This window comes from Salvelinus sp. IW2-2015, linkage group LG35, assembly GCF_002910315.2.
Source record: "Salvelinus sp. IW2-2015 linkage group LG35, ASM291031v2, whole genome shotgun sequence".
NCBI classification, from domain to species: domain Eukaryota; kingdom Metazoa; phylum Chordata; class Actinopteri; order Salmoniformes; family Salmonidae; genus Salvelinus; species Salvelinus sp. IW2-2015.
In genome coordinates, this window is record NC_036874.1 from 19681260 (window position 1) to 19825438 (window position 144179).

General features: G+C 43.1%; 2 protein-coding genes and 1 long non-coding RNA gene across 14 annotated transcripts; 1 reads left to right on the plus strand and 2 right to left on the minus strand.

The window, feature by feature from the left end:
- Window positions 1-47253: 47253 nt before the first annotated feature.
- On the minus strand, window positions 47254-47938 carry LOC139023714 (uncharacterized). Its single transcript, XR_011474851.1, has 2 exons — window positions 47526-47938; window positions 47254-47422 (listed from the first exon to the last, which is right to left on the minus strand). It is a non-coding gene; the product is annotated as an uncharacterized lncRNA (long non-coding RNA).
- Window positions 47939-51431: 3493 nt separating this feature from the next.
- LOC111958861 (polycomb protein SCMH1) lies at window positions 51432-96920 on the plus strand. 11 transcript variants are annotated; one of them, XM_070437389.1, is made up of 18 exons: window positions 51433-51528; window positions 52029-52102; window positions 52851-53077; window positions 55774-55841; window positions 56103-56183; window positions 57668-57738; window positions 59920-60154; window positions 60806-60894; window positions 71542-71788; window positions 90076-90311; window positions 90572-90748; window positions 90891-91017; window positions 91284-91484; window positions 91789-91956; window positions 92136-92261; window positions 92858-92989; window positions 93209-93342; window positions 93768-94550. In XM_070437389.1, exons 4-18 carry the CDS (start codon window positions 55817-55819, stop codon window positions 93912-93914), a joined length of 2196 nt encoding a protein of 731 aa, XP_070293490.1. In that variant the 5' UTR covers window positions 51433-51528; window positions 52029-52102; window positions 52851-53077; window positions 55774-55816; the 3' UTR covers window positions 93915-94550. The 11 variants fall into 11 exon arrangements, with proteins under 11 accessions (XP_070293493.1, XP_070293490.1, XP_070293498.1 ...); XM_070437397.1 differs by having other exon boundaries at window positions 90079-90311; XM_070437393.1 differs by having other exon boundaries at window positions 52908-53077.
- A 9898-nt stretch (window positions 96921-106818) lies between these two features.
- On the minus strand, window positions 106819-112831 carry cited4b (Cbp/p300-interacting transactivator, with Glu/Asp-rich carboxy-terminal domain, 4b). 2 transcript variants are annotated; one of them, XM_023980539.3, is made up of 2 exons: window positions 112640-112826; window positions 106819-111678 (listed from the first exon to the last, which is right to left on the minus strand). In XM_023980539.3, exon 2 carries the CDS (start codon window positions 111671-111673, stop codon window positions 110924-110926), a length of 750 nt encoding a protein of 249 aa, XP_023836307.1. In that variant the 5' UTR covers window positions 111674-111678; window positions 112640-112826; the 3' UTR covers window positions 106819-110923. The 2 variants fall into 2 exon arrangements, with proteins under 2 accessions (XP_023836307.1, XP_023836306.1); XM_023980538.3 differs by having other exon boundaries at window positions 106821-111682; window positions 112640-112831.
- Window positions 112832-144179: the final 31348 nt, after the last annotated feature.

The window sequence follows — 144179 nt, forward strand, 5'->3', positions numbered from 1 at the left end:
AGACTGTTGACACCCTGTGGAAGCCATAGGAATTGGGAACTAGAATTCAGTATGCCCCTATACTTTTCATTGTAAGAGCATGGGCTCTCAAAAACAAATTATTTCCGGTTGGTTTTTCTTTGGATTTTTCTCCTAACATATCTATTGTGTTATATTCTCCTACATTATTTTAACATTTCTAAAAACTTCTAAGTATTTTCTTTCCAATGGTACCAATTATATGCATATCCTGGCTTCAGGGCCTGAGCAACAGGCAGTTTACTTTGGGCACGTCATTCAGGCAAAAAAAAAAAAAAGAAAGTGGCCTAGCCCTAAGGTTAACAATCTGATGGCCTTGAAATAGAAGCTGTTTTTTAATCTTTCTATCCCAGCTTTGATGCACCTGTACTGACCTCGCCTTCTGGATGGAAGCAGGGTGAACAGGTAGTTGCTCGGGTGGTTACTGTCCTTGATGATCTTTTTTTCCCCAAGACATTTTTTGCCTTCCTGTGACATTTTGCCTTCCTGTGACATCGGGTCTTGAAGCATGTGGGGACAGCAGACTAGGATAGGGATTGATTGAATATGTCCGTAAACACACCAGTGTCATGTCATTTATTATCATTAAATGTGAAGACTGTTATTTTATCAAAGCAATTCTCTGTAATTATTATTACGTGATTAAACTAATCGTGTAAATGTAATTAACTAGGAAGTCGGGGCACCACAGAAAATCTTCTGATTACAAAGTTGTAATTTTCCGAATATAACTCTTCAGATATTTTAATATCTGATCAATTAGTCTTCTATTGATGAATTATTATTTACCTTACGTCAGTCTCATTTCAAACGTCGTAGAATTCTTGGTTATCTGCACGAACCCAGTCTAAACCGTGAATCATCCATACACCAATTGGCTTATCATTTATTTACTAACTAACTAAATAATCACAGAAATGCATAAACAAACAAACAGTAGATATTGGTTAATAACAATGATAGGGAAGGTCCCCTAGTGGGCTAAACCAATATGACGGCTTGGTATACAAAGGGAAGGGGGTGTGGACTGAGAAAGAGCGGGAAAGGCAAAATGGATCACTGCGTGGATAATTATTTTAATTGAAATGCTAATAATTTGCACATGAACGCTCGCTCATTCGGGAATAATTGCAATCAATATATTTACGCCCATATGTCGTTGTTGTCTTCTCTGTTGGAATCGTCGGTCCATCTGCGGGAGAGTCAGTTCATCAGAGACTCTCTGGTTACTCATGGTGTTTGCTCTATCGGTGGCTCCTGATAGTGTCTGTTGTAATGGATACGTCAGGCGTCCATTGTTCTTAGAGTAGGCGGTTGTCGATATTCGCATCCCAGGTTTACATAATTTCTAGCTGCAGACTAGTAAATAGTATCTAAGATTTGCTCTTATTCTGTAGGGATCGATCGTCTCAGAGTTGAACCATTTCTAGCCGTGTAGCCAATGCCCCACGTGGTATAGTTTTCTAGTTTTGGTACTCAACTATTCGCAATCACAGCTCCTGCTGTGGGTTTGCTTAGTCTTGCTACTCAAACCTGTGCCACCTCAGCTTACACCGAGGTATGCGTGGTCTGAAGAGGATTTCCCAGGAGGGGGTTTAATTCGTAACAATAGAAAAGGGCGGTTCCATGACGCCAGATCATGTCTGTGCTCACGGGGGTGTGGCCGCTGACTAGTTACACTTTACAGGGAATACAATTCTCTCAAAATTAAATGTTAACATCACATTACATCATTTCACAAATTGTTTCATCTTTACTCATTCATTTTATACAAGAATTAGACACAAACACCATAATTGAGAAATGTACACATTCAGAGATATAGTTACAGTATGTGTGTTTCCTGTCCTTCGTGAGGTCACCAAATGAAACACACTCAACATAACTGTCCCTTACGTATCCACAGACCCTTCCGACATTCTCACAAGTGGACATATAGTTTAATTTTCCCATTTTGGGGATTTAAGAGTTCGGCCACGTAAAATCCTTTGTTCACTCTGGTCTCTCTCTCTGCATGAAAATGGGAAGAGTGTCTCCGCCAGGAATTTATGACCTGAGTTAACAGAACCTGGTGTATGAGAGAGTGAGAGAGCGGGAAGCCATGATCTACACCCAGAAAGGGCCACGTCATGACACCAACCAGCTGGTCTGCGCAGCGGTCCGTGTCGGTGTTGCTGTATTCTCCTCAAAGCGCGCAAAGAAGTTGGTTAATTTGTCTGGGGACAAGACGTCGATGTTCGCAACGGGGCTGGTTTTCTTTTTGTAATCTGTGATTGTCTGTAGACTCTGCCAAATACGTTTCGTGTTTGAGCCGTTGAATTGCGACTCCACTTTGTCTCTATACTGATGCTTCGCTTGTTTGATTGTCTTACGGAGGGAATAACTACACTGTTTGTATTCGGTCATGTTTCCAGTCGCCTTGCCATGACTAAATGCAGGGGTATGTGCTTTCAGTTTTGGGCGAATGCTGCCATCAATCCACGGTTTCTGGTTAGGGAAGGTTTTAATAGTCACAGTGGGTACAACATCTCCTTTACACTTCCTTATAAACTCGCTCACCGAGGCAGCGTATACATCAATGTTATTGTCTGAGACTACCCGGAACATATCCCAGTGCACGTAATCGAAGCACTCTTGAAGCGAGGAATCTGACTGGTCAGACCAGCGTTGGATAGACCTAAGCATGGGTGCTTCCTGTTTTAGTTTCTGCCTATAGGAGGAGAGCAACAAGATGGAGTCAAGGTCAGATTTGCCAAAAGGAGGGCGGGGAAGGCCTTGTATGCATTGCGGAAGTTAGAGTAGCAGTGGTCGAGTGTGTTACTGGCTCATGTACTGCAATCGATATGCTGATAGAATTTAGGTAGCCTTGTTCTCAGATTAGCTTTGTTAAAATCCTTAGCTACAATAAAAGCAGCCTCAGGATATATGGTTTCTAGTTTGCATAAAGTCCAGAGATAATACGGTCGGCATTTGATTTTGAGGAATTCTAGGTCAAGTGAACAAAAGGACTTGAGTTCTTGTATGTTGTTACAAATACACCATGAGTCGTTATGGGGAGGGCCAGTGGGGTAAGTAACTGATCTTGTCACAGGTCTTGGTAGTGGTGGTCAGCTCGTGAAGAAGTCCCGAAGTAATCACGTCACATTGCCTAGTCTAGTCGTCTCCCTACTGAATTTGAATCATGGGAAAGCCAAATGAAAAATGGATAAGAAAAGACAATTGAGTTTGACATTTTTCATGTCCAAAAATGCAGAGAAAGATTGTGAATCAAACCCAGAACGAACAAGAGAACTGTCAGTGCCGGAGAAGAAGAGTGAGAGGCAAACTGTTCCTGATGGCGATGCCTTAGCTAGCAGCACTGCTAATCCCTCCAGTTCAGCATCACCACCGGCACCTCCACTAGCTAGTAGGCGTACTAGTGAGTCAGACTTAGCGGGAGAGGGAGACAGGGAGATGGGGGGGAGGCAGTGCATCCACGATGAAGTGCACAGAGCAGGTGCAATATGCAGTTCAAGAACAAGCAAACATATAACCCCTGGCTTGTCATTCAGAATTCAAAATTGGGTTATACAACATGGAAAAAAGGGAGGGAGCTTGGGTCTAGAAATTACTGAAGGGATTAACTAGCAAAAGACTGGGTGGAATGTACAGTAAATTAACATCCTATGCATCAGACGTAAAAAACAACAAGAGCCTTCAGAACAAAGGTTTTTGAACTTGCTTGAACCAAGGCACATTTTGGTGGCAGAAAGCCTTGACGACAAGGCTAAAGAGGACACCCAGGTTAACAGTCAAAATGAAAAAAAAATAGATACTACAGCCAGAGACTTCAGAACAGCCTTAGAAGGAGGCTAGACATCACAGCCACATGCACGCTCACGGCTTTGAGCAAGAAGTTGACTCTCAGGAGTTAAATGGACTTGACATGGGGAGAGTCATTGTGGGAGGTTTGTCAAACTAAGGTTGGATATATTTTTTTCCTTTACAAACTTGTTCTGTGCTGTGAAGGTAATCTGAATATGTGCTTCATATTATCACATAGGCTGGAGGCCTATATATTCTCCTATGTGTGTTCTGCTGTAGCCTACATTGATTTATTTTATTTGAAGTATTCTGATATTGTGATATTTGTTCTACTGCTACATTGATGTCTTGAAAGTTATATGAAATTCGGGTCTTGTAAGCCCCACAGCTGAGTATGTGTGCATATGGCGGGTGTTCTGCAGTGTCGTCTAAAAATGTTGCTGTACATTGATGTCTCGAAGATTAGGCCATAAGAAATTCGGACTTGTTTAAGCTATACTCAAGTATGTGGGCATACTGCAGCGACGTCTAAAATGCTTTGAATTAATTAGCACCTTGGAGAGTGACGTCTGTTTCACTACCATAGATAGGAGGCTACTTGGCTGCTACTTTGTGTAATTGTTCCGGTACCTCAGAGCTATGTGTTCCGGGGACCTCCCAATGTAGAAATTAAGCACTGTGTATAGCCTACCATTTCCTTTATAAAGGGGGTGAAAAGTTTGTGGTGTCACAAAGGCCTAGTGGAGAGCACTGCATCACGTTATTAATATCCAAGAACAAAGACATAGAGAATATACAAAGCATGATGCCAGGAATTATGGAGCTATTCCATTGACTAAATATCACTCAAAACACATCTTTATGAATCTATCATATATTTCGGTTGTTCGTGGTCCATAGTTTTTTTCAGGAATGTTCTCTCCACGTGTTTTTGTTCAGTCAATGTTGTGAGAGCTGTTAGCACACACTAAATAGCCCTACACTCGAAACACTATCTTACGGCTCATTAATTGTGAAAGAATTGTAAAAAATCACACAGGAAGTCTTGGCTAATTTCTCTATTGTACACTGGTTTTTGTCCTCAAGGCCCACACCATCAATCACACAAAACAGCTGTCTGGTGCAAGGCAACCCTGTAGCAGATGTCTTGTTTGAAGTCTGTCCAGAACATATATTGTACAGGACAGGACAGTAAAGTCTGAGGACAAAGTGTGGTCCCTGAAGAAAACTGGGCGACAGGAACCAGAGACAAAGCAAAACATGTCATGTGTTTCCACACAGTCCACGGCTCTCCCTCTGTTTGTTGTCTCTGCACCCATGTCTAGACCAACTCTGACTTGTGACTTCTGTCATGTTTGAGAAGCCTTGTTCCAATGTTAAACTGTCCCCAGAGAATTTCAGGGGAGGAAGAAACAAAGGCGGAAGGAGGAATGTTCGGTATAAGACAAGATGACTCCCTCATACTATCAAGAGCAAAAAACTCTCACAGCATGGAACCTCTCAAACACGTCCTCTGAGTAGTTTGTGTGATTTAGTGAACAAGCTAACTCATTAACCCAATGAGCTCAAAACCACATCACCACCCTGACCCTCCCCATCCCAACTCCCTTTCTGCAAGGCGTAATTTTTATTTTCCGAAGTACCACAACCACCCTTTCTTCCCCTCTGCATGGCTATCGACATCCTTCGCTCCAGACATGCCGCCATAGCACCGTTTGTAAGGATTTGGTCAAAATACTCGCCCCTGCGTTTAAACTAGATTGTGTTGGCTGTCTGGGGCAAGCAGATAAATGTGTCCATTAGAGCCAGCCCAGCATCGACAGCAGTGAGCGCTGCATACAAACAGGGGCCAGATGCCTATCTCCGGGCGTTGTGGCCACTGATACAGCTTTTCTCAAAAGCAGGCAAACATTTTTCAAAGAGATTCTGCTACACATAAAAAGCAGCACTTCACTTGTTGTGCAACCATCTTCCACTTAAGCCACAAGTCCAGGGCCTCTAGATCCTAACAGGATTTCAGCTCTGTGAATGGCATGCACATCTGATGAATGGGACCCCACTACTCATACCATCCCTACACAATGAAAAACATACATACTGTACAACAACAAATACACTGATATGGCCATGTATTCAATTCACTTGTAATGTGTATTTCGTCTATCACCAGTACATCTCCAGACACCAACAATGTTCAGCAAGCTCCAGTTTTGTGCAATTATAACTGAATCGATGAAGCAATGTGCTCATTTACAATATTGGTAAAAGGCAAATTAGCAAATGCTACATTTTACTCCCATCACTGTACCCTATTGGTGTCTAAATCATTCCCGAGCTTGCAGAATCTTCAGTTATTCTGGAGTGAATGTGTTTGCCTGTCCAACTTCACCTGCTTCTCGCTCCCTAAGAATCCTGTAATGATCCATTTGTTTTCTGAATAAAAGATAGAGCTCTGATTACAAAACAAAGGCTTACTGTACTGGGTTTTGGACGACTGGCTGTTGGAAGACATACTGCACAAACAACAGCTAATAGTTTTCACATAAAGATTAGACTATTTCCTCCATCGTCAGTATCTCGAGTGGAGGATATCCGGGGGTTTTTCAGCGGCTATTTGATTTGCGTAGGATATTACTCATCTCCCTGTCGGATTACAACTGATAGCAGCCTATTGACAGAATCATTTTGTTTGATAGAATTGTGCACATTAGCTGTCTATGCATCTGTGAATATTGAAGATGTCGAGTGTATTGAATATCGAGGCAGCAGAGGATGCAGTTGCAATTCCTACTCTTCTCCCGTCAGGAACCAAAGACTCTCAACACTCATTAAAGGAAACAGTTAGTGGAAAGCAGGAATCTGAGTGTTTTTTTCTGTGGAGCTGGTGTGTACATTCCTCCACCCACCCTCAGCCACTCTCCCTCTAATCTCTGACCCTTGACCCTGAGCATGGCAAAGGCCGACATCTTTCCATCAGCTCCATCAACACACAGTTGATTGAGACAGAGGTGACATTGCCCCTACCTGTCACAACATGGAGATTTAAGTGTGTGTCTGATGCTTCATTCTCCATCGCACACAGATAATGATCTGTCCACTTATAGACACCTGCATACTACTGTGCAGACACGTGAGAACACATCCTGCCAATCTATCTAGTCGAATACTCTATTGTATAGAGGCTCCCCAATATGTAGGGTAAAAGGTACTGATAACTACAATAGGAAATACATGACTTTTTTTTTTTTTTTTACTAGCTAGCAATGAAGTACAGTAGCTAACGAGTCACAAACCCGGATCCGGGATCCCCCCCATCAAAAAAGCTGACTAGCATAGCCTAGCCTAAAGCCACAGGGATATCATATAATAAAATGTTCATGAAATCACAAGTCCAAGACACCAAATGAAAGATACACATCTTGTGAATCCAGCCATCATTTCTGATTTTTAAAATGTTTTACAGGGAAGACAAAATATGTATTTCTATTAGCTAACCACCATAGCAAAAGACACAACTTTTTTTTCTCCACCATTTTTTTCCTGCCATTAGGGTAGCTATCACAATTTCGACCAAATAAAGATATAAATAGTCACTAACCAAGAAACAACTTCATCAGATGACAGTCTGATAACATATTTATTGTATAGCATATGTTTTGTTAAAAAAATGTGCATATTTCAGGTATAAATCACAGTTCTACATTGCAGCTGCAATCTGAAATAGCGCCGAAAAGCAGCCAGAAAATTACAGAGACCAACGTCAAATACCTAAATACTCATCATAAACATTTCTGAAAATATATGGTGTACAGCAAAGAAAGACAAACATCTTGTGAATCCAGCCAATATTTCCGATTTTTTAAGTGTTTTACAGCGAAAACACAATTAAGCATATATTAGCTTACCACAATAGCCAGAAACACAAGCCATTTACCAGCAGCAAAGGTTAGCGATCGTAACAAACCAGCAAAAGATATATAATTTTTGACTAACCTTCATAAACTTCATCAGATGACAGTCCTGTAACATCATATTACACAATGCATATAGGGTTTGTTCGAAAATGTGCATATGTAGCGGCACAATCGTGGTATACAATGTGATTAGTAGCCAAACTTCAAGCAATCTCTCCGGCGCCATCTTGGAGAGGCACCTAATCTAATCAATAACTAATCGTAAACTTGACTAAAAAATACAGGTTGGACAGAAAATGAAAGATACATTAGTTCTTAATGCAACCGCTGTGTTAGATTTTTTAAATTAACGTTACTACGACATACAGCGTGCGTTACAGCGAGGACCGTGCCGAAATAATGGCGGAATTATTGTTTAACATTTTCAACATAAATACAAATTAACAGCATAAAGACTTCTTACCATTTGTTGAGCTTCCATCAGGCAAGTGTCCTTTGTCCATAATAATCGTTGCTCGGCTGTAGAAAGTTGTCTTCAACCGTGTAATTAGCAGCAAACATTACGTATGTGACCCAAACATGCCCAACTCTTCAAAACGCAGGACAAAGAAAATTCCGAAAATATACTCATGTAAACTGATATAACTCGGTTTAAAAAAACTACGTTATGATGTTTCTAACACCTATATCGAATAAAATCAGAGCCGGATATATCTAACGCCGATAACGTGAGCTTCTCAGAATGCCATCCTGAGGTCTGTCTTGCGTCATGGCGAACGATGAAAAGGGTGCACCCCTCGTGCCAAGCTTATTTATACTGCCTCAGATCTACCTAGCAACCCCATCCAATTCTCAACGCTTGCTGACATCTAGCGGCGAAATCGCATGCAGTGCTTGTCGACCAATAGAATAATTGCAAATTATTTAACTGACCCAGGAACAGAGTTCCCAATTTCAGATTTCTCACTTCCTGACAGGAAGATTGCTCCAACTCGAGTTCTGTTTTACTCACAGATATAATTCAAACGGTTTTAGAAACTAGAGAGTGTTTTCTATCCAATAGTAATAATAATATGCATATTGTACGAGCAAGAATTGAGTACGAGGCAGTTTAATTTGGGAACGAAATTTTTACAAAGTCGAAATGGCCCCCCCTATTGACAAGAAGATACAGTGAAATGCTTACTTACAAGCCCTTAACCAACAATGCAATTTTAATAAAAAATAAAAGTAACAAATGCTGCAGCAGCAACATTATGTACAAAATAAGTTTATTTTTTATAAAATAAGTTAAGAGCCCATAAAACGGCAGCCATCCTCTCCAGCCAAAGGACAGATTTCCATCAGTCTAATGTCCATTGCTCGTGTTTCTTAGACCAATCAAGTCTCTTCTTCTTAATGGTGTCCTTTAGTAGCAATTTTTTTGCAGCAATTCGACCATGAAGGCCTGATTTCACTGAACAGTCTCCTCTGAACAGTTGATGTTGAGATGTGTCTGTTACTTGAACTCTGTAAAGCATTTATTTGGGCTGTAATCTGATGCTGGTAACTCTAATCAACTTATCCTGTGCAGCAGAGGTAACTCTGGGTCTTCCTTTCCTGTGGCGGACCTCATGAGAGCCAGTTTCAATATAGCGCTTGATGGTTTTTGCAACAGCAATTTTTTTATTTTTTTTATTTTATTTAACTAGGCAATTCAGTTAAGAACAAATTCTTATTTACAATGATGGCCTACCCCGGCCAAACCCTAACCTGGACGACGCTGGGCTAATTATGCGCCGCCCTATGGGACTCCCAATCACGGCCGGTTGTGATACAGCCTGGAATCGAACCAGGGTCTGTAGTGACTCCTTAGACCGCTGCACCACCCGGGAGCCCAACATGTCTTAAAGTGATGATGGACTGTCGTTTCTCTTCACTTATTTGAGCTGTTATTACCATAACATGGACTTGGTATTTTACCAAATAGGGCTATCTTCTGTATACCATCCCTACCTTTTCACAACACAACTGATTGGCTCAAACGCATTAAGAAGGAAAGAAATTCCACAAATTAACTTTTAACAAGGCACACCTGTTAATTGAAATGCATTCCAGGTGACTACCTCATGAAGCTGGTTGAGAGATTCCAAGAGCGTGCAAAGCTGTCATCAAGGCAAAGGGTGACTTTGAAGAATCTAAAGTATAAAATGTATTTGTATTTGTTTAATACTTTTTTGGTAACTACATGATTCCATATGTATTTCATCGTTTTGATGTCTTCAGCACTATTCTACAATTTAGAAAATAGTAAAAATAAAGAAATACCCTTGAATGAGTAGGTGTGTCACGTTCCTGACCGGTTTTCTGTTATTTTGTATGTGTTTTACGGTCAGGGCGTGAGTTTGGGTGGGTAGTCTATGTTATGTGTTTCTATGTTTGTTTATGGGTGACCTGATATGGTTCTCAATTAGAGGCAGGTGGTTTTCATTTCCTCTGATTGAGAACCATATTAAGGTAGGTGGTTTCACATTGTTTGTCGTGGGTGGTTGTCTCCTGTGTCTGTGTTTGTCGCGCCACACGGGACTGTCTCGGTTTGTTTGTTCGTTCGGTTTTTGTGTAGTCTGTTTTTCCTGTTTGTGCGTTCTTCGTGTTATGTAAGTTCTCATGTTCAGGTCAGTCTACATCGTTTGTTGTTTTGTATCTATTCAAGTGTTCTTCGTGTTTTTCGGTTTTGTTTAATAAATATAATGTCACGTTACAACGCTGCGTTTTGGTCAAATCCCTGCTCCTCCTCTTCGGACGAAGAGGAGGAGGAATTCCGTTACAAGGTGTGTCCAAACTTTTGACTGGTACTGTACATCGTACACACAGAGCCAAGATCTTCACAAGTACACCCAGCATCTTGATGATTGTTCTAACAAAACAAATGCCAATGAAATATTCTGGAGGCAAAAGCCCCCCCCAAAACTTTGGAGCACCTTTGATTCAACTGTTTTTATTAGACTAATAACTGTGGATAGTGGTTCTATTTTCAGAGGTAATCTGATTCTCTGTGCCCTGGTGACACCAATCATCATCATCATCCAGAGCTCATCCTCATCATCTATTCTCAAAAGCTGTTTCTATTTACGACCCTCACCTACCCAACCTACCAGGTACGGTACAGCTTCTCTGAGCCAGTGAGGGTTCTTTGTATCTCAAAACTGTAGCATGAAGTACATGATGTAACAAAAATGACCCTGACCCACCTGGATGTAGCAGATTCAACCTAGTCGAAGCTAGCTTAGCATCATTTTGTGACCTTCCTTGAGACCTGAAGTATTATTACCCCCTGCACCACAACGTTTCTTGTGATATTGCAGGATTATCAATCAGGTGTGTTGTTGTGAGCATCATATCAAATCCCCCCTGATGCAAAGGTGAGAGCACCAGAAGGGCTCAATATCCCAACTCTGACATCCTGACATGTCCACATTATTACACTGTTGATAAATCCATATAAATTGCCGTTTTGGATGCACAGTGCTTGAAAGAAAGGACGCAACAGGAAACAAAGCTGTCTGGACAGCCTAAGTCACAGAACCTTCACTTCAAGGGAGTCTGGATCTGTCTGTTCTGTGTTCCCATGGGTCAGGGTGTGTGTCTCACATTTGAAAGATTGCTGGATGTGTCATCGTGTGTAGTCTCGGAGGTTAAAACACATGAAGAAATGATACATTATCCAGAGGGTGAGTGCATTCATTTTCATACTTTATCTCCGTGGGAATCGAACCCACGACCCTGGCGTTGCAATGGCCATGAGCCACACGGGACCAGAAGATCTATTTCATTGTATTATTATATATTGTATTGTATCAAGATTATTACAATTTGAATACTTTAACTTGACATTAGGTTTATGCAGTTTTACTATGTGATAAAAAAAAAAAATTATGCCGCGTTAGACAGGATTACCTAGACCTACTGACCAGCTCAAATAGACCGAAGCGTGCTATATGGCAGACAAAATCAAACTCATCTTTTGGCATGTCCAGCCTATTCATTACCTCAGCCAATCATGGCTAACGGGAAGGTTCCTGACGTTTTCTTTGGCTAAATAAACTAGGCTCGTAATGTAACAATTTTATTCTTATTTACAGATGGCATACAAGGTTGTTATTAAGCAGCATAAAAGTTCACATGTTAGAGAAGGCATTTCTGCCAAAAAATTCATTTTGATAAAAAAATAAGTGTCACGCCCTGACCTTAGAGAGCCTTTTTATGTCTATGTTTGGTTTGGTCAGGGTGTGATTTGGGGTGGACATTTTGTTTTGTTTTCTATGATTTTGTGTTTCTATGTTTTGGCCGGGTATGGTTCTCAATCAGGGACAGCTGTCTGTCGTTGTCTCTGATTGGGAACCATACTTAGGTAGTCCTTTTCCCCTCCTTTCGGTGTGGGTAGTTGTCTTTGTTTGTGGCACTATAGCCCTTAAGCTTCACGGTCGGTTTTGTATGGTTTATTGTTTTTGTTGGCGTCATTTCTAAATAAAAGTAATGTGCGCTCACCACGCTGCGCTTTGGTCCAGTTCTTCCTTCAACGACGGCCGTGACAATAAGTTTACATTCAAATGGCTCTTCTGTGAAGTAGTGACCCGTGACATACGCCTAGTTTCCTGAAACGGGTCACATATGAGGAGCTAAAAACAGGAGATTAAACTTTGTCTGTCAAATTCTGGGTAAGCCAAAGCGAACTAGCTACTTAGCCATTTGATTTTCACTTGCCCTCAAAACACAATCTCAACAGCAGAATTATATCTGAGAAATACTTATCTTACTCCAGAAATACACTGCTCAAAAAAATAAAGGGAACACTTAAACAACACAATGTAACTCCAAGTCAATCACACTTCTGTGACATCAAACTGTCCACTTAGGAAGCAACACTGATTGACAATAAATTTCACATGCTGTTGTGCAAATGGAATAGACAACAGGTGGAAATTATAGGCAATTAGCAAGACACCCCCAATAAAGGAGTGGTTCTGCAGGTGGTGACCACAGACCACTTCTCAGTTCCTATGCTTCCTGGCTGATGTTTTGGTCACTTTTGAATGCTGGCGGTGCTRTCACTCTAGTGGTAGCATGAGACGGAGTCTACAACCCACACAAGTGYCTCAGGTAGTGCAGCTCATCCAGGATGGCACATCAATGCGAGCTGTGGCAAGAAGGTTTGCTGTGTCTGTCAGCGTAGTGTCCAGAGCATGGAGGCGCTACCAGGAGACAGGCCAGTACATCAGGAGACGTGGAGGAGGCCGTAGGAGGGCAACAACCCAGCAGCAGGACCGCTACCTCCGCCTTTGTGCAAGGAGGAGCACTGCCAGAGCCCTGCAAAATGACCTCCAGCAGGCCACAAATGTGCATGTGTCAGCATATGGTCTCACAAGGGGTCTGAGGATCTCATCTCGGTACCTAATGGCAGTCAGGCTACCTCTGGCGAGCACATGGAGGGCTGTGCGGCCCCACAAAGAAATGCCACCCCACACCATGACTGATCCACCGCCAAACCGGTCATGCTGGAGGATGTTGCAGGCAGCAGAACGTTCTCCACGGCGTCTCCAGACTCTGTCACGTCTGTCACATGTGCTCAGTGCGAACCTGCTTTCATCTGTGAAGAGCACAGGGCGCCAGTGGCGAATTTGCCAATCTTGGTGTTCTCTGGCAAATGCCAAACGTCCTGCACGGTGTTGGGCTGTAAGCACAACCCCCACCTGTGGACGTCGGGCCCTCATACCACCCTCATGGAGTCTGTTTCTGACCGTTTGAGCAGACACATGCACATTTGTGGCCTACTGGAGGTCATTTTGCAGGGCTCTGGCAGTGCTCTGGAGCAGATTTTCATCAAGGATCTCTCTGTATTTTGCTCCGTTCATCTTTGCCTCGATCATGACAAGTCTCAGCCACGGGAAAACATCCCCAAAGCATGACGCTGCCACCACCGTTGGGATGTTGCCAGGTTTCCTCCATACATGACTCTTGGCATTCAGGCCAAAGAGTTCAATATTTGTTTCATCAGACCAGAGAATCTTGTTTCTCGTGGTCTGAGAGTTTTTAGGTGCCTTTTGGCTGTCATGTGCTTTCTACTGAGGAGTGGCTTCCGTCTGGCCACTCTACCATAAAGGTCTAATTGGTGGAGTGCTGCAGAGATGGTTGTCCTTCTGGAAGGTTCTCCCATCTCCACAGAGGAACTCTAGGGCTCTGTCAGTGACCACCGGGTTCTTGGTCACCTCCCTGACCAAGGCCCTTCTCCCCCAATTGCTCAGTTTGGCTGGGCGGCCAGCTCTAATGAGAGTCTTGTTGGTTCCAAACTTCTTACATTTAAGAATGATTGAGGCCACTCTGTTCTTGGGGACCTTCAATGCTGCAGAAATGTTTTGGTATCTTTCCCCAGATCTGTGCCTCAACACAATCCTGTCTCAGAGCACTACGGACATTTCCTTCGACCTCCAGTGGTGCCACCAAGGGGTGGCCAGGGGGGGGGCACGGCCACCCTGATACAATCGCTGCCCCCCCCCCACTGGCCCCCCCTCGCGAGTTGCATATGCATAATATGCTTCTGAGTATGCAAAATATGCTTCTATCTGATATTTTACATTAGGTACTATTAATTTAAATCAATAATGTATATTTTTCATAATAGTTCATGTGAAAGAAAATAACAAACGCATAGCCAGCCAGCCACGTTTGACCGTCCGTCACTGCGTCACACTCCGACCACAGCCACCCCTCCCCCGGCCTGCTGCTGCACAGTGGAATGCCAGATGACAGTCTGACTCATGGACAGCAGCAGCTGAGCTCAGCCATGTGTCTCTGGTGGCATCATCGGAAGCTAGCCTAGTTGGCAGCTGCCTGCAGTGTTGAATTGAGACCACCAGACTGCTAACAGGTAAGTAAATCATACAATACAACTTTTTTTTAAACTATATGTATTCAGTAAACTCTTTGTTTTTTGATAGTGTTGAATTACCTAGCTAGCTTACGTTAGCTAGCTAGTTCAATTAGGTATTGGGGGGCTTAGCTAGCTAGTTTATGCCTTAAGGTTACTCTGCAGCATAGAGAGTGTTAGCTAACTATAGTTAAGAGTTATCGTTGCTTTCTAGAACGATTTTCAAACCACTTGATGAACTTAGGACTGCCAGAGCATCTAGCTAGCTGACGTTATGGGCTGGTATAGCGTTAGCTTACTAGCTACGATTAGTCACTGTAGCTATGTCAATTTGCAGACAATGAAGAGAAAGTCCACGGATATCTTTTCTTTCTTTAAGAAGAAAAGTAGTACAGGGAAGATGCAGCCGACAGGGGAGCAGCAGCAGAGGGTTAACATTAGAGAGGATTCAGTCGAAGATGATGATAACATCATTGAGCAAGCCAATGAACAGGCAGAGGCAGCGGGAGAGCATGACAGAACAGAGGCAGAACATGACAGCGACGAACAGGCACAGGCAGCATCAGTGACAGACCACAGTGAAGAACAACAGACAGCAGCATGGCACGAAAGTGCGGAACATGCAGCAACAACAGTCACAGAGGTTGACAACCAAGCGAGGCAGGACTCAGCTAGAGCTATTCAACCCGTTCCTGGACCAAGAGGTGAAGTTATGACGGCGTGACAGTGCCCCTGATAATGAAATGGATGGCTAGAGAGTAACGTTATCTGGATAAATGAATGGTTATAGCGTGTCTACATTGAGTCATGACATCACATGTCCTGGCTAAATTCCCAATCTGGCCCTCAAACCATCATGGTCACCTAATAATCCCCAGTTTACAATTGGCTCTTTCATCCCCCTCCTCTCCCCTGTAACTATTCCCCAGGTCGTTGCTGTAAATGAGAACGTGTTCTCAGTCAACTTACCTGGTAAAATAACGGAAAAATAAATAAATAAATACAAATAAAGCTTTCTGAGTCATGTTTATTGGTAGTTGAGTTTGAATAGTCTGAATAGAATTGTCTATAGGCCGATATTACAAATATAATCGTAATTACTATGGAGAGGTGCTACCTACTCATGTTATTTTTGTTATTATTGTTATTATTATTTTAAAATCAGAATATCTGATTTTGCCTCTTGTTTAATCCTAGATATATCCCAGTCAAGAGCAGAGGGGCCCAAACAGCCACATCTGAAGTTTTTCCCTCGAACCCTTCATGGGGATAGAAGACGGGGCTTCATGAAAGAGTGGTACAGTACGCATAAATGGCTGGAATACTCTCAGAGTAAAGACTCTACCTACTGCTATGCCTGCCGACACTTCAGTCTCCCCTCCTCAGGTGATTCAGTGTTTACATCTGAAGAGGGGTTGAAAAAGTTGAAAAAAGCAACTTACAAAGATGAGGGATTTGTAGGCCATGCCAAATCAGAATCACATACTAATGCTATGTTAGCATGGGCAGAACATGAAAAGTTTACTGCAAGCAAATGCTCTCTCACAGCCTCCTTAAATGCAGAATTTAATAAACTAGTGAGGGTAAATAAAGAGTACATTAAAACTGTTGGAGATCCCTGCTCCTCACAGCTACGCAAAACATTGGACAGAGAGCACATAAAGAAACGGAAGGTCAGAATAAAGGAAATGTCCTCTCTATTATGGAACTGCTAGCCAAGCATGATCACACAGTCGAAAGAAAAATGACAAGTCAAAGAAATGCAACATACGTTGGGCATAGTACACAAAACAAAATAATTGATTGCCTGGCTGAAATGGTCCGCACCTCGATAATTAGTGAAGTTGCACAAAGTGAGGCTTTCAGCATTATGGTCGACGAGACCAAAGACACTAGCAAGAAGGAACAGATGTCCTTTGTAATTCGATACTATTACAATGGGTCAATATGTGAAAGTTTCCTCACATTTGAAGCAGCAGAGCGCCTGGATGCCGCAGCACCTTCACAGAAAATTGTACAAATGCTGCAGAAGTATGGCCTTGACTACAGAAACCACCTAGTAGGGCGAGCATATGATGGTTCCTCTGTCATGACTGGAAAGAACACAGGTGTGCAAGCACACATTAAATCAGAGGCCCCATTAGCTTTTTATGTTCTCTGCAATGCACATTGCTTAAACTTAGTATTAGTTGACAAACTGTATGTCTTTGTGTCAGGGTCATATGTGCACCAAAGGTGGCTAGAGCTACAGAGGGAGATGTTTCAGGGGCCCCCGAGAGAGTTACAAAGACTGGTAGAGACACAATGAGCATGTAGGTACTCTGCTTGCAAGACAGTGAGGGCCAGACTGCCAGCCATCATACATCTACTGAAAGACATATCTGAAGAGAGAAATGGTGACAGAGCTGTAGAGGCAAGAGGTCTATTAGCCCAAATAGATCTAAAGTTTGTTGGCCTCCTTGTAACATTCACCAATGTTTTTGGTGAGATAAAACATCTGTCAGATATTTTACAGTCCCCACAAAAACAATTTGGGCACAGCTGTTACCCTTGTTGATTCTCTTGTTGACACACTGAAGAGTTATAGAGAGGGCTCTCTTTAATGAGATTTGGGACAATACTGTGACCCTTGCCGAGCAATGCAACATCGGTGTTGCACCACCAGGCCGTCCAGGGCGTCAGGTCACACCAAGCTTTAGGCTTGAAGGGTATTACATTTCCACTCCAATAGTTCAAAGACAGGTCAACCCAGATAAGGGGTCATTTCGGGCAGGATCATTCATTCCAATTGTTGATGTGCTTCTCTCTGAAGGTGAAGAGAAGATTTTCTAAAGTAAATTGTGTCATCATGCAAGGGATACAAGCCATGAATACCCGCAGTCCCACATTTTGTGAGAAAAATGTAGTGTTTCCATTTGCCTCACAATACAACTGCAGCACTGAGGATCTAGAATATGAGATTCCTCAGCTTGAGCGGATTCTTGATGGGAAGCAAACTAGTGGCTTGGAAACGCCAACCAGTTTAATAAGAGCTCACAGTCTTCTTTGAGCCATATAGGGAGGTGTTCCACGAGGTGTTTAAACTTTGCAAAATTGCACTTGTATTACCTGTGAGCACTTCAGCATGTGAGCGCAGTTTTTCTGTGCCAAAGTTAATCAAGACTGTCTTGAAAAATACAATGAGTGATGAGCGATTGAGCAATTTAGGGCTAGGGCCATAAATCTTGATGATTTTGTGGATGTGTTTGCCAAAAGACACAGGCGAATGTAGCCTAATAAAGAAGGGATATGAATAGGTTGTGAGTAGGCTATAGTAACATGTATATTGTTGTCCATGATTATGCTTTTTTGTTTTGTTTTACATTTTTGGACATATATAATATGTTTGTTTACAAAAAGACACAGCAACAGCCGAATAAAGCTGTATTGAAAATAATTGGGGGCCCCTGTGTGGTGTTTTTAAACTTCAGTGGGCTTGTTCCCAGTAAATGTTTTGTTCCTTACAATCAATGTACTCCTTCAAATTAAAGCTGTATATTTGTATTTTTAAGGAAAAGGACAACTAGCCTATTTGAAGAACAATACATCGCCTAACACATGTATATACAGATACATAACAGGATTGTTGTGGAACTCAAAAATGTTATCTGTACCGGTATTAGTCTATGCACACTAGATAATTAGTAAAATAAGAAACCAAAGTATATCCTTTATTAGCCCTGTATTAGCGAACCGATACAGCCATGTGCAGTGCGGGCAAAAACTCCCCCCACCCCCAAACTACACAGCACACCCACCCCCAAATTACTTCCCGCGGATATGGTGCCTAGTCACTTTTACCCCTACCTACAAGTACATACTGTATTACCTCAATTACCTCAACTATCTTGTACCCCTGCACATTAACTCGGTACTGATACGCCTTGCATATATTCTTGTTATTGTTATTTTATTGTGTTACTATTAGTTTTTTGTATTTAGCAAATATTTGTCATACTTTTTATCTCTGAATTGTTGGGAATGGGCTTGTAAGTAAGCATTTCACTGTAAAGTCTACACCTGTTGTACTCAATGCATTTGACCAATAAAATTAGATTTCATTTGTTGCGTATTCCTGCCTTTTACAGTTTGGAAAATGCATTGCACATTTGTTCACAAAAAAGGGAAATGTGAAAAAAATTGAAATTGCACCACCCTCTAATCCTATATGCTGTAGATATAGTATATACTGTACACCACTATCCCCAACACACTCCACAATCTCTTCCCACTACTTTGGCCCTAACAGATCCTACACCAGGCTGTTGGCCTGGGAGAATGGAACCCCTTCTCTCAAAACCTCCTGTAGTTCTTCTGCACTAAATTCTCTGACACCCAAAAAACGTATCTGCTGCTGCTACCACCAATTCAATCTATTGGAATTTCCTTTCCGTCTGTGTGGTACAATTAATGACCATAGCAATGAATGCCAAGAAGTCAACCTTACTAAAGCACAAACTTTTCGGGTCACTTTGTACTGGCCTACTACTCACATGGATCCTCTCAGGCTCTTTCACCCTTTCCCCACCATCCTCTACCTTCTGCACTGCTCTCACTCTGGAAACTTTCATCTGTCCCACTCGCAAAGGACATTTCGGATACCCAGCAACATGGCAACCCCCACAATTGAAAGACTGCACTTTTTCCACTACACATTATTTTGTCCCATGCACTCCTGCACACTTGTCATACCTCAGAATCTATACTCAGTAAAAAAAGAAACGTCCTCTCACTGTTGTTGGGGTTCGTTCCTTGTTCCTTGTCAATCATTGGGGAAATTAGCATTCAGACAATATCTTTAATTAACTTCTTTGGGGTAGGGGGCAGTATTTTCACGTCCGGATGAAAAGCATGCCCAGAGTAAACGGCCTGCTACAAAGCCATAAAAGCTAGAATATGCATATTATTAGTAGATTTGGATGGAAAACACTCTGAAGTTTCTAAAACTGTTTGAATGATGTCTGTGAGTATAACAGAACTCATCAGGCATGCAAAAACCTGAGAAAAAATCCAACCAGGAAGTGAGAAATCTGAGGTTGGTCGATTTTCAGCTCAGCTCCTATTGAAGATACAGTGGGATATTGGTAATGTTGCACTTCCTAAGGCTTCCACTAGATGTCAACAGTCGTTAGAACCTTGTCTGATGCCTCTACTGTTTAGTGGGGCCGAAGGAGAGAGGAATGAGTCAGGTCTGCCATGACCTGAACATGCTCTGACCATGCGTGTTCATGTGAGAGCGAGCTATGTTCCATCGCAATTCTGAAGACACAGGAATACTCCGGTTGGAACATTATTGAAGAATTATGTTAAAAACATCCTAAAGATTGATTCAATACTTCGTTTGTCATTTTTTTACGGACTGTAATATAACTTTTTTAACTTTTCATCCGTACTTTCCGCTGGACCTGCCCGCGCATCGTGAATTTGGAAAGTGTACTGAACGCTAGAACAACAAGGAGGAATTTGCACATAACGAACATTTATTGTGGAACTGGGATTCCTGGGAGTGCATTCTGATGAAGATCATCAAAGGTAAGGAAATGTTTATATTGTTACTTCTGACTTCTGTTGACTGCATAATATGGCGGCTATATTTGTGTCTTGATTGGGCTCTGAGCGCCGACTCAGATTATTGGTTTGCTTTTTCCGTAAAGCTTTTTTGAAATCTGACACAGCGGTTGCATTAAGGAGAAGTGCATCTAAAATTCCATGCATAACTGTTGTATCTTTTAGCAATGTTTATTATGAGTATTCCTGTAAATTGATGTGGCTCCCTGCAAAATCAAAGGATGTTTTGTGACTTCTGAACGTAAGGCGCCAATGTAAACTCAGAATTTTGGATATAAATATGAACTTTACCGAACAAAACGTACATGTATTGTGTAACATGAAGTCCTATGAGTTTGCTCTGATGAAGATCATCAAAGGTTAGTGATTAATTTGATCTATATTTCTGCTTTTTGTGAATCCTCTCTTTGGCTGGAAAAATGGCTGTGTTATTTTGTGAATAGGCACCCTAACCCTAACCTAACATAATCGTTTGGTTTGCTTTCGTCGTAAAGATTTTTTGAAATCGGACACTGTGGCTGGATTTACAACAAGTTTATCTTTAAAATGGTGTAAAATACATGCATGTTTGAGAAATTTTAATTATGGGATTTCTGTTGTTTTGAATTTGGCGCCCTGCACTTTCACTGGCTGTTGAAGAGGTGGGACGCTAACGTCTCACGTACCCTACAGAGGTTAAATCAATCAAAAACCTTAATTAATGCAAGTTCTGCAAAATTGAAAAGGGTCAGAGTTGTTTTATTATGCCTGCAGTCATATACAGTGGGGAGAACAAGTATTTGATACACTGCCGATTTTGCAGGTTTTCCTACTTACAAAGCATGTAGAGGTCTGTAATTTTTATCATAGGTACACTTCAACTGTGAGAGACGGAATCTAAAACAAAAATCCAGAAAATCACATTGTATGATTTTTAAGTAATTAATTAGCATTTTATTGCATGACATAAGTATTTGATACATCAGAAAAGCAGAACTTAATATTTAGTACAGAAACCTTTGTTTGCAATTACAGAGATCATACGTTTCCTGTAGTTCTTGACCAGGTTTGCACACACTGCAGCAGGGATTTTGGCCCACTCCTCCATACAGACCTTCTCCAGATCCTCTACGTGCTTTGTAAGTAGGATAACCTGCAAAATCGGCAGTGTATCAAATACTTGTTCTCCCCACTGTATCTTAGTGATGTCACTGCCTACGTCATTACCTTCTACTCATGAGACCAAACCTATGCCTACACAACTATACAAACAAGAGTTTCAGTGTTATTTAAAGGCTCAGCAGTAAATGTCCACTCCCCAAGTTGATTTATAGTGGAATGTCTGACCAGTCTCTTATCTCTTACACTCCCCTGCAGAGTTCTATCTCACAGTCACAAATCTCTCAGACCGTTTCTTTATAAGAGGCAGAGACTAGAAAAGACAGTGGAACAATATTAAACATTACAATGCATATATATACACTGCTCCAAAAAATAAAGGGAACACTTAAACAACACAATGTAACTCCAAGTCAATCACACTTCTGTGAAATCAAACTGTCCACTTTAGGAAGCAACACTGATTGACAATAAATTTCACATGCTGTTGTGCAAATGGAATAGACAACAGGTGGAAATTATAGGAATTAGCAAGACACCCCAATAAAGGAGTGGTTCTGCAGGTGGTGACCCAGACCACTTCTCAGTTCCTATGCTTCCTGGCTGATGTTTTGGTCACTTTTGAATGCTGGCGGTGCTTTCACTCTAGTGGTAGCATGAGACGGAGTCTACAACCCACACAAGTGGCTCAGGTAGTGCAGCTCATCCAGGATGGCACATCAATGTGGCAAGAAAGTTTGCTGTGTCTGTCAGCGTAGTGTCCAGAGCATGGAGGCGCTACCAGGAGACAGGCCAGTACATCAGGAGACGTGGAGGAGGCCGTACGAGGGCAACAACCAGCAGCAGGACCGCTACCTCCGCCTTTGTGCAAGGAGGAGCAGGAGGAGCACTGCCAGAGCCCTGCAAAATGACCTCCAGCAGCACACAAATGTGCATGTGTCTGCTCAAACGGTCAGAAACAGACTCCATGAGGGTGGTATGAGGGCCCGACATCCACAGGTGGGGTTGTGCTTACAGCCCAACACCGTGCAGGAAGTTTGGCATTTGCCAGAGAACACCAAGATTGGCAAATTCGCCACTGCTCTTCACAGATGAAAGCAGTTCACACTGAGCACATGTGACCGAGTCTGGAGACGCTGTGGAGAACGTTCTGCTGCCTGCAACATCCTCCAACATGACCGTTTGGCGGTGGGTCAGTCATGTGTGGGTGGCATTTCTTTGGGGGGCCGCACAGCCCTCCATGTGCTCGCCAGAGGTAGCCTGGCTGCATTAGGTACCGAGATGAGATCCTCAGACCCCTTGTGAGACCATATGCTGGTGCGGTTGGCCCTGGGTTCCTCCTAATGCAAGACAATGCTAGAACTCATGTGGCTGGAGTGTGTCAGCAGCTCCTGGAAGAGGAAGGCATTGATGCTATGGACTGGCCCGCCCATTCCCCAGACCTGAATCCAATTGAGCACATCTGGGACATCATGTCTCGCTCCATCCACCAATGCCACGTTGCACCACAGACTGTCCAGGAGTTGGCGGATGCTTTAGTCCAGGTCTGGGAGGAGATCCCTCAGGAGACCATCCGCCACCTCATCAGGAGCATGCCCAGGCGTTGTAGGGAGGTCATACAGGCACGTGGAGGCCACACACACTACTGAGCCTCATTTTGACTTGTTTTAAACAATGAAAACAAAGTCAATGTAACTTTTCCCATTACATTTCCAAATTTAGCATTAAACCAGTCACCAATTTTGTAAAAAACTGATTTTTCTGATTTTGAGAGTTTTACTAAGATCAGCAATCTTATCAATTATTGCAGTCATACTCTCAGAGGAGTCAGGGAGGAGCATAACACAATTTTCAGGATCAATAATACCTAGTACGTTACAGTGTCCTCCTTCCTTCGCCAAAAGATCCTCTAAAGCCAACTCATGGCGGCTGACGACTGCTTTCAGATTTTGGACATCTAATGAGAGTTGGCTAAATCCTCGGATCGTTAAATTCATATACATTTTTTTATTTTTTATTTCACCTTTATTTAACCAGGTAGGCTAGTTGAGAACAAGTTCTCATTTACAACTGCGACCTGGCCAAAATAAAGCGAAGCCGTGCGACACAATCAACAACACAGAGTTACACATGGAATAAACAAACATACAGTCAATAATACAATAGAAAAAGTCTATATACAGTGTGTGCAAATGAGGTAGGATAAGGGAGGTAAGGCAATAAATAGGCCATAGTGGCGAAATAATTACAATATAGTAATTAAATACTGGAGTGATAGATGTGCAGAAGATGAGTGTGCAAGTAGAGAAACTGGAGTGCAAAGGAGCAAAATAAATCAAATAAAAACAATATGGGGATGAGGTAGGTATATTGGGTGGGCTATTTACAGATGGGCTATGTACAGGTGCAGTGATCTGTGAGCTGCTCTGACAGCTGGTGCTTAAAGCTAGTGAGGGAGATATGAGTCTCCAGCTTCAGTGATTTTTGCAGTTCGTTCCAGTCATTGGCAGCAGAGAACTGGAAGGAAAGGTGGCCGAAGGAAGAATTGGCTTTGGGGGTGACCAGTGAAATATACCTGCTGGAGCGCGTGTTACGGGTGGGTGCTATTATACTGACCAGTGAGCTAAGATAAGGCGGGACTTTACTAGCAAAGACTTATAGATGACCTGGAGCCAGTGGGTTTGGCGACGAAATATGAAGCGAGGGCCAGCCAATGAGAGCATACAGGTCGCAGTGGTGGGTAGTATATGGGGCTTTGGTGACAAAACGGATGGCACTGTGATAGACTGCATCCAATTTGCTGAGTAGAGTGTTGGAGGCTATTTTGTAAATGACATCGACGAAGTCAAGGATCGGTAGGATAGTCAGTTTTACGAGGGTATGTTTGGCAGCATGAGTGAAGGATGCCTTGTTGCGAAATAGGAATCCGATTCTAGATTTAATTTTGGATTGGAGATGCTTAATGTGAGTGGAAGGAGAGTTTACAGTCTAACCAGACAACTAGGTATTGGTAGTTGTCCACATATTCTCAGAACCGTCCAGAGTAGTGATGCTGGATGGCGAGCAGGTGTAAGCAGCGATCGGTTGAAGGGCATGCATTTAGTTTTACTTGCAGTTAAGAGCAGATGGAGGCCATGGTAGGAGAGTTGTATGGCATTGAAGCTCATCTGGAGGTTAGTTAACACAGTGTCCAAAGAAGGGCCAGAAGTATACAGAATGGTGTCGTCTGCGTTGAGGTGGATCAGAGAATCACCAGCAGCAAGAGCGACATCATTGATGTATACAGAGAATAGAGTCGGCCCGAGGATTGAACCATGTGGCACCCCCATAGAGACTGCCAGAGGTCCGGACAACAGGCCCTCCAATTTGACACACTGAACTCTGTCTAAGAAGTAGTTAGTGAACCAGGCGAGGCAGGCATTTGAGAAACCATGGCTGTTGAGTCTGTTGATAAGAATGTGGTGATTGACAGAGTCGAAAGCCTTGGCCAGGTCGATGAATACAGCTGCACAGTATTGTCTCTTATCGATGCCGGTTATGATATCGTTTAGGACCTTGAGCGTGGCTGTGGTGCACCCATGACCAGCTCGGAAACCAGATTGCATAGCGGAGAAGGTACGGTGGGATTCGAAATGGTCGGTGATCTGTTTGTTAACTTGGCTTTCAAAGACCTTAGAAAGGCAGGGTAGGATAGATATAGGTCTGTAGCAGTTTGGGTCTAGAGTGTCTCCCCCTTTGAAGAGGGGGATGACCGCGGCAGCNCAGTTTGGGTCTAGAGTGTCTCCCCCTTTGAAGAGGGGGATGACCGCGGCAGCTTTCCAATCTTTGGGGATCTCAGACGTTACGAAAGAGAGGTTGAACAGGCTAGTAATAGGGATTGCAACAATTTTGGCTGATCATTTTAGAGAGGGTCCAGATTGTCTAGCCCGGCTGATTTGTAGGGGTCCAGATTTTGCAGCTCTTTCAGAACATCAGCTATCTGGATTTGGGTGAAGGAGAAATGGGGGAGGCTTGGGCAAGTTGCTGTGGGGGGTGCAGGGCTGTTGAGCGGGGTAGGGGTAGCCAGGTGGAAAGCATGGCCAGCCGTAGAAAAATGCTTATTGAAATTCTCAATTATCGCAGATTTATCGGTGGTGACAGTGTTTCCTAGCTTCAGTGCAGTGGGCAGCTGGGAGGAGGTGCTCTTATTCTCCATGGACTTTACAGCGTCCCAGAACTTTTGGGAATTTGTGCTACAGGATGCAAATTTCTGTTTGAAAAAGCTAGCCTTTGCTTTCCTAACTGCCTGTGTATATTGGTTCCTAACTTTCCTGAAGAGTTGCATATCGCGGGGGCTATTCGATGCTAATGCAGTACGCCACAGGATGTTTTTGTGCTGGTCAAGGGCCGTCATGTCTGGAGTAAACCAAGGGCAAAATCTGTTCCTGGTTCTAAATGTTTTGAATGGGGCATGCTTATTTAAGATGGTGAGGAAAGCACTTTTAAAGAATAACCAGGCATCCTCTACTGACGGAATGAGGACAAATTGTTAATCCACTTACCCATTACTACAACTTCTCATGCTGCTTCCTTCCCCCTAGTGACCAACATCAGAATAGTGTAATTGCTGTTTCTTTGACGAACCCTAGTATTGTTCCTTTGCATAAAATGGAGAAATCCACATTCAAAATCATTCTTTCCAATTGGTACTGCCTGGGTTCCCCACAGAAAGGCTGTGGAGGTGGGTTTCTGGAAAATCATTACCCGTGTGCAAGGTGTTTTCCCCTTCCCCTTTAATCCTATGTATGTCACTGCTTTCACCCATTTATTATTCTCCCCATCGCCGTTCACAAAGGGAACGAGTAGGATTTGGAGAGCAATAAATACCCTGCATGTGTGTTTCCATGGTTGCGATTTTCTTGTTTCACAACCATAGTGTGTGTATGATGGTGTTCTCGACATCTGATGACTCTTCAGGTTCTGTGGCTGAACCCTCTGTTGGTTCTTCTGGCCTTTGGTCTCGGCCTTCTGGCTATGGTCTTCCCCGTTTCTCCTCTGGCCCCTCCTCATCGGTGGATCTCAACCATGTATGATTGCCTCGTAGTTTCAACCAGTCTCCTACGCAGATGGTCAGAGCATCTGGATCCTCACCTGGAACTTTGGTTCTGCTGATTTCCTAGTGTGAGAGTGGAGAAAACTTACAACAGAAGTTAGTTCCTTCATGTGTCCTCTGTGTCCTCCAATCAGGACGGTTGCCAACCTGGGAGAAGCCTGCAATGGGAGAGATGGTGCCAGCCGGACCTCTCCACCACCGGAAATGCAGTCTGCGTTGCCATGGTCACCTGGAAAGGTCCCATCCATCTTGGCTGGTTCCATTTTCTTTTATGGCCTCGTAGTTTCAACCAGTCTCCTACGCAGATGGTCAGAGCATCTGGATCCTCACCTGGGATTGGTTCTGCTGATTTCCTAGTGTGAGAGTGGAGAAAACTTACAACAGAAGTTAGTTCCTTCATGTACTCAAGATGGTCACACTATGTTTCAGTTATGTCTATCTGTCGGTCAGTCATAGGTCTCACCCCTGGGGTGTTCATTGGTTGTCTTATTAACATTTCATAAGGTGCACACCCAATAGCTTTGTTAAGCCTGCTGCGCATTTTCATGAGGACAAGAAGTAATCCCTCTACCCATGTCATTCCTGTGGAATGGCATAGTTTGGCAAGGGTGCCTTTCAGGGTCTCATTAGCCCTCTCAGTGACTCTCGTTATTCCGCGGGTGATAGATGGACACAAACATCTGGTCAACACCCATCATTTGGGCCACTTGGGTAACCACATCTCCTATGAAATGGGTCCCATTGTCTGCAGACAAACCTCAGGCACTCCGAACCTGAGTATAATTTCGCTAACTAACAATTGTGCAACTGTTCGAGCAACGCAGTTGGTGGTGGGATGGTTCCAACCACCTGGTAAACCTGTCAATTATCACCTGGCAGTATCTCTTTCTTTCTTTTCGCTCTACCATGTCTATGAAATCCATAGCTAGGTGGACAAAAGGTCATTTTGGAGAAAGGAACTTCCCTGGTTGCAGTGGAGTTCCCTTGTCTATGTTATATAACAGACATGTCGCGCAACGACAAATGAACTGTTTTACGTGATGATTCAAATTTTGGCAAAACCATTGGGCCGAAATCGTCTCCTCCTAAAATCTTCTCCTCCTAAATCTTCTCCTCCTCCATATCCCCCCTTTGACGAATGGCTCACTCCATGAGCCAATCGGCAAATATTAAAGAACATGGTTGATGGTAAACAGGGAATGCCAGACAAAAGATGTAGCCATGAGCCAGACCCAGGACAGAGAGCACACCCTCTCTCCCTCCACACTTGGTGATTGAGAATATCAGCCTGCTGCTGTTTCTCAAGATCAGTAGTTTCAGATGACACAAACGACTAAAAATAGAATGAATGTGTGTGACAACGAGAAGCAGCCAATTTGGCCGCCTCATCAGCTATGCTGTTACCAATACTAGCATAATCACACCAACCCATGTGTGCCTCAACCTTAACAATAGCCAATGTGTTAGGTTTTCGCATAGCATAAATCAACTGTTCAACATAAGGTCTGTTTTTAATAGGTGTGTCTGTTGTATTAGTAAACTCTCTTGCTTTCCAAATCCCACACCATGACAAACAAACCCCAATAGCATATGCTGAGTCTGAGTAGACAGTAAAGGCCTTCCCTTCCCCCAATTCACAAGCTGTGTTCCGAGCTAATATAGCTGCCTGTTGCGCTGATAAATGGTCTGGTAGGGGCCGTATAACCTCAAAATCAACTTCCACATCCGCTACAGCCGATCCTACATGTTTCTTCCCTGTGCTTTGATCTATATAGGCAGAACCATCAACGAACAGCACCACGTCAGAGTCAAGCAGAGGTTCATCAAACAAGTCTTTGTTCAGTACACATTCCTGGGCTGTCCCGATGTCCCTGTTATTGTTACTGATGATTTGCTCATAGAAGCCCAAACAACTTGTCCAGGTTTGCCTAAACAGGAACAGTGAGCTCTAGTGTCTATTAGAAATGGTAGGTCATGTCCTTAACATTAAGAGTAACCATTGGCGCTTCTCTTCCGTCATTGAATTCATACTAGGGACACTGAGGCAGGGGAGTCGCAGGGGAGTCGGGCGCCTTCATTGTTGATTCTGAGGGAAATAAGAACTGTTGGTGTTCTGATTTCCCATTGGCCATGGCTGTCCTCTGTCATTAGCAAAGTTGTCCTCTTCCTCTGCCAGGCCCAAAGTTTCCTCTACCTCTTTCATTTTCCCCACACTGCGAACTCACATGCCCCAACTGCCCACAGGTCCAGCATTGAGTGTTGTTCCAGTCACGAAAGGCTCTGGCGAGCCCACCTCCTCTTCTAGTCCATGTCTGTGGGTCACCATAATGCAGAGTGGTGAAAAGCACATACCCTGCAGGCACCAGGTTCACAGGTGTGACTAATGTGACTGTGGGGGAGCTGCAGGCTGTGGAGCCTGTAGAAACAACTTGAGCAGACGTCTAGGGTCTTCCAGTCTGTTCTTTTTTGTGAGTTGGGGTGGCGAGGGAAACTCCCTCCAGGAACTGTGCCTTGTCTTTTTTTCTTTCATCCAATTCTATTGTTCTCATGTCGCTTGTTGCTGCTGTTGGGTAATCCACCTCCTTCAGAGTACCCTTGAGGATAATTGTGGTTTCTTCTCCATTTTCTTCTGTCAGTGGTATGAGAGGGTAGATCTGTCCTCTGGTTTGATTCTCATCGGTAGCGGGGCGTTGGGGAGTACTCCTGTTCTGCCTCTGTCCTGACACTTTCCTTTCCTTCTGCACTCTATTGTTTTGCGCAGGCTTAGTTTGGTCACGGTAGCCTTGTTCATGAAGATCTGTCCTTCGAGCATCATCAATCCCATCACAGTTTCTGATACAAGGGCACTTCTCTTCATCCCCTTCTCCTTGTCCATTCTTCCTGTCTGAACTATCTCCTTGACTAAATCCAACCTAGTCTTGTTGAATGAACCAGCAATTGGATATCTATTTTCTCCTGCCATCTCTGTCCAGACATGCCATTTCTTAACCTGTCTGGGAACGGGGTTCCGCTAGCCAACAGCCAATGAAATTGCAGGGCGCCAAATTCAATCAACAGAAATGTCATAATTCAAATTTCTCAAACATACAAGTATTAGACACCATTTTAAAGAAAGAATTCTCGTTAATCCAACCACAGTGTCCGATTTCAAAAAGGCTTTTCGGCGAAAGCAGAACATATCATTATGTTAGGTCAGCAACTAGTCGCAGAAAGCATAAAGCGATTTTCCAACCAAAGAGAGGGGTCACAAAAAGCAAAAATAGAGATAAAATGAATCACTAACCGTTGATATTCTTCATCAGATGACACTCCCAGGACAACATGTTACACAATACATGTATGTTTTGTTCGATCAAGTTCATATTTATATCCAAAAACCTCAGTTTACATTGGCACCATGTTCAGAAATGCCTCCAAAACATCCGGAGAAATTGCAGAGACCCACATCAAATAACAGAAATACTCATCATAAACTTTGATGAAAGATACATGTTTTATATAGAATTAAAGATATACTTGTTCTTAATGCAACCGCTGTGTCAGATTTCAAAAAGCTTTACGGCAAAAGCACAATATTCAATAATCTGAGAACAGCATTCAGCCACCAAAGCAAGCCATACAGTTACCCGCCAAGTTGTGGAGTCAACAAAAGTCAAAAATAGCATTATAAATCTTCACTTACCTTTGCTGATCTTCGTCGGAATGCACTCCCAGGACTCCCACTTCCACAAGAAATGTTCGTTTTGTTCGATTACTTCAATATTTATGTCCAAAAATATTGGAACATTATTGAACAAATATTGAACAAAACCTCCATTTTGTTCACGTGTTTAGTTCACTATCCCAAAGGCACAGTGCACAGTGAGCGCAAAATCCAGACGGGAAGTCAAAAGAGCTCCATTACAGTTTTTAGAAACATGTCAAACGATGTTTACAATCAATCCTTATGGTCTTTTTATAATAAATCTTCAATAATATTCCAACCGGACAATAGCGAATTCATTACAGAGGAAAAAGAAGGAACGGCGCGCCCGCGTGACCGCGCAGTAAACAACTCATTGGCCTCAGCCTAGTCCACTTGTTGAAACAGCTCTTATTCGACCCCCTTCCACAATAGAAGCCTCAAACAACTTTCTAAAGACTGGTGACATCTGCTGGAAGCCTTGGGACGTGCAATCTGGCCCCATAGACACAGCATATTGGATAGGCAATCACTTAAATGAAATTACAAACCTCAGATTTCCCACTTCCTGGTTGGATTTGTCTCAGGTTTTCTGCCATATGAGTTCTGTTATACTCACAGACATTATTTTAACAGTTTTGGAAACTTCAGAGCGTTTTCTATCCAAATCTACTACTTATATGCATATCATAGCTTCTGGGCCTGGGTAACAAGCAGTTTACTCTGGGCACCTTATTCATCCAAGCTACTCAATACTGCCCTCCTTTCCCAAAGAAGTTAATGCAACCGCTGTGTCAGATTTCAAAAAAACTTTACGGAAAACGCAAACCATGCAATAATCTGAGTACGGCGCTCAGATAACAAATCAAGCCAATTAGAGTCAACAGAAGTCAGAAATAGCATTATAAATCTTCATCAAAATGCACTCCCAGGAATCCCAGTTCCACAATAAATGTTTGATTTGTTCGATAAAGTTCATCTTTATGTCCAAATAACTCCTTCACGTTTAGCACAGTAATCAAAATTCATGACGCGCTATCACTAGGAGCAGACGAAAAGTCAAAAAGTTCCGTTACAGTCCGTAGAAACATGTCAAACGAAGTATAGAATCAATCTTTAGGATGTTTTTAACATAAATCTTCAATAATGTTCCAACCGGAGAATTCCTTTGTCTTCAGAAATGCGATGGAACTCAAGCTAACTCTCACGTGAATGCGCATGGTCAGCTCATGGCACTCTTGGAGAGACCTTACTCAATCCCCTCTCATTCGCCCTCACTTCACAGTAGAAGCATCAAACAAGGTTCTAAAGACTGTTGACATCTAATGGAAGGCTTAGGAAGTGCAATATGACCCCATAGACACTGTGTATTTGATAGGCCAAGAGTTGAAAAACTACAAACCTCAGATTTTCCACTTCCTGGTTGGATTTTTCTCAGGTTTTTGCCTGCCATATGAGTTCTGTTATACACAAAGACATCATTCAAACAGTTTTAGAAACACTTTAGTGTTTTCTATCCAAATCTACTAATAATATGCATATCCTAGGATCTGGGCCTGAGTAGCAGGGCACGCTTTTCATCCAGACGTGAAAATAATGCCTCCTACCCAAGAGAGGTTAATGACAGTAATCAACACGTGTGAAGCGGGTTTAGGGAGTGGCCAGGAACAGTAGGTATTGGGTTGAAAATATAGCCTAGAAAATAAAACAAATGAAAAAATGTAGGCTATTAATGGCTATAAACTGTAAATTATTAGGTGTATCACTTTTGTGCCATCTTCAATTATTTGTAATGCTTTTTTTCCTTGTGTGTTTTTTGTTTTATTGGCAAATCAATCAAATCAAATTTAAATCACAAAAAATGTAGGCTATGGTTTATGGAGCACAACAAAAACAGCTTACAGCCCCTGGCTGGCCGTGGTTAGCTGGAAGGTGGCAGCCTGAATTTCAGATAAGAGGAATTTCTGGCTATTGTCTTTCAAATTATCTCATGGCTAGACGGGTTAGGGCGTATAGCAGTCCTCTGAGTAGAGGCTAAACGCCAAAGATGCACAAGTGGCCTGCCAAGGGTTTATAACAGTCCTCTGAATGGGGGTTACCCGCCAGAGATGCAAATCTTGTCTTGAGCGGCAAACTCCACTCGCCCGCTGGTGGTAGGAATTTATAGCCTTGGACATAGCGACACCGGAAAATAGCAAGCGGGGGCAAATGGTGATGTGGTGATGAGATGATGTCTGTACTGCTGTGTATTTGTTTTGTAAAGATGATGGGATGACTTCCTAGTGTGTTATTGCTGTGCTGTTGATGTTGAGACTAACTGACAGGCTTATACCACTGTGTTTGTGTATTTCCCTCTCCATCTCTGTTCTCAAGAACAGAGTTCCACCTTGAATTCATTACACTGCTGGCAGAGAAAACCAGCGCTGTTCTGAAACCAGATGGCCATGCGTGCAAACACACACACACACACACTCAGAGGCACAAAAATGTATGCACGCATAAAAATACAATATACAAATACAGTCATTTACAATAAATATTTGATAAAAATTTGCAAAATAGAATGTATAAAATAAATACATTGCCTTCAGAAATTATTCACACCCCTTGACTCTCTCCACKTTTTGTTGTGTTACAGCCTGAATTTAACATTTATAAAATTGCAATTTTGTGTCACTGGCCTACACAAAATACCCCATAATATCAAAGTGGAATGTTATGCTGGTGAATGAGGACCCAAAAGCGACGTAATAGAAACAGAGTCTTTATTCCAGTCTTAAACAAACAATGATTCTCCTGGATATTATCAAAGGTAAATCCAAAACAGGAAACTGAAATCCTCTCGTCAGTAGAGAGGAACGACTGGAGACGCGACCACAGACTGCAGGTCGCTTCAGGAAGGCACAGGCCGTAGCTGACATAGACACCTGCTCACACGCAGCATCTGAAGAAGGCAAAAACACGCACAGGGCGGAACAAGGACACAGAACAGCAAACATCAAACAAGAATCCGACAAGGACAGAAGCGGAAAACAGAGGGAGAAATAGGGACTCTAATCAGAGGGCAAAATAGGGGACAGGTGTGAAGATGTAAATGAGGTCGTTAGGAGAATGAGAAACAGCTGGGAGCAGGAACGGAACGATAGAGAGAGAGAGCGGGAGAGGGAGAGAGGGAGGAGGAGTGAGAGGGATAGAAAGAGGGAAAGAACCTAATAAGACCAGCAGAGGGAAGCACAGGGACAAGACATGATGATCAAAGACAAAACATGACAGGAATAATGTTTTTAGCCATTTCTACAAATTTCTACAAAATGTTAAGCTGAAATGTCTTGAGTCTTATTGACTCAAGACATTTCAGCTTTACATTTTTTATTAATTTGTAGAAATGTCTAAAAACATTATTCCACCCCATTGTTATGGCAAGCCTAAATAAGTTAAATAAATAATAACACAAATGTGCTTAACAAGTCACATAAGTTGCATGGACTCACTGTGTGCAATAATAGTGTTTAACGTGATTTTTGAATGACTACCTCATCTCTGTACCCCACACATACAATTATGTACTTATTAATTACACTTTGGATGGTGTATCAATGCACCCAGTCACTGCAAAGATACAGATTTCCATCCTAACTCAGCTCCTGGAGAGGAAGGAAACCGCTCAGGGATTTCACCATGAGGCCAATGGTGACTTTAAAACAGTTACAGAGTTTAATGGCTGTGAAAGGAGAAAACTGAGGATGGATCAACAACATTGTAGTTAATCCACAATACTAACCCAATTGACAGAATGAAAACAAGGAAGCCTGTACAGAATAAAAATATTCAGAATCATACATCGTGTTTGCAACAAGGCACTAAAGTAATACTGCAAAAAAATTGGCAAAGCAATTCACTTTTTGTCCTGAATACAACGTGTTATGTTTAGAGAAACACATTACTGAGTACCACTCCATATTTTTAAGCATAATGTTGGCTGCATCATGTGATGGGTATGCTTGTAAATGTTAAGGATTGGGGAATTTTTTGGAATAAAAAGTAAACGGAATAGAGTCAACCACAGGCAAAATCCTAGAGGAAAACCTGGTTCAGTCTGCTTTCAACCAGACACTGGTAGATTAATTCACCTTTTAGCAGGACAATAACCTAAAACACAAGGCCAAATCTACACTGGATTTGCTTACCAAGAAGACAGTGAATATTCCTGAGTGGCCGAGTTACAGTTTTTACTGCAATCGTATTGACTCAGGGGTGTGAATACTTACGTAAATAAGATATTGCTGTATTTTGAATTTTCAATACATTTGCAAAAATGTCTAAACACATGTTTTTACTTTGTTATTATGGGGTATTGTGTGTCGATGGGTGAGAGAGAGAAATCTATTTCATCCATTTTGAATTCAGGCTGTAACAGAACAAAATGTGGAATAAGTGAATACTTTCTCAAGACACTGTATAAGGTTATTTCCTGCATATGCATCCTTCTTTCGATGCCAAAAATACCGCCTGCATGCGTGGCCATCTGAATCGTAGCACCTGGTTCCAATCCAAGTGTCAATGACATTTAGCATACTCCAGGCATTTGCATTTGTTTGCCGCTCTCAATGAAGGCTTTTCTCTGGCAACACTTCCAAAGAGCCTTTTGGCATGGAGGTGGTGTCTAATTGTATTTGGTTCAATCATTCTCCAACTGTGGCCCTTGGATTTTCCTTTTCCTCTTGTACCATCTTCCAGTTTACCACTCTTTCAGTGGTTTTAAACTTCTTTAAGGAAAACTTCACCACTAGACACTATTTGGGGAGTTGTTACAGTCTCCCTACATAGTTATGAGAGTTCAACCAATGACGTCATTGGTTTATTGAGCCTGCTGGCTGATCCAAAAATTAATGGAGTCATGTTATGTAGCAATTATTGTTGCCTTTGTGTTTCGCCGAGTGCACGATCACGCTAGCAGCGAGTAGATATGGTTGTCCTTGTGGTTGTCCTTGTTCAACATCTGTTCCTATCAGCCACGACATTGCAGGATATCTAGGTTGACTCAATTTCCCTGGCTTTGTAAAGACTACAGCCATACTTCCTTGTTCCCACACTCGAAGGCAGGCTTTTTAGTTTACTGGTTCACAGGAGCTATGTTACCGCACACTCCCTGTCTATCCGAGATTGCAAAATAATTAGCTACAATGGCTGCTTCTAATGATTCCTCTTTCCCTGAAGAGCTGGACGCCATTTTTTTATGTTCTTTAACATAGGAACATACAGACATATTTATTTGAGCCGGAATACACTGAAAAGGAGTCGAAACGGAAAGAAAAATAATTGCGAGACAAGCAAGCAGCAGTGGCAGCCTAGACCAGCTGGACCAGGATAAACGAGTAAGTTGTTTTGCTGTCAGTAGCTAGTTAGCAATATAAGCTCTCTTTTTACACAAGGCAGTGTTGTACAATATGGTGACTGATTCGGCCATAACGGGGCTTGTCACTACAAGCCAAGTTACTCAAGTTTAGCCAAATAGCTAGCTAGCTAGTTTTGTTTGCAATACCTTAAATGCACTGTAGTCTAACATTACAGCTAGCTAGCTAACTAGGCTACCTAGCCTCAGTGCGTCTCATTAGGAGCAAAACTGGAGAAATGTTTTGATGATGGAGGAGAGTAAAGGAATAACTTTAGCTTGATGACTCATATTAGTCTTGGAGTAACTATACCTGTGTGTTTTAGCTTGCTAGCTATCTAACGTGTGTCTGAGATGTCTCATATTCTACACCATGCTGCTACAGTAGGAATACAGACAGTACACAACGGTTGCCCATTGACGTGTAATAGTGTTTTCGACTTTCTCACAGACTACACAGCTTGGTTACAAAGAAGTTGACATAACAACAATCTCCTCTTGTATCAAAGTGACTCCAAACACCTCACTGCACCAAATGCAAGTATTTCCTTTGTAGTACTGTAGAATTTATTATAAGCGTTAGTAGTATATTTTTCTTCTACTCTATATGTCATATATACTGCTGTGCAAACTCACCACAGTCTCCAGAGCAAATAAACTTTGTCTTCAATACAAGCCATGTCTACTTATTTGCTATATTGACAGACTAATCTACAGTTTTAATAAAACATGTTTACTTGCCAACAAATGATAAACCAACTCCATGCATCATTTGTTTTAGTTTATCCAAACACATTTCATGAATATCGCAATAAATTGATCAAATCAAATCAAATGTATTTATATAGCCCTTCTTACATCAGCTGATCTCAAAGTGCTGTACAGAAGCCCAGCCTAAAACCCCAAACAGCAAGCAATGCAGGTGTAGAAGCACGGAAGACACCTAGGAAACCTAGGAAGACACCTAGAGAGGAACCAGGCTATGAGGGGTGGCCAGTCCTCTTCTGGCTGTGCCGGGTGGAGATTATAACAGAACATGGCCAAGATGTTCAAATGTTCATAAATGACCAGCATGGTCAAATAATAATAATCACAGTAGATGTCGAGGGTGCAATAAGTCAGCACCTCAGGACTAAATGTCAGTTGGCTTTTCATAGCCGATCATTAAGAGTATCTCTACCACTCCTGCTGTCTCTAAAGAGTTGAAAACAGCAGGTTTTGGACAGGTAGCACGTACCGGTGAACGTCCGGTGAACAGGTCAGGGTTCCATACACGCAGGCAGAACAGTTGAAACTGGAGCAGCAGCACGGCCAGGTGGACTGTGGACAGCAAGGAGTCATCATGCCAGGTAGTACTGAGGCATGGTCCTAGGGCTCAGGTCCTCTGAGAGAGAGAAAGAAAGAGAGAAAGAGAGAATAGAGAGAGCATACTTAAATTCACACAGGACACCGGATAAGAAAGGAGGAATACTCCAGATAACAAACTGACCCTAGCCCCCCGACACATAAACTACTGCAGCATAAATACTGGAGGCTGAGACAGGAGGGGTCAGGAGGCACTGTGGCCCCATCCAATGATACCCCCGGACAGGGCCAAACAGGCAGGATATAACCCCACCCACTTTGCCAAAGCACAGCCCCCACAACACTAGAGGGATAACTTCAACCTCCAACTTACCATCCTGAGACAAGGCCGAGTATAGCCCACAAAGATCTCCGCCACGGCACAACCCAAGGGGGGGCGCCAACCCAAACAGGAAGATCACGTCAGCGACTCAAACCACTCAAGTGACCCCTCCTAGGGACGGCATGGAAGAGCACCAGTAAGCCAGTGACTCAGCCCCTGTAATAGGGTTAGAGGCAGAGAATCCCAGTGGAGAYAGGGGAACCGGCCAGGCAGAGACAGCAAGGGCGGTTCGTTGCTTCAGAGCCTTTCCGTTCACCTTCACACTCCTGGGCCAGACTACACTCAATCATATGACCTACTGAAGAGATGAGTCTTCAGTAAAGACTTAAAGGTTGAGACCGAGTCTGCGTCTCTCATATGGTTAGGCAAACCATTCCATAAAAATGGAGCTCTATAGGAAAAAGCCCTGCCTCCAGCTGTTTGCTTAGAAATTCTAGGGACAATTAGGAGGCCTGCGTCTTGTGACCGTAGCGTACGTGTAGGTATGTACGGCAGGACCAAATCGGAAAGATAGGTAGGAGCAAGCCCATGTAATGCTTTGCAGGTTAGCAGTAAAACCTTGAAATCAGCCCTTGCCTTAACAGGAAGCCAGTGTAGGGAGGCTAGCACTGGAGTAATATGATCAAATTTTGGGGTTCTAGTCAGGATTCTAGCAGCCGTATTTAGCACTAACTGAAGTTTATTTAGTGCTTTATCCGGGTAGCCGGAAAGTAGAGCATTGCAGTAGAGCTTTGCAGTAGAGCATTCAAGAAGTTGAAGTCAACTGACGCAGTTGCAATCATTTAGTCACTTGTCAGTACACTTATAAAAAATATTATATAAAACACCATTATGTATATAATGGTGTTTTATGTCATATTCTTTACAAGTGTATTTGTATTTGTATTTATTATGGATTCCCATTAGCTGCTGCCAAAGCTACTCTTCCTGGGGTCCAGCAAAATTAAGGCAGTTTATACAATTTTAAAAACATTACAATACATTCACAGATTTCACAACACACTGTGTGCCCTCAGTCCCCTACTCCACCACTACCACATATCTACAGTACTAGTACTGTGTATGTATAGTACGTATGTTATCGTGTGTGTGTGTGTGTGTGTGTGGTGTGTGTACGCATGTGTCTGTGCCATTGTTTGTGTTGCTTCACAGTCCCCGCTATTCAATAAGATGTTTTTTAAATCAAATTTTACTGCTTGCCGCAGTTTGCTTAATGTGGAATAGATTTCCATGTAGTCATGGCTCACGTAGTACTGTGTGCCTCCCATAGTCTGTTCTGGACTTGTGGACTGTGAAGACACCTCATGTGGCTTGTCTTGTGGGGTATGCATGGGTGTCCGAGCTGTGTGCCAGTAGTTTAGACAGACAGCTCGGTGCATTCAACACATCCAACATTCAACACCTCTCATAAATAAAAGTTGTGACGAATATTATTAATATTAACTCTCTGTGTACATCCAAGGGGCAGCCGTACTGCCCTGTGCTGAGCAGATTGCAAGTCATTTTTTGTGGCACCTGACCACACGACTGAACAGTAGTCAAGGTGTGACAAAACTAGGGCCTGTAGGACCTGCCTTGTTGATAGTGTTGTTAAGAAGGCAGAGCATCGCTTTATTATAGTTTCTTGGAAGAGTGGACATGGGAGGAGATAATGGAAGGCAAGGGACCCTGGGCACAGGCGTGAGAATATCGGCATCCTAAGGAGGAGCTGGACGCAGCTAAGGCGGGGCGGCGACGCTACGAGGAGTTGGCTCAACGAGGCGTGCACGAGAGGCAGCCCCAGAATTCTTTTTTTGGGGGGGGCACACAGGGAGATTGGCGGAGTCAGGTTATAGACCTGAGCCAACTCCCCGTGCTTGCCGTGGGGAGAGAGTGACCAGGCAGGCACTGTGTTATGTGAAAGTGCACGGTGTCTCCAGTGTGCACTCATAGCCCGGTGCGCTATATTCCAGCTCCCCGCATCGGCCGGGCTAGAGTGGGCATCCAGCCAGGACGGATGGTGCCGGCTCAGCGCTCCTGGCTTCCAGTGCGTCTCTTCGGCCCAGGTTATCCTGTGCCAGCTCTACGCACGGTGTCCCCGGTTCGCCAGCACAGCCCAGAGCAGCCTGTTCCAGCTCCCCGCACTTGCCGGGCTACAGGGGGTATCCAGCCAGGACGAGTTGTGCTAGCTCTGCGCTCAGACCTCCGGTGCACCTCCACGGTCCAGTGTATCCTGCGCCGGCTCTGCGCAAGGTGTCTCCAATGGGCTTGCACAGCCCAGTGCATCCTGTGTCAGCGCCTCGAACGTGCCGGGCTGAAGTGGGTATCCAGCTAGGACATGTTGTGCCTGCTCCACGAACCAGGCCTCCTGTGTGTCTCTCCAGTCCGAAGCCTCCAGTGATGATCCATGCCACGAAGGCTCCAGTGATGATCCATGGCACGAAGCCTCCAGTGATGATCCATGGCACGAAGCCTCCAGTGATGATCCATGGCACGCAGCCTCCAGTGATGATCCATGGCACGAAGCCTCCAGTGATGATCCATGGCACGAAGCCTCCAGTGAGGAGTCATGGCACGAAGCCTCAAAAGGACGGCTTCCAGTCCGGAGCCTCCAGCGACGGCCTCCAGTCCGGAGACTCCAGCGACGGCCTCCAGTCCGGAGACTCCAGCGACGGCCACCAGTCCGGAGCCTCCAGCGACAGCCTCCAGTCCGGAGCCTCCAGCGACGGTCTCCAGTCCGGAGTCTCCAGCGACGGTCTCCAGTCCGGAGSCTCCAGCGACAGTCCCCAGTCCGGGGCCCGCAACGAGGGTCCCCAGTCCGGGGTCAGCAACAAGGGTCCCCGCACCAGAGGCGCCACCAAAGTGGGGTGAGCCAGAGGTGGAGCGGGGTCTACGTCCCGCACCAGAGCCGCCACCGCGGATAGATGCCCACCCAGACCCCCCCCTATAGGTTCAGGTTTTGCGGCCGGAGTCCGCACCTTTGGGGGGGTACTGTCACACCCTGTCCTTAGAGAGCCTATTTATGTCTCTATTTTGGTTTGGTCAGGGTGTGATTTGGGTGGGCATTCTATGTTCTTTATTTCTAGGTTTTGTATTTCTTTGTTTCTGGCCGAGTGTGGTTCCCAATCAGAGGCAGCTGTCTATCGTTGTCTCTGATTGGGGATCATACTTAGGCAACCCTTTTCCCTCCTTCTGTGTGGGATCTTGTTCTTTGTTTGTGTGCAGGTAGTTTGCACATCGAAGCTGTTCGGTCATTGTGTTCTTTATTTCTTTTGTCCTTTCAAAGTTTCACTTCGTTATTAAATTATGTGGAACTCAAAGAATGCTGCGCCTTGGTCTCTTCCTTCCGACGACACCTGTTACAGCTTTTTTCCACAGAGTTTAATTTAAGGTGCCCCAAAGCTTTTTACTATCATTCTTTTTATAATTTCTTTGTTTCATAGTGTAGTTTATTTTTCTTTAGTTTAGTCACATGATTTCTTAATTTGCAGTAAGTTTGCCAATCAGTTGGGCTGCCAGACTTAATTGCTATACCTTTTGCCTCATCCCTCTCAACCATACAATTTTTCAATTCCTCATCAATCCAAGGGGATTTAACCGTTTTTTATTAGTAACTGGAATAAATAGTTTCATAAATGCGTCAAGTGCAGCATCTGGTTGCTCCTCATTACACACCACAGAGCAGAAAATATTCTTTACATCATCAACATATGAATCACTACACAACATATTGTATGACCTCTTATACACTATATTAGGCCCAGCATTTGGAACTTTGGTTTTCCTAGATATGGCTATCATATTGTGATCACTGCATCCTATAGATTTGGATACTGCTTTAAAGCAAATATCTGCAGCGTTAGTAAAGATGTTATCAATACATGTTGATGATTTAATTCCTGTGCTGTTTGTAACTACCCTGGTAGCTGTTTTTAACTGCCTGATCCAGGTTGCAGGCACTGGTTACAGTTTGAAGTTTTTTCCTGAGAAGGCAGCTTGATGATAGCCAGTCAATATTTAAATCACCCAGAAAATATACTTCTCTGTTGATATCACATACGTTATCAAGCATTTCACACATTTTATCCAGATACTGTGTCACGCCCTAACCTGAGATATCTCTGTTTTCTTTATATTTTGGTTAGGTCAGGGTGTGACTAGGGTGGGTACGCTAGTTTTTGTATTGTCTAGGGGTTTTGTAGGTCTAGGTGATTTGTATGTCTATGGTGGCCTGATATGGTTCCCAATCAGAGGCAGCTGTTTATTGTTGTCTCTGATTGGGGATCATATTTAGGTAGCCATTTCCCTTTGGTGTTTGTGGGATCTTGTCTATGTGTAGTTGCCTGTCAGCACTCGTTTGTATAGCGTTTCGTTTTGTTATTTTGTTACTTTGTTAGTTTGTTCAGTGTTCATTCTTTAAATAAAAAAGAATGTACGCATACCACGCTGCGCCTTGGTCCGATCCTTATAACGAACGTGACATACTGACTGTTAGCACTTGGTGGTCTATAGCAGCTTCCCACAATAATGGGCTTTCGGTGAGGCAGATGAACCTGTAGCCATATTACTTCAACAGGATTTAACATTAGATCATCTCTAAGCTTTACAGGAATGTGGTTCTGAACATAGACCACAACATCGCCTCCGTTGGCATTTCTGTCTTTTCGGTAGATGTTATAACCATGTATTGCTACCACTGTATCATCAAAGGTATTATCTAAGTGAGTTTCAGAGATAGTCAGAATATGAATGTCCTCTGTTAAAAGCACATTATTGACTTCATGGACCTTGTTTATTAGGCTACATATGTTAATATGGGCTGTTTTTTAGCACTTTTCTGGGTTGCTTGATTGTTTTTAATGCTTTACTGGGAAGCGTATCAGAGGGAGACTTACTCATGTCATTTACGTTGGAGTTGATAGTGCAGGGTGAGCTGCAAAAAGTGGTCTTCCTACTATTGCACACCGCCTCAGTGCTAAAAATGTAACTCTGGTGGTGGGTTCATGATTACTGCTTACAATAGCTGTAGGATAAACAGATGTATTCGGTGCAATAGGTAATTATTAAATTACTTAAGATTATGTACATTTGATGCAGCATGATGACGACTCATTGTCACAATGGTAGGGATTAACTGAGCTGGTCTTGGATCATTTACCAGTCATTGTTTCAACGCAGCCTTGAAATGTCCAGGAGCCAAGATGATTTAGATGGACTGCGTCATTCCTGTAGAGTATCTTCTGTTTTCAGAAGGTGTCAAAGTTATCAATAAAAGTGAATCCAGCAGAGCTACAGTAGTCTTTTAGCCAGATGTGTAATGCCAGCAGTCTGCTGAATCTTTCACACCAGCGGCCCAAACGATGGACCTGAAATTATTGGCAGTTTAAAAAAAATAAAAATAATGCTAAAATCAGTTCTTTAAAATCAATTTTCAAATGTTCCGAGCAAGCCCTCCTGATGTCGTTTGACAGTATGCTGACTTATAAGATTGTGCCGACAGATATGGTAGCTCTGCTTCTAACTCCTAAGCTACTTTCAGTATTTCGTTTTTTTTTTCTTACATTATTAGCCCAGATTTTTTTTGTGTTATTACATACAGCCGGAAATAACTTTTGGATATCAGAGCGGCGGTAAATAACCAGCATTACGACCACGAATACGACTTTCCCGAATTGGATCCTTTGTTCCTACCGCTCAGAGCAATTTAACTTATTCCAAAGGCTGATCCAAAACACCACCGGCGGAGAAGAGTGGACTTATAATCCAACTCAGGAGACGTGCACACCATCCACCTCTTCTGAGTATATTACTTGCTAATGTTCAGTCTCTGGATAATAAAGTTGACAAGCTCATGGCGAGGATCTCCTTCCGGAGAGACATCAGGGATTGTAGCATACTCTGTTTCATGGAAACATGGCTCTCTAGGGATATACTGTCCCCATCCATTCAGCCATCTGGGTTCTCAGTACATCACGCAGACAGGAATTAAAAACTCCCCAGGAAGAAGAAAGGCGGGGGTGTATGTTTCGGGATTAACCACTCATTGTGTGATTGTGTTAACATACAAAAACTCAAGTCCTTTTGTACACCCGACCTAGAATACCACACAATCAAATGCCGACTGTATTACCTCGCGTATAGTCACAGCCGTTTATACTCCCCCTCAAGCCCGAAAACACAACAGCCCTCAAAGAACTTCACTGGACTTTATTCAAACTGGAAACCACATATTGTTACGCCCTGACCACGCCCCGCCCTGACCATAGAGAGCTTTTTATTCTCTATGTAGGTTAGGTCGGGGTGTGACTAGGGTGGGTCATCTAGGTGATTATATTTCTATGTTGGCCTGGTATGGTCCCCAATCAGAGGCAGCTGTTTATCGTTCTCTGATTGGGGATCATATTTAGGCAGCCATTTCCCCTTTGTGCTTTGTGGGATCTTGACTATGTATAGTTGCCTGTGAGAACTATAGTAGCTTCACGTTTTGTTTTGCGATTTATTGTTTTCTTTGAGTTTCACTTCCTAATAAAGATTAAACCATACCACGCTGCATCTTGGTCCACTCATTATAACGATCATGACAGAAGATCCCACCAACAACGGACCAAGCAGAAGGCGCCTGGGGAGGCGCCTGGTCTCCAGTGCGCCTCCTCAGTCAAGGATATCCTGCGCCGGCTCTACGCGCTGTATCCCCAGTGCGCCTTCACGGCCCAGTGCGTCCTGTGCCAGCTTCCCGCACTTGCCGTGCGAAGGTGGACATTATTAAATCACTACTGGTCAGGCATCATTCCGGGCCTACTATTTGCACAGTCGCTGCGGTTAGACCAAGCAAGCTACGGTTAAGTGGGGCATCTCCGTGAACTCGGCATGGCCTAGAGACTAGGTTGATGCCAGTTGTTTCCCTTTCTGTGATTATTTAATCCTGCACATTTCTGGACATCAGCCCTATTTGATGGTAAAGTTCATACTTCCCCTTCAGGATATGAAGGGGAACATTCAAACTTTTCATGTTGATATCTGTAGAGGTACAGGTGACCCTGAACACGTGGCAAAATGAATTTAGAAAATTCCCTGCACAGAAGCAGAGTTAGATCATAACCTGTAAAACCATATTATCCTTAGGGAGAAACTCGGATATGTTTCACTACATGAGCCGGCACGCGCAACTGGAATAAATCTGGCTTATCCACCCCAACCTCCCCCCGATGAGACCATCGAAAACGGCGTATCTCTGTGTGACCCAGAGGCCGCAATATGTCCAAAGCTTTATTAAATCACTATTAGTCAGGCTTCATTTCGGGCCTACTATATGCACAGTCGCTGCGGTCAGAGCGAGCGACGGTCAGTTGGGGCATCTCCTTGAAATTAGCACGGCCTAGAGACTAGGTTGATGCCATTTGTTTCCCTTTCTGTGATGATTTAATCTTGCACATTTCTGGACTTCAGCCCAATATGATGGTAATGTTCATACTTCCCATTTAGGATATGAAGGGGACCGTTCAATCGTTTCATGTTGATATCTGTAGAGGTACAGGTGATCCTGAATATGTGGCAAAAGGAAATTTGAAAGTTGCCTGCACAGAAGCAGAGTTAGAATATAATCTGTAAATCCATTTTATCCTGAGGGAGAAACTTGGATGTGTCAGACTACATGAACCGGCGAGCGCAGCTAGAATAACTCTTTGGCTTATCCACCCAAACCTCCCCCTGATTAGCCCATCAAAACGGCGTGTCTCTGTGTGACCCAGTGGCCACAATATGTCCAAAGCATCATTAAATCACCACTAGTCAGGCTTCATTCCCGGCCTACTATTTGCACGGTCGCTGCGGTCAGACCGAGCAATTTACCATCAAGTGGGGCATCTCCTTGAACTCGGCATGGACTAGAGACTAGGTTGATGCCAGTAGTTTCCATTTCTGTGATGATTTAATCCTGCACATTTCTGGACTTCAGCCCTACTTGATGGTAAAGTTTATACTTCCCCTTTAGGATATGAAGGGGACCATTCAATCTTTTCATGTTGATATCTGTAGAGGTACAGGAGACCCTGAATATGTTGCAAAGGGACATATGACAATTTCCTGCACAGAAGCAGAGTTAGAGCATAACCTGTAAAACCATTTTGTCCTTAGGGAGAAACTCGGATGTGTCAGAATACATGAACCGGCGAGTACAGCTTGAATAACTCTGTGGCTTCTCCACAAAAAAACCTCCCTCCGATGAGCCCATCGAAAATGGCGTGTCTCTGTGTGACGCAGAGGCCGCAATATGTCCAAAGCATCATTAAATCACTACTAGTCAGGCTTCATTCCGGGCCTACTATTTGCACGTTCGCTGCGGTGTGGTGCCAGGGAAATAACACCTAAAACCCTCACAAACATTTACAGATGCACAATTGAGAGCATCATGTCTTGCTGTGTCACCTCCTGTTACGGCAACTGCACCGCCCACAACCGCAAAGCTCTCAAGAGGGTGGTGCGGCCTGCCCAACGCATTACTGGGGGAAAACTTCCCACCCTCCTGAACACCTACAGCACCCGATGCCATAGGAAGGCCAAAAAGATCATCAAGTACATCAACCACTTGAGCCACTGCCTGTTCACCCCGCTGTCATCCAGAAGGCGAGGTCAGTACAGGTGCATCAAAGCTGGAACAGAGAGACTGAAAAACAGCTTCTATCTCAAGGCCATCAGACTGTTAAACAGCCATCACTAACACATTAGGGCTGCCTATAGTCATAGATTAGAAATCACTGGCCACTTTTAGAAATGGATCACTAGCCACTTTAATAATGTTCCGTATCTAGCATTACTCATCTCATATTTACAGTATAAACCGCACTCCACACTATTCTACGGTATATTAGTCACTTTTAAATTGTTTACATATTGTATCACCCATTTCATATGTATATACTGTATTGTATTCTAGACTACACCACTGACTGTTAAACAGCCTTCTCCAGCACATCAGAGGCTGCTGCCTATAGACATAGACTAGGAATCTCTGGGCACTTTAAGGAAATGTAAAACTTTAATAATGTCTCCGTATCTTGCATTACTCATCTCATATGTGTAAACTGTACTCTATAATATGCCACTGTATCTTAGTCCTATGCCGCTCTGACATATACTGTATGTATATACAGTTGAAGACGGAAGTTTACATACACTTAGGTTGGAGTCATTAAAACTCATTTTTCAACCACTCCACAAATTTCTTGTTAACAAACTATAGTTTTGGCAAGTTGGTTAGGACATCTCCTTTGTTCATGATACAAGTAATTTTTCCTACAATTGTTAACGGACAGATTATTTCACTTATAATTCACTGTATCACAATTCCAGTGGGTCAGAAGTTGACATACACTAAATTGACTGTGCCTTTAAACAGCTTGGAAAATTCCAGAAAATTGTCATGGCTTTAGAAGCTTCTGATAGGCTAATTGACATCATTTGAGTCAACTGGAGGTGTACCTGTGGATGTATTTCAAGGCCTACCTTCAAACTCATGCCTCTTTGCGTGACATCATGGGGAAATCCAAAACAATTAGCCAAGACCTCAGAAAATAATTGTAGACCTCCACAAGTCTGGTTCATCCTTGGGAGCAATTTCCAAACGGCTGAAGGTACCACGTTCATCTGTACAAACAATAGTACGCAAGTATAAACACCATGGGACCATGCAGCCGTCATACCGCTCAGGTAGGAGACTCTAGAGATGTCTCCTAGAGATTAATGTACTTTGGTGCAAAAAGTGTAAATCAATCCCAGAACAGCAGCAAGGGACCTTGTGAAGTGAAACGTTTGACCCAAGTTCAACAATTTAAAGGCAATGCTACCAAATACTAATTGAGTGTATGTAAACTTCTGACCCACTGGGAATGTGATGAAAGATATAAAAGCTGTGTCACGTTCTGACCTAAGTTCCTTTTTTATGTCTTTATTTTAGTTGGTCAGGGCGTGAGTTGGGGTGGGCATTCTATGTTATATTTCTATGTGTTTGGCCTAGTATGGTTCTCAATCTGTCACGGTTCTCTAAAGTAGAACCCAGAAGCAGACCAGGACAAGGAGAGTAAGACGAAGGTGAGTATTTATTTACAAGTTTAAATGTAGTGATAGAAAAATCCAAGTAGCGGAGCGGGCAGCGGAGGTGAGTTGATGGAATTGAGTAAGCAGATCCAAGGAAGTAACTGAAGTCACCGACGACCAGGTAGGGATGGGATGAGTGTTCCGGGTGAATGACTGTAGACAGAAAAAAACAGAGGTAAGTTCAAGGCAAGCAAGACGTACAAAACAACAAAACAAACTCTATCAAACTGGAGGCTGATACGCTGGCACAACATACTGTTCATGGCTAACGATCCGGCAGGGAATGGATGTCAGGTCAGCGCTTATGAAGTGGAGGGGTGATGATCAGGACCAGGTGTGCAGATAGCTGATGGGATACAGGTGCGGGTACTCAGAGATCCTCCAACTAGCTACGTCGCCCGGCAACCAGACAGGGTGCGTTCCAGGACACCGGAAAAAACACTCCAGGACAGAACACAGGCAAAAACAGACTCAGGAAGCGGGATTCGTGACACAATCAGAGACAGGTGTCAGTCGTTGTCTCTGATTGGGAGCCATGTTTAGGTAGCCTGTTTTCTATTGTGTTTTGTGGGTGGTTGTTTCCTGTTTTAGTACCATACGGGACTGTTTCGGTTGTTTGTTTGTACTTTTGTTATTTTGTTCATTGTTCGGTGGATTTATTAAATATCTCATTATGGACACTTACCACGCTGCACATTGGTCCGATCCTTGCTACTCCTCCTCAGACGAAGAGGAAATCCATTACAAGCTGAAATAAATAATTCTCTCTACTATTATTCTGATGTTTCACATTCTTAAAATAAAGTGGTGATCCTAACTGGCCTAAGACAGGGAATTTTTACTAGGATTAAATGTCAGGAATTGTGAAACTGAGTTTAAATGTATTTGGCTAAGGTGTATGTAAACTTCCGACTTCAACTGTATATTCTTAATCCATTCCTTACTTAGATTTACGTGTATTTTGGGTATATGTTGTGAAACTGTTTGATATTACTGCACTGTCGGAGCTAGAAGCACAAGCATTTCGCTACACCCGCAATAACATATGCTAAGCACGTGAATGTAACCAGATAAAATTTGATTTGATTTGGAAAAAGGTGCAGGCGAATCGCGCTGCTGATGTAGCATTTTTTTTCAAAATCAGAGATTCATGTGATCTGTTTATCTGATTGTGTTGACAGAGAAACCCGAATTCAAAGGCAAACTCCCATGCTCTCTTTAAAGTGTAAACGCACATATAACATGAACATCACACAAGGGAATGAATGGTAAACAAACGTGTATATATCTGACTCCCCACACCCAGCGCCCCCAGTCAAATTATATAACTATTACCCACCTTGACCATAGAAAATATTTTCTAGTAGGCCCGGCCCCGCCCTACAAAGGGAAAATGCAGAAACTACATAATTTTCTTTCCTGCAAAATCAGACTTCAAAAGTATTTTTCTGTCTAGACAGACAGCAATTACTTAAGATATGATATTTTCGGATCAACTGGCTTGTTCTTGTGTCAGGAAACTAAATACCACATGAATCTGATAATATACCTGGCTATTACAACATATCAAAGATTTTTTATCAAATTCGTTACTGCGTTTTGCCTTTGTAGGGATTCCTTCACATATTCATCTCTGATCATCAGTCATTAGGCTGTAGATTTTCAACACCTGGATCAAGGTGGAAGGTGTGTTTACTTGAATGTTGCACATCTTAGAATGCCTTTATAACTTGCAATACATACAATGGAAAGTACACTGAGCGTACAAAACAGTGAATCCAGGTGAAAGCTATGATCCCTTATTATTCAATCAGTGTAGATGAAGGGGAGGAGACAGGTTAAAGAAGGATTTTTAAGCCTTGAGACAATTGAGACATGGATTGTGTATGTGTGCCATTCAGAGGGTGAATGGGAAAGACAAAAGATTTGAGTGTCTTTGAACGGGGTATGGTGGTAGTTGCCAAGCGCTCCTGTTTGAGTGTGTCAAGAACTGCAACACCGCTGGGTTTTTCACGCTCAACAGTTTCCAGTGTGTATCAAGAATGGTCCACCACCCAAAGGACATCCAGCCAACAGCAGGCCAGTGGTAAAAAATAGGTCACTGATGAAAGAGGACAAAGGAGGCTGACACGAATTGTGCAGAGAAACATACGGGCTACAGTTAGTCAACTGACAGGCCAGTACAACATTGGTGCCCAAAGGCCTATAAAAGAATGGACAACTTGTCGTACCTTGACACGAATGGGGTATGACAGCCGAAGACCTTACAGAGTTACACTTTTTTCAATAAAAAACAAGAAACTGCAGTTGCAGTGGGCAAAGGAAAGAAAACACTGGAGCATTGGAGAAACATTGCCTGGTCTGATGAATCATGGCCAACATTTTTGAGAATGACACAAATATTAATTTCCACAAAGTTTGCTGCTTCATTGTCTTTAGATATTTTTGTCAGATGTTACTATGGAATACTGAAGTATAATTAGTACAAGCATTTCATAAGTGTCAAAGGCTTTTATTGACAATTACATAAAGTTGATGCAAAGAGTCAATATTTGCAGTGTTGACCCTTCTTTTTCAAGACCTCTGCAATCCGCCCTGGCATGCTGTCAATTAACTTCTGGGCCACATCCTGACTGATGGCAGCCCATTCTTGCATAATCAATGCTTGGAGTTTGTCAGAATTTGTGTGTGTTTGTTTGTCCACCCGCCTCTTGAGGACTGACCACAAGTTCACAATGGGTTTAAGGTCTGGGGAGATTCCTGGCCATGGACCCAAAATATCGATGTTTTGTTCCCCCGAGCCACTTAGTTATCACTTTGCCTTATGGCAAGGTGCTCCATCATGCTGGAAAAGGCATTGTTCGTCACCAAACTGTTCCTGGATGGTTGGCAGAAGTTGCTTTTGGAGGATGTGTTGGTACCATTCTTTGTTCATGGCTGTGTTCTTAGGCAAAATTGTGAGTGAGCCCACTCTCTTGACTGAGAAGCAACCCCACACATAAATGGTCTCAGGATGCTCTACTGTTGGCATGACACAGGACTGATGGTAGCGCTCACCTTGTCTTCTCCGGACAAGCTTTTTTCCGGATGCCCCAAACAATCAGAAAAGGGATTCATCAGAGAAAATGACTTTACCCCAGTCCTCAGCAGTCCAATCCCTGTACCTTTTGCAGAATATCAGTCTGTCCCTGATGTTTTTCCTGGAGAGAAGTGGCTTCTTTGCAAGGCAGAGGCAAAAAGCCTGATATGGGCAGTGATGGTGCAGAGATGGCAGGAGCAGTGGAAAAGAGATACTAAGGTCAGGCATTTATTTCAAGTACATAAGAAAGCAAGGGAGGGGAGGACGGCAGGAAGGGACAGAAGAGAGGAGGCTATTTTTACAAGATTAAGGGTGTGTAATAAGCCTGTGTGTAGCTGGTGTAGAGGAGTCAGGTGCAGAACAACAGATATGAGTAATAAACGTAATTTACTCAAAGAATCAATAATACAACGCAATAATCTAGCCAACAATAACGGCCCGTATTACATACAAACAATCACTCACAAACAAACATGGGGGAACAGAGGGTTAAATAATGAACCAGTAATTGGGGGAGTGAAACCAGGTGTGTAAGACAAGGACAAAACAAATGGAAAATGAAAAGTGGATCGGCGATGGCTAGAAGGCCGGTGACGTCGACCCCCGAACGCCGCCCGAACAAGGAGAGGGACCGACTTCGACGGAAGTCGTGACAGGGTGGGACACAGCCAGTTGAATAAGTCCTTAAATGTGATAGGAAAGCATCCAATGGGAAAGTGTGATTATTGACAAGAAACAGAGACTGTGGAGCATGTAAGCATTCTACACCTGTTGTATTTGGCGCATGTGACAAATTAAATTTGATTTGATGTATTGCTACAGTGTGGGCAGTATCAGGGGAAAGAGAGAGGCTGAGATCTAGTATGAGGGAGAAGGGGATACATGAAATTAGTTTAAAGAGTATATTGTTATCTTTTTTAAGAGCAACGGGGCTGGCAGGTAGGATTTAGTTTCTCCCTGTCTCTGGCCCACACTCCAGTACAGTAGGTGGAGGTAATGCACCATCACGTTGGATGCCAACCGCTGATATATCCCACAGACGAAGAAGAAACCTCACACTGCAGTACAGTAGGTGGCGGTGTATGCATCCGCCAATATAAATTTAAAGAAGAAGAAAAAAAATGGCGGACAGCCACTAGCTCAATCCACATAAAAAAATACACAAACATTTCAAAGCAAGGTAAACAGACTCGAATATATTGTTTCACGCTGTCCTCTTTTTAACAAACACCCTTTTTAGCCGGTAATTTATCTAGCATTTATTGATTTATTTAACGATAGATAGCTAACATAAAGCCTGCACGTTAGCATGCTGTGTTGACGGTGCTAGCTAGCGGTTGTTCGAGCATGCCCATGTTTTTAGGTTGGAGGTAGGTACCGCTTCATATCCTCACTCTTAAATGCACATATTTGCTGGCTGAATTTCTAGCTAACGTGATGCATTGCTTGGCTTTTGCCCCTGAGGGGAGTCCCGTGTGTTGGCTTTGTGTGGAACCTTGATATCTTATGCTAGCTAGGCTAACTTAACAATTGGTATTTTAATCATATTACACGGACTAATGATGGTAGCTCATTTTCCTTATAGCTAGTACAGCATTGACGTGGGTCATTGTCAATAATAGTGGTCGTAGAAGCGAGCTGGTCTAGTAGTTAATCCCGCTGTCATTTTTTTCTTGGAAGGAAAAAGGAGGGAGCTGGGAAAAAGGCGCACTTCTATTCAGAGAACCAACTGAAGACTGTTATGATCTTTTAAGGTTTTTTTATTGCATATTATGATTATTGTTTTTGTGTCTCCTCCATTGCTATAGTCTAGTATTGCATGTTTGAAACCGTTATTTATGACCACTTGTTAGCCCAATGTAAATTTAGCTAATGGTAGCTAGCATGCAAATTTACAGTAACTGAGTTTAAGGCTAGCTTGATTTAAAAGTCTATTTGATTGCCAGCTGAAATTATGTAGCTACCTAGTTTGCTAGCTTGATACAGTTACTGATGCACTGCTGCTGGTGTTTATGAATAATCATCTGTTATTCTAAACCAGTTAGGAGAAAAAACAGTAAGGCTGCAAGGTTACTTTGTTGTTGATATATTTTTAAATGGTTGGTGTGATTAGCGTGGCTACTTGGTAAATATGCATTAATTAGGCAATTTGTCTTTATCTGCTATTCATTTCAATGTCTTGGCTGCATGCATTTGATAAACAATGGATTTGTGAGTAGCTGTGACTGCTGTGTCTTGATGTTAAACAAATCTAGTCAACTTTGAGGACCAATATAATTTCCGCCACTTGTTTGTCTGACCTAATGACCTGTGTCTTGTAGCCAACTGGTAATTATCCTAGGCTCAGGGTTAGGGGCCAAAGCCCCTCAAGTCCAGGATTGCCAGCCAGACATCCCCAGCCTGGTCATCATTGTACATAGGAATTTGTTCTTAACTTACTTGCCTAGTTAAATAAATTAATACCCTATATTGGCTATAATGTTACCCATTCTGTTTCTCCAGTCTGGGTCCTCTTGTTTCGTCAATACCCCAACAGGGATGAGTTGTCTGTGTCAACAGTGAGCCCTGAGTGTGTTTGGGTGGGTGACTGAGGTCTGCTGACAGCTGGGGCCACCTCTTTGTTGTACCCTGTCGTCTGCCTCCAACGCCGACCCCCTGCCTGGCCGACAGAAGGGGAGAGTGTTGAGAGCGAATCCGTGGGAAAGTCAACCTGAGCATCCAAAAATAAAGTTAGTCATTTCCAAATGAAACACATCCATAATTATCCTTACGGTCTATATGTTGGAGTTCATGCTTTTTGAAAATTATAAGTAGGAAATTGTATGAATTTTGACTATTACAGGTGGCCAAGTCTCAAAGATATTTCAGTCGTCGTATTTCATGGCTTTTCGAAAGGGCTCACGGGGGGGGGGTGTAGTGGACCTGGCCTAAGGTTGGGCGGCATTCAGATTTTCATACTGTCAGTGTTTCCCCTATATGTATTCAGCAGCGACGCAACACTGCTGCTAAATCGTTGGCGCCAGTGGGGAAAACACTTTTATTTATTTACTGAACCAAAAATATGTTTCATGAGGTGAAATAAAAGATCCCAGAAATGTTCCATACGCACAAAAAGCTTATTTCTCTAAAATGTAATGGACAAATTTGTTTATATCCCTGTTAGTCAGCATTTCTCCTTTGCCAAGATAATCCATCCACCTGACAGGTGTGGCATATCAAGAAGCTTGCAGTACGTCCAACCAGCCTCAACTGCAGGCCACGTGTATTGCGCCGTGTGGGTGAGCAGTTTACTGATGTCAAAGTTGTGAACAGAGTGCCTCATGGTAGCGGTGAGGTTATGGTATGGGCAGGCATAAGCTACGGACAAAAAACACAATTGCATTTTATCGATGGCAATTTGAATACAGAGAGACACTGATGAGATTGTGAGGGCCATTGTCATGCCATTCATCCGTCACCATCCTCTCATGTTTCAGCATAATGCACGGCCCCATGTCGTAAGGATCTGTACACAATCCCTGGAAGCTGAAAATGTCCCAGTTCTTCCATGGCCTGCGTACTCGCAGGACATGTCATCTATTGAGCATGTTTGGGGTGCTCTGGAACGTGTACGACAGCGTGTTCCAGTTCCTGCCAATATCCAGCAACTTCACACAGACATTGAAGGGGAGTGGGACAACATTCCACAGGCCACAATCAACAGCTTGATCAACTCTATGCGAAGGCGATGTGTCGCGCTGCACACCAGATACTGACAGGTTCTGACCCACGCCCCTACCTTTTTTTTAAAGTATCTGTGACCAAAATATGCATATCTGTATTCCCCGTTATGTGAAATTCATAATTTATTTCAATTGACATATTTACTTAGAAACTGTAACTCAGTAAAATCTTTGAAATGGTTGCATTTATATTTTTGTAGCTTATGCCTTCCCATACCATAACCCCACCGCCACCTTCGGGCACTCTGTTCACAACGTTGACATCTGCTAACTGCTCACCCACACATCCGTAAAGAGCACACTTCTCCAGCGTGCCAGTGGCCATCGAAGGTGAGCATTTGCCCACTGAAGTCGGTTACGACGCCGAACTGCAGTCAGGTCAAGACCCTAGTGAGGACGACGAGCATGCAGATGAGCTTCCCTGAGACGGTTTCTGACAGTTTTCGCAGAAATGTTTTGGTTGTGCAAACCCAGAGTTTCACCAGCTGTCCGGGTGGCTGGTTTCAGACGATCCCACAGGTGAAGAAGCCAGATGTGGAGATCCTGGGCTAGCGTGGTTACACGTGGTCTGTGATTGTGAGGCCGGTTGGACGTACTGCCAAACTCTCTAAAACAATGTTGAAGGCGGCTTATGGTAGAGAAATGAACATGAAATTATCTGGCAACAGCTCTGGTGGACATTCCTGCAGTCAGCATTCCAATTGCACACTCCGTCAACTTGAGACATCTGTGGCATTGTGTTGTGACAAAACTGCACATTTTAGAATGGCCTTTTATTGTCCCCAGCACAAGGTGCACCTGTGTAATGACCATACTGTTTAATCAGCTTCTTGATATGCCACCCCTGTCAGCTGGATGGATTATTTTAGCCAAGTAGAACAGCTTTTTGTGCGTATGGATCATTTCTGGGGTTCTTTTATTTCCGCTCATGAAACATGGGACCAACACTTTACAAGTTGCATTTATATTTTTGTTCAGTATACATGTCATGTCTCAAAATCGATATCTATCTTACCTCTATATTGTTTTATGTCCTCCGGATTTGAGAAGAAAGATAAGTTCAACAGTGAGCCTGTCAGTTTGCCTTAGTTCTCGCACAGCATCCAGCCTAGCTGACGCTATGCTGTTTTCCAGATTTTTGACCACATTTCTTCTCTAGCCTCCGTTGAGTCACCCAAATCTTGGCCAACATGCAAGAGTAAGAACTCCAATAAACTTTTCATGGATTATGATAGAGACATGTGGACCATTGGCTTTCTTAGAGGAGTAACTACACAGGTAACATACCTGTTGGTCAAAATAAAATAAAAATATTGGATACCGTAGACTCTAACATCCATGACGGTAATTTTTGCTTTATTTCTCCAACATGCCAATATTTAGAAGTCAGTTATTTTGGGGGTATACGCTTCCCTTAAGGGGTACGACAGACATACACATATATTATATTTTGTTTGTCCATTCTGTTAGAAATTAAAGTTTTGATTTTGCGTGCAAATGTAATGTCCATAATGCTGGAATCAACCTTAAAAGGCTAACCAGGCTAGCACTAGTATAGGCTACATCAGACTGGCTTCTTGAACACAACAATGTAGAATAAAGGTCCAAATTGGACCTAAATTCTGACCTAACATGAAGGGGGAAGTATCAAATGGTTTGTGTTTACTTCAATGTTGTTTCCCCCTCTCGTTTCCCTTCTTTAGAGAGTGGACTATTGTGTCTTGAACTTAGTCAGTATTACTGGACATGAGGAAGCCAGTGCCACAAAAAGGTAATGTCATGTTAAGAAATGGAATGCAATTGTCCATTTGAAAAGCATAATGTACATCTTCTAATGATGCTGCTCAAGAAGGGTCCTATATTTAGGCTACTTTAATGTGTGTATAAAAGTCTCAGATGCTGATGTGATAGTTTGGACTCACACATCTCATTGACAGTTGCTAAAGATCAAGTGAATTTCTTCTAGTTATGAATAGATAGTTGATTAATGGAATGGTGTCTCTGAAACGTTGTGCCCTGCTCTCTCCTCTAGCTATTGAGTGGAAAGATGGCAGGCAGATCAAGCATGCCCGAAGTGGCCGTCCCTCCCGGGTCCCATCGCAGTACCAAGGAGGTACATTACCACACACACCAACTTTCTCAGATGAATCACTGCTGAATGAAAACAACATCCTTACTCAAACGCATTCATATTCAGTTATAACCAGGGGTTGGAACCCAAATTATTTTCCAATTGTTTCATTCTGAACAGAAACCGAATTTTTGTTCGTTTCGTTCCACTGTTCCCGACCAGCAAAATAAAGTTCTGAACCGGTTCGAATCCCCAAAAAGTACTGGTTCATATTTTCTGTTCCTTTTTTAACCTGTTAAATCAACTGTTTATTTTTACATTTAGCTCATTATATTATTGCGACTAAAATTTTACGGGGTGGGAAGAGAGCAAGAGAGAGTTGAGGAGGAGGCTTGAAGCACTGAGCATCTTATGACATGCATTATCTGGGTCCCCAGAATTATACCTAGGAGGAGCGGCTTCTATAGAGGAACTTTGACTGTCCTTTGACCTATATGGCTAACAAGCTTGAGCTAGATAATTAACAAGCTTGTGTGTGCAGAGCGGCACCAGAATTAAAAACATGTCTTACCTTTTTGTAGTTAATAAATTCAACGCGAAACGTGATAACTACTACTATAGTATCCTTAACAAGCATTGGAAAAAGCTAATCTATTCTTCTCTAGCTAATACAAAATCTGTCTCCACATCTTCTGAATCACACTTGTAACGTCAGTACAGTAGCCTATGCTTCGGAGGGGCAGGTAGGCTAAACACATACCCTGGCAAAGATTTTCAGCTTGCAAGCAGACACTGGAATATGTTTCTGAGTGAGGGCTTTGTTTTTTTTTGTGGGACTACAAAAAAATGCCTGTTCCCTGAACCAGTTCCAACCCCTGGCTATAACACTGTTCTAAAGGCGTCAGGCAAAAGTCGGCTAGGCAAACCGAACAAGCATTCTACCTTAAAATACATTCGCTTGAAAAATGAGAAAAAAACGGTAATAGTACTGTTTGTCCATTTTGAGACGCTGTAGCCAGTATACACTTCCTCAAAATAGTCAGAATTAATCTAAGATAATTCAAGAAATCTGTCATTCATTTTGAAGTTTTTGCAGAGGAGATTTTAGTCGTGCAATTTTACATCTAACGTAAGATGTTTGGTGCAGTATTTCTCAATGAAAAATGTGCATGAAAATGAGTCATCTCTCGTTGAATGACAGCAAAGACTTTACTGGAGAATCTTTACTGTTGACCAACGAAGGGGGCGTAGACTTCGGCTACCGACTTCGGCTTGCCTCAAGAAAAAAATGTGTGTCCGAACAACAGAAAAAAATAAACCTTACCGAAGTTCAAAACGAACAAACACGTCCCAAAATGTTGTCATAATTTATGCACAAACTCTTCCGAACGGTTTCGGCTGGGAGGCATGGGGACACCTTAACACTAGCACATACCACAACACTGAACCCCAAAACCACACACATTCACACAAAAACATAACAGCAGACAACAAAAATCAGCCATTGTGCTTTTTCTGTCCCACAGGTCACTTCAGTTGGGACAAATACCTGAAGGAAACAGGTGCGAGTGCTGCACCTGCGCACTGCTTCAGACAGGTAAGCCCCCTTAATCAGACTACAGTATATCCTCCTCACCAAAATGTCAGGGCATGCTACTATCCTATGTGAGCAGCATCTACAGTTGAAGTCGGAAGTTTACATACACCTTAGCCGAATACATTTAAACTCAGTTTTTCACAATTCCTGACATTTAATCCAAGTAAAAATTCCCTGTCTTAGGTCAGTTAGGATCACCACTTTATTTTAAGAACGTGAAATGTCAGAATAATAGTAGAGAATTATTCATTTAAGCGTTTATTAATTTCATCACATTCCCAGTGGGTCAGAAGTTTACATACACTCAATTAGTATTAGAACATAGAACATTTATGGGCAAAACTGAAAAGCGTGTGCGAGCAAGGAGGCTTTAAAAACCTGACTCAGTTACACCAGCTCTGTCAGGAGGAATGGGCCAAAATTCACCCAACTTATTGTGTGGAGCTTGTGGAAGGCTACCCAAAACGTTTGACCCAAGTTAAACAATTTAAAGGCAATGCTACCAAATACTAATTGAGTGAATGTAAACTTGACCCACTGGGAATATGATGAAAGAAATAAAAGCTGAAATAAATCATTCTCTCTACTATTATTCTGACATTTCACATTCTTAAAATAAAGTGGTGATCCTAACTTAAGACAGGGAATTTTTACTAGGATTAAATGTCAGGAATTGTGAAAAACTGAGTTTAAATGTATTTGGCTGAGGTGTATGTAAACTTCTGACTTCAACTGTATATGTATGTATGTATGTATATACATATATATATCCTCACACACACTACCGTTCAAAAGTTTGACGTCACTTTGAAATGTCCCTGTTTTTGAAAGAAAAGCAAGTTTTTTTTGTCCATTAAAATAACATCAAATTGATCAGAAATACAGGGTAGACATTGTTAATGTTGTATATTACTATTGTAGCTGGAAACGGCTGAATAAATTTTTTATTGAATTGTACGCCTATGTAGATGAGACCCAATATCAACAACCAGCACTCCTGTGTTCCAAGGGCACGTTGTGTTAGCTAATCCAAGTTTATCATTTTAAAAGGCTAATTGATCGTTTGAAAACCCTTTTGCAATTGTTAGCACAGCTGAAAACTGTTGCTCTGATTAAAGATGGAATAAAACTGGCCTTATTTAGACTAGTTGAGTATCTGGAGCATCAGCATTTGTGGGTTCGATTACAGGCTCAAAATGGCCAGAAACAAAGACTTTCTTCTGAAACTTGTCAGTCTATTCTTGTTCTGAGAAATGAAGGTTATTCCATGCGAGAAATTGCCAAGAACCTGAAGATCTCGTACTGGCAAACTGGCTTTAACTAGAATATAAACTGGAGTGGGAGGCCCCGGTGCACAACTGAGCAAGAGGACAAGTACATTAGAGTGTCTAGTTTGAAAAACAGACGCCTCACAAGTCCTCAACTAGCAGCTTCATTAAATAGTACCCGCAAAACACAAGTCTGAACGTCAACAGTGAAGAGGCGACTCCGGGATGCTGGCCTTCTAGGCAGCTCCTCTTACTGATAATGGGCCTCTGTATGCCTATGTAGATATTCCATAAAGAATCTGCCGATTCCAGTTACTATAGTCATTTACAACATTAACATTGTCTACACTGTATTTCTGATCAATTTGATGTTATTTTAATGGACAGAAAATAGGCTTTTCTTTCAAAAACAAGGACATTTCTAGGTGACCCCAAACTTTTGAACGGTAGTGTATATAATAGAAATCATTAGCTATTTCCATGTGAACATTTTATGGGATGCATTTGCTCCATTGGTTTTGTTTGTAGAACTTTTTGATAGGCCTATATTATACCCTAATAGCCTGCTTGGCCACTGACTAAAACTATCATTAAAGCGGGTACAGCCAGTGTTCACAGTAAACGTGTGCAAGTTGCACAGAATGCTCACAACATTCAAATTTCCACTCACAAGACCTGAAATTTGCTAAGTGGCGGGATTTTTTTGTAGGGAACCATTAGGCTGAGAAGAAATTCCCTCTTGGGTCGAGGGGTGACACTGATTTCAAGTTGCGTGCGGGGCTACCTCGTCACCACAGCGTGAGTTCAACTCACCTTCGATACATAGTCTTGCTTGATGCCGTCTTCCTGTCTCAGCATGTTGAATCTGTCCAGCATCATTGCGTGCCTCTCTGACCTTCCCCTACCTCTCCAGGGTGCAACGCCTCCAGTGAACGAGTTCAAGGCGGGCATGAAGCTGGAGGCGCAGGACCCTCGGAACACAACGTCCACCTGCATTGCTACAGTGGTGGGCCTGACGGGATCGCGGCTGCGCCTGCGCCTCGACGGCTCCGACAACAAGAACGACTTCTGGCGCCTGGTGGACTCGTCGGAGATCCAGCCTATCGGCAACTGCGAGAAGAACGCGGGAATGCTGCAGCCGCCATTGGGTGAGGAGGAGAGAGAAACACAGTCTCACGCTCCGATACTACATACCCATTATGGATATGATGTGCCCTATTATTTTTTTTAAATCTTGGATCATTAAATTGTTTGCTGTCACACAGTGCTACTTACCTTCCTCAATTAGATTTACACCAGACTGATGTATACTGGGGTCTATTAATTAGTGCACACTGTAGCAAAACGTGCAACGGAAAATATTTTTGTAATGAAAACGAGAGTTTCTTATTGGACAAATTTAATGTAAGTCCCTCACTGTTATCGGCCCATTTGCGTCAGTTTGTTTTCTTGGCTGTATTCTAGGCTGTATCACAACCGGCCGTGATTGGGAGTCCCATAGGGCGGCGCACAATTGGCCCAGCGTTGTCCGGGTTTGGCCGTTGTAGGCCGTCATTGTAAATAAGAATTTGTTCTTAACTGACTTGCCTAGTTAAATTAAGGTAATTAAAAAGAAAAAAAATGCAAATACATACACCTGTGTGTAATAGTGTGATTTGGTGCAATTCCCTAAATGTCCACTAGGTGTCAGCTAATATCAAAAGATGTCTGGCCCCACCCCATGCACATTAATGAAGGGTCTCGTCTACTGTGCATGGATGAGAGTTTTTTTTTTTTAAGTGTCTGTACTTCTCCCACAGGCTTCCGTCTGAACGCATCATCCTGGCCCATGTTCCTTCTAAAAACACTCAACGGTGCCGAAATGGCCCCAGCACGCATCTTTCACAAGGTACCTGTCACAAAGCAGCACACGCTCTCGATATAGACCAGTTTATAAAGCATACCTGTACACATATACACACTCCCTTTCCCAACATATACACCTATGTAGCTAAACTTTCCATTGATGGCCATTTGTATTTATTATGGTTGCAGAAAAACTGATTAAAGTTAACGGTAGAACTAACACCACTGGCTTATGGATCCACTTCTCTAAAAAATAAGTATATTAAATATTTCTATTTAAGCTATTTATGCTACCTTTTATTGATCCTAATGATATAGGCCTAGGTGTAAACGAGGTGATAGCGCAACGATACTGGAATAAAAATCAAAATGTGTATGGATGGAGAGAGGGTTGGTTTTACAGGTTTACTCGTTCTGGTTTCTCAGTACTGCATGTATTCTTGGCTATCATGCTATGGCTGTGTCAGAGTCAATTGTAAGTTTAACTTGTTGTATTCCTTTAAGGGTAGTGTGATGCCTAAGATACGTTTTTACTTGCAGTCATTAGCGGCCGTTAGAATCTGTTTCTTTTTCCTTCGTTTTTTTTGCCTGAATAAAACATGATTTCATGAAATATGTCTTGCATGTAATGGAAATAAAGAACTTGTAACGCTCAAAGAGTGAATGGTTGTGGAGTCAGGCGCAGAGAGCAGAGGTTACGGGGAAAAACACGCTTTAATGTCCAACCAAAAAACGTACAATAGGTAACGCCGAACATAGGCGTAATCCACTCCACCTAAGTACACACTGGTATCTAACCGGACAGCGGAAAACCCATATAAATAAAGAACACCTCTCACATAACACAAACAAGTCCGCACAAACACAAGCGGGCTAATCGAACTTAAATAACACCAACCCAAAAACCCCAACAAGGAACAGGTGAAAACAATTAGACAAAAACAAACGAAAAGGGAAAAAGGGATCGGTGGCAGCTAGTAGACCGGTGATGACGACCGCCGAGCCCCACCCGAACGGGAAGGGGAGCCACCTTCGGTGATATTCGTGACAGAACTGGTCTTGCGATATATATACAGTGGCAAGAAAAAGTATGTGAACCCTTTGGATATTCCTGGATTTCTGCATAAATTTGACCTTCATCTAAATCACAACAATAGACACACAGTGTGCTTAAACTAATAACACAAAGTATTGTATTTTTCCTGTCTATATTGAATACATAATTTAAACATTCACAGTATAGGTTGGGGAAAGTATGTGAGAGATTTTGGTTAGAGTTGCCCTGCCCCATTAAAAAACACTCACAAAATTTGAGTTTGCTATTCACAAGCAGCATTGCCTGATGTGAACCATGCCTCGAACAAAAGAGATCTCAGAAGACCTAAGATTAAGAATGGTTGCCTTGCATAAAGCTGGAAAGGGTTACAAAAGTATCTCAAAGTCAGTCCACGGTAAGACAAATTGTCTATAAATGGAGAAATTTCAGCACTATATATAATTAGCACTATACTATAATTATATATTATATAATTCAGAAATGTTCACAAGTAGTTTACTGTTATCACAAGAGACAGACTGACACATTTTCTGTTTTGACTGACTTAATAAACACACTTTCCTCGGTCATCAAAACTGATAAAAGAACCAACACATCACTCCTTCAACACTTTATCAACCTCGTGGAAATGTGATCAGAAGAGAGGGGTGAGGGAGAAAAATAAAATATTTTTACTACTTTACTATACTACTCACCCTAGGAGTGGCTGTCCTGCAAAGATGACTGCAAGAGCACAGTGCAGAATGCTCAATGAGGTTAAGAGGAATCCTAGAGTGTCAGCTAAAGACTTACAGACATCTCTGGAAGATGCTATCATCTCTGTTGACGAGTCTACAATACATAAAACACTAAACAAGAATAAAGAAGCCAATGCTGTCCAAAACAAACATTGCTGCACATCTGAAGTTCGCAAAAGAGCACCTGGATGTTCCACAGCGCTACTGGCAAAATATTTTGTGGACAGATGAAACTAAAGATGTGTTTGGAAGGAGCACACAACACTATGTGTGGAGAAAACAAGGCCCAGCACACCAACATCAAAACCTCATCCCAACTGTGAAACTATGGTGCAGGGAGCATCATAGTTTGCGGCTGCCTCAGGGCCTTGACAGCTTGCTATCATCGACAGAAAAATTAATTCCCAAGTTCTATCAAGACATTTTGCAGGAGAATGTAAGGCTATCTGTCCGCCAATTGAAGCGCAACAGAAGTTAGGTGATGCTACAGGACAACAAGACAGAAGTAAATCAGCAACAGAATGGCTTGAACAGAAGAAAATACGCCTTCTGGAGTGGCCCAGTCAGTCTTGACCTCAACCCGATTTGAGAGGCTGTGGCATGACCTCAGGAGAGCGGTTCACACCAGATATCCCAAGAATATTGCTGAATTAAAACAGTTTTGTAAAGAGGAATGGTCCAAAATTCCTCCTGACCGTTGTGCAGGTCTGATCCGCAACTACAGAGAACGTTTGGTTGAGGTTATTGCTGCCAAAGGAGGGTCAACCAGTTACTAAATCCAAGGGTTCACATACTTTTTCCAACCTGCACTGGGAATGTTTACACGGTGTGTTCAAAAAAGACACGAACAATTATAATTGTTTGTGTGTTATTAGTTTAAGAAGACTGTGTTTGTCTATTGTTGTGACTTAGATGAATATCAGATCAAATTTTATGACCAATTTATGCAGAAATCCAGGTGATTCTAATGGGTTCACATTCAACTGTATCCAGTGAACTAAGCAGGCTGGGCTGACATGCTTATAGCCTTTGCTAGGACTTTCTAAATATGAGCATTATATAAGATTGTGCTGTTATTAATTCTATCAATATTGTCTATTGTTACTATTTTGGGGGGACTGTTTACCCATGTGTTATTTGGTTAGTTCTCTTAAAAAGCATCATTATGGTAAGTGGGGAAATAAGTATAGCCAGTTATAATTGTAATGGCTTAGCTGATCATAAAAAAATGACATTTTTACGAGGCTAAAAAAGAAAGAATAAAATATATATTGTTTACAGGAAACTCATCTTACAAATATAGATGAGGTTGGGTGGAAAAAGGACCGGGCGGGATAAATATATTTTTGTCATGGGCAAAGAAACTCAAAAGGGGTGATTAAACTAATTAATGCACATTTTGATCCGATTGTGCAAACAGATCCGCAAGGAAGATTATTATTATTATTTTAAATATTCTATTGGACCAAAAACAGATATGGTTAATTCATCTATATGTGCCAAATAATGATGATCCACACTTCTTTGAAAATGTATATAATAATCTATTGAGATCACAAGCAACGAATCCATCTATTATTATGGTGGGAGATTATAATACGGTTTTAAGTACCTCAATGGATCGTAAAGGAAATCACACTACAAACTATCCCCCTCAAGCACTTAAGGAGATTTTTTTATTTTTTATTTTACCGTTATTTTACCAGGTAAGTTGACTGAGAACACGTTCTCATTTGCAGCAACGACCTGGGGAATAGTTACAGGGGAGAGGAGGGGGATGAATGAGCCAATTATAAACTGGGGATTATTAGGTGACCAAGATGGTTTGAGGGCCAGATTGGGAATTTAGCCAGGACACCGGGGTTAACACCCCTACTCTTACGATAAGTGCCATGGGATCTTTAATGACCTCAGAGAGTCAGGACACCCGTTTAACGTCCCATCCAAAAGACGGCACCCTACACAGGGCAGTGTCCCCAATCACTGCCCTGGGGCATTGGGATATTTTTTAGACCAGAGGAAAGAGTGCCTCCTACTGGCCCTCCAACACCACTTCCAGCAGCATCTGGTCTCCCATCCAGGGACTGACCAGGACCGACCCTGCTTAGCTTCAGAAGCAAGCCAACAGTGGTATGCAGGGTGGTATGCTGCTGGCATGGATACATTAGAACTAGTGGATATATGGAGGCTGTAAAACCGTTAACTAGTGAGATACACATGGAGGAGGCTTCTTGCTGGCATCAAAGTAAAAAAAAAAGTGTTAATAGGAGACCGAATGCGATCGGACCACCATCTAATTGACCTCCTTATAACTCGTATAGAATTTCCACATGGACGGGGATATTGTACGTTTTATAAAGCCCTTATTGGATCACAATTTGTTCTTAACTAAGACAAAATAATTCATACCTTTTTTGCACCTCATAGGTACAGCAGTTCCCTTATTGTATGGGACACTTTTAAATGTACTTTTAAATGTGCCATTCAATACAATAGTCATCATTAAACAAAAGCAGTTTAGGTCAAAAGAGATTGGACTAATAAAGGAAATAGAGGAAGTAACAGCGCAGGTAGATGGTAATGGAAACTGTACTAGAGGCACAAAATAGGTTAGAAGAAAAACAAAAAGAAATGGAGGTACTTATTCAAGAACGATCAAGTGTAATGTATTACAAAAATATATAGCGAATTGGATGGAACATTTGGAAAAAGTTTGTTTTTTAAAATCTTGAATCTTCAACATAGAAATGCTACCAAAAAGAATTTACAGAAACTCGTTACAAATGGAGTCATCCATGATTCACCAAATTATATTTTGCAAGCGGAAGCAAATGTTTTAGGCAAATGTTTTCTTTTCTGTCGCCTCCATTTCCACTGAATGATGTTAACTGTAATGATTTCTATAATAATAAAAAGTATGTAAAATTAACACATTTACAGAAAGACCTGTGTGACGGCCAACTTACAGAAGAGGAACTTCCTGAGGCAATAAAATCTTTTCAGTCAGGAAAAACACCAGGGCTTGATGGTATACCAGTAGAGGTATACCATCATTTAAACTAAGTTTTTCACAATTCCTGACATTTAATCAGAGTAAAAAAATTCCCTGTTTTAGGTCAGTTAGGATCACCACTTTATTTTAAGAATGTGAAATGTCAGAATAATAGTAGAGAGAATGATTTATTTCAGCTTTTATTTATTTCATCACATTCCCAGTGGGTCCGAAGTTTACATACACTCAATTAGTATTTGGTAGCATTGCCTTTAAAATTGTTTAACTTGGGTCAAATGTTTCTGGTAGCCTTTCCCAAGCTTCCCAAAGATTGGAAAGCAGCTGCGGTCATCCCCCTCTTCAAAGGGGGGGACACTCTTGACCCAAACTGCTACAGACCTATATATCTATCTTACCCTGCCTTTCTAAGGTCTTCGAAAGCCAAGTTAACAAACAGATTACCGACCATTTCGAATCCCACCGTACCTTCTCCGCTATGCAATCTGGTTTCCGAGCTGGTCATGGGTGCACCTCAGCCACGCTCAAGGTCCTAAACGATATCAAACCGCCATCAATAAGAGACAATACTGTGCAGCTGTATTCATCAACCTGGCCAAGGCTTTCGACTCTGTCAATCACTGTCAATCACCACATTCTTATCGGCAGACTCATCAGCCTTGGTTTCTCAAATGATTGCCTCGACTGATTCACCAACTACTTCTCTGATAGAGTTCAGTGTGTCAAATCGGAGGGCCTGTTGTCCGGGCCTCTGGCAGTCTCTATGGGGGTGCCACAGGGTTCAATCCTCGGGCCGACTCTCTTCTCTGAAAACATCAATGATGTAGCTCTTGCTGCTGGTGATTCTCTGATCCACCTCTACGCAGACGACAGCATTCTGTATACTTCTGGCCCTTCTTTGGACACTGTGTTAACAACCCTCCAGACGAGCTTCAATGCCATACAACTCCCCTTCCGTGGCCTCCAACTGCTCTTAAATACAAGTAAAACTAAATGCATGCTCTTCAACCGATCGCTGCCTGCCCCTGCCCGCCCGTCCAGCATCACTACTCTGGACGGTTCTGACTTAGAATATGTGGACAACTACAAATACCTAGGTGTCTGGTTAGACTGTAAACTCTCCTTCCAGACTCACATCAAACATCTCCAATCCAAAGTTAAATCTAGAATTGGCTTCCTATTTCGCAACAAAGCATCCTTCACTCATGCTGCCAAACATACCCTCGTAAAGCTGACTATCCTACCTATCCTCGACTTCGGCGATGTCATTTACAAAATAGCCTCCAACACTCTACTCAGCAAATTGGATGCAGTCTATCACAGTGCCATCCGTTTGGTCACCAAAGCCCCATATACTACCCACCACTGCGACCTGTACGCTCTCGTTGGCTGGCCCTCGCTTCATACTCGTCGCCAAACCCACTGGCTCCAGGTCATCTACAAGACCCTGCTAGGTAAAGTCCCCCCTTATCTCAGCTCGCTGGTCACCATAGCAGCCCCCACCCGTAGCACGCGCTCCAGCAGGTATATCTCACTGGTCACCCCCAAAGCCAATTCCTCCTTTTGCCGCCTCTCCTTCCAGTTCTCTGCTACCAATGACTGGAATGAACTACAAAAATCTCTGAAACTGGAAACACTTATCTCCCTCACTAGCTTTAAGCACCAGCTGTCAGAGCAGCTCACAGATCACTGCACCTGTACATAGCCCATCTATAAATAGCCCAAACAACTACCCCTTCCCCTACTGTATTTATTTTGCTCCTTTGCACCCCATTATTTCTACTTTGCACAATCATCCACTGCAAATCTACCATTCCAGTGTTTTAATTGCTATATTCTATTTACTTTGCCACCATGGCCTATTTATTTTCTTTACCTCCCTTATCTCACCTCATTTGCTCACATTGTATATAGACGTATTTTTCTACTGTATTATTGACTGTATGTTTGTTTTACTCCATGTGTAACTGTATTGTTGTATGTGTCGAACAGCTTTGCTTTATCTTGGCCAGGTCGCAGTTGTAAATGAGAACTTGTTCTCAACTTGCCTACCTGGTTAAATAAAGGTGAAATAAAGTAAAATAAAAAAAATCACACAATAAGTTGAGTGAATTTTGACCCATTCCTCCTGCCAGAGCTGGTGTAACTGAGTCAGGTTTGTAGGCCTCCTTGCTTGCACCCGCTTTTTCAGTTCTGCCCACAAATGTTCTATATATTGTCCTTAAGCCATTTTGCCACAACTTTGGAAGTATGCTTGGGGTCATTGTCCAGTTGGAAAACCCATTTACGACCAAGCTTTAACTTCCTGACTGATGTCTTGAGATGTTGCTTCAATATATCCACATAATTTTCCATCCTCATGATGCTATCTATTTTGACTGGTGGGACTGGTGAAGTGCACCAGTCCCTCCTGCAGCAAAGCACCCCCACGACACGATGCTGCCACCCATGTGCTTCATGGTTGGGATGGTGTTCTTCCACTTGCAAGCCTCCACCTTTTTCCTCCAAACATAACGATGGTCATTATAGCCAAACATTTCAATTTTTGTTTCATCAGACCAGAGGACATTTCTCCAAAAAGTATGATCTTTTTGATGATGTGCAGTTGCAAACCGTAGTCTGGCTTTTTTATTGCGGTTTTGGAGCAGTGGCTTCTTCCTTGCTGAGCGGCCTTTCAGGTTATGTCGATATAGGACTCGTTTTTACTGTGGATATAGATACTTTTGTACCTGTTTCCTCCAGCATCTTCACAAGGTCCTTTGCTGTTGTCCTGGGATTGATTTGCACTTTTCGCACCAAAGTACATTCCTCTCTAGGAGACATAACGCGTCTCCTTCCTGAGCGGTATGACGGCTGCGTGGTCCCATGGTGTTTATACTTTCGTACTATTGTTTGTACAGATGAACGTGGTACCTTCAGGCGTTTGGACATTGCTCCCAAGGATGAACCAGACTTGTGGAGGTCTACAATTGTTTTTCTGAGGTCTTGTATGATTTCTTTAGATTTTCCTATGATGTCAAGCAAACGCGGCACTGAGTTTGAAGGTAGGCCTTGAAATACAACCACAGGTACACCTCCAATTGACTCAAATGATGTCAATTAGCCTATCAGAAGCTTCTAAAGCCATGACATCATTTTCTGGAATATTCCAAGCTGTTTAAAGGCACAGTCAACTTAGTGTACGTAAACTTCTGACCCACTGGAATGGTGATACAGTGAATTAAAAGTGAAATAATCTGTCTGTAAACAGTTGTTGGGAAAATTACTTGTTATGCACAAAGTAGATGTCCTAACCGACTTGCCAAAACTATAGTTTGTTAACAAAACATTTGTGGAGTGGTTGAAAAACGAGTTTCAATGACTCCAACCTAAGTGTATGTAAACTTCCGACTTCAACCGTGTATATATATGGGGCATACAACAATCTCAGCTCTGTAGATTTTGCTGCGAAGAGACAGAATCAATAGATAATTTATTCTGGTATTGCCCCTATGTAGCTTGTTTCTGGTCACAGCTTCAGGAATGGTTAAAAAATCACAACATGCACTTTAAAATAACCTTACAAATTGGTTATTCGCAGTGTTGGGCGATCTGGAAAGCCATAGTTAGTCAATAAAAATATAATACTTGTAGGAAAGGTTCTCATCTTTAGCTCACAATCTGTGGATACTATACAATTTAGAGAGGTAAAAACATTATGTAAAACAGCACAATTGAAAAATATATGGCACACAAACGAGGGTGGTCTATGGTGATAGGTGGGATGGGCTGAGGGTTGGGATTAAAGCGCCTATGTTTGGAAATCTATTATTATGTGACTGCTTTATATAAAAGTACCATGTATGTAAAATGTGTATGCAAAATATGTATGTAAAATGTATATGTACAATGTATGTGTATATAGCAAAAAAGCTTTTTTTTTTTTTTTTTAAGTATATAAAAAAAAATATATATATATATTTTTTTTAAGTATCCGAAGAGGGGGGGTGGTGGAGGGGTTAATAATATGCTGGGGTCCAGCAAAATTAAGGCAGTTATACGATTAAAAAATATATTACAATATATTCATAACAGAATTCACAACACACTAAGTGTACCCTTAGGCCCATACTCCACGACCACATATCTACCACACAAAATCCTTGTGTACTTGTGTGTGTATAGTGCGTATGTTATCATGTGTGTATTGTATGCATGTGTCTGTGCCTATGTTTGTGTTGCTTCACAGTCCCTGCTGATCCATAAGGTGGATTTGTATCTGTTTTTTAATTCTGATTCTACTGCTTGCATCAGTTACCTGATGTGGAATAGAGTTCCATGTAGTCATGGCTCTATGTAGTACTATGCACCTCCCATAGTCTGTTCTGGAGTTGGGGCTGTGAAGACACCTCATGTGGCTTGTCTTGTGGGGTATGCATGGGTGTCTGAGCTGTGTGCTAGTCGTTTAAACAGACAGCTCGGTGCTTTCAACATGTCAATACCTCTCACAAATACAAGTAGTGACGAAGTCAATCTCCTCTACTTTGAGCCAGGAGTGATTGACATGGATATTATTCATGTTTGCTCTCTGTGTACGTCCAAGGACCAGCCGTGCTGCCCTGTTCTGAGCCAATTGCAATTTTCCTAAGTCCCTCTTTGTGGCACCTGACCACACGACTGAATAGTAGTCCAGGTGCGACAAAACTAGGGCCTGTAGGACCTGCCTTGTTGATAGTGCTGTTAAGAAGGTAGAGCAGTGCTTTATTATGGACAGACTTCTTCTCAGCTAAGCTACTGTTGTATCAATATGTTTGGACCATGACAGTTTACAATCCAGGGTTACTCCAAGCAGTTTAGTCTCTTCAACTTGCTCAATGTCCACATTATTTATTACAAGATTTAGTTGAGGTTTAGTGAATGATTTGTCCCAGGTATAATGCTTTTAGTTTTTTTAATATTTAGGACTAACTAATTCCTTGCCACCCATTCTGAAACTAACTGCAGCTCATTAAGTGTTGCAGTCATTTCAGTTGCTGTAATAGCTGACGTGTATAGTGTCGAGGCATCCGCATACATAGACACACTGGCTTTACGTTAGTAAAGATTGAAAAAAGTAAGGGGCCTAGACAGCTGTCCTGGGGAATTCCTGATTCTACCTGGATTATGTTGGAGAGGCTTCCATTAAAGAACACCCTCTGTGTTCTGTTAGAAAGGTAACTCAATATCCACAATATAGCAGGGGGTGTAAAGCCATAACACATACGTTTTTCTAGCAGGAAACTATTATCGATAATGTCAAAAGCCACACTGAAGTCTAATAAAGGCCCCCACAATCTTTTTATCATACATTTCTCTCAGCTAATCATCAGTCATTTGTATAAGTGCTGTGCTTGTTGAGTGTCCTTCACTATAAGCGTGCTGAAAGTCTGTTATCAATTTGTTTACTGTAAAATAGCATTGTGTTTGGTCAAACCTATTTTTTCCCGTAACTTTACTAAGTGTTGGTAACAGGCTGATTGGTCGGCTATTTGAGCCAGTAAGGGGGGCTTTACTATTCTTAGGTAGCGGAATTACTTTTGCTTCCCTCAAGGCCTGAGGGCACATACTTTCTAGTAGGCTTAAATTGAAGATATGGCAAATAGGAGTGGCAATATCGACCTCTATCGTCAGTACTCCATCCAAGTTGTCAGATCCCGGTGGCTTGTCATTGTTGATAGACAACAATAATCTGTTTACCTCTTCTACACTCACCATTGGGATCACAACATCATACGTGATCATATACATTTTCCAACTAAATAAAGCTTCCGAACCATTTCACATTTCATCTGGATAATCCCACATTTGCCTACTCCCTTGTCACTGACCTCTCCCGTCCCTGCCAACTCCCTTTCCCTCGTACCCCAGCAGGAGCCCCCAGCCCCAGAGCAGAACTCCTTCCAGGTGGGCATGAAGCTGGAGGCGGTGGACCGCAAGAACCCCCACTTCATCTGTCCGGCCACGGTGGGGGCGCTGCGTGGCGTGGAGGTGCTGGTCACCTTCGACGGCTGGCGGGGTGCTTTCGACTACTACTGCCGCTACGACTCCCGGGACATCTTCCCCGTGGGCTGGTGCTCTCTCACCGGGGACAACCTGCAGCCGCCAGGCACCAAAGGTCTGTGCGAGTCTGTGTGTATGTATGGTATGTGTGTTTGTTTGTGTCACCCTGTAGACTTGTCAGCTATTTATATTGTGGTCATCGATGTGGTCTAATACCTGTGGTATTGACTTTAACATTATTGATTCATGTAAAATCACATTTTACAGAAACTGAAAGAGTTCAAATCTGAAGTTAAAGGCTCTGAAATGTCCTTTGAATGAGATGAGTGGTTTATTAGGTCAATAGAAGGCACCTTTGAAATTCCTTATCTTGTGTTGGAGGAAGACATAATGTGAGTGAATGAGTGAGGAAGAACAGAAGGGAGAGAAAGAGACTGGGTCACCTTTTGTAAGAGTGTGTTTTATGAGACCTTGGCACAGGACTGTGAAGGGGGGGATCAGGCAAAGCTATGTGTGTGTATGCCCCACTGTGGGCCTCATGCTGGCACTAAAAGGGGCCAAGGCAAAGGGGGAATCCAGGATAACCAGAGACTGAGAGAAAGTAGGAGAAAAACCGATAGTGAAAAGGTGCTGTCCGTGAAAGGCGTGCTGTTTACATTGTCTTGTCAGCAGAGGGGAGGAGAGTAGGAAAGGAGAGTAGAAGAGTAGGAGTTCGAAAAGAGTAGAGGGTGAAGGAGAGGACAGCAGCACAGCAGATTGAGGCAGGGTTTTACACTGTTGAAGGGTAAGTTGAAATGAATAAAGGGCAATCTAAACATTTTAGAGGCCCACCTGTTGGCCACAGTGACAAAAATGTGCTGTTTTAAAGCAAATTTCCTGCAATTCTACACATTTTGCCATGGCTTATGCTATCGGAGGGACTAACATGTAATCGAACCCACAAATGCTGATGCTCCAGAAACTCAACTAGTCTAAAGAAGGCCAGTTTTATTTCTTCTTTAATCATAACAACATTTTTCAGCTGTGCTAACGTAATTTCAAAAGGGTTTTCTAATGATTAAGTAGCCTTTTAAAATGATAGACTTGGATTAGCTAACACAACGTGCCATTGGAACACAGGAGTGATGGTTGCTGATAATGAGCCTCTGTAGATATTACATAAAGAATCAGCCGTTTCCAGCTACAATAGTCATTTACAACATTAACAATGTCTACACTGTATTTCTGATCAATTTGATGTTATTTTAATGGACGAAAAATGTGCTTTTCTTTCATAAACAAGGACATTTCTAAGTGACCCCAAACTTTTGAACGGTAGTGTACATTTGCTAACATTTCTAAAAGCCTGTTTTCGCTTTGTCATTATGTGGTATTGTGTGTAGATTTCTGAGAATTTTTATTTAATCAATTTTTAGAATAAGGCTGTAACATTTCCTAAAATGTGGAAAAAGTCAAGGGGTCTGTATACATTCCGAATGCGCTGTAGTTTATATCTAGTTTTAGTCGTTTAATAAGTTTACACTGAAAACGTTTTTTCAATCCCGAAAATTATATAAGCAATATACAGTACCAGTCAAAAGTTTGGACGCACCTACTCATTCAAGGGTTTTTCTTAATTTTTTTACTATTTTCTACATTGTAGAATAATAGTGAAGACATCAACACTATGAAATAACACATATGGAATCATGTAGTAACCAAAAAAGTGTTAAACAAATCCATATATGTTTTAGATTTTAGATTCTTCAAAGTAGCCACCCTTTGCCTTGATGACAGCATTGCATCCTCTTGGCATTATCTCAACCAGCTTCACCTGGAATGCTTTTCCAACAGTCTTGAAGGAGTTCCCACATATGCTGCGCACTTCTTGGCTGCTTTTCCTTCACTCTGTGGTCCAACTCATCCTAAACCATCTCAATTGGGTTGAGGTCAGGTGATTATGGAGGCCAGGTCATCTGATGCAGCACTCCATCACTCTCCTTCTTAGTAAAATAGCCTTTACACAGCCTGGAGGTCCTATTGTCCTGTTGAAAAACAAATGATAGTCCCACTAAGCACAAAACAGATGGGATGCGGTATCGCTGCAGAATGTTGTGGTAGCCATGCTGGTTAACTTCTTATGGCTGCAATCCCGTTAACGGGATGATATGACAACAGCCAGTGAAAGTGCAGGGCGCCAAATTCAAACAACAGAAATCTCATAATTAAAATTCCTCAAACATACATGTATCTTATATCATTTTAAAGGTAATCTTGTTGTTAATCCCACCACGGTGTCCGATTTCAAATAGGCTTTTCAGCGAAAGCACCACAAACGATTGTTAGGTCACCGCAAAATCACAGACAAACAGTCATTTTTCCAGCCTAAGACAGGAGTCACAAAAAGCAAAAATAGAGATAAAATTAATCACTAACCTTTGATGATCTTCATCAGATGACACTCATAGGACTTCATGTTACACAATACATATATGTTTTGTTCGATAAAGTTAATATTTATATCCAAAAACCTCAGTTTACATTGGCACCATGTTCAGAAATGCCTCCAAAATATCCGGAGAAATTGCAGAGAGCCACGTCAAATAACATAAATACTCATCATAAACTTTGATGAAATACATGTTTTACATAGAATTAAAGATACACTTGTTCTTAATGCAACCGCTGTGTCAGATTTCAAAAAGCTTTACGGCAAAAGCACAATATTCAATAATCTGAGAACAGCGTTCAGCCACAAAAGCAAGCCATACAGTTACCCGTCAAATTGTGCAGTGAACAAAACTCATAAAAAGCATTAGAAATCTTCACTTACCTTTGCTGATCTTCGTCGGAATGCACTCCCAGGACTCCCACTTCCACAAGAAATGTTTGTTTTGTTCGGTAATGTCCATCATTTATGTCCAAATTAGCTATTTTTGTTAGCATGTTTGGTAAACAAATCCAACGTCAGGAAGCGCGTTCACTAAAAGCAGACTAAATTTCAAAAAGTTCCGTAACAGTCAGTAGAAACATGTAAAACGATGTATTGAATCAATCTTTAGAATTTTTTTAACATAAATCTTGAATAACGTTCCAACCGGAGAATTACATTGACTTCAGATGTGCGATGGAACATAGCTCCCTCTCATGTTAACGCGCATGGTCAGAGCATGGTCAGGTCATGATAGACCTGACTAATTCTGGGTCTCCTTCGGCCCCACTTCACAGTAGAGGCATCAGACAAGGTTCTACAGACTGTTGACATCTAGTGGAAGCCGTAGGAAGTGCAAACCCATCCATATCTCACTGTGAATTCAATAGGGTCTTGGTTGAAAATCGACCAGCCTCAGAATTCCCACTTCCTGTTTGGATTTTTTCTCAGGTCTTTGCCTGCCATATGAGTTATGTTATACTCACAGACATCACTCAAACAGTTTTAGAAACTTCAGAGTGTTTTCTATCCAATATGAATAATAATATGCATATATTAGCAACTGGGACTGAGGAGCAGGCAGTTTACTATGGGCACCTCTGGGCACCTTTCATCCAAGCTACTCAATACTGCCCCTGCAGCCATAAGAAGTTAAGTGTGCCTTGAATTCTAAATAAATCACAGACAGTATCACAGCACCCCCACACCATCACACCTCCTCCTCAATGCTTCACGGTGGGAACTACACATGTGGAGATCATCCGTTCACCTACCCTGCGTCTCACAAAGACACGGCGGTTGGAACCAAAAATCTCAAATTTGCTCGTGTTTTTTGGCGCCCTTTAGTAGTGGTTTCTTTGCAGCAGTTCGACCATGAAGGCCTGATTCACGCAGTCTCGTCTGAACAGATGTTGAGATGTGTCTGTTACTTGAGCTCTGTGATACATTTATTTGGGCTGCAATTTCTGAGGCTGGTAACTCTAATGAACTTATCCTCTGCAGCAGAACAAACCCTGCGATCTGAGGATTAGAAAAAGAAAGTAATTTGAGGGGTGTCTGACTGCACTGAGCTCCTTCACAATGTTGAGTCCATGGCAGGTGTGGCGATAGTGAGCTCTTTAGTGTTTAGGAGGTAAAATAGCTATGTTTGACATTGTGTATCTTTATGTATTGTTAGTTGTGTGTTATGAGTATGTGTGTGTTTGTATGTACGTATTTTGTTTTTTAACACGATCTCTCTTGCTGCTTTATGTAAAGTGCCTATCATAAGTATTCACCCTCCTTGTATTTCTTCACATTAAAGTGGGATTAAAATGGTTTTAATTGTCATTATTTGTCAACAAAATACTTTGTCAAAGTTGAAGAAAATTCCCCAAAATGTATGAAACATAAAACACTAATGTATCTTGATTAGGGGGTATTCACTGCATTGCAGTTGCCATACTAGGCGGTGATACAGCCCGACAGAATGCTCTCAATGGTGCATCTGATTGACCAAAATTATTATTTTTGTTTGTTATTAAATTGAGTATATTATGGATTATAAAGGGAAAGCCAGCCGTGTCACACGGACACCAATGCCTTGCTCCCGGACAAGCTAAACACCTTCACGTTTAAGCGTGTTAACATGTGCAGACCAGTGCATGTGTGGACAAGAGGAATACCTATGTAAGAATGTTGTTCATCAACTACAGCTCAGCCTTCAACACCATAGTCCCCTCCAAGTTCATCACTAAGCTCAGGGGCCCTGGGTCTGAACCCCGCCCTGTGTAACTGGGTCCTGGACTTCCTGACGAGCCAACCCCAGGTGGTGGAGGTAGGCAACAACACCTCCGCTACACTGATCCTCAACACAGGTGCCCCACAAGGGTGCGTTTTTAGTCCCCACCGATACTCCCTGTTCACCCATGACTGAGTGGCCACGCATGTCTCCAACTCAATCATCAAGTTTGAAGACGACACAGCAATGGTAGGCCTGATTTCCAACAACAACGAGACAGCCTACAGTGAGGAGGTGAGGACCTTGGCGGAGTGGTGCCTGGAAAATAACCTCTCCATCCACATCGACGGGGTGAAAACCATCTGGTTCCTTGGTGTGCACATCACTGACAGCATAAAATGGTCCATCCAAACAGACAGTGTGTTGAAGAAGGTGCAACAGCACATCTTCAACCTCAGGAGACTGAAGAAATTTGGCCTGGTCCCTCAAACCCTTACAAACCTCTACAGATGCACCTCTGAGAGCATCCTGTCGAGCTGTATCACCGCCTGGTACAGCAATTGCACTGTCTGCAACTGCATGGCTCTCCAGAGGGTGGTGCGGTCAGTCCAAGGCATCACTGGGGACACACTGACATCTACAGCACCTGGTGTCACAGGAAGGCCAAGAAGATCATCAAAGACCTCAGCCACCCAAGCCACGGCCTGTTCACCCTGCTACCATCTAGAAGGCAGAGACCGTACAGGTGCATCAAAGCTGGGACCGAGAGACTGAAAAACAGATTCTATCTCCATGCCATCAGACTATTGAAGTCAGCACTAGCCGGCCTCCACCCATTACCCTGCCCTGAACTTAGTCACTGTTACTAGCTGGCTACCACCCGGTACTCTACCCTGCACCTTAAAGACTGCTGCCCTATGTATATAGTCAATGAACACTGATCACTTTTTTTAAATAATGCTTACATACTGTTTTACCAACTTCATAAGTACACTCAGTGGACAGTTCATTAGGTACACCACCCTGTTCATGAAAATGGTTCGCTCCTACAGACAGTGAGTCACGTGGCCATGGCTTGCTATATACTGTAAAGCAGACATGCATTGAGGCATTCAGTTACTGTTAGAATGAACGTTAGTATGTTCAAAACGAGTGACCTAAGCAACTTTGAGCGTAGTGTGATTGACGGTGCCAGGCGCACCGGTTCCAGTATCTCGGAAATGTCCGGTCTCCTGGGCTTTTCACGCACGACAGGGCAGGGTTTCCCAAACTCTGGGCTCGGGACCCCAAGCGGTGCACGTTTAGTTTTTTGCCCTAGCACTACACCGCTGACTCAAATATTCAACTAATCATCAAAATTGGATCATTTTAATCGGCTGTGTAGTGTTTAGCAAAAACCAAAACGTGAACCCCATGGGGTCCGAGTTTGAGAAACACTTGTCTAGGGTTTACCGAGAATGGTGCAACAAACAAAAAACATCCAGTCAGCGGCAGTTCTGTTGGCAAAAAAACTGCTCATTGATGAGAGGTCGAAGGAAAATAGCAAAAATCCTGCAGGCTAACAGTCGGGCCAAAAACAGGCAAATAACAGCGCAGTACAACAGTTGTTTTCGGAATGACGTCTCGGAATGCACAACTCGTCGGTCCTTGTCACGGATGGGCTATTGCAGCAGACGACCACACCGGGTTCCACTCCTATCGCCTAAAAACAAGAAGAAGCGGCTCCAGTGGGCACGCGATCACCAACACTGGACAATTGAGTGGAAAAACATTGCCTGGTCTGACGAATCCCGGTTCCTGTTGCGTCATACTGATGGCAGAGTCAGGATTTGGCGTAAGCAGCATGAGTCCATGGTTCCGTCATGCCTGGTGTCAACAGCACAGGCTGGTGGTGTAATGGTGTGGGGAATGTATTCCTGGCACACGTATGATTCCTTGATACCAATTGAGCAATGTTTCCATGCCTCAAAGAATTCAGACTGGTACTAGATGGGTGTACCTAAGAAACTGGCCACTGAGTGAATATTCTGTATTCTAGTCAAGGCTCATACTCAGTGTATATATTTATATTCCGGACTCTGCCATTGCTCGGTCTGATATTTCTCAATTCCTTTCTTTTTATTTTTGGGATTTGTGTGTATTGTTAGGTATTACTGCACTGTTGGAGCTAGAAACATAAGTACTTTTCCACACCTGCGATAACGTCTGCAAAATATGTGTACGTGTCCAATAACATTTGATTTGGATAGCATAATTGCAGCTGCTGGCACGGATTCTCACCCGATGTACACGCCACCTGGGACATCATATTCACAAAGCTGTAAGAAAAGCTGAAAAGCTGTAAGAATTGTTTACGCAGCATGCCTGCCATTCGAAAAAGTAAATATTGTGGTTACCGACTGGGCTCCTTTTATGGTGGGCAGACACATCCTGGTCAGCAGGTTGAAGGAAATCGCCCCCCAAACATCAGTGTGCTGTGTGCCAGACTAAATGTTGAGCTTAAAGATGTAATGGATAACGTAATGTGCATAATCAACTTTGTCAGGGAGACATCAAATTGTATTGGTCAGCAGATGTTAATGCAAGTGTAGCGAAATGCTTGTGCTTCTAGTTCCGACAGTGCAGTAATATCTAACAGGTAATCTAACAATTCCACAACAACTAACTAATACACACAAATCTAAGTAAAAGGATAGAATAAGAATATATACATATAAATATATGGATGAACGAGCGGCATAGGCAAGATGCAATAGATGGTATAAAATACAGTATATACATATGAGATGAGTAATGCAAGATATGGAAACATCATTATTAAAGTGGCATTATTAAAGTGACTAGTGATCCATTTATTAGTGTCCATTTATTAGTCTTTCTGGATGGTAGCGGGGTGAACAGGCAGTGGCTCGGGTGGCTGTTGTCCCTGATGATCTGTTTGGCTTTCCTATGACATCGGGTGCTGTATGTGCCTTGGAGGGCAGGTAGTTTTCCCCCGGTGATGTGTTGTGCAGACCACACCACCCTCTGGAGAGCCTTGCGGTTGTGGGCGGTGCAGTTGCCGTACCAGGCGGTGATACAGCCCGACAGAATGCCCTCAATTATGCACCTGTAAAAGTTTGTGAGGGTTTTAGGTGACAAGCCAAATTTCTTTAGCCTCCTGAGGTTGAAGAGGTGCTGTTGTGCCTTCTTCACCATATTGTCTGTGTGGGTGGACCATTTCAGTTTGTCTGTGATGTGTACGCCAAAGAACTTCAGACTTTCCACCTTTTCAACTGCGGGCCCGTCGATGTGGATAGGGGGGATGCTCCCTCTGCTGTTTCCTGAAGTCCACGATCATCTCCTTTGTTTTGTTGACGTTGAGTGTGAGGTTGTTTTCCTTACACCACATTCCGAGTGCCCTCACCTCCTCCCTGTAGGGTAGTCTTGTCGTTGTTGGTAATCAAGCCGACTACTTTTGTGTCGTCTGCAAACTTGATGATTGAGTTGGAGGAGTGCGTCGCCACACAGTCGCGGGTGAACAGTGAGTACAGGAGGGGGCTGAGCACGCACCCTTGTGGGGCCCCAGTGTTGAGGATCAGAGGTTGTTTCTTACCTTCAACACCTGGGGCGGCCCGTCAGGAAGTCCAGGACCCAATTGCACAGGGCGGGGTTGAGACCCAGGGCCTCAAGCTTAATGATGAGCTTGGAGGGTACTATGGTGTTGAATGCTAAGCTGTAGTCAATGAACAGCATTCTTATATAGCTATTCCTTTTGTCCAAATGGGGTAGGGCAGTGTGATGGCGATTGCATCGTCTGGATCTATTGGGGCGGTATGCAAATTGAAGTCTAGGGTGTCAGGTCGGGTGGAGGTGATATGATCCTTGACTAGTCTCTCAAAGCACTTCATGATGACAGAAGTGAGTGCTACGGTGCGATAGTCATTTAGTTCAGTTACCTTTGCCTTCTTGGGTACAGGAACAATGGTGGCCATCTTAAAGCATGTGTGGACAGCAGACTGGGATAGGGAGCGATTGAATATGTCTGTAAACACGCGTGCAAGCTGGTCTGCGCATGCTCTGAGGACGCGGCTAGGGATGCTGTCTGGGCCAGCAGCCTTGCGAGGGTTAACACATTTAAATGTCTTACTCACGTCGGCCACGGAGAAGGAGAGGAGGGGCCCGCAGTCCTTGGTAGCGGGCCGCATCGGTGGCACTGTATTATCCTCAAAGCGGGCAAAGAAGGTGTTTTGTTTGTCTGGAAGTAAGCATCCAACACCGTCTTTTCCGCAAGCTTGTGACAGAATCGCTGGCTGAGTAAAGGAAAAGCGCTGGAGCGGTTCTGTGAGCTGCATGACCAGGTTGTCGATTTTCTCAGAAAAAGCTAAATATGTGCAGCAGCTGACCACCTTCACATTCTGGAAAAAAATTATCCTCTGTTCTTTTTTGGGCTGATCTGTTCTGTCACTTTAAACGGGTTAAAGCTGCAGTTATGAGGAAGATGGAAAACAGTCGTGGACATGGTGGAAAAACATGAGGTCTTTACTAGGAAGCTTGAGTAGATCGATTTGGACTTTTCATCTGGAAGGCTGCGCTTACGCACGTTGAAGAATCAGGAGTACCGAGTCCCTGAGTGCGTTTTGGTTGGCAAGCTCAGAGGAGTACAGCACAATAAATAAACTTGCATTTTATGTGCTAACAATGTTTGGATCAACTTACACTTGTGAGTCCTTCTATGAACGCAATCTAGACTCACGACAGAAACCGGCTTTCACACAAGTCAATCGAGGACTGCCTGCGCATCAAAATCACATTCATCTCACATTCATTCACATTCATTCATCAACAAGATCGTGTCCGAGGAGAAATGCAACTTTTCCCATTGAGTAAGTAACTTAGTAGCCTATATGACTCAGCAAATACTAAATACTTAGGCTATTTAGGTCTCATACTGACAGTATTTTCTGTTCTGTCATTACAGGAGCAGGCTATCCCGAGACTCCTGATAGACATTCAGACACAGACATTTGGAGACATCACCTTTTTTTTTCTTTACATGATTGTTTTATGTAGGATGCTACATTTTTGTAAAGTTGCCATTGTAAGCAGGCCTAATTGGAAAAACTCCCACTTCAATTTTCTTCTGAAAGATGCAGTTAAGCCATAGTCTACCTCAGCCAAGTTATTTTATGTAAGGCTCGGAAGAAATAGGCTGCAATTAAACCCTCTTGTTTATAAAGTCAAATTAAATTGAAGATTATCTATTCCTGTGAGCCACTTGCAGAACAAGTTAGCTAGGCTATAATTTCAACACCAGGCGCTGTTCACCTCCTATTGATTGCGCTGCGGTCGCAGCTTTACGCTTCAGCACCACAAAATTGTCCGCTGCCTGCTTTATCAGTCGACTGTCTTTTCTCATAAATGTTAAAATGTAACTTTTGCATTATTTAGGTGGGGTAACTTCCTTCTTTTTGCATTGGGGGTCTGATGGGGGTGTGTGGGGTAAGGTGGAGGTGATATTATCCTTAACTAGCCTCTCAAAGCACTTCATGATGACGTAAGTGCTACTGAGCGATAGTCATTCAGTTCAGTTACCTTCACTTTCTTGGGAACAGGAACAATGGTGGACATCTTGAAGCAAGTGTGGGCAACAGACTGGGATAGGGAGAGATTGAATATGTCTGTAAACACTCCAGCCAGCTGGTCTGCACATGTTCTGGGTGTATTGATACACCATCCAAAGCCTATTTAATAACTTCACCATGCTCAAAGGGATATTCAGACTTTGCTTTGTAAAAAAGTGGTCCCTAGTCTTTTGGTTGAATCTATGCTTAGAATTCACTACTCAACGGCGGGACCTTAAAGATAATTAAGTGTGTGAGGTACATTCACTATATATACAAAAGTATGTGGACACCCCTTCAAATTAGGGGATTCGGCTATTTCAGCCACACCCGTTGTTGCCAGATTTATAATATCGAGCACACAGCCATGTAATCTCCATACACAAACATTGGCAGTAGAATGGCCTTACTGAAGAGCTCAGTGACTTTCAACGTGGCACCGGCATAGGATGCCACATTTCCAACAAGTCAGTACGTCAAATTTCTACCCTGCTAGAGCTGCCCCGGTCAACTGTAAGTGCTGTTATTGTGAAGTGGAAATGTCTAGGAGCAACAACGGCTCAGCCACGAAGTGGTAGGCCACACAAGCTCACAGAACAGGACTGCCGAGTACTGAAGCGCATAGCACGTAAAAACCGTCTGTCCTCGGTGGCAACACTCACTACCGAGTTCCAAAAGTGCCTCTGTTCGTCGGGAGCTTCATGAAATGGGTTTCCATGGCAGAGCAGCCGTACACAAGCCTAAGATCACCATGCACAATGCCAAGCGTCCTGCTGGAGAGGTGTAAGCTCGCCGCCATTGGACTCTGGAGCAGTGGAAACGGATTCTCTGGAGTAATGAATCACGCTTCACCATCTGGCAGTCCGAAGGATGAATCTGGGTTTGGCGGATGCCAGGAGAACGCTACCTGCCCCAATTTATAGTGCCAACTGTAAAGTTTGGTGGAGGAGGAATAATGGTCTGGGGCTGTTTTTCAAAGGTTCGAGATAGACCCCTTAGTTCCAGTGAAGGGAAATCTTCACGCTACAGCATACAATGACATTCTAGACAATTCTGTGCTTCCAACTTTGTGTCAACAGTTTGGGGAATACCCTTTCCTGTTTCAGCATGACAATGCCACCATGCACAAAGCGAGGTCCATACACTTGGTTTGTCGATCGGTGTGGAAGAACTTGACTGCCTGCACAGAGCTCTGACCTCAACCCCATCAAACACCTTTGGGATGAATTCGAGCGCCGAATCGCCCAACATCAGTGCCCGACCTCACTAATGCTCTTGTGGCTTAATGGAAGCAAGTCCCCGCAGCAATATACCAAGATCTAGTGGAAAGCCTTTGGAAGAAAAGTGGAAGCTGTTATAGCAACTCCATATTAATGCCCATGATTTTCGAATGAGATGTTCGACGAGTTTGTGTCCACATACTATTGGTTATGTAGTGTACATGGTGTAGTCATTCAAAAAATCATGTTACCCCCTATTATTGCACAAAGAATGAGTCTGCGCAACCTATTATGTGATTTGTTAAGCACATTTTTACTCCTGAACGTATTTAGGCTTGCCATAACAAATTAATGCTTGTATAACCAAGATGTTTTTGTAATTATTTTTCATTCATTTGTAAACATTTATAGAATTTTCTTTTCACTTTGACATTAATGAGTATTTTGTGTAGATCGTGACAAAAGAAATCCATTTTAATCCCACTTTGTAACGCAACAAAATGTGAAGAAAATCCAAGTAGGGGTGAATACTTATGAAAGGCACTGTATCTGATACTGATGTGTACATGAGTATAATTGTAACCTGCAGACGTTTTCGGTGCGTGCCATTTATGGGTGTGTGTATTTTACAAACCTGGGTTCAAATACCATTTCAAATGTCTCAATTACTTTCACATACATTCGATGTACCTCTGGTCTCTTGGCAGCCCCCACCAGCCCAGTCCAAGCTCTTCTCTGTCCTTGCACCACAATGGTGGAACCAGCTTCCCCCTGAACCTAGAACAGCATTGTATTTTCTTCCGTAAACATGTGAAACCCTACCTCTTCAAAGAGTATCTGCTAAATGACTCAAATGTAAGTGAATTAAGTATTCTAATATATTATATTTGAAAAGACAAGTTGAATATTTTAATGTATTTGGAAATACTCTTGGAAAGTATTTGAAAATACACTCCCATGCTTTTAACCCAGGTATTTGAAAATAGTGTTTGAAATAAGTATTTGGAAATACTATCAATTACAATTTGGTAGAGTATTTTTTTTTTGTGCAAATAACCGTTCAAATACTCAAATAAAAGTACTTGTTTTAAGCTGTGTATTTGAAAATACTCAAATACACAGAAAAGGTATTTTAAATAACAGATAGTCAAATACACATGTATTTGAACCCAAGTCTGGTATATTGCCCCACAGGCCAAGTCATGTGTTAGTGCGAGTGTCCGCATTCATATGTAACTTTGCACGCTGCACATATTGTCATCGTCGTTGCTTCGTACACTTTAGGCAGTGTGTGATTTAGACTTGGCCTGGCCCCTAAGAACGGAAGGGTGTGTACTACAAGGAGCCTCTCTGTTGTGCAAGGTCTGTATTTGTTTGTCTCGCCCTTTTATTGTGTGTGTGTGAACTGAGTTGTTTGCTTTGTATCACTCATTGCAAGTTGGGCCATTGATATCTATATTTATTGGCATGGGAAACGTACTGTATGTTTACATTGCCAATGCAAGTGAATAGATAATAAACAAAAGTAAAATAAACAATCAGATAAGAACAGTAAATATTAAACACACAAAAGTTTCAAAAGAGTAGAGACATTTAAAATGTTATATTATGGCTATGTACAGAGTTGTAACAATGTTCAAAAGGGAACATAGATCAACAGAAATATGGGTTATATTTACATTGGTGTTTTGTGTTTTACTGGTTGCCCTTTTTCTTGTGGCAACAGGTCACACATCTTGCTGCTGTGATGGCACACTGGTATTTCACTTAATAGATATGGGAGTTTATAAATATTTAATAGATATGGGAGTTTATAAATATTTAATAGATATGGGAGTTCATAAATACGTAATAGATATGGGAGTTTATAAATATGTAATAGATATGGGAGTTTATAAATATGTAATAGATATGGGAGTTTATAAATATGTAATAGATATGGGAAGTTATAAATATGTAATAGATATGGGAGTTTATAAAAAACGTATAAAAACGTTTTTTTATAAACCTTTTTTTTTTTATGTATACAAATGTGATTTGTTTTTTAGTTCTTCAGAGGTCTGTGTAATCTGAGGGAAATATGTGTCTTTAATATGATCATACATTTGGCAGGAGGCTGGGAAGTGCAGCTCGGTTTCCACCTCATTTTGTGGGCAGTGTGAACATAGCCTTTCTTCTCTCGAGGGCCAGGTCTGCCTACGGTAGCCTCTCAATAGCAAGGCTATGCTCACTGAGTCTGTACATAGTCAAAGCTTTCCTTAATTTTGGGTCAGTCTCAGTGGTCAGGTATTCTGGGCCAAATAGCATTGTAGTTTGCTCAGTTTTTTGGTAAATTCTTTCCAATGTGTCAAGTAATTATCTTTTTGTTTTCTCATGATTTGGTTGGGTCTAACTGTGTTGCTGTCCAGGGGCTCTGTGTGTGAACATAGCCCCAGGACCAGCTTGCTGAGTGGACTCTTCTCTAGGTTCATCTCTCTCTAGGTGATGGTTTTGTTATGGAAGGTTTGAAAATCGTGACTGGGGATATTGATACGCCATCCAAAGTGTAATTAATAACTTCACCATGCTCAAAGGAATATTTAAAAAAAAATTATAATAATGTTTTACCCATCTACCAATAGGTGCCCTTTGAGGCATTGGAAAATCTCAGTGGTCTTTATAGTTGAATCTTCGTTTTGAAATTCACTGCTCGACTGAGGGACCGTACAATTATCTGTATGTGTGGGGCACAGAGATGATATCGTCTATTAAAATCATGTTACACTATTATTGCACACATGCAACTTATTATGTGACTTGTTAAGGACATTTTTCCTCCTGAACTGATTTAGGCTTGCCATAACAAAGGGGTTGAATACTTACTGACTCAAGACATTTCAGCTTTTCATTTTTGTAATAATTAGTACAAATTTAGCAAAACATAATTCCACTTTGACATTATGGGGTATTGTGTGTGGGCCACTGACAGAACATCTAAATGTAATCCATTTTAAATTCAGGCTGTAACACAACAGCGTTTGGAATATGTCATGAGGTGTGAATACTTTCTGAAGGCACTGTATAACTGCTTCAAAATTTTTAGCCAGATTCTAATTGGTATGTTGAATTTTGTGTCTTTTTGATGGCGTAGAAGGCCTTTCTTGCCTCTCAGATCGTTCACAGCTTTATGGAAGTTGCCTGTGGTGCTGATGTTTAAGCCAAGACAGGAATAGTTTGTTGTGTGCTCTCGGGCAACGGTGTCTAGATGGAATTTGTATTTGTGGTCCTGGCAACACTCTTTCTCTGTCTGTCTCTCATCCTTCTCTATGAAGGCAGGGCAGTACCCCAGGTAATCTTAGGTTTCATTACATACAGTCGGGAGGAACTACTGAATATACGATTAACGTCAACTCATCATCGTTCCTACCAGGAATATGACCTTTCCCGAAACGGATCCAGTGTTTTGCCTTCCACCCAATACAATGGATCTGATCCCAGCCGGCGACCCTGTGCGACGCGTAAAAGGGGCAAACGAGGCGGTCTCGTGGTCAGGCTTCGGAGAGGGCACATCGCGCTCCACTCCCTAGCATACTACTCGCCAATGTCCAGTCTCTTGACAATAAGGTTGATGAAATCCGAGCACGGGTAGCATTCAGAGAGACATCAGGGATTGCAACGTGCTCTGCTTCACGGAAACATGGCTAACTCAAGAGACGCTAACGGAGTCGGTGCAGCCAGCTGGTTTCTTCATGCATCGCGCCGACAGAAACAAACATCTTTCTGGTAAGAAGAGGGGCGGGGGGGTATGCCTTATGATTAACGAGACGTGGTGTGATCATCATAACAACACACAGGAACTCAAGTCATTCTGTTCACCTGATCTAGAACTCCTCACAATCAAATGTCGACCGCATTATCTACCAAGGGAATTCTCTTCAATCATAATCACAGCCGTATTATTCCCCCCAAGCAGACACATTCGATGGCCCTGAAAGAACTTTATCTGACTCTTTGTAAACTGGAAACCCACACCCTGAGGCTGCATTCATCGTAGCTGGGGATTTTAACAAGGCTAATCTAAAAACAAAACTCCCTAAATTCTATCAGCATATCGATTGTGCTACCAGGGCTGGAAAAACCCTAGATCATTGTTATACTAATTTCCGCAGCGCATATAAGGCCCTCCCCCGCCCCCTTTCGGAAAAGCTGACCACGACTCCATTTTGTTGATTCCAGCCTACAAACAGAAACTCAAACAACAAGCTCCCCGCGCTCAGGTCTGTTCAACGCTGGTCCGACCAATCTGAATCCACGCTTCAAGACTGCTTCGATCACGCGGATTGGAATATGTTCCGCATCGCGTCCAACAACAATATTGACGAATATGCTGATTCGGTGAGCGAGTTCATTAGGAAGTGCATTGACGATGTCGTACCCACAGCAACGATTAAAACATTCCAAACCAGAAACCGTGGATTGACGGCAGCATTCGCGTGAAACTGAAAGCGCGAACCACTGCTTTTAACCAGGGCAAGGTGACCGGAAGCATGACCCGAATACAAACAGTGTAGCTATTCTCTCCGCAAGGCAATCAAACAGGCTAAGTCCCAGTACAGAGACAAAATCGAGTCGCAATTCAACAGCTCAGACACAAGAGGTATGTGGCAGGGTCTACAGTCAATCACGGATTACAAAGAAAACCAGCCCCGTCGCGGACCAGGATGTCTTGCTCCCAGACAGGCTAAACAACTTTTTTGCCCGCTTTGAGGACAATACAGTGCCACTGACACGGCCCCCTACCAAAACCTGCGGCTCTCCTTCACTGCAGCCGAGGTGAGTAAAACATTTAAACGTGTTAACCCTCGCAAGGCTGCAGGCCCAGACGGCATTCCCAGCCGCGTCCTCAGAGCATGCGCAGACCAGCTGGCTGGTGTGTTTACGGACATATTCAATCAATCCTTATCCCAGTCTGCTGTTCCCACATGCTTCAAGAGGGCCACCATTGTTCCTGTTCCCAAGAAAGCTAAGGTAACTGAGCTAAACGACTACCGCCCCGTAGCACTCACTTCCGTCATCATGAAGTGCTTTGAGAGACTAGTCAGAAACCATATCACCTCCACCCTACCGGACACCCTAGACCCACTCCAATTTGCTTACCGACCCAATAGGTCCACAGACGACGCAATCGCAACCACACTGCACACTGCCCTAACCCATCTGGACAAGAGGAATACCCATGTGAGAATGCTGTTCATCGATTACAGCTCAGCATTTAACACCATAGTACCCTCCAAACTCGTCATCAAGCTCGAGACCCTGGTCTCGACCCCGCCCTGTGCAACTGGGTCCTGGACTTCCTGACGGGCCGCCCCCAGGTGGTGAGGGTAGGTAACAACATCTCCACCCGCTGATCCTCAACACTGGGGCCCCACAAGGGTGCGTTCTGAGCCCTCTCCTGTACTCCCTGTTCACCACGACTGCGTGGCCATGCACGCCTCCAACTCAATTCAAGTTTGCGGATGAACACTACAGTGGTAGGCTTGATTACCAACAACGACGAGACGGCCTACAGGGAGGAGGTGAGGCCTCGGAGTGTGGTGTCAGGAAAATAACCTCACACTCAACGTCAACAAAACAAAGGAGATGATTGTGGACTTCAGGAAAAGCAGAGGGAGCACCCCCTATCCACATCGACGGGTCAGTAGTGGAGAAGGTGGAAAGTTCCTCGGTGTAAACATCACGGACAAATTGAATTGGTCCACCCACACAGACAGCGTTGTGAAGAAGGCGCAGCAGCGCTCTTCAACCTCAGGAGGCTGAAGAAATTCGGCTTGTCACCAAAAGCACTCACAAACTTCTACAGATGCACAATCGAGAGCATCCTGTCGGGCTGTATCACCGCCTGGTACGGCAACTGTCCGCCCACAACCGTAAGGCTCTCCAGAGGGTAGTGAGGTCTGCAAACGCACCACCGGGGGCAAACTACCTGCCCTCCAGGACACCTACACCACCCGATGTCACAGGAGGCCATAAAGATCATCAAGGACAACAACCACCCAAGCCACTGCCTGTTCACCCCGCTATCATCCAGAAGGCGAGGTCAGTACAGGTGCATCAAAGCAGGGACCGAGAGAGACTGAAAAACAGCTTCATTCTCAAGGCCATCAGACTGTTAAACAGCCACCACTAACATTTAGCGGCCGCTGCCAACATACTGACTCAACTCCAGCCACTTTAAAAATGGGAATTGATGAATTATGTAAAAATGTACCACTAGCCACTTTAAACAATGCCACTTAATATAATGTTTACATACCCTACATTACCCATCTCATATGTATATACTGTACTCTATATCATCTACTGCATCTTGCCATCTTTATGTAATACATGTACCACTAGCCACTTTAAACTATGCCACTTTATGTTTACATACCCTACAGTACTCATCTCATATGTATATACCGTACTCTATACCATCTACTGCATCTTGCCATGCCGTTCTGTAACCACCACTCATTCATATATCTTTATGTACATATTCTTTATCCCTTTACACTTGTGTGTGTGTATAAGGTAGTAGTTGTGGAATTGTTAGGTTAGATTACTTGTTGGTTATTACTGCATTGTCGGAACTAGAAGCACAAGCATTTCGCTACACTCGCATTAACATCTGCTAACCATGTGTATGTGACTAATAAAATTTGATTTGATTTGAGTAAGAATGCATAACTCTTTCCTGGTCGGTTATGTGTTACTTTGATGCTACTTCCTGAATCTGACATTCATTGTTTCCTGTCAGGCTGCATTTTAATGAATGAAGGAAATAATGAATGACATATAACTTCAATGAATATATTGATCTCTAGGCTAGAGGATAAATTGCATTTGTTTGATTCCTTAACATCCTATTTGAACCTTTTTTTTTTTTTACACTCCCCCTATCGCTCTTTCTGTCTCTGGGGACAGCAGTGCTACCCAAGACCCTCGGTTGCCTTTCAGACGGTAGCGAGGGAACAGCCATGCACCCCATGCCAGGACAGCCGCCTGGCCAACGGGGACGCAAGCCAGGCCGCAGAAAAGCCAAGCTGACAGGGCCCTGGGGCCAGAAGGGGGCCGGAGTAGGAACACAGGCCCCCCTGCCCGGAAAGGGACTGGAGCATATCAAGGTCCCCAAGAAGAGAGGCCCCAAACCGGGGAGTAAGGTACAGAACAAGGACCCGGGTTGGGGAGTGATGGTTGGGAAGGGTGGATGGGGTAGGGTTGGATGTTTAATCCTGTGTCGCAGCACCCAAACACTATTTTATAATAATGACCTTATTGGTCAAAAGTTGAACTAAAGTCAAGAATTCACTTCTATTCTAATTCCACTGCTACTGAGAAAAGTCATGTTTGCCCTCTAATTGACATCTAGAGGGGTTGACCTAAGCCTAACATTGTCCTCTCGCTCCTCCTCTGTGTTTAGATGGGCTGGGCGAAGAGAGCAGGCTGGCTGGAGGGTGTCATGGCAGGCCCAGGGCGACCCATGTCTCGGCCCAGAGGGAGGCTGCCAGCCAACTGGGCCCAGAGGATGGCATTGCAGGAGGGACAAGTGGAGTCTATCAAGATCCCCAAAAAGAGAGGGCCCAAGCCCGGCAGCAAGGTAACCACACACACACACAATTATATTTTTTTTAGGTACAATGTAACTAATCCAGCACCTGGGACAAGTGTTTTTTTTGTTTTTTTATGGATGAGCGCATATCACCCCACTAAACGTTGTGTATGTGTGTCTGTGTGAACAGAGAAAACKGCGGGTGGTGCCCAACCCCGTGCCCGTTTCCCCCAACAACAGTATGCCAGAGCCAGACACCAGCACGGTGCCCCTGGACAACGCCACAATCCCCAGCGCCGCCTTGCATGCTGCAACAGGTACACGCACACAAAGTAGTACTTCATCACTACAATTAACACTCATATGGATTTCTGTGGAGCGCAATGCAACTTTTATTATGAATACTTGTAATGTCTTCGGTCATCCTTGTGAGTCAATCATTGATGAAAATGTAATATTGTTAAATATGTTTGGAGCATTAAGTCAAATCTGCCTTTTTCAGCCAGAGTGGTATACACGCTGAATGTTAGATGCCTCTGTGTTTGTGTGCGTGACTGCCTGCATCTACCTACGTGTCCCACAGTGTGTGTATACCTGAACAAGTATGGGAAGGTGGGACCCCACTTGGACGGGCGGAGGGTGCAGCAGCTGCCCGACCACTTTGGTCCGGGCCGGGCTTCCTCGGTGCTACAGCAGTGTGTCCAGGCCTGTGTGGACTGTGCCCACAACCAGAGCTCTGTCTTCTCCTGCCTCAAGCCAGGTCACGGAGGAGAGGTCATATCAGGTAAGGACTGGTACCTGCTTTCTGTCTGGGCTATTTTCTCTATACACTTTATTAGAAGTTTAGTTATAGAGATAATCAAATAGTCTTTGCATTTCCTTAAAAAACATGATGTTTCCTTCATTTATTTCAAGCCTCCCTGTGCACTGCATCAGAACCAGTTGTTAAAACAGACTGGTAGATCCTTTTGTTCCTGAAATTGATCAAACCAAAGCTCTATATCTCCTATTCACTTGGCATTGCTACTAAATGTGAGGAACAGTATTGGCTGTCTGAGCCTAACCCTTACCCTCTGTGTCCCGTGCAGCCCACTTTGACCAGCAGCACCATACCCTCACCCTGCCCACGTTCAACAGCGTCACGTACGTCCTGCGCTTCCTGGCGAAACTCTGTCACAACCTCTACTGTGACCCTCTGTTTGGGAGCCAGCCCATCCCCAGAGGGGGCCTGCATTACGACAGCCACGCCTACCCGGGTCAGCACACACACTGTACTGGGGCATAACCTTGACTTTACTGTTGGTTCAGGACAGAAAAGGGTTGCCTGTTTCTTTTTGACCTTTTCACCGTTGTAACCGTGTCGGTTTGAGTCAAGTATATAGGTATTTGCTTTTCACTCCTCACTGTTTTTCTTTTCTGTTACGACTCTCGCCAGAAAGGAGAAGTTTTAGGGAGGGCCTCACGACGGGCCCAGGCAGAGGCTCCAAGCGGTTCCTTCAAGACTCCTACTACAGCCCCCTCCCCCACAAGCTGGCCAAAAACCTCTGCCTCTCCTCGGAAGGTACAGCCCCTTGGGAAATCCTTAACGCTTCGTTTGAAATAACTTGATAAAATGATAAAAATAGAAACATGCACCTTTAATGGGACAAAGAAATGGGAAAACATTTGTGTACAAACAAAAACTCTTATTTTAGGGTGTAGCTAGGACTGGAGGTCAGCCTGTTTTTGTAACGCAAAAGTCTGCCGGTCTCACGGTAATTAAGAGAAACACGTTTAGCACTTCCAGGCCTCCACGAATACAAATTGCATACAAGCCACATACAAGCTGCTGAGTCTAAGATTAGACTATTTTAAATGTAGTTGTCCCAAAGGCACGCTCATCAGCAGCTTGTATCATGTCAGCTAAGTGAACGAAACTACGGCCTATGGCATGGAGCATAGCCAGATAACATACAGTATGCCGACTCGTATTCCGTTCTTCTGAAATACATTTTCTTCCAATCATGTTTCTTTAGACTTCAGACTCAACCAACGGTCACCGCCAACAGCCCAAGGTGTAGCCAGTAATGTCCCGCGAAGCAAACTGTTTGACTACAGTTAAGCTACAGGTGTGTCACTTGGGCCTTGTCATTGACTCGCCTGTCCATGTTGTTCCAGGTGAGCCCTTCCTCGTGGTGAACGGTGTAGGGGGGTCGGAGCACTTAAAGAAGAGCCCCCTGTCCCCGGGCTCGACAGGGCAGCCTCTGGGCCTGCGGTCCCCCACCAAGTTGCTACATCTCAACTCTTCAGGTAGGGGATTATCTTTAATGCAGTGCATGTCATTAAAGGCAAAAATGATATTGTCCAGTGGATTTGATTTGATTTTTAGCCAAGCTAATTTATGGATTGTGTATGGCTTTTCGGTAACACTTTAGATGGAGTTGCTCATCATTCCCATAATAACAAACCCCACTGGTGATTGGTGACTAATGTTCCTCTGTATCTCTACTCTGACCCGCCATCCGACAGGCTCTGAGCGTTTCAGAGAGAGCCCTCGGCCCAGTGGCCAGGACCCCAACCTGTGGACGGTGAAGGACGTCATGCAGTTCATCAGAGACATAGACCCCCTACTGGCCCCCCACGCAAATCTCTTCAGAAAACACGTACGTATCGACAGAATTTAATAGAACAGTACTATCCTATTGTATCTTTATGTACGTATCAGCCTGACAGAACACTCAGCATAGAGGGACACTTACAGTGCATTCGGAAAGTATTCACACCCCTTGACTTTTTCCACATTTTGTGACGTTACAGCTTTATTCTAAAATGTATTAAATTGTTTTTTCCCCCCTCAATCTACACACAATACCCCATAATGACAAAGCAGAAACAGGTTTTTATAAACATTTTGCAAATTTATAAAAAATATTTTAAAAAACACATTTACATATGTTTTCAGACCCTTTACTCAGTACTTTGTTGAAGCACCTTTAGCAATGATTAGAGTCTTCCCAAGAGTCTTGGGTATGATGCTACAAGCTTGGCACACCTGTATTTAGGGAGTTTCTCCCATTCTTCTCTGCAGATCCTCTCAAGCTCTGTCAGGTTGGATGGGGAGCGTCGCTGCACAGCTATTTTCAGGTCTCTCCAGGGATGTTTGATTGGGTTCAAGTCCGGGCTCTTGCTGGGCAGCTCAAGGACATTCAGAGACTTGTGTCGAAGCCACTCCTGAGTCTTGGTGGTTCCAAACTTCTTTCTTTTAAGAATGACAGAGGCCGCTGTGTTCTTGGGGACCAGAATTGTTTTGGTAGCCGTCCCCAGATCGGTGACTTGACACAATCCTGTCTCGGAGGTCTACGGACAATTCCTTCGAACTCATGGCTTGGTTTTTGCTCTGACATGCACTGTCAACTGTGGGACCTTATATAGACAGGTGTGTGCCTTTCCAAATCATGTCCAATCAAGTGAATTTACCACAGGTGGACTCCAATCAAGTTGTAGAAACATCAAGGATGATCAATGGAAACAGGATGCACCTGAGCTCAATTTCGAGTCTTATAAGCAAAGGGTCTGAATACTTATGTAAATAAGGTATTTCTGTTTTTGTTTTTAATACATTTGCAAACATTTATAAAAAACAGTTTTCACTTTGTCATTATGGGGTATTGTGTGTACATTGATGAGTGAAAAAAATGATTTAGTCCCTTTTAGAATAAGGCTGTAACATAACAATATGTGGAAAAAGTCAAGGGGTGTGAATACTTTCCCAGTGCACTGTATGTTTTGCCATTGTTTTTAGTGGAAGGATTTTTTTATTCTTAAGTGTTTTGTTGAGTTTCTAACCTTCATAGCAAATGAAAATGTTATCCCACTCCTATGTGTTGCAGGAGATTGATGGCAAAGCCCTCTTGTTACTACGCAGCGACATGATGATGAAATACATGGGCTTGAAGCTCGGGCCTGCCCTCAAACTCACGTTCCACATCGACAAGCTCAAACATGGACGCCCTAATTGAGCTCATCAGCGCCCCCCCCCACCCCGCAACCCTACTACTACTACTCACCCCCCCTCCCCTCTACAGGATATAATGCACTGCATACTACTGGACTGACCATCACATGTAGCTTCCGCCACTAGGCTACGATACCTGGTGTCATATATCCCCCCTCCCTTTCTCTGCCGCATCTAAGAAGCCCTGTGGCGAACTTCTCTTATTTCGATTTTATTTCTGTTGTGTGGCACAATCCAGCCCTACGGCAGCATGGGATATGCAGACTGACTGACTCGCCCACATCTCCTCCTCATCCATCATGTTACTTGCCTGTTTTTCTATTCCATATTCTCTTACAACAACCTCTACCAATGATGCCCTCCCTGTGTGTAGACATTTTTTTTACTGTAATGGCCATTTTAGGCCAGAGTTTTTAATTACATTGTTTTTGATGGCTTTCTTTTTGTTTGATCAAGTACATTTCTTTTTTTGTACCCTCCCTGAAAATATGGACTTGCATTAAGCCATTTTGGCTGTTTTTGTATGAAATAAGTATACTGAACATAAATACAAATGCAACATGTAAAGTGTTGGTCCCAAGTTTCATGAGCTGAAATAAAAGATCCCAGAAATGTTCCATACGCACAAAAAGCTTATTTCTCTCAAATGTTGTGCACAAATTTGTTTACATCCTTGTTAGTGAGCATTTTTCATTTGCCAAGATAATCCATCCACTTGACAGGTGTAGCATATCAAGAAGCTGATTAAACAGCATGATTATTACACAGGTGCACCTTGTGCTGGGTACAATAAAAGGCCACTAAAATGTGCTGTTTTGCCACAGATGTCTCAAGTTTTGAGGGAGCGTTCAATTGGCATGCTGACTGCAGGAATGTCCACCAGAGCTGTTGCCAGAGAATTGAATGTTCATTTCTCTACCATACGTCGCCTCCAACGTCATTTTAGAGAATTTGGCATTACTTCCAACCGGCCTCACAACCACAGACCACGTGTAACCACGCCAGCCCAGGACCTCCACATCTGGCTTCTTCACCTGCGGGATCGTTTGAGACCAGCCACCCGAACAGTTGATGAAACTGTGGGTTTACTGTGAATGTCTGCACAAACTGTTAGAAACCGTCTCAGGGAAGCTCATCTTTGTGCTCATCGTCCTCACCAGTGTCTTGACCTGACAGCAGTTCGGCGCCGCATCCGACTTCAGTAGGAAAATGCTCACCTTCGATGGCCAGTAGCACGCTATAGAAGTGTGCACTTCACAGATGAATCCCGGGTTTCAACTACCGGGCAGATGGCAGATAGCGTGTATGGTGTCGTGTGGGCGAGCAGTTTGCTGATGTCAATGTGAACAGAGTGCCCCATGGTAGCGGTGGGATTATGGTATGGGCAGGCATAAGCTACGGACAACGAAGACAATTGCCTTTTATCATGACGAGATCCTGAGGCCCATTGTCACGCCATTCATTCGCCGTCATCACGATAATGCACGGCCCCATGTCGCAAGGATCTGTACACAGTTCCTGGAAGATGAAAATGTCCCAGTTCTTCCATGGCCTGCATACTCACCAGACATTTCACCCATTGAGCATATTTGGGATGCTCTGGATTGACGTGTACGACAGCGTGTTCCAGTTCCCACCAATATCCAGCAACGTCGCACAGCCATTGAAAGTGGGACAACATTCCACAGGCCATAATCAACAGCCTGATCAACTCCTTGCGAAAGAGATGAGGCAAATGGTGGTCACACCAGATACTGACTGGTTTTCTGATCCACGCCCCTACTTTTCTTTTTAAAGATATCTGTGACCAACATATGCATATCTGTATTGCCAGTCATGTGAAATCCATAGATTAGGGCTTTTCTGTATATGAACTGTAACTTAGTAAAGTCTTTTAAATTGTTGCACATTGCGTTTTATATTTTTGTTCAGTGTAATTAATTCCAGGGGGGAAAAAACGAGGTTTTTCCCAGCTGTTTGGGATTTGTTCTGAATTGTATTTTTGTTTGGAGGCATGGTTTTCAAACAGTATGACACACTACATTATCAAAACACATTATACTGTGCTGAAGAAATATTGACATGATAAACTGTTGCTTTTATCTTGTTATGGATGTTTACAATGACTTATTTGTACTTTTTTAATTTTTATACTATATTATTAGAGTTCATACATTGAGAGCTTTATCATAGGCATTAATGTTCAATAAAGATACAATAACTGTTTATCTGTCAGTCATACTTTCTTCATTTGTAAACAGTATGGGCATAGCGTGAAGTTATTTAGCCGACATCCACATAGCGGTTTTTGGGTGGTCCAACTGTGTTAGAGTTGTCAAATCCACATACCTAAAGCGGACGTTGTCATTGAGATAAATCCCCATGAAGCCTTGTTTACAAGTTCGAACACTGGAATGTGAGATGTAATTTACACCTCGACTAGGCTGATAGAAGTCCTCATTTTGTTTAATGATTTTCATTTGGAGTGTAATTTCCATATGGCCCACACTTTCTCGTTCTGAACTTCTAACACAAGTGGGACGGGTGTGGCTTCATGAAAATGATCTAGAACAGCCGCTCACCGATTTGACATCTCCAACACAAGTTACACCTCGGTTATCGACATTAACGCTTGATCTGATTGAATCTCGGCCAAAGTCTCAAGATGAGTGAATAGCATGAAGAGTTATGCAGTAATTGTGTTTGTACATTTTCAGTTTTGGTATAGTGGCTCAAGATCGAGTAAATACTGAAATCATACTCTTTATTGCTCCAGGAAATTTTAGATGACCGACAGTTGACCAACAGAGGGCAGGTGAGCTCCATCCATCCAGATTTACTCAGTCCTGTCTCCTTGACTCCTCTCCTTGAGGCTCAGGCACATGTTCTGCCGTGAGTCAGTCACAATTAACTCACAATCATGTTATTTGCGGAGGACATACTGCTTGCGTACGGTTTTTGCCTTTGAGGTGTCCCAAGTGATGCTACAACTTAATTAGCCCATATGTTGCGTAACACCTGGGTGCTTATTGAATTTAGTACCTCTTTTCTGACTGGTGAGCGAGATTCTCCAAAGCAAATTTGAACAATGCTTACGTCAAAGGTAGCCTATTATTTTCACGTTTCCCTGACAAAATAGCTTACCAGGAAAGTGATATTGATTTGAAGTGATAGTTATTCCAATTAATTAAAGTGTGAATGAGAGTTAGGCCTGTGTGCGTGACGTGTATTGATTGCAGCAGAAGCATTAAAAGTGAGGATGTCACCACATCCTCACAGCAAAAACAGGAAAGTGCATGCGAGGGTTACCTGGACCAAACCCACTGATCAGTGCCGATTAGGGCGGTGTGTGTGTATGCGTGCGTGTCAGTTAGACTTGTTCCTGTGTGTGTGTATTTATGTGCCTGTGTGCAAGACGCTTGTGACTTATGGTCAGGGCCCATCCAAGGGTATAGGCTATGTTTGTTGATGTCTAATAGTAGCCACAGTGTCATTCATGAAAAAAATTGCTATTTATAGACCTCCCGGCTCCTTGCTCTTTATGTTGCGCTCGCATCATGTGAGTTTCACAAACACTGAACAAACATGAATGAGTCAGGTTTAAACTGCTGACAGGGAGGCGAGCAGAGACCGTGGCGTTAATAGAAAGCCCACAGGTTTAGCTAACTGATGGTGATATTCTAGTGGGGATGCCAGAGACTTGTAGGAAAGACCCGACTAGGAAATTCTCTACCCATTGAGCAAAATCACATTGAAAATATGTATTTTAGACATATTTTCTAGACGTTAATCAGGTTAATTTTCAGTTCTGATGAAAGATGAAAATATGTATTTTCCAAACATTGAAAATATGTATTTTCCCGTCATTGAAAACGGATGCAGAACGCATCGGAGTAGGATTTTATTGCATTGACACACACTACTCAGCCCATACTCCACACAGACCTGTGTGGCATAAACAATCTGCAGTACACCTATATACAAATAGACCATTGTCGTGACGTTGGATTGATTAATGTGACGACTGCTGTTCATCGAATTATTGACTGTTTATAATTACTTGATTAAATTAATCATTATTATTATTAACTCAATAACCTGGGGCACCATGGGAAAGTTTGGCTTTATTGAGTTTCTATTTCCCAAATTAACTCAAAGAATACCAGAATATCGATTTTAGAACGGTCGCTAATAAATTAATTTCCTCTACAGTGTCATTCTGAACGTCGCATATTCCGGGAATCTGCACAAACCCGAGTCCCACTAAATAAGTCCGTACCACACCAATTGAGTTGATTATTTATTTACTAACAAGCTAAAATGATAATATAAGATACACATACACACAGTCCGGGCTATTGATTAAAACTTCCTACAATGAAACAGGTCACTAGCGGGCCAACACAATATGACACGTGTTTTCGAATTTCGATTTCGAAAGAGAGTGCACGAGAGAAAAGCACACTTGTGTACATTTGTAAACTATGCTTAGTTCAACTCTAACCTTGCCCCAAACTGCTGCTCTTATGGGTCAGAATATAATGATGTAATTATGTGTTGAAGGTCTCCAATGGGGTGTCTCTTCATGGACCGAGTTCCGAGATCTCCTCTGATGGCGACACTTCTGTTGTTACCGGGTGTAACTCGCTGATTGTGCACACGATGTCAGTGTCCTTTCTCTTAGTGGTCTGTTTCTTTGTCCGTTTTCTGATAGAGGGGTCTTCTGAGGACGGCTAATCAGCCATTTAGGTGCTTCCAGCGGGGGAATGAAAGCAGTGTAGACACACGATTCCTTGGAGAGAATAACCGGGTGGTTCTGCTTGAATTCACCTTCTTAGACACAGCTACTCATCCGTAGCATAGATTGTTAAAAGGTTCCTTTGTCTTCTTCAACCCCGGGTTGCGTTTTGGGGTTGCTGACTACTCAGACCTTGGCTACAGCGCTTGGTCACCTAGTCTGATATGTTAATTCTTCTTAACTCACATGTTTTATACCCTCAGGTCAGAAATGGGCGTTTCTGCCTTTAGGGCAAGTTCTCTGGGCGTAAGGTCTGGATTTTACTCATCCAATTTAGACAACTATAACTACATTTCATCTTTACAAAAACATTCTCTTTGATCTGAACATTTTCCACACAACGTACAGTATGCAAACTTCGGGTACATATTATGAAAATTCTTCAAGTTACAATGTTTTCGTTATAATGTCGTTATTTAACTTTTAATAGCATAACAAAAACGACATTCATTTTCATATTCCATCTATCGTCATTACTACCATTTTGGCTGACGAAACATATTGTCCCAAAGTCCATTTATTGCATGTTACTGTTCTGAGGTAGGTTCTCCATAGGCGCATCATACATTCCATTACTCCACAGTGAGAGGACAAAGGGATTTTGTCTGCTGCCTTAAGATTTACAGTGGACGTGAGGTGTCAACAAAACAAAACACCTCTCTGGTGGGTGTGAGAGATCTCTCTTGTAGGAGTGTGATCCACGGTAACCTGACCCGAACAGGCCAGTCATGACAGTCCCCCTCTGGTGGGTTAAACTTGGAAGGATTCTGCATGTTGCATCCCACCATAACAATGACCATCGGATGTCCTGGTTTGTGGATCATCGTAGCAGTCCCCCCCTGGTGGTTTAACCTGGTATGATTTCTGAAAGCTGCAGATCACCACCAGAATGGACATGGGAGGTCCGGTGGTGGCTCTGTGTTCCGGTCCATCGTCCGGTTGTCCCGGCTAGTGGATCTAGGCAGTAACTTGGGCAGACGTTAATAACGCACAACACTCAGGCAATACATCATTACATTTCTTCCCCAAATGAGCGGCGTTGTGGCTCTAATTGGTGGTTGTATGGGGAGCTTGCCTATGGCTCTATCACTTCCTAAGTATCAAAGGAAATGAAACAAAAATGAATAAAAACCCCCATCCCTTGCGGTTAGTTTGGCTCAACAGTGTTCTTCGCTGGTGATAGGTTTAAGACCACAAAGGCGCTCAGTGTTATCCCGATGAACGGTTTGCTAGGACAGAGGTAGTGGACGTCTTTGGTTAGAGTACACATTAACAGGTTAGGGGTGAGATAGAAATCTGGATTGTTTTCCTGATAAGCTACGACTGGTGTGGCAATTTTCACGTGGGTATTGTTGCGCCAATATCCAACATTTAGAACAGTTTTCAATCTATAGATATTCTCCAGTTCAACAAGCGGCAGCGTCAGTAAAAATCCCACTTCATTACGATCAACATCAATGTGTATTGAGATTGCCAAATGTAACCTTATCGTGGTTGTAGTAGCTGAGGTCAAAATGTTGTGCACCATTGACCATTTTATTAATGGCCAAGTGGTCCACAGAAGAGCTAACTTCACAGTTAAAAATCCTCCAATAACAATCAAACCAATTGGACATGGGCATAGTCATGGTTCATGACCTCTACTAGCATTCCTACAGACAGGAGGGTTTTGTTCAGGAGTGTAGCGTGTGTGTTTACCACCAGAATAGTGTCCTGGAGAGACTTTCCCACATGTTGCAACCTGAGTGCCTGTGCTTTCATCTGTTGCTGGATAAGTGGCATCTCTTCAGTAATCTCCCAAACATTTCTCTTGACTGTGGCTAGACTGACTGCGTTGACGGCAGTGGTACCTAGGGCAAATAGTGACCCTACGGTTGCACCTATCGAGAGTAGAGGCCCGAGGAATCGTTTTTCTCGCCTGAGCTCTGCTAGTTCTGACTGGGTGACTGGGAACATTTGGAGTTGGGCCAACATATGGGCAGTGGCCAGTCAACCCCGGCCCAACTCAAATGTGCCGCAGGTGGAATGTGTTGGTGGTACACGTTCTCCGCATCTCAGCAGACGTACACCCTCTGCGTGTGTACTCTGCAGTTAGTTATAAGGAGTCCTGGATCATCGTGGAGAACGATTCCCGTAGGGGGTCTGCTCATGATCACATCTGCTGGGGTGGTTTTGTCAGGATCAGCAGAGTGTCAGGATCAGCCAAAGGAACTCCATCCTATAGAAACGCATAATCAGAGATATTGTTTGATTATTTCAGTTATTTGCTTTTGTAAACGAAAATGTTTTGACAACAGTTTTTCAGATTTTCCTATTTTGGATAGCACAGGACAATATCAATAGTGACAACACGTATATCTTGTAGCTGGGAATAGAAGAAAAGATTTTCGGTGCAATGTACTGATCTCCTGGAAGGGATCAGCTGAGGCTACTGAAGAATTTTCTTCGTACCTCTGACTAGATTTCTGTTTATTTGGTGCTGGCTAACACCCCTTCTATTCCCATGGGGGGAGTGTACAACTTGATTTGGTTCCTGTGGACTCACTTTAATGTGGTGTTTTGTCGACCTTTGCTGATTCTGATTAAATAAGCTACAGGGGACAGCTTCACCACAATCTCGTGTGGCCCCGTCCAGTGGGGTAGGAACTTTGTCGCAACGCCTGCGGGTTTGGTGTATAGGTAGTACCACACCTTATCCCCGACCTTGAACACCTGGTGTGAGACCTTTTTGTCGTAATAGGTCTTGTCACCTTCTGCACTTCTCTCCAACTTTCCTTGAGCGTACGCAAAAGTAGTCTGGAGGTGGTTTCGTAAGTCCATCACGTATTGATGAGCCGTGGCTGTGGCGACATCTCCCGGTCGGTACAGGAGATGCAGTGGAAGTGTCATTTGCCGGCCCGTCATCATCTCGAATAGTGTTATTCCCGTAGACCCGTTGCGTGTGGCTCTGATCGCCATCAGTACCAGTGGGAGTTTGAGGTCCCAATCTTTGTGGTTGCCTGCCACATATTTCCTCAGGATTCTGACGACTATCTGATTGTTCCTTTCTACCCTGCCGGAGCTCCTAGAGTTGACATGTACTTTAGTAAATAGTAAATATTTTCTTAACTCTATTTCTTGAACTGCATTGTTGGTTAAGGGCTTGTAATTATTTCACAGTAAGGTCTACACCTGTTGTATTTGGCGCATGTGACAAATACAATTTGATTTGATCCCTTAAAATTAGTGGATTTGGCTATTTCAGCCACACCTGTTGCTGACAGGTGTATAAAATCGAGCACACAGCCATGCAATCTCCATAGACAAAAATTGGCAGTAGAATAGCCTTACTGATGAGCTCAGTGACTTTCAACATGGCACCGTAATAGGATGCCACCTTTCCAACAAGTCAGTTCTTAGAATTCCTGCCCTGCTAGAGCTGCCCCGGTCAACTGTAAGTGTTGTTATTGTGAAGTGGAAAATGTCTATGAGGAACAACGGCTCAGCTGCGAAGTGGTAGGCCACACAAGCTCACAGAACGGGACCGCCGAGTGCTGAAGTGCGTAAAAATCGTCTGTCCTCGGTTGCAACACTCACTACTGAGTTTCAAACTGCCTCTGGAAGCAACATTAGCACAATAACTGTTTGTCTGGAGCTTCATGAAATGGGTTTCCATGGCCGAGCAGCCGCACACATGCCTAAGATCACCATGTGCAATGCCAGGCGTCGGCTGGAGTGGTGTAAAGATCGCCGCCATTGGACTCTGGAACAGTGGAAAAGTATTCTCTGGAGTGATGAATCACTCTTCACCACTTGGCAGTCTGATGGACGAATCTGGGCTTGGCGGATGCCAGGAGAACGCTACCTGCCCGAATGCATAGTTTGGTGGAGGAATAATGATCTGGGGCTGTTTTTCATGGTTCGGGCTAGACCCCTTAGTTCCAGTGAAGGGAAATCTTAACGCTACATCATACAGTGACATTCTAGAGAATTCTGTGCTTTCAACTTCGTGGCAACAGTTTGGGGACATCCCTTTCCTGTTTCAGCATGACAATGCACACAAATGTACACAAAGCAAGGTGCATACATAAATGGTTTGTCGAGATTGGTGTGGAATAACTTGAACTCCTTGCACAGAGCCCTGACCTCAACACCATTAAACACCTTTGGGATGAATTCGAACACTGACTGCGAGTCAGGCCTAATCGCTCAACATCAGTGCTCGACCTCACTGCTCTTGTGGCTGAATGGAAGTAAGTCCCCGCAGCAATGTTCCAACATCTAGTGGAAAGCCTTCCCAGAAGAGTAGAGGCTGTTATAGCAGCAAAGGTGGGACCACCTCCATATTAATGCCGATGATTTGTGTATCATACAAATTGTAATTCGTAACATTTCATACGAAATGGATGGTGGACATCCAAAAAGTAATACATACCATACGTAACATATCATACTAATAGTTCTGGATCTTTGTTTACTATGTTACGTTTACCCCTGAGTCCAGGTTGAAGGCAGTGGTTCTAGCCAGGTGGTGTAGCGAGACAGGTGTGAACACAGCCAGAGGTTGACCAAAGGGATAAAGTGTTCGGGCCACCTTTACTTCTCTGGCGTCCCCGAATTCCCGAATTCCCAGAATGCTTTCACTGTCAGCAGAATGGATGTGCTGTAGGGTCCTTCTCTAATTGCCTCAGGTCTTGGTATGCATGCTGAATGGAGAGCAGCCCTCTCCATGGGCTCCTGCGACCTTGTTTGTGAGACAATCGTAGCTGAAAAGCCCCGTCTCAGCACCCCCAGGTCTCTGCAGATGGTGCCGGCTAATGTCAGGAAATGTAGCAGCAATAGTTGCAGGAACGTGGCTGATCGGTCACATGTCAGCAAGTGTATTATCTCTCAAGGGGAAAAGAAAATCTCTCACACACACATACAAACACACTCACATGGCTTCCTCAGTCAGTGAAAACATTGCTGTAAAAGTATAGAAACATGAACAAGAATACTGTGTGGAGCGTGATGGAGTGTATTTCAAAGCATGAGCATTGCAAGTAATGGGCAAGTAATAGGCTCCCTGCCATGCAGGACCTCTATACCAGGCGGTGTCAGAAGAAGGCCGTAAAAATTGTCAGACTCCAGCCACCCAAGTCATAGAATGTTCTCTCTGCTTCCGCCTGGCAAGCGGTACCGAGTCTAGAACCAACAGGACCCTGAACAGCTTCTACCCCCAAGCCATAAGACTGCTATGTAGTTAGTTACAGTAAATAGTTTACCAATAGCTACCCGTACTATTTGCATTGACCCTTTTTGCACTAACTCTTTTGACTCATCACATACAGTGCATTCGGAAAGTATTCAGACCCCTTGACTTTTTCACGCATTTTGTTACGTTACAGCCTTATTCAAAAAAATATTTTTTAAATGTCCTCATCAATCTACACACTATAATTACACCATAATTACAAAGCAAAAACAGTGTTTGATAAATGTTTGCAAATTTCTAAAAAATAAAACATTGAAATATAACATTTACATAAGTATTCAGACCCTTTACGCAGTACTTTGTTGAAGTACCTTTGGCAGCGATTAAAGCCTTGATTCTTCTTGGATATGACGCTACAAGCTTGGCACACCTGTATTTGGGGAGTTTCTCCCATTCTTCTCTGCAGATCATCTCAACCTCTGTTGGATGGGGAGCGTCACTGCACAGCTACTTTCAGGTCTCTCCAGAGATGGTTGATCGGGTTCAAGTCTGGGCTCTGGCATTCAGATATTTGTCCCAAAGCCACTCTTGCGTTTTCTTGGCTGTGTGCTTAGGGACATCATCCTGTAGGAAGGTGATCTTTCGCCCCAGTCTGAGGTCCTGAGCGCTCTGGAGCAGGTTTTCATCAAGGATCTCTGTACTTTGATCCATTCATCTTTCCTCGGTCCTGACTAGTCTCCCAATCCCTGCCACTTAAAAACATTCCCACAGCATGATGCTACAACCACCATGCTTCACCATAGGGATAGTGCCAGGTTTCCTCCAGACATGATGCTTGGCATTCAGCCAAAGAGTTCAATCTTGGTTTCATCAGACCAGAGAATCTTGTTTCTCATGGTCTGAGAGTCCTTTAGGTGCCTTTGGCAAACTCCAAGCGGGCTATCATGTGTCTTTTACTGGGGAGTGGCTTCCATCTAGCCACTCTACCATAAAAGCCAGACTGGTGGAATGCTGCAGAGATGGTTGTCCTTCTAGAAGGTTCTCCCATCTCCACAGAGGACCTCGGGAGCTCTGTCAGAGTGACCGTTGGGTTCTTGGTCACCTTCCTGACCAAGGCCCTTCTCCCCCGATTGCACAGTTTGGCCGAGCGGCCAGCTCTAGGAAGAGTCTTGGTGGTTCCAAACTTCTTCCATTTAAGAATGATGGAGGCCACTGTGTTCTTGAGGGCCGTCAAGGCTGGAGAAATGTTTTGGTACCCTTCCCCAGATCTGTGCCTCGACACAATCCTGTCTCGGAGCTCTACGGACAATTCCTTCGAACTTCATGGCTTGGTTTTTGTTCTGACATGTACTGTCAACTGTGGGACCTTATATAGACAGGTGTGTGCCTTTCCAAATCATGTCCAATCAATAGAATTTACCACAGGTGGACTCCAGGTTGTAGAAACATCTCAAAGATGATCAATGGAAACAGGATGCACCTGAGCTCAATTTTGAGTCACATAGCAAAGGGTCTGAACACTTATGTAAATAAGATGTTTCAGATTTTATTTTTTATAAATTGGCAAACATTTCTAAAAACCTGTTTTCACTTTGTCATTATGGAGTATTGTGTGTAGATTGATGAGAAATGTATTTAATACATTTTAGAATAAACCGGTAATGTAACAAAATGTGGAAAAAGTGGAGGTGTCTCAATACTTTCCAAATGCACTGTATGCTGCTGTTACTGCTTATTATGTATCCTTTTGCCTATTCACTTTATCGCTACCTATATGTACATATCTACCTCAATTACCTTGTAACCCTGCACATAGACTCAGTACTGGTACCCCGTGTATATAGCCAAGTTATCACTACTCATTGTGTATTTATTCCTCATGTTATTATTTTTCTATTATGTAACAAAACAAATCTCTCTGCATTGTTGGGAAGTGTCTGTAAATAAGCATTTCACTAGAAGTCTACACCTGTTCGTAAGAAAGCATGTGACAAATACAATTTGATTTGATGTCATCTGAATTATCTCACACCATTGAAGCTGCAGTTTGTTTATTTACCTTCTAGATGGAGAGAGGTAAATTCAGATTTAGGTCCTAAAACAACCCTAAAACAACCATTCTCTGCAAATAGTCAGAATTCAGGCATGCAGGATAATGCAACCTCCCACATTCGACCAGGCTTTCAGGAACCTGCTCCTGCTATCAATAAATAACTCAGCAGCTGATCCTGTGTTAGTTCTGTCCTAATTCCCGTGAGGCTTCTACTTAGTCATCAAATAATCAACTAAACTACAAACTTTAGGGTCAACGTTTTTCTGAATAATATAGTGATAATATAGTCATATAGTAACAATGGGCACTAGTTCCACAACTAATTTATGTTTGGATAGTGTTATGTAAGAATCTAATGTATAACATTGTAGTAAAATGGTCCAATCACTACTACATAGTTGAAATCCCTGAATAGGATATTTTAGTGGTACAGAGAGAAGCTTACTCAATGTCATATTTACAAAGGGAATAGCCTACAGCATGAGATACAACTGCAAATAAGGGCGGGTAGACGAGAGCCAATGCAATGATTAAAAAAACATGACAAAAACTTTTTGCACAGAATTGCTCGCACTTTATGAGACAGATAATTCATAGCAAAATACTAGTGTTATCCAGTTAGCATGTTTGATCATTCCTGCAGGCCTGGACAGCTTGCTTTATCAGAGAGGGGTTGGGGGTGGGGAACACAGCCCATGCGTGACTAGGAATGGCCACTGTGCCCTCATTGGTGCAGGGCCCTGAGATTACACTGAGCTCATGGGAAGCCTCGACACCAGCTGTAGTACCTGGAAATAGAATGCTTGGGCCTGTTCAGGAGGTAGAGATGTAAAGTGTATATAGAATTGACTACCATGTGTAACAGAGAATGAGAGGAATATTAACATTACGCAATATATTTCCAGATGCAACAATCTGATCTTTCAGCCCCAGTGTGATCTCTCAGCCCCAGTGTCGTCTCTCAGCCCCAGTGTGATCTCTCAGCCCCAGTGTGGGGGTGCTGAAGCTAGGAGCTGTTAGAGATACAAATGGATAGGCTTGTGTAGAATGGACCATGTGTAACAGAGTGAGAGGAATATTAGCACTATACTTGTTTCCATACGCAGTGCGATCCGTCTGCCCAAGTGAGGGTGCTGAACACTGTTTAGGGGTGGTCTTTGTCAGGAATCCTAGGGCCTCTTAGGGGTAAATCCCACAGAGAAATCCCCATGCACCAAAAACTCTGTCCACGTAATTTCAAGAAGTCGTTTTTAATGTAACTTTTTTTCACATTGGAGAATTTCCTTGTTCACATGCAGAATTTTGTTTCTATCGGTCTTTCTCTCCATGTGGGTTTTGAGCTTTGACAGAGGAAACCGCAAGCCGACACAAGAAGAAAACAAGTTGCGTAGCTAGCAGTTGTTGTGGGTGGGCTGCCTTGTCTGAGAGAAAGAGAAAAACAAGAAACAGGCTAACTGTAAACGTCTTCCAGTCACACCCCGATTAACCTATGTCTACACTGGCCCCTCTGTAGGTAACAAACATAAGGGATTGAGTGAGCAAACACTCAAACACTCAATTGTAGCTTATGCATTTGGGACAGAATCCCATTTAACTCTGGATGCACAATGCTTAAGAAACCACCTCTTTTTTTTATTGACTCTAAAGAGGGACCTTGCAAGGCAGTGTTTTCAGATATAGTGTGAGGAGCCAGTGATCTGCCAGTTAGTCCTCCTGCCTCAGCACAACCTGCACTGTCCTGGCAGTTTCCAGGAAGACCCTGTAGACTGGGCAGGGACCCCGCAACCATTACTAAGGATGGTGCCATGAGGTGCAGCACAATTGTATCTTATGCCCCAGCCTTTCTCATGACAACCCAAGTAAAACCCACATGCCCTCGGTTGAATCTAGAGTTGTTGTGTTTGGCAAACACAAATGTAAGTTACATTAAGATCAAGTGAGTTTCAATTAGAGCAAGCCACCCGTGGATTCCATGTTTCAATTTGGCAGTAAGGGCTGACTTGTTCTACACAATTGAACTACTGAAAATAGATGTCTATTTTAGAATGAGTTAAGACAAAAGCGAGGACTTGTTCCTCATCAAGTTGCAAAAAAATATCTTAAACTGGCAATTTGTAACTTTTTGGGCAACCTGACCAAATGCACATATATATGTGAGTTATAGATGATCATTCTACTGGAAAGCAAGTCTAAGAAGCAGTATATCTGTCCTATGTGCGCTATTTCTATGCTTCCCGTTCTTCCCGTTTTGTTTTTGCGTCTTTTACTTTCGGTTTTGTACACCATCGTCAAACAGCTGAAACAATATTTTTGGTTATGTAAAATATATTTCACAGCAGCTTAGATGGTACAATGACTCTCTACACTATACTAGCTTATTTTGTCACTAGCTGAAATTAGGCGAACTATGAGTTTTAGCAACCAGGAAATGGCAGAGCGAATTCTGCATAATGCACCTTTAACTGTTAGATGTGGAGGTGATATTCCCATAACATGACATCAATCAAGCATTCCATGCCCTGAGGCGAAAAGCATACCCCAACCCCATAGAATACGAAGAAACTCATTAGAATTGATATCAGGTGGCTATAACATTGCAAAAGGCATGGGATATTTATACAGATATTTTTTAAGGAAGCCATGCTTGTATATGCCATTTGTTATTGGCACAAACCTATATTAATTTTGCTTCCCCAACCACCCATTAAGTGCATTCTCTGTCACTAACGGTGTGCCATACTTCTCTTTGGCCGTGGGGTAGTAATTTACATGGGATAAATTCAGTTAAACCCCCATCAAGTTAAGCGTAGATTAACCCTGGCCCGCTCCACCTCCCCCGCCATACACATGCCTAGATCTCACCTACTTTTTTACCCAACAACAGACAACCAGGAAATTCATTCCTCAATCGATTTTTTTTAATGGGAGTCAGGATGATCAGGAATGCAATGACTAAAACCACAAAGTGGGTCCTTCTCCATATCAAAGGTCAAGAATTCAGATTAGAAATTCAGCTTTTTGGTGTATAGCAGTGCACCTTTGAGTTTGATTTTAACACACCAGTCATAATTTTCCATGACAAGATTGAAGGCAATTTGCTGCTTACAGCAGTAAACGTCTCAGTCATCATAAGACTGTGCATACTTTGAGGGAAATAAAGATATTCCTAAGAAACAGGGACACCTTTGAGATAAATTAATTCAGTATTAAGTTATCTAATATCCTGGACCCTGCAGGCTGGAAAGCCCTGAAATGACATATTCCCTTTAGCCCCAAGGTTACCTTTAATGCTCTCCTCTGCCTGAGGGAGTTGTGCAATGAATGTAAAAGCAGGCCACAATTATATCCAGGCCATTTTTATTAATACACAAAACCCCATCAAACCCCCCCCCCCCCCGTCTTGACCGCAAAGGGAAGATAAAAAAACACACCAATAAAGTAAAGAAAATAATAATAAATTGGCATAATTAAGGCAGTTCTACATCTTACATAGACTTTCCTGTAGTAACACAGATGTATACAGTACAAGCAGAAGGTTTGAGAACATCACAGCTAAAAGCAATACTTGCCAAAAGTGAGCTATTCAATTATGATGGACTTCCATTTAAATCCATGAAATTACGTTCTACTTGTACTGCAGTCTCCATTCTTGGAGAGAAATCCAAGCTCTTGGAAGATCAAAAATTAATTTGAGGGGCTTACTTCCCCTAATCTTACCCAAAACACCAAAAGCACTTGATCCTCTCTCTGGAAGATCTGTCGGTCTCTGGTTTGTTCTATATTAATTTCTCTGAGAGAGTAATAAATAAATACATCTTACTACTAAACTGCCATTGAGTCCAAGGTAGGAGGCAAGTGTCTTAACATTTTTCAGAGTGGCTTCTCAAATTTAGCAGTTTTGTTTACATTCATCTCTGGAGAGAAGAGATGCGGGTGGACGATGTCCCTACACAGGTGAGCTGCGACCCAACACAGAACCACACCTCTGGTCACTTCACAAATGACACCATAGCACTGTGGTTATCCAGACCAGCATCTCTCGCTCACTCTTCTCTGCCTTTCACGGCGACCTAGCACAGTTACAGTGAAAGGCACAACACAAAAAGCGGAGTTGTCTCCAGTGGGCAACACTCTACTCAAGTCTTTCCAAACTCTCCACCCTTCCAGGCCCCTTCACAGCACCACTGACTCAGGTCCTCTCTCACTCAGCAGCTGACGGTGCTGGGCAGCTGTTTGCTCACAAAGTCTGAGATGAAGTCAAACTCGTTCTGGCCCAGGAAGAGTTCGGGCAGCTCCTGAATGCGGTCCAGGCCCAGCTCCARGACCAGGGATGTCAAAACKTCCTCGTCAATCATGTCRGCYTCCATGCCYTTCAAGGCCAGWGCCGGCCCGGCCATCTGRTGCATGTTAGCCAGCTGGGCCGGGCKAATGCYGTACTGGGCTGCCCCGTTGCCCYTGTGGTTGCRGTTCATGGGRCCCAGTGGATGTCCYTGATACTGGGTGTTGAGTTTTTGCAGATGCATGCTGGCCATGAGCTGCTGGGACGTGAGACCACCGTTCATATACTGCTGTTGTTGCTGTGGGTGCTGCTGGACCTGCTGTTGCTGGCTCATGTGGTGGTGCTGGGGGTGGTGTTGCTGCTGGGCCTGCCCGTTGTTGTACATTATGTTACCAGACGTCATCTGGTGGTGGCCCATCTGAGCCCCGTTGAGCTGTCCGTTCACGGGCCCCACCATGCCTTGCCGCTGCCTCATGGCCACCTCCATGGTGGCCTGCTGCTGAGGTCCCCCGCCGTAGTGCATCATCTGGCCATTGGGCAGGGCTCGGAGGCCAGGCTGAGGCACGGCGTGCTGCTGGTGGCCTGCCTGCAGGCCTCCGTTCATGCCCATTCTGTAGCCGTGGAGGCCCCCGCCCACGGAGCTGTGGTTCATGGGCATCATTAGATGATCCGCCATGGCTCCTGTCTTTGAGCATAGAGGAAACACAGTTAAAGCGATATAATTGATTTTCAACCCCTCATGTAGGTAGGTAGAAGTTCAATGAGCATGCAGTAGCCTACATTTGGCACGATTGAAACCAATTAGTGAATAGGTGACATGCCATGGACATATGACTTGGCTGCACTAGCGGAACCTGTCTGTTTGGATGCATAAGGGCAGTTTATGGCAGTTCATGTGGAAAAACGGGTTGATTTGTCAACAAGACAATTTATTTCGATATATTTCTGAAACCTAAAATATTATTACGCAATATTATTTCCTGGAAGAATGTAGCCTACAATGTTCTAAACTGGCAGAGTGAAACCACAGGAGACGCTTCCTATTCAAGAATCCGCTGGGTTTGTGCTCTTTTCGCGAACACTAGAAAGCCTTTCCATGTCTTCCTCATTGTCACTGCAAATACTCCTTTGTGCCTTGCCGATTGAAACACAGGTAGGCTAACTATCAACCTTGTTACCTTTACAACTGGATATTCGATTGATTTAATAGATTATAAAATGCGTCTCGGTTAGTGATGATGCATTAACTATAATTTGGTTTATATTCCCTCTCCACAGTGCACATCAAACACAATGAAACCAGCTCGGTTATTTTATGCACGTTGCAACAAAGAGGCGATATATTGGCATTATGCATTATCCAACAGCTGTAGCCTATATTATATGGGTTGTTCAAATTTAGGATTGCTTCCCAAATTCAATTCATAACATCCATAACGTCTACGACCTCCTCCCTTTGTTAAAATGCACACCACTATTTTATTTCAGTCAAATATGTCTAGCCTACAATTTCATTGCCGATTAATTATTCCCATACTCCTAAAAACAACGAAAAGGCAAACAATGGATCACCAACCCCAAGACCTTCACACAAACGCCAGACAGCGAATTCTACAATAAATTCATTAAAACAAACACGTACCCGTATCTACTCGGATTAAAGTTCAGGGATTTTGCTACTGCTACGTTTTATTTTAGTTTTGCACTGCAAAGCGAGGTGTCTTCAGATTACAGTATGTATTCCACAGGGTTACGCTTCATGCTCAAGCAGGGCCGATGCTCAGATTGCCGCATCAAATCTTGAAACAACTGCCTATTTTCTGGGTCAACTCAGGGATTATACATCTAAAAAAAACTCAGGGGGAAGGCATGGGGGGAGAGAGGTGGAGCTACGGTTGCCTCTCCTTTGTTCCGATTGGTCTTTACTTAATATAGTTGTGCATGTGCATAGAAAAAAGGAGCGGAGTACTGTGACACACTAGCCAATTTGAAAACCCCCTCTGTATTTTTTTTAAATAATCAAGGATTCTCCCATAGAGAATGACAGAGGCCTTTAGTGGCTAGTTTTAGTGTGGGCAATGACATTGAGGACGTCCATGCTTCTGCCATTTTAAAGTAGTCAACTTTTTATTTAACTAGGCAAGTCAGTTAAGAACAAATTCTTATTTACAATGACAGACTACCCCGGCCAAACCAGTACTACATTGGGCCAATTGTGCGCCACCCTATGGGACTCCCAATCACGGCCAGATGTGATACAGCCTGGATTCGAACCAGGGACTGCAGTGACACCTCTTGCACTGAGATGCAGTGCCTAAGACTGCTACACCACTCTGGAGCCTATCGCTATGGTTTCTCCCCTTCTCTGATAAATGTGCACAACAATGTGTTTTAATAAAATGATCTTGTTTCTAAGATGTTGCTGGGTTTTGTTTAACACACAAATACTATGTAATTCATAAGAGTTACAGTGGAAAATGTGTTTAATTATAATAGATAGGTAGGTGGTGTGTGTGTCTGTTTGTTTATACCTACTGGAGTGTGTGAGTGTGTGAGTGCATGAGTGCATGAGTGTGTATGCATATGTGTATGTGTGTGTGTGTTTCATCTCGAAGATCACTGCCTGAGTGTGGACGGGGAGGGGCAGTGGAATGCCTGTGCTATTCTAGGCCACTGGCTTCAGTGGCTGTTGTGATAGTGTGCTCTGACTGCAGATGCACGTGCCTCATATCGCCTTTCACCACAAGGACCCTAGCCTGCAATTGCAATTGAATATAAACAACTTAGTATTTTGAGCAACCCATTGTGTAAAGCAGGTATTCCCAAACTGGTAATGCCGTCGGAGGTACGCCAAATAAAAATGTGATTCACGTTAAAAAATTCACATTTTCAAACAGTCCATTTATATTTTCCAAAGGGCTATACATTTGTGTACGTTTTTTCTCTCGCCTAAGTAGCCGCCTAAGTACTACCAGCAGTACTACACCTGTACCTGTCGACGACACAAGTTGTTCTGCTTCCACGAGCACATCCAATGCTAGCATCAGTAATTCTACATTTGTTGTTAGCCCAGCTAGCATGGACATTGCAGTTGTGAATCTGATGCAGCCGAGGAGCTACTGCCCACTTACCCGGGAAAGCACCGAACAACAGACAGGGACGTTGGACCATCGAAGAGGCGCAAATATGAACTACTTGGTTTGGGGTTCACTTATATTGTGAGTAGTGCCTTTCCTCAGCCACAGTGTGTTATATGTGCAAAAGATGCCAATTTGAAAAATAAGCCACAGGAGTTTTTTGAGCGAGAATTAAGATGACTTTCGAGTAGTAAGACATGTATAAAAGCAACAGATACCATTAATAAGAAGGGGCTAGAAGCGTCTTATATTGTGAGCTACCGAGTGGCTAGGACAGGCAAGCCCCATACTATTGTGGAGAACTTAATTCTTCCTGCTGCCTCGGATATGGTTGGGACAATGCTGTGGGAAAAGGCCAACAAAACTATACAGACAATGCCTTCATCAAACAACACCGTTTCACGACGCATCAGTGACATGGCAGGAGATGTTTTGAAACAATTACTGCTTCGCATACAAGCCAGTGAATTCTATGTGTTACAGCTGGATGAGTAAACAGACATGGCGGGCCTGGCACAGCTCCTGGTATATATCTGTTACGTTTATGGGGGGTCAATTAAGGAAGACATCCTCTTATGGAAACCAGGACAACAGGAATTTATATTTTTAAGTACTGGACAGCTTTGTGACATCAAATGGACTTTGGTGATCAAGATGTGTTTGTACTGATGGCACAAAGCCATGACATGGAGACATAGTGGAGTGGTAACGCGCGTGCAAGCAGTTGCTCCCGACGCCACTTGGGTACAATGCAGCCGCCACTGAGACGCTCTTGCTGCCAAAGATAATGTCTGACAGCTTGAAAGACATTTTGGACACTACAGTGAAAATGGTTAACTTCGTTAAAGCAAGGCCCCTGAACTCTTGTGTATTTTCTGCACTATGCAATGATATGGGCAGCGACCATGTAACGCAAGGGGCAAAGTATTGACATGTTTTTTTGAATGGAGAGATGAGCTTAAAGATTTCTTTACTGACCATCATTTTCACTTGTCTGACCGCTTCCACGATGATGAGTTTCTCACACGACTGACCTATCTGGGTGATGTTTTTTCTCGCCTGAATGTTCTGAATCTAGGATTACAGGGACTCACCGCAACTATATTCATTGTGCGGGACAAAATTGAGGTTATGATTAAGAAGTTGGAGCTCTTCTCTGTCTGCATTAACAAGGACAACACACAGGTCTTTCCACCATTGTATGATTTTTTTGTGTGCAAATGAACTCAAGCTTACAGACAATGTCAAATGTGATATAGCGAAGCACCTGAGTGAGTTGGGTGCGCAATTACACAGGTTACTTTCCCGAAACGGATGACACAAACAACCAAACAACAGCCCTGCCTCCAGTCCACTTACCGATATCTGAACAAGAGAGCCTCATCGAAATTGCAACAGGCGGTTCTGTGAAAATGTAATTTAATCAGAAGCCACTGCCAGATTTCTGGATTGGGCTGCGCTCAGAGTATCCTGTCTTGGCAAATCGCACTGTTAAGACACTGATGCCCTTTGCAACCACGTACCTATGTGAGAGTAGATTCTCGGCCCTCACTAGCATGAAAACTAAATACAGGCACAGACTGTGTGTGGGAAATGATTTAAGACTGAGACTCTCTCCAATACAACCCAACATTGCAGAGTTATGTGCATCCTTTCAAGCACACCCTTCTCATTAACCTGTTGTGAGTTATTCACAATTTTCGATGAACAAATAAAGTTTTATATGGAAGATGGCTAAATAAAAAGCTAAATTATTGATTATTATTGTATAATTATTTGTGCCCTGGTCCTATAAGAGCTCTTTGTCACTTCCCACGAGCCGGGTTGTGACAAACTCACACTCATTCTTATGTTTAATAAATGTATCGTAAAGTGTGTGTGTGGCAGGCTTACAATGATGACAAAAAAACAACATTTGAGAGTGCGCTGACCCTGCTGCTAGAAGGGGTACACAGCTGGACGTTGAATGTTTGAAGGGGTACGGGACTATAAAAAGTTTGGGAACCACTGGTGTAGAGCACATCTTTTATGGGTGAACCCTTGCCTAACGCTTGCCTTTGTCATCGTCACTTTAAGCAGGAGCTTATGACTTTTGGCCTCAGGTGTGTGGACTTTGAAAAACTCACAAATCCTGTCTGTTAGGCTTTACAGAGAATCCACATGGCTCTTTCTGTTTACTAACTGTCCCCATTCAACATGGCAATAGCTGTCTGACACAAATGTACATGTGTAGATGTACATGTTTTTTTACATTCACATGTGCATTGCCTAGTCATTGTTTTCTGGCAGGGCCTACATTTTTGCCCAAATTTGCATCAGAAATGGTTAGTGCCCTATTCAGGTCTATGATACGAATACACCAATCAAATCTGCACTGCCCACTCTGTTTTGATCTAGTGCAGAATGCAATCTGACTATCTTTGTATACATTAGTCATAGGGCTCCAGAGTGGCACAGCGGTCTAAGGCACTGCATCTCAGTGATAGAGGCGTCACTACAGACCCTGGTTCGATTCCAGGCTGTATCACAACCGGCTGTGATTGGGAGTCCCATAGGGCGGCGCACAATTGGCCCAGCGTTGTCCGGGTTAGGGTTTGTCCGGGTTAGGGTTTGGATTTACCTAGTTAAATAAATATAATGCAAAGGAGAGTATGGTTGGTCTATATAAATTTGAATACATCCTCTATATTGCTTGCCTGCAACATTTGAGGCATGTCGTAGGCTATAGGATATACAGATACAGCAGTTTTGTGTCACAGGTATCTCAGAAGCTAATTTTTGTTGTATGTTTCTCCACTGGTCTTTCCTTCCCTCCCCTTGTAAACTGTGGCCTAAGTGATGGGGGAGGAGCTTCCAATGAGCCCTCAGCCATGTAGGCAAATATTTATTCATTTTATGTGTGTCTGTGTCACAGGAGGTTGGTGGCACCTTAATTGGGGAGGACAGGCTTGTGGTACTGTCTGGAGTGGAATGGGTGGAAAGGTATCAGATACAGTAAACACATTCCATTTGCTCCGTTCCAGACATTATTCTGAATCGTCCTCCCCTCAGCAGCCTCCACTGTGTGTGTGTGTGTGTGTGTGTGTGTGTGTGTGTGTGCGTGCGTGCGTGCGTGCGTGCGTGCGTGCGCGTGCCTGTCTAAGCGTGTCATTGTTGTTTGGGAAAGATGTTAGCTTTAGTGGTGTTCATTACCTCGCATGCCAAAACTGGTTTTCTGAAGCTCTGATGCTTGCTGGACTGGAAAAGCAATCCAAAGCTTGAGTATGAGGACAATCAAATCCTTTCCATACTTGCTTCATCTAATATCATTTCATGAAAGTGCATCCCTTACAGTCAATTTAGATCAGGGCTTTCCAACCCTGTTCCTGAGGAGCAAACCTCCTGTAGGTTTTTTCTCCAACCCCAGTTGTAACTAACCTGATTTTGATGATCAACCAGCTAATTATTAGAATCAGGTGAGCTATATTAGGGTTGGAGCAAAAACCTACAGGATGGTACCTTTCTTACATTTGTGTCCTTTGAATTTGCGTAATGATCATCACCATGTGTACTTACCCACTGGGCACACATTGGTTGAATCAACGTTGTTTCCACGTCATCTCAGTTAAATTACATTGAACAAACATGGAATAGACGTTGAATTGACGTCTGTGCCCAGTAGGTAGCTTTGTCTCTTGTGATTTTGTTGTTGTTGTTATTATTATTATTTTTGTTATTTATTTGAGTTCCAGTAGTTGGCTACATGGCAAAAAAAGTGATTAACTATTGAAAAAACGACCAAGATTTTAATGTAGTACAACTACCACCAAGCTACAGACAAATGTAGTTAAATTACTAGTTGAACTATATGTAGTTTACTACTCCCCAACACTGCTGAAGACATTGTTATGCTGTGTGTTCTCCACTCTCATTTAGTTACTCTTTCCTACAATAGCAATGTGGATACTCAATAAACTTTCTCCCTTCTTATACCGCCTCTTTTTTTTCAAGCCCTTGGTCATATTCATTATGCACCAAACAGAAGACAACTTAATCCGGAAGAGAATACCTGAACTTGTCCAATGAGAAACACACATTTTCAATTTCCGTTGCAAAATGTTTTTCTACTGTGCCATAATTCATATTATCATGGCGACGGACACATAGTGCAATAAGGCCACCTTACACAAGTGATCTGCTTTCTGAAGAACAGGGTCAGCAGTCCAGAATGATGAGACAGTTGTTCACAATGTAGATCATGAGTCATTCACAGCCATGACAATGTGTGTGGTTGGATATTGCTTAACAGCCAGCCATGTCACTTATTGGCCCAAGCACTGAGAGGGCGTTGCAATCAGATGACTATATACAACAAAGCAGACCACTCTCTTGTTACGGGCATTATAACTACCTTTGTTACAGGTGTTAAAACTGAAACTTTTGGTGAAGGTAGGAAACAACACCTCCACTTCGCTGATCCTCAACACAGGGGCCCCACAGGGGTACGTGCTCAGCCCTCTCCTGTACTCCCTGTTCACCCATGACTGCGTGGCCACGCACGCCTCCAACTCAATCATCAAGTTTGCAGACGACACAACAGTGATAGGCCTGATCACCGACAACAACAAGACAGCCTATAGGGAGGAGGTCAGAGACCTGGCCGTGTGGTGCCAGGACAACAACCTCTCCGTCAACGTGATCAAGACAAGATGATTGGGGACTACAGGAAAAGGAGGACCGAGCATGCCCCCATTCTCGTTGACAGGGTTGTAGTAGAGCAGGTTGAGTTTCAAGTTCCTTGGTGTCCATATCACCAACAAACTAACATGGTCCAAACACACCAAGACAGTCGTGAAAAGGGCACGACAAAACCTATTCCCCCTCAGGAGAGGGCACGACAAAACCTATTCCCCCTCAGGAGAGGGCATGACAAAACCTATTCCCCCTCAGGAGAGGGCACGACAAAACCTATTCCCCCTCAGGATACTGAAAAGATTTGGCATGGGTCCTCAGATCCTCAAAAGGTTCTACAGCTGCACCATAGAGAGCATCCTGACTGGTTGCATCACTGCCTGGTATGGCAACTGCTCGGCCTCCAACCGCAAGTCACAACAGAGGGTAGTGTGTACGGCCCAGTACATCACTGGGGCCAAGCTTCCTGCCACCCAGGACCTCTATACCAGGCGGTGTCAGAGGAAGGACCTAAAAATTGTCAAAGACTCCATTCACCCTAGTCATAGACTGTTCTCTCTGCTACCGCACGGCAAGCGGTACCGGAGTGCCAAGTCTAGGTCCAAGAGGCTTCTAAACAGCTTCTACCCCCAAGCCATAAGACTCCTGAACATCTAATCAAATGGCTACCCAGACTATTTGCTGCTGCTGCTACTCTGTTTATTATTTATGCAAAGTCACTTTAATAACTCTACCTACATTTACGTCATTTAGCAGACGCTCTTATCCAGAGCAACTTACAAATTGGAAAGTTCATACATATTCATCCTGGTCCCCCCGTGGGGAATGAACCCACAACCCTGGCGTTGCAAGCGCCATGCTCTACCAACTGAGCCACACAGGACCTACATGTACATATTACCTCAATTACCTCGACTAACTGGTGACATTGACTCTGTACCGGTACCTCCGTATATAGCCTCGCTATTGTTATTTTACTGCTGCTCTTTAATTATTTGTTACTTTTATTTCTTATCTTTTTAGATATTTTCTTAAAACTGCATTGTTGGTTAATTAAGGTTTTGTAAACATTTCACTGTTGTATTCAGCGCATGTGACAAATACAATTTGATTTGATTTAATTACCAACAATGACAAGACAGCCTACAGGGAGGAGGTGATGGCCCTGGCAGAGTGGTGCCAGGAAAATAACCTCTCCCTCAACGTCAACAAAACGAAAGAGCTGATCGTGGATTTCAGGAAACAGCAGAGGGAGCACGCCCCTGTCCACATCGACGGGACCGCAGTGGAGAAGGTGGAAAACTTCAAGTTCCTCGGCATACACATCACTGACAATGTGAAATGGTTCACCCACATAGACAGTGTGGTGAAGAAGGCGCAAATTCGGCTTGGCCCCTAAGACCCTGAGAAACTTTTACATATCCACAATTGAGAGCATCCTGTCAGGCTGTATCACCGCCTGGTACAGCAACTGCACCGCCCTCAACCGCAGGGCTCTCCTGAGGGTGGTACGGTCTGCCCAACGAATCACCGGGGGCACACTGCCTGCCCTCCAGGACACCTACAGCACCCGATGTCACAGGAAGGCCAAAAAGATCATCAAGGACATCAACCACCCGAGCCACGGCCTGTTCACCCCGCTATCATCCAGAAGGCGAGGTCAGTACAGGTGCATCAAAGCTGGGACCGAGAGACTGAGAAACAGCTTCTATCTCAAGGCCATCAGACTGTTAAATAGCCATCACTAGCCGGCTACCACCCAGCTGCTAAACCCTGCACCTTAGAGGCTGCTGCCCTATATACATGGACATGGAATCACTGGCCACTTTGATAATGGAACACTAGTCACTTTAATAATATTTACATTCTGCTTTACTCATCTCATATGTATATAATGTATTCTATTCTACTGTATTTTAGTCAATGCCACTCCGACTTTGCTCGTCCAAATATTTATGTATTTCTTAATTCCATTTTTTTACTTTTAGACTTGTGTATTGTTGTGAATTGTTAGATACTACTTCAAGGTTGGAACTAGGAACACAAGCATTTGGCTACTCCTGCAATAACATCTGCTTAATATGTGTATGTGACCTATAAGATTTGATTTGATTTTATATGTTACATATGTGGATTCTTTATTTAAGAAAGTTTTTTTTTTAGGCAAGTCAGTAAAGAACAAATTCGTATTTACAATGACTGCCTACCGGGGAACAGTGGGTTAACTGCCTTGTTCAGGGCAGAAGGACAGATTTTTACCTTGTCAGCTTGGGGATTCGATCCAGCAATCTTTCGGTTACTGGCCCAACGCTCTGATCACTGCCTCCCCGAACAATATCAATTGTTCTCCTGATATTTTGACGTGTTTCTTCTGAATAACGATATAGCTTTGACCCTGAATCCTTGATTGCTCGAGTTTGAATCTGACATTGAACAGCTGACAGAGCAGACAAGGCCTTGCCTGAATGAATCTTCTCCACAGTAACTAACTGACTCCCAGTGCTTGGTTTCATGGGCTCAGTCTGTGTGAGTTTCCTCATGTTTACAGTGAAGCAGGGGATTAGACAGGAAGCCTGATGGGAAACTATGCCGCACCACAGCATGAGCTAATCAGCTGGCCAGTGGACACTGATCTAGGAACAGGCAGTTCAACCTTCATTCTCACACACTCGCTCTCTCCGCCCGGTAATGAGCGCTAGCATTGAGCGGTATGGTTGCTCAGGAGCTGTAGCATTGAACCTTATGGTTGGTTGGGAGAGCTTGTGCTATCGTAGCAAGCCATATGGTGGAGTGGTTAGTTAAAAGCTTGCACATACTTCAACCTGAAAGGCCACTTCTTTCAGAGATCAGGGTACACACTATACACTGTGGGGTTATTCATCAAACTGTACCAGTACCACTGTTTTATTTAATTGGGAACCTGTTAAAGATATTGACAAAGCACAGAAGAGTGAATTGTTAGACAGTTAATTTTTTTATTGTGAATTGTTGAGAGTGAATTGAGTAAATGGGTTAAATTCTGGATACTGGGTATCTGGATAAACACAGGTGATACCACATTATTTTTTATTCCCTTTCAACATGTGCTATCATACTAACTTCATCTAAAAACATAGCTGGGAGAGTATAGATCTAGCCAGATGACCAATAATTATCCTACAGCTCTAGTCTTATATTTCTTGTCTTGTGTTCAAATCTCCAGTTGTGTTTTCTACAGGTTGTGAAAGGTTCATTCTTGAATTGTGGTGTCATTTACCTCCCTCGGAAAAACACTTTAAAATGACACATAGGTATATATCATAGATGTTTTTGATTATATTTAACTGTTTCTCAATGATAAAACATAATAAAAACTCCTTCATACTGCAAAACCTTACCTAAATGTATTGTTAAAAAAAAAAAAAGCAAATTGGCTTGCCACTGTAGTGATGAGTAGAGTTGTAGTGCCATGTTTTGGGGATTTAAAGATATCTATCTATTACTTTGAATGCTCGAAAGTATTTTATATATTGTACTGATCAATAAAAACAAAGAAGGCCACTAAAATACAAATATAATATGTATCCCTACTGCCTTGAAAATCACTAATTACAAATATATACATGGACCTTGAGCATTCCCTCCAGTGGAAAACTGTTATCGGGTGAGGGATCTATATTAAATAAAAATTATTAGCTAATCACACATTTTTAATATGTCATAAATTTGAGGATTCCATTGATAATGTGGTGTGTCTAAATAAAAGGTGTCTTGGTTTTTGTAATTTTAAATTAAGTGAAATTACATTCTTATCAAAATGATTAATTATATGACTTTAGTGAATTATTGTAACTTATTTTTAACCTTAGATTTGAACATATGGAGATTCTTATCTCCGTGTAAGAAAATCCTAAATTACCTCAAATTTGTCATTGGTGTTACCGTCATTGGTGTTACTACTCTGTGGCACAATGTTATCATAATGGTAAGCACATTTTAAAGTCATTAAGCTGCCGTATTAGTTTATTTAGAATCTACCCAAACACATTTAAATAAATATGAATCTAGAAAAGTTAACTTAATTTCCCCCAAAATTCCATGCTTCCGCAATTCAACAACAACCCAAAACTAAAAGTACTGTACATCCATGATATGCTCGCTCTTTCTTCATTTGGGGGTGGTGGTGTGGTTGGGGAATTGTTATTGTTCTGGTAAATGAGAGATGTCTATAAATACACTCAAGGGATCCTCTTGGACCCAGTGCCCAATCAGAAGTGAGTGTTGTGTACAGTGAGACAGCTCTGAGGGTGCAATTTGGCTAAATCAAGGCTGGGGGTGGGGGGGTGGGGGATGGGAGGGCCTGCCAGCATGCCTGCCTTGAGCACTGTGGTGGGGTGAGTTAGGGAAATTTGGATAGGGGGAAACCTGCTAAGCGTCACTTGATTAGGGACACACGTTAGGCATGTTTTCATTCAGTTCTATATTAGTATATATCTATATTACCATAGTCTGGAAAGCCCCATGAGCAACACTCTCAACATTACTACCCCCATAAAACAAAAACAAATGACTATCCAACTGATTGTGGTGACGCAAAGAGTTTGACTGAGTGGTTGAGGTGCTAAACATTCTTTGATTTATGTAGCTCATAATAATACATATAAGTTGTAAATAGAAAAATGCCATGGAATAGAATAAGAGATATAAATCTAATGTCAGTCCAGTGATCTTACCAACACTGTCCATACCTCAGCCATGAAGGTTGTGTTGATTTATGAATTCTGTAGGCAGAGTGATCGATCAAGCCAACCTCAATAGCTAAAGGGTATGAGCCAATCCCAGAGATCAATACTACAGGCTGGCCTCCATCCCTAAATGAAAACTGTGCCCTTGTCACGGATTCCCCCGGTACTGCTGCTCATTCCGTTCACCAGCTCTGGAGGTCTACATCACCGGCCTTCTAGGTGTCACTGAACTGGGTCATCACCACCAACCCTGCACTGTTTTGTCTCATTACGCACACCTGGTTCCCATTCTCCCTGATTAGTATGTGTATATATGTGCACTCTGTTCCCCATTGTCCTTGTCGATTATTATCCTATGTCCGTTGGTCTTGTGAGTACCTGTGCTCTGTTTTATTCTGTATTTTTGTGCACTTGTTGTTATTTCAGAGATTTAGACCTCGCTCTTTTGTTTTGGGTCAAGAATTTAAAAACCCTATTACGTATTCCTGCACCTGTCTCCCATCCTTATGCAACGGGACAGCCCCGGTCAGTAAGGAAAGCCTGGTACTGAATTAGATGATTTATTTGAGGCATTGGATATCTGTACATGAACAGGTCTATCCTAGAATATATATCAACGCTGAATCATTTATTTCATATTTTTTTATGATCAATGCCTGCCGGTTTCATTCTGTCTAGTGATGAGTTACTGTTTCTGGATGTGCATTGTATCTGTGACCAGTTTTCCCGGTCACTCTCCTATTGTCACTAGGCTCAGTTTAAAACGACACCATCTCTCTAGCCCTGTTGCTAACATGCGTCCATCATCCTTATCTTGCCTGTTTACACTTGTAAGATCTGCTCTAAATCAGTTCCCAATGCATATCTTAATCGTCTACACCTGTCTAAAAATGTGGGCACAATCAGAATGAGGACACAGGACAAAGATGCATATTAGAACCAGGTATAAAGGTGGCTAGAGTCATACATTTTCCTCCCAACAATGTAGTGAAGACATTTCCACAATCCACACATTGTATTTTTGTGTTCCCTGCCCAGGGGGTCAGAGGGAAGACACACCTACAGTATCTCTCGGTCTTTTTCACTGCACTTCCTGCTCGGCATCCAGCCGCAACATTTCCACAGTCCTCATATTGAGTTTTTTTCAATTTTTGCCTAAAATGACATATCCAAATCTAACTGCCTGTAGCTCAGGCCCTGAAGCAGGGATATGCATATTCTTGGTACCATTTGAAAGGAAACAATTTGAAGTTTGTGTAAATGTGAATTGAATGTAGGAGAATAACACAATAGATCTGATCTCTACCACCATCTTTGAAATGCAACAGAAAGGTCCCACTTCTAGCCATCACTCTGGTTGTAATTCCGATAGTGTCCACAAGACGGCAGCAGTGTATGTGCAAAGTTTCAGATGGATAACTTGAAATATGAGCGAACTACATGACATTTAGTGTGAAGTCACCCAGGTACATTTGGGAAAATCGTGAAGGAGACATTTGCATTCATATTACATTTTTCTGCAAGAATATCGTCAAATCTGTATACTTGGACTTTGGTTTAGATTTTGGACAGTATTAGTAGCCATATTATAAGTTCAACATTTGCAAAACAACCCGTTTTCATAACTCTGAACATTCTTAATTTTTGTCCAAAAGGAAAAGGCACACAAGGTTAGCAGCTACATTTTTCGACAGATGCAGGGTTTCCGGATACTACCGTAAAGCCCAGCTCATTGTGTATCTAGCTTGACCCCGATTGGGCTAATGTTAGGGCGGCAGGTAGCCTAGTGGTTAGAGCGTTGGACTAGTAACCGAAAGGTTGCAAGATCAAATCGCAGAGCTGACAATGTATAAATCTGTTCTGCCCCTGAACAAGGCAGTTAACCCACTGTTCCTAGGCCATCCATGAATATAAGAATTTGTTCTTAACTAACTTGCCTAGTTAAATAAGGGTGCTTATTTGACAAAGTTAGAGTTGATCAAGTGAAGATTGGCGTGCCATGAAGGTGTTGCTCTCTGACCAAATTTGGTGTCCTATAGGATATACTACACCCCTAATGATATAGTGAAGTCTGGTTACATTCTAGGGAACCTCTGATGAATACATGACTGGTTGAAACAACGTTTAGGGTTAGATTTTCACAGATTCCTTTCTTTGCAAATTGAATGAGTGGAAATACAAAATCGATCTTGCATGCTATATGGACCTTTTTAGGATATGAAAAAGGATTTCATCTAACAAAAACGATTCTTCTTTTCTTCAAATTCTTCTTCATGTTATCTCTGGGACCCTTTGGATGATAAATCAGAGCAAGATTTCAAAATGTAAGTACACATTTCACCTTCAGAGGTGAGTTTATCAAACCTATCGCGTTGAAAAAAGTGTTTTGTTGTTAGGAGCTCTACTCAAACAATAGCATGGCATTCTTTCGCAGTAATAGCTACTGTAAATTGGACAGTGCAGTTATATTAACAAGAATTTAAGCTTTCAGCCGATATAAGACACTTATATGTACCGACATTTGTTGTTTCTCTAAAATCTGCCATCGTGACAAGGCGCTGCATGATTTACAACTGTTCTGGGACGCCGATCCCTAATAACAGCCAGAAACCTGACCAAACGAGGGGGGGAGACACCAGGGTGGACAAACGGAGATAGAACCTGTGACGCAGGCAGGAGGAGGGCTGAGGGACATGAACGGCGGTCGACGTGAAGAATGGCCCATAAATCATTTATTACCTCCCAACGCTGTTAATGAGGTGGTGGCTCTTAAATAATTAGCGATGTGACTGAAGCATAGTTCCATAGCATTAGCCCAAGGATACGGAGGAGGACATCGGAGACGGATGGTGAAGGGAATGTGGGACGCACCATCCGGGGGGAAGAAGGAAAAGATAAGCAAAGTGAATGTACAGTGTTTTGAGAGAGGTGAGCCAGAAAAAGAGATTAAATAGAGGAACAGTGGACTTTATCTATATGTTGTGGGTGGGTTAAGTTGTTCATCCTGTTCATACATTGTGCGTTACTTTAGAAAGGTAGCTAGCAAAAGGGCCTTTTGGTTTGTAAACAGGAGTCAATGGGGAGCTGTGGTTAGCTACTGTAGACTCATAGAAAAAAGGTTTACAAAAGGGTTCTTCGGCTGTCCCCATAGAAGAACCCTTTTGGGTTCCGGGTAGAACTCTTTTGGGTTCCATGTAGAACCCTCTGTGGAAAGAGGTCTACCTGGAACCCAAAGGGTTCTCATATGGGGACAGCCGAAGAACCCTTTTTGGTTCTAGATGGCACTTTTTTTTTTTCTAAGAGTGTAGCAGACCAGCCCGTCGTGCACAAGTCTAATACAAAACATACAAAAGACAGACCATGAGCCACATTCTTGACATCCAACCTCCTCACCCCCACCACCCCTCGCTCTGACTAGCACCCCTCCCCCACCAACCTCTCACCAGGCAGGCTGCATTCACATTCAGTATGGATAGCAGGCTGGGGCTGTTGCCTGGCCGAGGGTTGTTTGGTGGAGGGGGAAGGGATGTTTTCTCTCCAGTCAGCTAATTGACTCACAGATGTCAGGAGGAGCCATGGGGGCCAAAGCACCCACTGACACCAACCCTCCTCCTCTGCCCCCCACTCCTGCTCCGCTCTACTCTTTCTGACTGACTGTAAACAGATCTGTTACATCTGTGTTAGGGGGGCCTTACTCACTACTTCAGTATAAATCTATGGTCATAAACAAGAACGTCAGTGAGTGACGACATGGCAGTCTTTTGAACAGCTCAGCAACTTGCATACACCAATACATTCTCCCTCGTGAGCTGGGATATCACTCGCTGAGGGCACTAACACAATTTGTTACCTCACTACAAAGGGAATTACTTGGGTTTTCCTGCATTGAAAATAGCTCTTGTTTTTGTAGCTATTAACAATAGTGGGAGTGTAATTTAGACATCCTAGCTAGTAGCTACACCGCTTTATATGACCTACATAGAGCAGCCGATGTTTTGCATCACACACTATTTGCTCAGGGTTGATCTCCATCGGACATCTGCATACTACAGGATTTCTGGGAATTCAAATTTCTCCCGAAGCACCCGACTGCGAGAATGTGTCACGACTTCCACCGAAGGTAGCTCCTCTCCCTGTTCGGGCGGCGTCGCCGGTCTACTAGCCATCACCGATCCCGTTTTCCCTTTCTGTTTGTTTTGTCTTTGGTTCTTTCACACCTGGCTTCATTTGCCTTAATTTCTGTGTGTATATATTTACCCTGTTGCCTGCCTAGGTTTGTGCGGGATTGTTTTATTTGTGATGTAGCTCGGTGAGGTTGTGCCCATTTCTTTTTTTGTTTCACACATTTAATAAGAGTGTTATTTAGGAGCCTTGTTTGTTCCTCCTTGCGTGAGTAACGGGTGTCTCTGTTGTCGAGGGCGTTTGACTTTTGGATTGTGCCATACCTGTATTTGGTGGACTTGCCTATTAAAAGTACACATCTCTGCTCTCCTGCGCCTGACTCCTTCACCTACCGCCTAACGCAACATTGTCACAGAATGTTAAACACCCAAGTCTGGCCTTTCGTTCACTATTACTCATTTTATTTACAGAATGATACACAATCCAATTATGGCTTGAGGATATGCTGTGTAAATACACTGTACATGCTGCTAACTCTGCATTCTTCATCCTGGTTAACAAAGAGATATGGTTTAATATATACGACTGACAAGGAGCTTCATATCTTGCTCAATAGCTACCTCAAATGGTAAATCTAGTCAGTTGTACAACTGAATGAATTCAATTGAAATGTGTCTTCTGCATTTAACCCATCCCCTCAATCAGAGAGGTGCAGGGAGCTGCCATAATCGACATCCACGGCACCCAGGGAACAGTTGGTTAACTGCCTTGTTCAGGGTCAGGACAGCTTTTTACCTTGTCCGCTTGGGGAGTCGATCCAGCAGCCTTTGTTACTGGCCCAATGCTCTAACTACTAGACTACGTGCCACCAGGTACAGTACAGCAATAACACATGTGAGCAGCCAGTCTGTACCAGTACTAACAGGAAACAGCCAGGCTGTCTTCCTGGCTGGGGGGGAGGCTATCTAGCTTGCACCATGGGTTCTGTGTGTTGAGCAATGTCCTGATGAGTACGTGTCTGTCTCCAGGTGGCAAAACGGGAACGCAGTCTGCCCACCAGCGTCTCATCCACTTCCTGTTTTTCCACTCATCCACACTCTGTCATTTTGGCCAGGAAGCTGTGGGAGAGATACGGTTGACAAAGTCACGCTTTATTAAATTGTCAACAGCGTCTGTATGAGAGAGAGAAAGGGAAAGGGGGGATACCTAGTCAGTTGCATAACTGAATGCATTAAACCGAAATGTGTCTTCCGCATTTAACCCAACCCCTCTGAGTCAGGTTTGCGGGGGATTGCCTTAAGCCTCGTGTCCACCAGATAACTCAAACTCTGCGTTCAGGCGGTAGTCATTTACTGTCAATGGAGCAGTGCGCAACGCTGCAGTGTTTTCTGTGTACCGCATGCGTTTAATATTTTCAACTTGTGTGTTGCTTTACTAGCTATCTAACTACAAAGCTAACCACTCTGCTAGATACACTACATGATCAAAAGTATGCTCGTCAAACATCTCATTCCAAAATCATGGGCATTAATATGGAGTTGGTCCCCCATTGCTGCTATAACAGCCTCCACTTTTCTGGGAAGGCTTTCCACTAGATGTTGGAACATTGCTGCGGGGTCTTGCTTCCATTCAGCCACGAGCATTAGTGAGGTTGGGCGATTAGGTCTGGCTCACAGTCGGTATTCCAAATCATCCCAAAGGTGTTCGATGGGGTTGAGGTCAGGGCTCTGTGCAGGCCAGTCAAGTTCTTCCACACCGATCTTGACAAACCATTTCTGTATGGACCTCATTTTGTGCACTGTGGCAGTGTCATGCTGAAACAGGAAACGGTCTTCCTCAAACTGTTCCCACAAAGTTGGAAGTACAGAATCGTCTAGAATGTCAATGTATGCTGTAGCGTTAAGATTTCCCTTCCCTGGAGCTAAGGGGCCTAGCCCGAACCATGAAAAACAGCCCAGAACATTATTCCTCCTCCACCAAACTTTGCAGTTGGCATCTGCCAAACCCAGATTTGTCCATCGGACTGCCAGATGGTGAAGCGTGATTCATCACTGCCGAGTGGCGCAGCAGTCTATGGCACAGCATCTCAATGCAAGAAGTGTCACTACAGTCCCTGGTTTGAATCCAGGCTTTATCACGTCCGGCTGTGATTGTGAGTAGGGCGGCGCACAATTGGCCCAGGTTTGGCCGGTGCAGGCCGTCATTGTGAATAAGAATTTGTTCTTAACTGACCTGCCTAGTTAAATATATTTCTTTTTTAACTCCAGAGAATGTGTTTCCACTGCTCCAGAGTCCAATGGGGGCAAGCTTTACACCACTCCACCCTACGGATGGCATTGTGCATGGTGATCTTTGGCTTGTGTGCGGTTACTTGGCCATGGAAACCCATTTCATGAAGCTCCCGACGAACAGATCTTGTGCTGAAGTTGCTTCCAGAGGCAGTTTGGAACTTGCTAGTGAGTTTTGCAACCGAGGACAGACAATGTTTACGTGTTCGCGTTACAGCACTCCGCAGTCCTGTTCTGTGAGCTTGTGTGGCCTACCGCGGGCTGAGCCGTTGTTGTTCCTAGACATTTCCACTTCACAATAACAGCACGTACAGTTGACCGGGGCAGCTCTAGTAGGACAGAAATGTGACGAACTGACTTGTTGGAAAGCTGCCATTCTAATGGTGCAACGTTGACCACTGAGCTCTTCAGTAAGGTCATTCTACTGCTAATGTTTGTCTATGGAGATTGCATGGCTGTGTGTTCGATTTTATACACCTGTCTGCAATGGGTGGGGCTGAAATAGCAGTGTCCACTATTTTGAATGGGTGTACACATACCTTTGTGTATATACAGTGGACACCTTATGGAAGCTTCCACTTTCCAGTTAATTATTTCACATTCAACTGACCAGGTAATCCAATTGTTTGGCAATGTCTCCATTCATCATTTTTAGCAGCCATTTTCTGCAGCCCTGCGAAGCAATTGTGCTTCAAGTACGGAAAATGCGGACTAGACATCTGGCAAAAACAACATACAGGAAAACGTATGCGCATCTGGTGGACAAAACAAAAGATTTTTACCTTGTCGGCTCGGGGATTCGATCCAGCAACCTACCAGTTACTGGCCCAATGCTCCTACGCGAGAAAGAAAGAGTCAGTCATTGGCAGCCATTTGTTTAGAATGTCAACTAAAATAAACATATCCCATATTTTACCTTTATTTCAACAGGTAGTCCCATTGAGACCATGGTCCCTTTTACAAGGGAGCCCTGCATTTCACAATTTACACATTATAGAATACAAGCAACAGTTAAAATACACAAAAAAGGTAGAGAACAACCTTCTTATATATTTATTTAACTAGGCAAGTCAGTTAAGAACAAATTCGTATTTACAATGACAGCCTACCCCAGGAACACTGGGCCAATTGTGTGCCACCCTATGGGACTCCCAATTATGGCCAGATGTGATTCAGCCTGGATTCAAACCAGGGACTGTAGTGACACCTCTTGCACTCTTGCCTTAGACCACTGCGCCACTCAGGAGCCCTTCTACCTGGAACTTGTAAGCAATACATATGGCAGCAAATACACTTGTAATGTCTGACATAACATTTAGACATAACAGAAATGTTGCATATATTATATGAAAAAGATACATGAGACATGTAAGCTAAGCCTTCTAAGGTCTCATCAAAAACAGTGCATTCGGAAAGTATTCAGACCCCATGACTTGTTCCACATTTTGTTACATTACAGCATTATTCTACCATGGATTAAATAGTTTTTTCCCCTCACCAATCTACACACAATACCCCATAATGACAAAGCAAAAACAGCTTATATATATAAAATAAAAACGGAAATATCACATTTACGTAAGTATTCAGACCCTTTATTCCGTACTTTGTTGAAGCACCTTTGGCAGCGATTACAGTCTTGGGTATGACGCTACTTGGCACAAATGTATTTGGGAAGTTTCTCCAATTCTTCTCTGCAGATCCTCTCAAACTCTGTCAGGTTGGATGGGGAGTGTTGCTGCACAGCTATTTTCAGGTCTCTCCAGAGATGTTTGATCGGGCTCTGGCTGGGCCACTCAAGGACATTCAGAGACTTGTCCCGAAATCACTCCTGCATTGTCTTGGCTGTGTGCTTACGGTCGTTGTCCTATTGGAAGGTGAACCTTCGCCTGAGTCTGAGGTTCTGAGCGCTCTGGAGCAGGTTTTCATCAAGGATCTCTCATACTTTGCTCCGTTCATCTTTCCTCGATCCTGACTAGTCTCCCAGTCCCTGCCACTTAAAAACATCCCCACAGCATGATGCTTCCACCACCATGCTTTACCATAGGGATGGTGCCAGGTTTCCTCCAGATGTGATGCTTGGCATTCAGGCCAAAGAGTTCAATCTTGGTTTCCTCAGGCCAGAGAATCTTGTTTCCACTGTCTGAGAGTCTTTAGGGGCCTTTTGGCAAACTCCAAGCGGGCTGTCATGTGCCTTTCAATGACGGGCTTCCGTCTGGCCACTCTACCATAAAGGCCTGATTGGTAGAGTGCTGCAGAGATGGTTGTCCTTCTGGAAGGTTCTCCCCATCACCACAGAGGAACTCTGGAGCTCTGTCAGAGTGACCATCGGGTTTTTGGTCACCTCCCTGACGAAGGCCCTTCTCCCCCAATTACTCAGTTGGGCCGGGCGGCCAGCTCTGGGAAGAGTCTTGGTGGTTCCAAACTTCCATTTAAGAATGATGGAGGCCACTGTGTTCTTGGAGGCCTTCAATGCTGCAGATATTTTTTGGTACCCTTCCCCAGATCTGTGCCTCAACACAATCCTGTCTCGGAGCTCTACGGACAATTCCTTCGATCTCATGGCTTGGTTTTTGCTCTGACATGCACTGTCAACAGTGGGACCTTATATAGACAGTTGGGTGCCTTTCCAAATCATGTCCATTCAAGTGAATTTACAACATGTGGACTCCAATCAAGTTGTAGAAACATCAAGGGTGATCAATGGAAACAGGATGCACCTGAGCTCAATTTCGAGTCTCATAGCAAAGGGTCTGCATACTTACGTAAAGGTAAGTTTTTTTTTTTTAATTAATTTGCAAAAATGTCTGAACCAGTTTTCACTTTGTCATTATGGGGTATTATGCGTAGATTAATGAGGATTTATTTTTATTTAATACATTTTAGAATAAGGCTGTAAAGTAACAAAATCTGGAAAAAGTCGAGGTCTGAATACTTTCCGAAGGCACTGTAGAAGGGAGACGAGGTGGTGGAGGAGAGGAAAGAAAGACAGGAGAGGAGGGGGGGGGGGGGTGAGGGAGGAATGACTTTGATAGCAGCAGTGAATCTATTTAGTTAATAAGTGGACGGCTCTCAACAATCATTCTCACGATAGCACATTGGTAGTGACAAATATCAAAGCTAAGCTAGGCTGGGCTTGGTTAAAACCCTGGATAGGAGACCAAAGGCATAGCTGTAGATAAAACAACCGTCCATTAGTAGGTTCTGCCCAGTCTTAGTCTTAACCATGGAAACTCATACATGAAAATATATATACAAAAATGGTATTTATCTTTGAGTAATTGTCTTAGTTTGGAACTCACAAGTCAACATATAAAAAAACATGTGAAATCTATACTGCCCTACCAAGCAAAAAGGCAGTAAGTGTTAATTTGGTCGAAAAATGAGTTAGTCATTTTTGTTATACATGCTTAATCATGTGGACAAGTATCCTGCCTCTATTGTTTTGGAGAAAACGGGGGTCATGTTAGCAGTAACTGCATAAAGTTACTGTGAAACCAAGGTAAATAAGCCATTTTTCTCAGTTCCACGCTATGATCAGTTACTGTCTTTTTTGCTTGGTAGGACAGTATGGAAAGCAGTTATTTTTTAAAGGCTACTTTATCAGAACATACACTATTCATAGATGACTAATATAATTCATATTTTGTCTCAAATGTCATATGTCTTTGTAGGAAATTCACATTAATCATGTATTCAATGGTGTATGTCATAAGGCACATAAGTTAACACATATACAAATAAAATACACCACTGACAAATAAGGAAAAACATACAAAATCTTATTAGATTACTTATTAGATTTTTGTACAAATAATCTTCTTCTGCCATACAAGATTCTTATTTGATTTTCATGATTCTTTTCAATTTGGGATGGTCCAGATTTTGCATATGGTCAATTGGACAGAACATTGTGGTCAAAGCGTTTATAGTAGGTCATATTTCAAATTAAGTTACTGCCCGCTGATCTTTTAAGAATTGACTCATGAGTCATGATGATACAGTATTAATTTAGACGGAAAGATACAACAAGAGAGCCTTCAAACTCTTAACTTAAAAGGATCGGACCCTTTTTTTAAAATGTTCACCTAAAATGATATCCAAATCTAACTGCCTGTAGCTCAGGCCCTGAAGCAAAGATATGCATTTTCTTGGTACCCTTTGAAAGGAAACACTTTGAAGTGTGTGTAAATGTGAAATGAATGTAGGAGAATAACACATTAGATCTGGTAAAAGATAATACAAAGAAAAAATATATATATATTTGTTTTTTGTAACATCTTCGAAATGCAAGAGGCCATAATGTATTATTCCAGCCCAGGTGCAATTTAGATATTGGCCACTAGATGGCAGCAGTGTATGTGCACAGTTTTATTCTGATCCAATGAACCATTGCATTTCTGTTCAACATTTTGTATCAAGACTGCCCAAATGTACCTCATTTGTTTATTAATAACTTTTCATGTTCAAAACTGTGCACTCTCCTCAAACAATTGCATAGTATTATTTCACTGTAATAGCTACTGTAAATTGGACAGTGCAGTTAGATTAACAAGAATTTAAGCTTTCTGCCAATATCAGATATGTCTATGTCCTGGGAAATTGTCTTGTTACTTATAACCTCATGCTAATCACATTAGCCTACGTTAGCTCAACCGTCCCACAGGGGACCCACCAATCCTGAAGAAGTTTTAAGGACAACAAAGTCAAGGTATTGGAGTGGCCATCACAAAAGCCTGACCTCAATCCTATAGAACATTTGTGGGCAGAACTGAAAAAGTGTGTGCAAGCAAGGAGGCCTACAAACCTGACTCAGTTACACCAGCTCTGTCAGGAGGAATAGGCCAAAATTCACCCACCTTATTGTGGGAAGCTTGTGGAAGGCTACCTGAAACGTTGACCCAAGTTAAACAATTTAAAGGCAATGCTACCAAATACTAATTGAGTGTATGTAAACTTCTGACCCACTGTGAATGTGATGAAAGAAATAAAAGATTAAATAAATCATTCTCTCTACTATTATTCTATTTCACATTCATAAAATAAAGGGGTGATCCTAACTGACCTAAGACAGGGAATTTTTACTAGCATTAAATGTCAGGAATTGTGAAAAACTGAGTTTAAATGTATTTGGCTAAGGTGGATGTAAATTTCCGACTTCAGCTGTATTTAGGGAAGAAGCAGTCAGCTAGTATTCTTTCTATAATGGAGTTGCCAGCACTGTCACCGGATCTCAACCCTATTGAGCTGTTGTGGGAGCAGCTTGACCATATGGTATGTAAGAAGTGCCCATCAAGCCAATCCAACTTGTGGGAGGTGCTTCAGGAAGCATGGGGTGAAATCTCTTCAGATTACCTCAACAAACTGACAACTAGAATGCCAAAGGTTTGCAAGACTGTAATTGCTGCAAATGGAGGATTCTTTGACGAAAGCAAAGTTTGAGGGACACAATGATTATTTCAATTAAAATTCATTATTTTTTTTATAACCTTGTCAACGTCTTGAATATATTTCCTATTCATTTAGCAACTCATTTCATGTATGTTTTTGTGGAAAACAAGGACATTTCTAAGTGACCCCAAACTTTTGAACGGTAGTGTATGTGGTAGGTGTGGAGTAGGAGCCTGAGGGCACACAGTGTGTTGTGAAATCTGTGAATGTATTGTCATGTTTTTAAAATTGTATAAACTGCCTTAATTTCGCTGGACCCCTGGAAGAGTAGCTGCTGCCTTGGCAGATTTGCAGTAGTCTCTGTGTAGGGCTACGTGGCAGTTCAAGAGGAGAGTCAAAGGTTTCTTTGTTTTTGTTGTTGTTGATTAGGCCTAGTCTATAGCATATGTTCTGTTCAGTTTGAGAAGGAGAGTGCGAAGATGAGGAGGACCTGAGGTCAACTTTGATAGCTTGCTACTACTATAATTTATTTTAATAAAAACAATATGTTTTTTTGCCCATGATGTATTTATCAGAGTTATTGATCTTGCAATAAGCCAGACTCAAGTAACATTGTGGTGCTAAAACTTGAAGCAGCAGCCACGGCACAATCAATCGGAAATGAACAGGTCATGGAGCTGAAGGTGGGCAAATTCGAGTAGGCATAATTCATTTCAACCGTCTTCATTTTAATTAGACTTCACTAACAACGAGGGCTTTGTGTTGGAGCCTATTTCGTCCTATTTAAGAAATAAGAGGTAGCCCTACCTGTTTGACAGAAATTAGGCTGTAGGCTGCTATATCCATAGATTTGTTGGTCAATTCCTCCACACACCTTGCACTCTTTAAATAGCCTACCTCTGTGTCAATTAACAGCTGTTAAGATAAAACCAAGACTCAAACTGAGGGGGTATGAGGGTATGCCGCAGGCCTACCTTTTATTAAAGAAGCACAGGCCTATCCATTTTTAGCTTAAGATGAAAAAATAAATTAAATGGATCCGATTCTATGAAGTGATCTATAACAGCCCTTAGGTCCACAATACTTTATGATAGAAACAAGCGGTAAAATACCCGGGAAAGACGTGACTCCGATGCATATGGGGATATCACTGTTTGTTTCTTTGACATTCAGAGGCTGACTTTGCTTGGAAAATAATCTAATTCTGTCGCTATCAATTGATTAAGCTATTCACTGTTTAAAACCCAGATTGTAGAGAAACGCTTGTGACCATCTCTCATTGGGTTAAGCCACGAAAGAAGAGTAGCCAGCAGTTAAAGCTTACAGTGCATTTGGAAACTATTCAGACTATCAGACCTCAGGATAAGACCCAGATGCAGACAGTTCGAAGTAACAATAGTTTATTACAAAAACAGTAGGCAGGCAAACGACAGGTCAAGCCAGGCAGAGGTCAGTAATCCAGAGCAGAGTCCGAAAGGTACAGAACGGCAGGCAGGCTCAGGGTCAGGGCAGGCAGAGGTCAGTAATCCAGTGCAGTGTCACAAGGTACAGAACGGCAGGCAGGCTCAGGGTCAGGGCAGGCAGAATGTTCAAAACCAGGAAGACTAGAAAAGAGGAGACAGGGCTGTGAGACGGAGGTTTAATCCGTGATACATGAAACGTGGGATGTATACGGAGGGTGTGGGGCAACATAAGATGAACAGCAGAGGGGCTAAAGATCTTGGAAATGGGAAAAGGGACGATAAAATGGGGGGGAAAGTTTGCGGGACTCTACCCGGAGGGGAAGATCCCGAGTAGACAGCCATACCCTCTGCCCAAGACGATAGTAGGGAGCTGGGGTCTGGTGGCGGTCTGCCTGTCGACGAATGCTGGAGGTGGTCTTGAGAAGAGCAGACCGAGCTCTCTTCCAGATACGCCGACAGTGGCGGACGAACATCTGGGCAGAGGGTATGTTGACCTCTTCATCTTGCTCCGGGAAGAGTGGGGGTGATAACCCCCGGAGCACTCAAAGGGTGAGAGCTCAGTGGCCGAGTAGGTAAGCGTGTTCCGGGCGAGGATGTCGTTGAGGTAGATGAACATATCCCGGAAAACGTCATTAACCAGGGCCTGGAACACAGCAGGAGCATTGGTCAAACCGAATGGCATCACCATGTATTCATAGTGTCCGCTAACAGTGTTGAAGGCTGTCTTCCACTCGTCACCTTCCCGTATCCGTACCAGGTGTAGGCATTCTGCAGGTCTAACTTAGGGAAAATAGTGGCCCCCTGGAGCGGCTCTAAAGGCGACGAGTGGTAGCGGGTAGCGATTCTTATTGGTGATGTCATTGAGGCCCTGGTAGTCGATGCACGGGCACAGTTTTGTCCTTCTCCACAAAAAAGAACCCTGCGCCTGCGGGGGAGGCAGAAGGACGTATACCCCCTGCAGCCAGGGAGTCCTCGACTAGCCTTGGTCTCCGGACCCGACAGTGAATAGAGCCAATCCCCGGGTGGTGTAGTGCCCGGAAGAAGGTCAATCCCGCAGTCATAGGGTCGATGCAGAGTGAACAAAGTGGCCCGGGCCTTGCTGAAAACCTCCCGGAGATCCTGGTACTCCGCGGGAACAGCAGAAAGATCCGAGGCTTCTTCCGAGCCCACACAAAGAAGTCCCGGGGCAGGCTGTGCCGACTTCAGACAATGTGCGTGTAAGAACAGGCTCCAGCCCACGATAGCACCAGCAGTCAGTTGATAAGGGGATTGTGTTGCTGGAGCCAAGAAAACCACGGTAACCTGAGGAGACTTGATAAGCATAAACTGTATAGACTCACTGTGGTTCCCGGACACACGCAGGGGGATAGGAGTAGTATTGTGGGTAACCCTGCCTATAGAGCGCCCATCCAGTGCTCTAACATCCAGGGGACTGGAGAGGGGCTGAGTGGGGATGCCCAGCTCAGACACCAGGGTGGCGTCCATGAAACTCTCGTTGGCCCCAGAGTCAATGAGAACCCAGAGAGAGCAGAGAGCAGAGAGAGCAGGATGGCATGGAGAAGGGTGTGAGTAAGGGGAGAAAACATCTCCGTATGACCCACCAGAGTACTTGTACCTGCTGATGAGCCTGGTCTCTAAAGGACAGGTAGACACATAATGACCGGCAGTTCCCAATACAGACAACTCTGGGTGTTAAGTCTGTGTAAATGTTTGGCTGGAGACAGCCTAGCTCTCCGAAAAAGGCGAGTCGGCAGACCTCAGATTCTCGGGGGAACTCGGGTAAGCTCGGATCCTCTCGGGGACTTAGACGCCGGAGACTTCCAGAGTTCCTCGCCGGCAAGGTGGAATCCTTGGGCGAGCGATTGGGACCGGAATCAGACCTCCTCTCCCTCCTATGTTCCCGTAGCCGCCCATTGATCCGGATGGTCAAGGCGATGAGCGAATTAAGATCCGTAGGCAGCTCCCGGGCTGCGAGCTTGTCCTTAACCTCCTCCAATAATCCATGAAGGAACGTGTCGAACAGTGATTCCGGGTTCCAGGCACACTCGGCAGCCAACGTGCGGAAATCAACCACATAGTCCGCCAAACTGCGGGAGTCTTGGCGAAGCTGGTGTAACTTCTGAGCAGCCTCTTTCCCYGACAACAGAGAATTGAAAACCTTTTTCACCACAAACTCCTCCAGGCTGAAACACACAGCAGATTGTTGTTCCCACACCACAGTTGCCCAGGCGAGAGCCCTCCCAGACATTAGCATTATGAGATACGCTATCTTCGAGCGGTCCGAGGGGAAGGACGAGGGCTGCAGCTTGAAGATGAGGGAACACTGGGAGAGAAACGCACAACAGGTTCCTGACCCTTCAGCGAAGCATTCTGGAGGACGTAAGCAGAGTTCTCGGGAAGCCGGGGTGGCCTGGAGAGAAGCCTCGAGTCTTCTTGGGTATAATCCTCTACAAGCTTGGCTCACCTGTATTTGGCTGTGTGCTTCCTATTGGAAGGTGAACTTTCGCCCCAGTCTGGGGTCCTGAGTGCTCTGGAGCAGGTTTTCATCAAGAATCTCTCTGTACGTTGCTCCGTTCATTTCTCCCTCGATCCTGACTAGTCTACCTGCCGCTGAAAAACATCCCCACAGCATGATACTGCCTCCACCATGCTTCACCATAGGGATAGTGCCAGGTTTCCTCCAGACGTAACGCTTGGAATTCCAGCCAAAAAGTTCAATCTTGGTTTCATCAAACCAAAGAATCTTGTTTCTCATGGTATGAGAGTCTTCAGGCACCTTTTGGCAAACTCCAAGCGGGCTGTCAAGTGCCTTTACTTCTGTCTGGCCACTCTACCATAAAGGCCTGATTGATGGAGTGCTGCAGAGATGGTTGTCCTTTGGGAAGCTTCTTCCATCTCTACAGAGGAACTCCAGAGCTCTGTCAGAGTGACCACTGGGATCTTGGTCACCTCCCTGACCAAGGCCCTTCTCCCCCGATTGCTCAGTTGGGCTGGGCAGACAGCTCGAGGAAGAGTCTTGGTGGTTCTAAATTTCTTACATTTAAGAATGATGGAGGCCACTGTGTTCTTGGGGGCCTTCAAGGCTGGAGAAATGTTTTGATACCCTTCCCCAGATCAGAGCTCTACGGACAATTCCTTCGGCCTCATGGCTTGGTTCTTGCTCTGACATGCACTGGCAACCATGGGACCTTATATAGACAGGTGTGTGCCTTTCCAAATCATGTCCAATCAGGTGAATTTACCACAGGTGGACTCCAATCAAGTTGTAGAAGCATCTCAAGGATGATCATTGGAAACAGGATGCACCTGAGCTCAATTTCGAGTCTCATAGCAAAGGGTCTGAATACTTTCTGTGTTTTATTTGTAATATATTTGCCTAAATTGCTAAACCTGTTTTCACATTTGTCATTATGGGGTATTGTGTGTAGATTGATGATGTTTGTTTAAAATGTAATCAATTTTAGAATAAGGCTGTAACGTAACAAAATGTGGAAAAAGGGAAGGGGTCTGAATACTTTCCGAATGCACTGTACTTTATTTTGCGTCAGTAGGCCTAACTTTTGAAAATACAGTAACATGCTCATATTCCTAATTACGTCTCAGATTTAACTATTTGTGAACACTGACAGTTTTGTTGCTAACAAGACACGCTGATTTGGCATTGGAGAAATATGATAAGATGAACACATAGGCTTATCTCTCTGTCCATTCTTAGCCTGTAATTTCGTTAATTTGTGTGGTTAAAAAAAAGATTCCGCTAATATGTCACATTACGTAGAATGGCATGAAATGTTTATAAAGGGCCATTTTTTTCTTGGACCTGCAAATACGATGATATACTCATGCAATTATTTTACTATAAAGGAGGTCTTTCCACGCCTACTCTTGTCCACGGTGGTCTGAGAACCAACAACCTTCTGGCCCTCAGCCCTGTGTGCTATTAAAATTCCTGCGTAGCTATGTAATCCTTACAGGACGAAAAACAGACTCTTGATATCTAAGGCTCTGCATATCTAAGGCCCTGGTCTGTGGGGGTAAACAGTAAACACATTCTTTGCTATCCACTTTGTGATCATTCTTATTTTGGGTATAGGGGAGGGTCAAAATGTTGTTTTTCAAGCGTTCTGGGAGGGTTTAGGTCAAATATATTTTACTGTAGGGAGTGCCATCCATTTTCATTTCAGAGTTGTCCGATTTTCTCCGTGTAACCCTTATTATAAATAGCGTTCACTCCCTAACATTCTTAGAACGTTCTTTGAACTTCACTAATGTTTTCTTGTGGTTTTTATGGAAAGTTTTCGTAACGTTCTGAGAACATGACTTTAAATAGAACCACGAGGAAAGCTGCAGAGAATGTTATGCTGAAGTACTGAAATTCCCACAGAAGAATGTTGGTTCTTAACATTCTCTGAACTATTTGAGAACATTCCCAATGTCAAACCAGTGTTACGGCTGTCGTCTTCCTCCTCTTCCTCGGACGAGGAGAGGAGAGAAGGATCGGTGGACCAATACGCAGCGAGGTAATTAGACATAAATAATATTTATTTGAAATACAAAGACGAATACGAAAACACTTGGAAAATTACAAAATAAGAAAACGACGTAGACGAAACCTGAACATGGAACTTACATAACTACACGCAGAACTCACGGACAGGAACAGACTACATCAAACGAATGAACAGCCAAAACAGTCCCGTGTGGTGCACAGACACAGACACGAAAGACACAGGAGACAATCACCCACAAACAACCAGTGAGAACAACCTACCTTAATATGACTCTCAATTAGAGGAAAACGCAAAACACCTGCCTCTAATTAAGAGCCATACCAGGCAACCCAAAACCAACATAGAAACAGCAAACATAGACTGCCCACCCAAAACTCACGCCCTGACCATCACACACATACAAAACAACAGAAAACAGGTCAGGAACGTGACAACCAGTTGGAAAACGTTCCTAGAACATTACCAAAAATGTAATTAAATGTAACTGTGTTTGAGCGTTTAGGATACGTTCTGTTAATAATGAAATACCAAGAAAATTGTTATTTTGTCAAGTTCCGTAAATGTAAATTCCAAAGTCGAGCAACTATCCTGCACCATTCCCAGAACGTTGTGGAAAGGTTGTATACAAAATAACCATAGGACAACCACACTCTCACCAAGCTCTAAGCAACATAATTGTTCTCAGAACGTTATGTGCATCTTGAAAGCTAGTTATGGAGGAGACAATTGAAGGCTTGAGTTTCCGCATGATTCCAAAGTATCCCAACTCCCAAGTCCCTGGAAATAGGCAGGAACGAATGACAACATAAACTAGTCTCTGTTGTGGGGAAACGGAGGGGACATAAAACTCCGAAGGTCATCTCTCGAGTCCCTGAGCACGAACATTTTTGCTGACATCCGCCGTCTACGTTCTGCGTAATTGTCTAAAAGAGCGAGCAACTATATTTACACATTCCCAAAGAACATTAATTACAAGATGATAGATAGAGAAGGTTTTCCTGGGGCTCCCGAGTGGCGCAGCGGTCTAAGGCACTGCATCTCAGTGCAAAAGGCGTCAATACAGTAACCTGGTTCAAATCCAGGCTGTATCACATCTGGCCATGATTGGGAGTCCCATAGGGTGGCACACAATTGACCCAGCGTTGTCTGGGTTTGGCTGGTGTAGACCGTCATTGTAAATAAGAATTTGTTCTTAACTGACTTGCCTAGTTAAATAAAAAAAATACAAATAAATGATGATGCCCCAGCTGTTTTCCACGTGTTCTATACACACATATAGAAGATTGTTAAGATGCTGTATTATAGGCTATGTGCTTGCTGTATTGTCATGAAGATGTCCCTTATAGAATTACCTGAGGATTATCAAAGATTAGATTCACATGGAAATGTTTATCCTCAAGCACATATTAGGAAGCGGGAACAATCCAATGTAGCCTAGAGCCCCACAGCATCTGAATTCTCTCCCATATAGTATCATGTTTCACCCCAACCATGGGGTGAATTGCATATTTGATGCGAGTACAAATGCCTCTGCCTGCCTAAAAACACTTCACTGCTATTGTTTGTTTCCGAACAGAAACAACTTAGTTGAGCACAAGTGAGACTCCACCTTTTCGAGCTTTATGGCTTTGTATCCGGCTTTTTCCGTGAACATAATAGTTTCAGGAGGAGTCTCTAGTTGTCACTCGCCCATCCTCTGGTTTGAAAGAGGCATGTTGTTCTGGAAGGAATTGCAGCGTTTCCAGTGAAGGGATGGCTGTCGCAGACCTTGTTAATCACTTCCAGCTATTGTGTCTCTGAGGATGCGGATGTGCACTGATATTGCCGGGGTTCAATAGCAGACTTTCAATTTCCCTTCTGTGTGTGTGTTTGTGGCAAAGGAAGGTTTTTATAGGCCGAAGGATGCAGGCTGGCTTGCTTTTGTTGTTACTTTGTCAATGATTGAAAAAATACTCCAAACGAGACAGCTATTAACAGTATGATGGATTGGATAGATTGCCATTTATTGATTGTAGCAGCACGAAACCTATAAACACAATTTGAAAAGACAATAACTGAGAGAGGAATCTATTTGAAGGCAGTCTAACCCATTATGGCGAATCCCACAAATCCTATCTATAAAAGTGATTTATAGAGAAGACCAGGTGCGGGAGAGGTGATAATGCTTAGTGTCACTTTGTGAACCTATAATACAGCAGGTAGAGATTAGCTAAATGTGGGAATATTGCTGGGATGAGACAGATATCCTAATGGAGACAATATAAATAACATCGGTCCGTGGTTCCCAAACGTTTTATAGTTCAAACATTCAACCTCCTGCTGCGTACCCCCTCTAGCACCAGGGTCAGCGCACTCTCAAATGTTGTTTCTTTGTCATCATTGTAAGCCTGCCACACACACACTTTACGATACATTTATTAAACATAAGAATGAGTGTGAGTTTGTCACAACCCGGCTCGTGGGAAGTGACAAAGAGCTCTTATAGGACCAGGGCACAAATTATAACAATCAATACTTTTGCTCTTTACTTAGCCATCTGACATTTAAAACCTTATTTGTTCATCAACAATTGTTAATGAGAAAGGTGTGCTTGAAAGAATGCACATAACTCTGCAATGTTGGGTTGTATTGGAGAGAGTGTCATTTTCCACACACAGTCTGTGCCTGTATTTAGTATCATGCTAGTGAGGGCCGAGAATCGACTCTCGCATAGGTACGTGGTTGCAAAGGGCATCGGTGTCTTAACAGCTCGATTTGCCAAGGCAGGATACTCTGAGCACAGCCCAATCCAGAAATCTGACAGTGGCTTCTGATTTAAATTACATTTTCACAGAACCGCTTGTTGCAATTTCGATGAGGCTCTCTTGTTCAGATA